The sequence below is a fragment of the Oncorhynchus tshawytscha genome, linkage group LG04, assembly GCF_018296145.1.
Source record: "Oncorhynchus tshawytscha isolate Ot180627B linkage group LG04, Otsh_v2.0, whole genome shotgun sequence".
NCBI lineage: Eukaryota > Metazoa > Chordata > Actinopteri > Salmoniformes > Salmonidae > Oncorhynchus > Oncorhynchus tshawytscha.
In genome coordinates this window covers 29,873,135-30,000,406 of record NC_056432.1, presented here as the reverse complement: position 1 = coordinate 30,000,406, position 127,272 = coordinate 29,873,135, and the positions used below count along the sequence as shown (strand labels likewise).

Sequence of the window (127,272 nt, the reverse complement as noted above, 5' to 3'; positions counted from 1 at the left end):
GAACCCAGATCACGCTGCGATTTGGTCCACTTATTATGAAGATCGATGACAAGCCCGGCTGATTTGTAGGGGTCCAGATTTTGCAGATCTTTCAGAACATCAGCTATCTGGATTTGGGTGAAGGAGAAATGGGGGAGGCTTAGGCAAGTTGCTGTGGGGTGTGCAAGGCTGTTGACCGGGTAGGGGTAGCCAGGTGGAAAGCATTGCCAGCCCTAGAAAAATGTTTTTTGAAATTCTCAATTATAGTGGATTTATCGGTGGTGACAGTGTTTCATACATGCTCCACGGTCTCTGTTTCCTGGCAATGCTCACATTTTCCTGTTGGATGCTTTCCTTTCACATGTAAGGTCTTATTCAATTGTCTGTGTCCCACCCTTAATCTTGTAAATGTAGCCTCCTCTCTTCTGTCTCTTCCTGCCGTTCTCCCCTCCCCAACTTTCCTCTGTACTTGAAATAAATGCCTGCCCTTAGTATCTCTATTCCACTGCTCCTGACATTTCTCCACCATCACTGTCCATATCAGGCTTTTTGCCTCTGCCTTGCTCATTGAAACTACCACATCAACATCCCCATTACTTAGTGCTTGTTTAGTCAGTACATCAACTGCCTCGTTCCCTTCCACACCCACATGAGCTGGGACCCATGTAAATATTAACTGTATACCCATTTGTTTACTCCTGCCATGGGTTTGTACCTTAACTTACTCCAACCACTGCAAGGCCAGCAGTATGGCCATCATCTCAGCCGTATATACAGCCAGATGATCTGTAATACGTTTCCTGACTCTCACCCCACATTCCTGCACTACAAATGCTGACCTAGTACGTCCTGTCCTTGGATCTTTTGAACCGTCTGTGTATATGGCCACAACATTCTGATACACAGTATCAAGACTTCTCTTAAACAAATCAGATGGATCAACAGCCTCTTTATCTTTCTGTATTCTCTCCAACACTTCTAGAACTACTACTGGAGGTGGGAGTAGCCATGGTGGATTCACAGGGATAGATACCATTGGACTAAACTCCCTTCCATACAGCTCCATCTCCTTCACCTGGGTATTACCCACCCACCCAAAGCTTGTGTTCTGTCTTCGCTCATGTTCCCAGCATGCCTGTAAAATGCCTGTAAAATCCCTGAGATAACCATGTCTCTGTAGGCTGACCCAATAACTAATTGCCAGCTGCTGTCTCCTAATATGCAATCTCCACCTGTAGTGCAGCCACTGGGGACTTCTGAAACGCCACACTACAAATTCCAATGATGTCCGGGCTGCCGAACCATACGCTATACTTCTATAGTCTACTACAGATTGGATAAATGCAACATATATGGTCTTCAATGAGGCACGCCCAGCCCCCCCACTCCTTCCCTGTCAGACAGCGCATCACATTTAGTACACTTACACTTTCCCACCACTCTCTCAATGTGTTCTGCCCAGGGCATTCTAGTATCAAAGTATACCCCAAGGAACCTGAAGGCCTCCACCCTCTCCAAGTTTCTCCCATATAACCTCAAGCATTCCTCATCTCACACCTTCCACCTGGTAAAGAGCACTGTCTGAGTTTTCTCTACAGAGAACCTGAATCCCCACATTACTGCCCACCACTCTACCTCATCAATTGCTTCCTGTACCTTCCTGACTATACAGTATATGGCACATTTCTTCCTCTCTTCCGTAAGGCCCCATCATCTGCAAACAACAACCTCCCAATATCCGGCTGTACCTGAGAGTAAACATCATTGATCATGATTGAGAACAACAGAGGACTAATCACACTCCACTGTGGTGTACCATTATCCACCATGTAGCTGCCTGAGAAAGACTTCCCCACCCTCACCTGGATAGACCTTCCAAACAGGAAATCCTTTATCCAGTTGTACGTTCTTCCTCCTACCCCCATAATATCATGCTTGATTAACAACCCCTCCTTCCACATCATATCGTATGCCTTCTCCACATCAAAAAATACAGCTACAACAGTCTCCTTGTTCACCTGAGCCTTCCTGACCTCTGCTTCTGGGTCCATTGTTCCCTTTCCCTCCCTGAATCCGCTCTGATGTTACGATATTAACCCCCTGCTCTCCAGGAAGTAAGTTAGCCTCTCCGTTATCATACGCTACATAATCTAACATACATGTGATGTTAAGGTTATTGACCGATAGCTTTTTGGCCTCGTTGAGTCCTTCCAGATTGGTACCACTACTGCCTCCTTCCAGCTGCCTGGTAGTTTCCCCTCCTCCCACACTCTGTTGTACAACACCAATACCTTATCCAGCGCCTCATCACTAAGATGGGCCAACATAACATAGCACACCTCATCTTTCCCATGCAAAGTTAATCCAGCCTTTCCTATTTCCCTTTTCACCTCTGCCATGGTAAATGGTGCATTCTTTCCTGTTTCTATGTGTCACAAACATTTTAAATGACTAGGTTTTCATTGCAAGACAGAAGCCAGAGCTAAAATGGCTATAATATCAATATGCATTTGGAAGAAAATCCATTTTTTTGTAAGGTTAAGCAATGCAGCTTGGCTTTACAGCTCAACCTGATACTCAAGACAACCGAAATAAATCAGATACAGACTACAAAAATAAAATAATGTCCACTTTCCTTATACATTTTTTAATATAATTAGATGTTCTGCTATACATCCACTAATTTCTTCATTATCTTTGGAAACTTTATTTGAAACATGTAAACAGTGTACTCCACAACAGTGATTACATGGAATACAATCAGCTTTTATCCTTTACAAGAGCAGGTATATGCAAGGGATTTTAACTGTACCTTTAACATAGTCTAAGTCTTATATTGGAAAGTAACACGTAAACCATAATCACAAACCATTGAATAAATGATTTTGCTTTGACCTCTTATTTACAGGGTTTATCAATGAAAGGTTTCACATTTTATTCACAATCTTCATTACTATTTTATCACATTGTTTGCATAGGCACTTAGAATACTAAGTGAAGATAAACCTAAGAAATAGGATAGCAGCAATCAACAGTAAGTCTGCTCACTACCCCAGTAAGTGCTCAGTTATTACAAAAATACTTTCCTACTGTCCTGATATTCGACAAACTTCAGGGTCCGAGACATAGCTTTTTTCTGACAGCATATAAGAGCACATATCTCGTAATTATGAAAGTGACTTGTGCAAACAAATAAGAGAACCTAAAAACGTGGTCAAGAATGTAAACATTGACGACTGCTCTTTGTGATCTGTGAAACCAAATAGCAGAAATAATTGCCTGTGGTAACAATGGTTCCAAGATCAGCACTTGCCATCAGGTTGTGCATTTTATGTCCAAAGTTGGCATCAAGGAACGTTGAGGTCTATTTGTCTTTGAGGATCCCACCAAACTAAAAAATTGTGCCATTATTTGGTGCCTCTGTTATCAATTAAGCTGCTTCCTATAGTCCTACAGAAATACTTATTGTTGTCAATCACCTGTAACTCACCAATATTTACTCCACAAAGCTCACACAAGCATTAAGAACCAGGGTCAAGGGGTTGACCACTGTACCCCAGTCTTAATATGGCTAACACTCTGTCTCCATTAGACAAGTGTTGTTGTTGGACTCTTGACCCTCTAAAAATATCACTGACTGGTCTTTGACATCATCTGCCTGTGCAAGAGTAGAGACAGAATAGCTTTGCAAAAACTCTGACTGGGTTTTCATTTGTTCTTGTGCCAGAGCAGACTGGGTTGTTACCTCATCTACCTGTGCCTGGACCGACTGTACCTACGGCTGTAGCTGCTCTTTGAGGGAGTTAATTCCTTGGTCCACCTTCTTCTGTCTGCCCTTGGTCTTATGTCTCCAGGGCCATCTTTTGCCTCACTTCCCCTCTTGGAGGGAGCACGGCGACCCAGAATAGAACTCTTATCTGGGATAAGATTGAGTGCTGGCCCATCCAGCTTCTCAATGAAGGCCACTGCTCAATGTTAAATTGAGGACAAAATTAGAAAATTACCAAAAAGGACTGTCGTAATCTCAGCACGAAGACTATGTACAATCAACAAGTGATGCATGTACATACCATTATCTCACCAAATTGGTGAAGTAGTAGCCAAACTCTCCTGCCATGAGGCTGTGAGGGAGGCCCAAGTGGATCACATATTGCATGTTAGAGTGAAGCCGGGGTGGGTAAATCAGGCCAGACAGGAAGTTGTCAGCATTTGCTGGCTCACTATTGGAGGTGGAGAGAGCCTAGAAGACATTCTGACTGCACTTCCATACGCATGTAAACTTGTCCTGTTGTGCTCGCTTGGCATCCATCTCAATAATGGCTGACAATTGTGAGTGTCACACAGTTAGTACACAGGAGAAACTTGAAATGGTCTGGAAATGTTTTACTCAAACTAATTTAATCATTTGGCTTTCTTCATACTGACATTTATGTGTCTCTGGTGCCATGTTTTATCCAAATAAAGGAACACTGTCTTCTGTTACATTACAATTAGTCATTTAGCAGACACTCTTATCCAGAGCAACTTACATGATCTTAAGATAGCTAGGTGAGACAACCACATATCTCAGTCACCTGTTATAGCAGGCAGAAAGGGATCACTGACAACCTCAGCCCTCTCATCGGGAAATGGCACTCTCAGTATGTGGGTGTGACCCAGTTTAAAGACTTGTCAATGTTAAATTCTAAATTAAAAGCAATCGTAAACTAAGTTGAATCACAATAGTAGATGAGTCCTTAACATTGCTAAGGAAGATATTGGTGATGTTAGATAGACAATGGTCAGGGGAGGGGGTTTGCCATAATAACCACACACATCGTTGCATAGAAACTCTGTATGAGCGCCTCAGATCCAGCGTTGTGCTCTGCTGCCATATTTCAGCTCTCTTTTACTCCCACTTTGTGACAAAGCAAACACAGGTCAAAGTCATTGCATAATTGTTTAAATACTTTGAACAACTCATAGACAAACATAGGCAGGATGTAAATACAAACACAGATAGAAATACATGTTTTACTTAGCATAGTTGCAGTTAATATAACAGCATGTAGCTAGATCAAAATGATCATAATAAAAATGACCAGTAAATAAAAATAAAATAAAAATGACCAGTAAATGATTAATAAAATAACTAACATGATGCCAGTTGATCAAGCATAACCACTGATTCTTCTCCGACTAATTCAGAGGTCATGTCTGACAGTTCAATAAAATATATTCTTTAGCTAAATGCATTCTTGTTCAGCAAAGCAATCTTAATTCCTGGTAATATAAAATAACTTGTCACACTTCATCAGTTTTCCCACTACCGTTACCACTTCAGTTACCAAAATCTAGCTTCTTCACCACTGGAAAACTGTGTAACGTCCCGGAGCGAGGAGGCTACCCAAATTCAAAACCTAGTCATCGAATACATTACAAATACAGACCAGACTCAGAGAAAGAACGCCAGCTAGCTACCTGTTCAAATTAGTTTACCAAGAAATACTCTATATATACAAAAGTATGTGGACACCCCTTCAAATTAGTAGATTTGCTATTTCAGCAACACCTGTTGCTAACAGGTGTATAAAAATCGAGCACACAACCATGCCATCTCCATAGACAAACATTGCCAGCAGAATGGATTTACTGGAGAGCTCTGTTACTGCCCCGGTCAACTGTAACTACTGTTATTGTGAAGTGGAAACGTTTAGGAGCAACAACATCTCAGCCGTGAAGTGGTAGGCCACACAAGCCCACAGAACTATTATTGTTGACGATATATAGTTTTGGCAATATTGCAATATTTTTGCGCTAGCTTACTATACCTGCACCAAAACACCACTATTTTCCCTTCATACTTTGTTGTCAATCTTCTTTTTAATAGGGATCCAATTTTTTTTCAGACCCTTTATTTCTATGACTGATCAAAACTCCCTCTCGTCCTGTGGTGGGCAATATGTATGAAACACGAATCGCAATAAAATCACAGTCTCGGATCACAATAGATATAGAATTTAGAGAATCGCAATGTATATCGTATTGGCACCTAGGTGATTGTCATGAAACCAGTTTTAACCATGGCAGTAGCAAGAAAACTAACAAACAGATAAAAATAAAATAGTACCACAATAACATAACAATAACGAGGGTATATACAAGGAGAACCGATACAGAGTCACTGTACGGCGGTACGAGGAAGTTGGTGCTGATATGTACATGTAGGTTTGGTGAGGTGATTGATTGAAGTACTATGTACATGTATTATTGCAGTAAAAAGTGTCTGACGTTTCTCATTACCATAACACTACTTCCGGTTGCTGTAAATACTACAATAGGCTTGGATTTTTTTTTTTACATAGTATCTCATAGAAATACTTTGATTATTCTTTGTATGATAACTAGTTTAAAATATATCGCTAATTCTGTACCTTTCCATAATTTTCACCCTAATTATTAATATACAGGATATTCTTAAAATATATCGCTAATTCTGTACCTTTCCATAATTTTCACCCTAATTATTAATATACAGGATACTCTTATTCTGAAGGATTCCAGAAATCCGTGACCCGGAAGTACTTGTTTCACAGAGGAGGTTTGATTTGCTTGGTCTTGGTGTTTTCAATCTATCCGGGAACTCGGGAAAAAACGAGGTCAAGCCATGACGTCAGTGATCTGAAGGTTGGCAAGTTGGCGCTCTTGAAAGATTAGTTTCTGACTTGGAATTCCGAGTTGAATGAACAATGTTTCGCAGTCATAGCTCGTTTTTGATGTTGTATTGAACGCACTGAAGTCAGAGATTTCCGAGTTATTTTGAACGCGGCATGTTGGTTTCCACTAGTTACCACAGCCACAAAGTCCAAATTGGCAATATCGTAAACATTGATTTGTTAGATCAGTCACAATTTACCGATCATATATCACGGTTTTGATGCTTTCGAAAAAGACCTCCGATAGAGCTATAAAGAACGGACGTGTTTTTACCTTTATTTAACTAGGCAAGTCAGATAAGAGCAAATCATTATTTACAATGACGGTCTAGGAACAGTGCCCCTTGTTCAAAGGCAGAACGACCCTGTCAGCTTCGGGATTTCGGCTACTGGCCCAACGCTCTAAACACTAGGCTACCTGCCGCCCCTTATACAATGGTACAGTCTGCTCATGTTTGGGTTCCCTGTGTTTCCAAACTGAAATGTTGGACAATGTGAGATATAAAGTCGCGTAATCTTTGGGATTTTGTGATCTATCATTTACAGTATTTAAAGTCATGGGGTGTTGTGCTTGTTCACGCACTCTCACTGAGTGGTTCTCGCGTTCAGTGTTGCCATGTTCGCAGTTTTCTTGCAAAATTGGAAAACGATGTCGCCGGTTTAAATGTATTGGTTGCGGGTATTTGGGCTATTTCTAAGTTGCACCGCGGCCGCCATGGAATTTCTCTTAAAAAATACACACTGCTCAAAAAAATAAACGGAACACTTAAACAACACAATGTAACTCCAAGTCAATCACACTTCTGTGAAATCAAACTGTCCACTTAGGAAGCAACACTGATTGACAAATTTCACATGCTGTTGTGCAAATGGTATAGACAACAGGAGGAAATTATAGGCAATTAGCAAGACACCCCCAATAAAGGAGTGGTTCTGCAGGTGGTAACCACAGACCACTTCTCAGTTCCTATGCTTCCTGGCTGATATTTTGGTCACTTTTGAATGCTGGTGGTGCTTTCACTCTAGTGGTAGCATGAGACGGAGTCTACAACCCACACAAGTGGCTCAGGTAGTGCAGCTCATCCAGCATTGCACATCAATGCGAGCTGTGGCAAGAAGGTTTGCTGTGTCTGTCAGCGTAGTGTCCAGAGCATGGAGGCGCTACCAGGAGACAGGCCAGTACATCAGGAGATCTGTAGGAGGGCAACAACCCAGCAGCAGGACCGCTACCTCCGCCTTTGTGCAAGGAGGAGCAGGAGGAGCACTGCCAGAGCCCTGCAAAATGACCTCCAGCAGGCCACAAATGTGCATGTGTCTGCTCAAACGGTCAGAAACAGACTCCATGAGGGTGGTATGAGGGCCCGACGTCCACAGTTGGGGGTTGTGCTTACAGCCCAACACCGTGCAGGACGTTTGGCATTTGCCAGAGAACACCAAGATTGGCAAATTTGCCACTGGCGCCCTGTGCTCTTCACAGATGAAAGCAGGTTCACATTGAGCACGTGACAGAGTCTGGAGACGCCGTGGAGAACGTTCTGCTGCCTGCAACATCCTCCAGCATGAACGGTTTGGTGGTGGGTCAGTCATGGTGTGGGGTGGAATTTATTTGGGGGGCCGCACAGCCCTCCATGTGCTCGCCAGAGGTAGCATGACTGCCATTAGGTACCGAGATGAGATCCTCAGACCCCTTGTGAGACCATATGCTGGTGCAGTTGGCCCTGGGTTCCTCCTAATGCAAGACAACGCTAGACCTTGTGTGTCTGGAGTGTATCAGCAGTTCCTGCAAGAGGAAGGCATTGATGCTATGGACTGGCCCGCCCGTTCCCCAGACCTGAATCCAATTGAGCACATCTGGGACATCATGTCTCACTCCATCCACCAACGCCACGTTGCACCACAGACTGTCCAGGAGTTGGCGGATGCTTTAGTCTAGGTCTGGGAGGAGATCCCTCAGGAGACCATCCGCCACCTCATCAGGAGCATGCCCCAGGCGTTGTAGGGAGGTCATACAGGCACGTGAAGGCCACACACACTACTGAGCCTCATTTGGACTTGTTTTAAAGACATTACATCAAAGTTGGATCAGCCTGTAGTGTGGTTTTCCACTTTAATTTTGAGTTTCACTCCAAATCCAGACCTCCATGGGTTGATACATTTGATTTCCATTGATAATTTTTGTGTGATTTTGTTGTCAGCACATTCAACTATGTAAAGCAAAAAGTATTTAATAAGAATATTTCATTCATTCAGATCTAGGATGTGTTATTTTAGTGTTCCCTTTATTTTTTTGAACAGTGTATATTTCACTGTGACCTGCTGCTGACTGTCAGGCAGTGAGGCAGGCAGTTGCTGAGTGGTGGGGAGAACCGGAGGAGTGTGTGTGTGTTGAGCAAGAGGCGTGAGAGCAGCACGTGCGCACGTTGTGACAACTGTTTGTTCTTTTTCGGACAACTTTTTTTTTATACCAGTTGTAGGTAGGCTATTTAGAGTGTCATTATGATTTCGAGATCCTCTGTCCAATTTTCATCATACTAACTCTCCTGTCTGATTTATCAATAGTTATGCACATGATTACAAATGGCTCATTCTGGCAACCCTGCTCGCGCTACCCTGCCTAGTCAGTTGAATGAGAGAGTAAAGCCAACTGAAACTGAGGAGAAGCGCCAGATAAACGAAATATTTTAAACGTTATCATCACGGTGAGCGAGTTATAAAGCATAGGATATGAAACACCAAGTTACGCGAAGTGTAATTATATAATTGTTATTTTTATAATGTTATGATAGTTTAATTCATTTATAAACGTCCGTTAGTATAGAAGCTAACGTCGGCTAAAGTTAGCTCCAGTCAAGCTAACCCGCATGGCGACAGGACCAACGTCGTTGGCCATTAACGTTCACAGTGTAAACAAAGGGAAACGTTGTAACTTGCTGTTTTTTTGGTTGAGAATTACCTGATGTTTTTCTGTGATATCTTTACAACTGTTTTTTTTTAGTATGTTGGCTATTTATAATTGTGTAAGAGTAGCCAAGTCAGTTGAATGAGTGAGAGCCAACTGAAAACTATTGAAGAGAGAAGCACCAGATAAACTATTTCAAATATTCAAGGTTTCAGACTCCTTTAATTCTTCCCACCATAACGTTACCTTTTCCAGGCCCAATGTTTAAGAGGGTGCACTACACAACTAGAACATGTGTTTTGTGGTTTTTCACTTTGAGCTAAGGGGGTTTAAGAGGGTGATGGCCTACGCTTTGCCATTGCAGAGCAAGTAGTCAATGTTGCATTATGTGAGTACCATAAATTACTACGTTTTTGGTCACTTTACCCGAAAAACGGTGGGGAGACAGACCATCACAATACATTGTAAACAACTAGTTGGCTTTCGTTTCACTACATGCTGCTAGTACAAAACCATGGTATTTTAAAAATTGTACTACCATGGTTCATTGTTGTAAAAAAAAAAAAAGTCACTACAATAGCAAGAAAAAACACGAAATGGCCAAAAGTATGTGGACACATGCTTGTCGAACATCTCATTCCAAAATCATGGGCATTAATATGGGGTTGGTCCCCCTTTGCTGCTATAATAGCCTCCACTCTTCTGGAAAGGCTTTCCACTTGATGTTGTAACATTGCTTGCTTCCATTCAGCCACAAGAGCATTAGTGAGGTTGGGAGCTGATGTTGCGCGATTAGGCCTGGCACACAGTCAGCGTCCCAATTCATCCCGAAGGTGTTCGATGGAGTTGAAGTCAGGACTCTGTGCAGGCCAGTCAAGTTCTTCCACACCGATCTCGACAAACCATTTCTGTATGGACCTCGCTTTGTACATGGGGGCATTGTTATGCTGAAACAGGAAAGGGCAATGCCCAAACTGTTGCCACAAAGTTGGAAGCAAATAATCATCTAGAATATCATTGTAGGCTGTAGCTTTAAGATTTCCCTTCACTGGAACTAATGGGCCTAGCCCGAACCATGAAAAACAGCCCCAGACCATTATTCCTCCTCCACTAAACTTTACAGTTGGCCCTAAGCATTGGGGCAGGTAGGGTTCTCCTGGCATCCATTAAACCCAGATCTGTCCGTCGGACTGCCAGATGGTGAAGCGTGAATCATCACTCCAGATAACAAGTTTCCAGTGTCCAATGGCGGTGAGCTTTATACCACTCCAGCCGATGCTTTGAGCATGGTGATCTTAGGCTTATGTGAGGCTATTCGGCCATGGAAGCCCATTTCATGAAGCTCTGGACTAACAGTTCTTGTGCTGATGTTGCTTCCAGAGGCAGTTTGTAACTCAGTAGAACGTGTTGACGATTTGTACTTGGTGTTCCCGCTCTGTGAGCTTGTGTGGCCTACCACTTCATGGCTGAGCCGTTGTTGCCCCTGGATGTTTCCACAATAACATAATTTACAGTTGACTGGCTCAGCTCTAGCAGAGCAGAAATCTGAATTGTTAGAAAGGTGGCATCCTATAATGGTGCCACATTTAAAGTCACTGAGCTCTTCAGTAAGGCCATTCTACTGTCAATGTTTGGCTTTGGAGATTGCATGGCTGTGTGTTCGATTTTATACACCTGTCATTTACAGGTGTGGCAGAAATAATTTGAAGCGGTGTCCACATACTTTTGTATATATACACACACCAAGGTACTGGTGCAAATACCATATTTTCCTGCCATGGCAGTACAATGGGGAAAAAATGACCATGTCAGGAAATACCATGGTATTTTCCTGCCAAGGATAGTGACTGAAAACCATGATAGTACCATGGTATTAAGGGGTAATAATCAGCTGCCTGCCTGATGACCACCGTGTTAGCTAGTGACGACCGATGACACTAGGAAACACATTTTATTTAATCTTTATGGAATTAGTTTTCACTTAAAATGGTAAGAGGGTATTGTAAAAAAAAAACAATTCAGAATGTTGGTATGAGTGGATGCAAAAATGTATAGGAATTCATATTAAAGGAATATTAGGCCAGATTTATTAATAAACAAATTCTGTATTTAAAAGTATCAAAAACATGCATGTAAAAATGGTGAAATGTGACATAAAAAACAAAACAAATTGTAGCCATTATCTTTTGTGATCATAAACCGAGAGCCATTTTACTCGGAACCTCAGAGTAAAAATGTACCTAGGTTATTTGTGTAGAGCTTCCCGTTGGTTTATTCTGATACTGTCTGAGTGGGAAACTCGGGTATTATCGTATCCAAGTCAAACATGTCATGAATCAAGCATTAGCACTTCCTAAACCATTGGTGGCCAACTCTGTTGTAGTGGTGTGGTGCAGGCTTTTGTTCCTTTGTTATTTTGATTAGTTCAATCAGGTGTGTTACTGCTTGCCTGAAACAAAAACCTGCACCCACACAAGCCCTCTTTGTATTAGTGGCCATCCCTGGCCTAAACCAATATTTCCTCTTGACATAACCTGCGGTTTACCAAGGAGGGTGATAATACAGTAATACCTTACCAAAAGAAAACCGTGGTAATCTTTAAATAAAACTTTCCAATTACAAAGGTCCATGTACAGTGTTAATTTGCATGTCACGTTGATGGCTTGAGTTTCTTCTTCTTTGACTTCACCACCTGGGGCAATGGAATTTTGAAGGCAGTCCTACAAGGAAAAGGCATTTGAAGATGACTAAACACATTTGCACAGAAACAAAAATAATTACCACCTGTTCCTACTTCCCTTAATGTCTATTACAACAAGAGTAAAGGTCTGTAATACTCACTCGCACGTTGTGCAGATGGGACTGAAGTTGCAGAATACTTCAAGAGAATAGGGTTTGTTCATTAGAAATGTAATCATTATACAACTTTTATACAATGAGAAAACAAAATCTAACTCACTTGACAAACACACTGAGCAGACATAACCAATCTCAATGAGGTTTCTGTGGCAAAAGCATGCTGCTCTGTAATCCACATGTACAGGAGGTGGCAGCACCAGTTGGGAGCGTTGGTCAGAGTCTGGCAGGAATACCCACTACAGATAAAAGAGAATGTAACCAATGTCACACAAAACATAAGACATAAAAGCTAATCAATCTTTAACTCTATCATTTTTATCCTCACCAGAAGATATTGTGCCAAGGCAATCTTCTGTGGTATCTTCAAGTACAATCCTCCAGTTATGTCACAGGCCTGTTAAGACAAATACAGTAGAAAATGGTGAACATTCTGAAAATGTTTGTGCACATCTATATGATAAAGCAATCAAAACTTGCCTGTTGGAGGAGACCTGAGTCCGAGTCCAACACACAGGCGTCTATTAGGATACTCTGTAACAAGACAAGACAAAATAGAGACACAGTTTCTTTATTAAACATATGCTAAAGAAAGCGTAAGCTGAGAAGACAGTAATTTTACCTGCTTCTGGGCAGCGAAGATCACATTCATGAAGTTCATGTATTGCAAGGCACAGTCTTCTGCTGCTTTAACGACCTATTCCGCAAAGACACAAAACAAATATTCAAACCACACTCACCAAAAGAGTAAGCTACCCTTGTGAAACTGACTCCACTGAGGTCTTACCAATATCCTTGACTTCATTTCTTGTCCGGCTGAAAAAAAGCAGGGAAACATATGACTGAAAACCATGACTAGTATAATGACCATTACAAAATTGTAAGATTAAATCTGATGGAATTTATTAACACTTTATTAACCTAGTAATTGAAATGCTCTGAATACCTTCCAGCTCCTTTGCGACTCTATGGATATCTGAATATTGAAAGTAAAAGAAACATACAAGCATCCAGCTCAAATTTGACGAGGGGAATTTTATTTATAATTTACAAATCGACAAAACACCAACAAAAACCAGCCATTTAAAAATAATTCAGTGGCTGCGCATCAAAGTTCTCTAGAACCCTCTTCCCGACAACTAAAGGTCTGAAGCTTCTGCGCATGTGCGTGATTCTCTACTTCACGCAGTTTCTGCTCTACTCATTCGGCTTCCCAGAGAACAGGCGACTCTGGCAAATGGTGCTTATTTAATAAAGTTGGATTAAAGCTGAATCAATGTCTGCAAGATCACATAATGACAGTATTCTGCACAACAGAACTGAATATAATAGCATACCGTTACTGTAAGACAAAAAAAAAAAACATATATGATATTTTCCCCCTTATGATAGTGCGAATGGTCATATTAAATACATTTTTTAAGTGTGAAACGTCAATCAGTTTCATGGGGATACATATTTAGATGTTCTTGAGTTATCAACAATGTTGTTCTAAAGTAGCCTACAGGGTTGTTTTGAATTATGTACGGTGACTAAATTTAGAACAGATGGTGTTAAAGTAGCATACCTGTGTTTTGTTTCAATCAAAGCACATATTTTGCCTAGTGGCGCACGTTGTTGAGTTTTGACCGCACGAGAGAAAAATGGGACCAGCCGCACAATCATCCTAAAATCTCATAAATTATTTATTTTTATTTTCTTACAGTAACGTTAAACTATGCTATTATATTTGGTTCTGTTATTGACTACTGTCATTATGTGATCTTGCAGACATTGATTCAGCTATGACCTAACTTTATTAAATGAGCACCATTCGCCAGAGCAGCCTATACTCTGGGCAGCTGAACGAGTAAAGCTGAGAATCCTGCATATGCGCAGAAACGTCTGACCTTAAGTTGTCGGGAAATGGTTCCAGAGACTGATGTGCAGCCTTGCCCAAAATAATTTCAGGGAAATTGATTAATATCTGCTCTAAGATGGTGATTATGCTGCTGTTCTAATGTAAATGCATTGTAATGACTAAGCATTTTAATGGAAAGGATACAGCAGAGAGCTTTAGCAAGTGATCCCGCCAATAGTGTGTCTGTCTGGTTTCCCTTCACTTCAGCTGAAAAACATAACAGAAGTGAGGATCTTATAAGAGTACACAAAAGGGAGTTGACAAACACTGCTAACTTTGTTATTTTTTTGGCAATGCACAAGGAAATTATTTTGCACTTACTTCTTGACATGAGATTCTTGATCTCTTCTGCAATGAAGTCATTGGCAACTGACAATAGCTCATACTTGCCATCCCCACTTGTTGATGCATTTTCATCCCCATGACCATCTCCAAATTTCCAGAGCTTACAAGGATACAGAAAATGACTGCAGCATATGACAAGGAAAGAAGGAAGGAGATTTGTAATTAGATTGGAACATAAAATCACCGGACAGAAACCAGCATTTATAAGTATTCTGTGTATCTACTGACAAGTGACAAGTTTGAATACCTTTCCTGACAATGGCTGGCAATTATGGCCAGCTTGTTGGTCCTAGTCATGACCAAGTGGGAGTTACCCATCACCATGACTGCATCCAGACACTTGGACAGGGTGAACTAAGAGAGGAGAAAGACAAATCATGCTTATCTCAGTCTAATATATTCTTTGAAATAGAGGCTAACTCTGTAGACAATTGCACAATTAATAATAGTTAAATACCTGAGGTTCTCGATTAGCTTGCTGACCCCACCATATGGGATTGACATCCACAACAATGACCAGAAGACTGACTTCATCCTCTGCAGACAAACACAGAAGTTAGCTTGACCGGTGGCTATGGTTGTTATGACAATAACTAACTTATGACTTTTCTCATGCATTCATTTTATATCAGTGATTAGTACTACGCCAACGTTACTAATTTCGAGTTAGCTAGTGATTAGCACAAACTAGCCAATGTTAGCTAGCTAGCCAGCTATTTCATTTCTTCATAAAACTCATTCAATGCCAGCAAGCTTGCGAGCCAATGTTTTCACTATATATATGTTACACTTCCAATGTTTTAACATATTCATTATTGTTTGAGATTGATTTATTATGGTTAAATCTCTATTATGGTGAATTCACTTACCCGACGCCATCATCATAAGTTAACATTGCTAACTCCTCCAGCGTGCCCAAATTAAAGACCCGCCCATTTCTCCCTAAAACAACCAATAAGAAATTAGTTGTACATCATCAAATTGCGACATCTGATATTCATGCCGCGTTTATATCACCTGGGAACTCGGAAATCTCTGACTTCCGAGCATTCACGACAACTTGGAACTCGGGAAAAAATTAGCTCGGACTGAGAAAAAGGTCCGTGCTATTCGTGGTCCTTGGGACGTCTCTATCCCATTGAAGCTTACATTTAACATGGTTAGGGCAAGGTTTCTCAAACTCGGTCCTCGAGGGCCCGTTTTGGTCTTTGCCCTGGCACTATACAGCTGATTTAAATAATAAACTAATCATTAAGCTTTGATCATTTGAATCAGCTATGTAGTGTTTTTTTCCGGCATGCCCAGTTGCGTGAACGCACTGAAGTCGGAGAATTCAGAGTTCCCAGTTGTTTTGAACGCGGAATCCATCCAAAAAAACGAACAAACATTTACCTTAAACCCAGTATAACTGTGACAGAATTTGCTATTTAAACGTATTATATTTGACGCAAATCAAGGATTGTCTTTTCTCAGTCCACAACGCAAGAAGGTACACTTGAATGAGCATAATTCGCGTCAGAGGAGGACAAACGTGGCTGTTTAATGAGCGCGAGCAAGTACATGACTAGTAGCTCGCTAACGTTAGATAGCTGGAGAACGAAGGACTAGGTAGCGTAGTTGTCAGCAAAAATCCATCTGGCACATACTAGGTTAGCTGGCTAGAAAGTTTATTCTACAAATATTCAGGTATCATCTTGCCAGCTTTCTGCTTTGGTTGAGGTGTGGACTTGTTTGACAGAATGGACAAAGATGGTGAGTTTAGGTGTCATTGAAGAACTTGATGAGTAGACATGCTTCTCATATGGTCCAACATAGCAATATATACATGGTCTTGCCTGTAGTTGATTTCAGATGGAGGTTGTTTCCATGTATGCACAACACACTATTCAAGATTTGCACTTCTATATGGTTCATATTTCCATATGACTGACCTTCCCATGGCCATCTGCTTTCAGAGCTGGAGGAGTACTTCAGGACGCATGAGACAGGACCCTGAGGTACCCTCTGCTGTAGCAGCAATCCACACTCTCCTGGAATTCCTCAAAAGAGACCAAAGTCAGATTTACTTAAAGACAAGACATTACTTTTCTACCCTCCTTCACTTGTTATACTGATGTGTAGTGAATCAAGAGGCAAATATTTTGTCTGATGGTTACTGAATTCAAGATACTTTCCTCATCACTGCTGAAGGGTTGGCACTCGATTTGTCAATTATTAGCAAATAGACAAGTTGTGGTATTAATTGGTTGGGTGCTTTATGTCCCTGAGCAGGTGAGACCATCCTGGGCCTGAGAGAGAATCTGACCCAGACCATTGGGTGTCTGGAGGAGGCGGACTCCTCTGTGGCTGTCTCGTCTGGTGGCGAACTGTTCCGCCGCTTCATCAGCCTCACATCACTGGAACACCCTGTGAGTAGAGGGCTATCACCTATCCCTCTTGCTGCAACACCTAGGCTACTCTTATACACTCGAGCTCACTTTACAGTGATTTGACATATATTCAATGGCGAGAGTACCTTGAGTTGTACAACTTACCATCATGATTTGAGATGTCATTCTCAGAAATGTTTTATTTGTCCCCCGAACAGGATCTCTCTCAATGCAAGAAAGCTATGGTAGAGAGAGGAGAGCTCTTTCTAAAGAAAATATCCCTTTCCAGGAGCAAAGTAGCAAAACTGTGCCATACCTTTATCAAGGATGGAGCTGTAAGTATTTCTATAGAATTTGGTTTTTCGAACGAAGTCTCAAACCCGCTCCACTGGAACACATGGTGATTCTGCCTCTGACAAACACTGTTCTTCTATTGCCATTCACAGAAAATACTGACACACTCATCCTCCCGGGTGGTTCTTAGGGTACTGGCGAGTGCAGCAGCCGACAAGAAACGTTTCATTGTGACGTCACTGAGTCACAACCAGACTCTGCAGGGTGTGTGCTCAACCCAAACGCATGCGTATGTATAATACCAAACTAAGCAAACCCTAGAGAGGAACTTGAAAGAATATTCACAAGTATACTTTTGTCTCTTTAAAGACAAAAAATGGCAGAGAAATTACGCAACCTAAACATTCCAGTCACAGTGGTTCTTGATGCTGCAGTGGGGTAAATATCAAAATCATTTCAGTTGAGTCATGAAATTATATAAATAAATCTGATTGAGATCTCAGCTCAATCATACAATTTTTTTGAAGGACCTTAAAATTACTTTTTTAATAATACCCACTTTTGATTTATACAGGTAGTCTATATGAAGGATATATGCAGTCAGTGAAATCCATGTATCTTATTACAGTACTGAAAATAGTGTGTTTTGTTAAAGGTATATAATGGAAAAGGTGGACCTGGTGATTGTGGGTGCAGAGGGAGTGGTGGAAAGTGGTGGCATTATTAACAAGGTACTGTGTATATTCTGAATTGGATAACACACCAGTTAGACAATCTTATGTTTGTCCTTGGATGATACCAGTTACAACACATCATGGGTTACCCTGTGTTCTGCAACCCACTTGACAGATTGGCACCTATCAACTGGCTGTGTGTTCAAAGGCTCACAACAAGCCTTTCTACGTTGTGGCAGAAAGCTTCAAATTTGTAAGACTCTTCCCTCTAAACCAGCAAGATGTCCCAGACTGATTTAAGGTAATTGCACTAAAATATGGTCATTAACATTCATCTTTAATTTACAATCTGTAGAAACTGAGAATAGAAAGGTTCAGAACTTTTGTCAAACATTCCAGCACAGTTAAAGTATATGGCAATTAGAAAATCAAAACTGGATGGTTTTCAGAGATAGATGGGAGGAGTGAGGGTAGCTGAAGGGTGGGACTAAACAAATACAAATTAAAAAAGATAACTAAATGTAAAATATACAGTTTCCGTAAAGTGTAGTATGTAGACTGAACAAAAATATAAATGCAACAATTCCAATGATTTTGAGTTAGAAGGAAATCAATCAATTGAAATAAATTAGGCCCTGATCTATGGATTTCACATGAATGGGCAAGGGTGCAGCCATGGGTGGGACTGGGGAGCCAGGCCCAGCCAGTCAGAATGAGTTTTTCCCCACAAAAGGGCTTTATTACAGAAAGAACTACTCCTCAGTTACATTCGCTGTTCGTGTGGCTGGTCTCAGACCATCCAGCAGGTGAAGAAGCCGGATGTGGAGGTCCTGGTCTGGCGTGGTTACGCATGGTCTGCGGGTTGTGAGGCTGGTTGGAAGTACTGCCAAATTCTGTAAAACGACAGAGGCGGCTTATAGTAGAGTAATTAACATTAAATTCTCTGGCATCAGCTCTGGTGGAAATTCCTGCAGTCCACATGCCATTTTCAAGCTCCCTCAACTTGAGACTAGTGGCGTTGTGACAACTACACGTGTCCTTTTGTCCCCAGCACAAGTTGCACCTGTGTAATGATCATGCTGTTTTAATCAGCTTTTTGACATGCCACATCTGTCAGGTGGATGGATTTTCTTGCACAACATTTGAGAAATTAGCACTTTGTGCATTTGGAAAATTTCTGGTATCTTTTATTTCAGCTCATGAAACATGGGACCAACACTTTACATATTGCATTTATTTTTGTTCAGTGTAGAAGCTACGTATTGTTGTCCATTTTACTCTAATTAGGGGAGGTAGGATCAGAGTAAAATAAATTAAACATTTCAAATCTATGGAGGATTGGAAATGATGCAGACTTACATTGATAGAACCCACAATCTACAATATTAAAGCTGTTCCACCCCTAAAAACAATTAAAGGTCATTGGGCTGTAGTTATTATGTGCTAACTTGTGGTCTCACTTTGCTTTATACTGAGAGAGAGAGCAAACACTCTGAAGGCAGTGGAAGATCTAGCACAAGAACACCCCATGATTGACTACACACTGCCATTGCTGATTATACTTTATTCACAGACCTGGGGGTTCACACTCGTTCCGCAGTCAGTGACGAACTTAAGCTGTACTTGAAAACCACCACTGGAATAGAAAACACCATCAAATGGATTCATTTAATTCAGATATTAACAAGTCACCTTTCAATATGCATATCACTAATAACATTAAACCCATAGTGAGTCAAGACATAATACAATGATTGTATTATTAGTCTTGGATTTAAGGAGAAACTCACAAAAAGCAGGTGTTTTACTTTGTATGAACATTTTTCCCCTACTTGCTTTACTGGAGTTTGAGAACGTTCTGCCGACCCATGGGAGAGTATTTAACTACTGTACTAGTTAATTACAAATTAAAAGCAATCAATCTCAAGAGGACAAGGAAACACTTTATTATGAACTGGATTTGGGTCATAAGTTCATCCACATTTTAATTTGACTCAGTCTGAGCTCTGTATCTGTTATTCACCCCGTTGTGACCAATGTCACCCTCTGCTAAACCAGAAAAAACATTGAACATAACTACCAATACAAAGTAGAATAAAATCTGTACAAAATTGTACTCATTTGATAAAGTACAATACTAGAACAATAAATGCTCAAGCAACTACTTCAAACTGGCAACAATAGCTCAGATCTCACACCAAGGCTTTTCTTATTCTGCATCTTACCCCAAAATGTAACAGTCTTAAATACATACAGTACGATTATATGCCATTACTTTTTCCATTAAATATGCATTTTGCATACTGTGACTGATTGGCACGGTAGGTGTTAAAACAAAAGTTATTTGTACAACAAAATATACTCCCTAAAAAACATCTAGAGCAAGCTGAACAGTTGTCTAACAATTATCATTCCAAGCCCAGTGTTGTATTTAATGTGTGCACAACTTACTACAAAACCTCCTCCTGGCATAGTTTTAGGGCAGTGGGTTTGAATGCATAAATACTCTTCTTGATCAAAAATGTATAATACCCTCTTCAGTGCTATTGATATCAAAGTCTGAGGAGTCAATGCAAAGACAGTTCTCCTCGATTGGAAAAACATACATTGTACCATGGCCTGAAGAGGAAAACAGACATGAGATTGGATAAGGAAAAGGCTTTTCAGAGGTTGTTTGATTTCCAACTTTGTAGTATGGTGCGGCTAATGGTTCAAGTGAATGATGACTCACTTTGGAGTTGGAAAAAAAGCATGTTTTACACAACTCTCCGCACCTCAAAAAATCTCTTCAGGTAGTAGATTTGTCCCAGGGTCATAGCTACCAACACAAGCGCTTCAAAGAAGGACCAAAGCACCACTCGGCTGTTTGTGTTGTCATTAACTAGAGGTGAGTGAGAGAAACAGGACAACACTTCAAACAACTACTGCCACTGAACAATGCATTCACTAAGCTGTCAAAATTGGGTGTTCTTTACATAAATGCTGTTTGGTTTTGTTCATATGTTATTCATTTTCTATTGAAATAGCACATTGCTATGTTGTTGAAGAAAGAACACAGTGGTCTTACTTGCTCTGTGTATTCTCTCTCGGACTTCCATGTATTCCTGTTCGTGTTTTACTGCCGTCATGGCAACTGCTAGCTCATTAATCATCTCCTCCAGCTTGTTCTGGTGGGCTGTGAACAATAACAGTACACCAAATATTGCACAGTTAAAGAAACCAAGAAGCACATGCACAAGTAAAACTCAAATCCAAGGTTTATTGTAGATGCTGGTTAAAGGGATGTAAGGACTTTCAAGCAATAAACTTGGGCAGGAAATGTTTGTACATCACACAATAAACACCATCAGTAACTGTCAGTAAACTGTGACATCCATGTCTCTGCCAATATCTTGTGCATACCTATTGTGCAAAATTGTCCTTTTAACTAATCTTGACATTAACCTTAAATTTTTTAAATGTACCTGACAAAGTATAAGTGTGTTTTCTACATAAAATAACTGTAGTAGCAAAATACTTGGATAAAACTAAAGGCACAGTATGAGCTGGTAGTGCTGTGCAAACTGCTGCATTGACTGGACACACGTACATGGATTGGATACCAGATTTCTTATTGAAACTGACCAACTAATCATTTTGAAAGACTGAGAAAAAAATCAATGTTGACCCAATTTGTTCACTTACTGGCAGAGGCTGAGGGGGGCATACATTTCCAAAATCCATTCACCAGTCAAGTCATTGCTAAGCAACAGGTGAGTGTCCATAAAGCAAAAGACAAAACAGCACAACCCAGGCAATTAATAAAACTGCACTATTTAAATTCCCTGTGTTTATTAAGTAATTAAGTATCTGGGGTAAGCAACACTACAGAGAATGAGGTCATTCTCTCCAAGAGCATTGAAGAATGACCATCTCTGACCTCATGCAATAGTGTTAACCTACCGTCCCAGGTGTCTCCACCACCTGATGGAGGGAAGGGGCAGGCAGAATGAGAAAAGGAGGAATATGATAGAACAGAAGGAATATAAAGGGAAACAGGAGAAAATAAAAGTAGCAGTGTTCCCCAGAACGTAAAAACACTGACGGTGAGATGATATTCCTAACATCAGTCAGTGTAGCCATTGCTGCCTCGTCAACCCCAGCCTACCTTCCGTCTCCATGCCGTCTCCCTTGGGGGCCTCTCCGATGTCAATGGTAAACATGACAATCTTGGGCGTCATGGTGGACATCTTATTGCTAAAGCAGAACTTGTATGTGCCATCCATATGGGCAGCCACAGAGTACTTTCCACTGGATTCTCTGTCTCCTTTATAAATCTGCTTCCCATCTGGACCTGTGATCTGCAAATGAAAAGTACCTTTTAATTTTACCTTTATTTAACCAGGCAAGTCAGTTAAGAACAAATTCTTATTTTCAATGACGGTGGGTTAACTGCCTGTTCAGGGGCAGAACGACAGATTTGTATCTTGTCAGCTCGGGGGTTTGAACTTGCAACCTTCCGGTTACTAGTCCAACGCTCTAACTACTAGGCTACCCCGGGGTGGCAGTTGCTTAGTAGTTGATCATCTCCTGTTAAAGGGATAGTTCAGCCGAATTACAAGATGACCAATTGGTTTCCTTACCTTGTAAGCATTCTATGGCCAAGGTATGACAGCAATCCATGCTTTGGTTTTATTTCCCTTGCGCTGTTTCCAAATGCTAACATTTTAGCATTTGTGGCACAAATCCCATTTAAGTCATGGTACCGATATTAGCATTTTTCGTGCATCATGTCCAAACATCCGAAAGTATCTAAAATTGATTCTGAAGCTCAACAAAGTCACTTATAGAGAATTTGAACATTAACATTGTGCACCCAAAATGCTGATACCGGCACAATATACTTGAATGGGGCTTCCGAGTGGTGCGGAGGTCTAGGACACTGCAGTACCAGGTTCTAATCCAGGCTGCATCACATCCGGCCGTGATTGGGAGACCCATAGGGTGGCGCGAAATCAGCCCCGCATAGTCCGGGTTTAGCCGGGGTAGACCTTCATTGTAAATAAGAATTTGTTCTTAACTGACTTGCCTAGTTAAATAAATATTACATTAAAACATGTATAAGTGGGATGATAGTAGGGCAAGGAAAACAATATATAATTTGGGTGAACTATCCCATTACTGTTAGGAATACAGGTAACTTAGTCATGTTTTGACTGGACACCAGAATTAAAGGCGCTACATGGTCAATCAAACATCTGTATTGGCCATGCAGCATTTATGGCGATATGGCCTCTGGAGAAGTCAGGGCATTCATACTTCTTGGCTTCGTGGAGCAGGGCAGAACTGTTGTGAAGGAAGTTGTCGAAGTGAGTTTGTGTTTAAACAGGACCTCCAGCACCCCTCAACCAATCATGTCAATGCGGAGCTGGGATATGGAGCCCTCCGCATCGTTACAAAATTTGGGAGGCGCATGCCATGCACATGGCTCAAATTGGGCCTCTGCATGCCGATGGAGGCTTCGCAATTACGTCACACCCTCCACACTTGGAGCCCCCGACCGACCACATTTTCGGATCAAGCACAAATGGGCTCTTAGACAGAATGCTGCCCAAATCCATCCACTAAATATATGAATGATAAATAGCCATAACATGAAATCATGCCTTGGCTCATGTTATTTAAATTATAAGAACTATGTAAAACAGGATAGTAGCTATTTAGAAAGCTACTAACTATTATTATATGGCACAATTTCAATGACGTTTGCAAGGAGATGCTGCTACCTAGGCAGGTTAACGTTAGTTGGCCAGCTCGCAAAAAAAGTTAGCGATCAAAGATACTTAGCCACTAACATCCAGAGAGTTTTCTAATATCTCCGACATAGCTAGCTACATTTCCAAGCTATCTATTTACCCACCCAACTTAGCTAACAATACAATTGTCAGTATTCTGTACCGCAAGGTATAAACTTCACTAGTACATTATATGCCAAGACAACACCAACTGTTAGCATTATTTTTAGCCACACATACTAACTCATATTGCTAGCTAGTAAACTAGTAGGACGAGTTTAATGGCTAGCTAGCTAGGCTAACGTTAGCTAACTCAATTGCTCATATTTAGCAAGGCCCACATATTCCAAACCTAGATAATTGAGCTGCTGCAGGGACCGATTTCGCGCAGATTTAGAAATATGTTGGGCACCTTCCACAATTTAATGGGCTTACCTCCACATCGATGTCAAGGAAACCGCCTTCGGCCACCTCAAACATGAGGCCCATCTTGGTACCAGAGTTGACTCGTTCAAATAAACATTCTTCTGCATGAGCGTCTATGCTTACAAAATAACCTGACGCTGTTGCGGACAACATAGCTAAAATTACCATAAACTCAGAGAGGGTAAACATAACTACTGTTGTTTTTCGCAACTATCTATGTGAAAAAGACGCTAAAGCGTTCTAGTAGAGCGAGCCCTCGCAAGCCACTGATTTGTGGAGGAGGAGTTAACACTACTGGTGACTAGTGGAACGCGGACCCGTTCTTCACACCTCAGTGAACGCGTTTTACTTGAAGATGGTGCCACATAAAGACGGGAAAACGGGCCGCGTCGACGTTTAAAAAGCTATTGGATTTCCACTCCGCACTAATACACTACACACTCAAATTGAACGGGGCCCTGGTGCAAGACCTGTTGTAGGCCTACGTATCATAATCTAGTACACCGGCGGATTGTAATTTAGCTGCAGATGAAGATTTCGCCTGCTGTAATTCCGTGTTCTGCGTTTGCGGCACACTAAACTTTCAGCACCATGGACAGCGCCACGATCAGCGCAAACTTTGAGTTAGCTATGCTGTGCATTTTATTTTAAATGTTTAATGAGTACATAATCATTTGAGTTTGCACACAGGGAAATCCATCATCTTAGAAACATGGCTAAGAAACAACACGTTTACACCATGAACACATGACCAAAGCATTATGATGGGAACTTTCTTCCCTTTGCGAACCAGCCCCCCCCGCACCATAATAACAGATAAATAAATGTTCTATACAATATCATACAACATAGCCTACTTCTGCTATTATCTGGAAACCTGCTTAAGCCGGTTATATCCGTAATTATTATTATTAGGCTGTAGACCTACAGTCTGGCTATTTTGAACAACAATAGGCCTACACAAGTGCTTTTATAACAGTCATACTATAATAGAGCAACTCATCAAGTCCCCCTTTTTATTTTGCAACCATGAAGTATGTTGTCCAGCCTGCTAAGAGCAAAGCGCCTAACAACACTGTGTAAATGAAGAGAACAACTTTCAGAAGTTCTTTAAAGGTCCGAAGGAAGCAGACAAACATTGGCTCCATCTCGTACAGGTATTCAATCACCCAATGAGTGATGTAGGATTTGCAGGATCTGTCTGCTCTGCAATCCCAGGCCCTGAAAAGATTTAAAGGATTTTAATTTGGTCCCCCATTGGGTATACAGTAGAACCTATATCAGCAACTGATATGCATGGCTAAAAACTGCAATAGTCAAACCATTACCTTGTGCATAATATATTTGCAAATTGCTCCAAATGCTTTTGGTCTCACTCATCGCAAATTATCATACATTTACTTCAGACACATACAAGCTACAAGAAGTAGTCTGTATATCTTATTGGTAATTTCAACTACTGAAATATACCCCTTGATATTTGAAGAATACAGTAATGGCTTATAGTTTATTAAAAAAAACAATAATTATTTGTAACGATACAAAATATTTGAGAGAACCAATAAGGAGAAGAACTGCTGTTTGTAAACACTGGAGTGGATGGTTCCCCCACTCAGAAAGTAATTAAGCAACTTTATCGATTGAAATGATCTTCAAATTGATTGATTTTTAAATTCTCTCAGGGAATGTAATTCCTTTATAGATATCCTGTCTATCGTCCACATGCACATTTTACAGTGCACAAATAGCACAAATTCCCTGCACTTGTAGACGATACAACCTCTATTATATAGGCCTATGAAAGGTTGTAGCCCTACAAAAGTCAAAATAATGTAAGTCTAAGGGCTCTATTCAATCTGTATCACCGAAGCGTTATATTGCGCAATATACATTTTAAGGTAATTTCCGACAGATGCAGCGTTTACCTTGAATGCAGCCTCCGCTGACGCTCGAACATTGACTACATTTCAATCACGCTGTAACGCTGAACTTCCGCAATATGGATCGAATAGAGCTCTAAAACAAAATATAGCAATAGCCTAAACACATTTATTCAGAAGGAACTATTTAACGGATGGTGCACCAAAAACAGCAAAGCCCCACTTCTTTCTCAGCTAAAGTCATTTTTGTAGTTGCTTTGATAACCTATATCATCTGTATTATTATAAAATTGTTTACTAAACTATACAGTTTATGCTTTTTTTCAAGTATCTGAAAGTTTATAACTGAACATGGATACAACCAATGAACATATCGTTACAACGTTGTCAGTATTTATAAACTGCCTAAAAATGATTAGGCTACTTACCCAGTCGGAAGCCTATTGGTAGCCTATTTTTAACTTCTTGGAAATCTCATCTGTTGCAGATGCTCCCAGTGCACGGGTTTCGATGTGTTCAATTGTGTGTTATCATGCATTTGACAAACCGAAAAGAAAATGCAATACCACATATATCTTCATGTGATATTTCACACTCAGTTCCTGACTCTTCGCTATAGGTTGAAGATAATATATATTATTTTCGATCTGGACTGTGGGTTCACAAAAATCTCAGACTGTCAATACCCGTCCCCCACCGACTACAATACCCCGCTGAGTATAACGCAGGGCACGGACAAACAATCGATCTAGCTAGGAGATCAAACCCAACTCCCCCGCACTTATCCTCTACCCGGAACACGGAGCAAATGGCCTCCAAATTCAATCAGCGTCCTGCGCTGTCAAATCATGGACCTTTATGGGATAAGATATCCAGACAGCAGAGGGCGATTATCGGCTGATCGGGAGGCCTGTTATTGGGCTAATTTAATTGATCATTGAGAGAGCTGGACTGCTGAAGGCTGACTGGGCTCACAACCTTTCCGCTCCACTCCTTTCCTCCTTGCCTGCATCATTCTGACCCATCTTAATTTTCTTCTACAGCATAAACAACCTATAAAGTAACAATACATGTATCCTAATTAATCGTTACCAAGGATTTTAGATCCTACATGTTGAAGGTGGAAAAAGGAGGTGCTCCATAGTGTAATGAAGGTGCAGCCAAAGTCTGCTGTACATCAGACATTTGGTCACATTGTAGAGTGAAAGGATACATGTTTACATGGTCAGTGTTTTAGAGACCTGAGGTTAACTCTGGTTATAAAAGCAGTACTAAGCTGTCAATTACACATTTTATTTACAGGATTTTTTACACAAATACTGGAAAGGAGAGAGAAAAGTCCTATACTGTACAACACAAGATATGTTGAAATCACTAATAAACAAAAATAATAATACAAACAACTACATTTCAGCCTCTGTATAAATACAGTATTATTTTTTTACAAAGATCTTAGAACCTTTCATATGATCATGCCCCAAGTAAGACGACATATTCTTGGCTCCATACAGTGACCACAACAGGTGACAATGGAGAACTATATTTAGCAAGCTGTGAGAGTTGCAGAGGAAAGACGTTGACAATTGAGGAGCTGACTTCTGGTGAGCTCAATCAGACACACCGGCAGAGAGCTGGAATATGGACATTAAAAACAAGCGGCAAGGTCTTTTGTTCCGAATATTTGTTGGGTCCAGCAGTGCATCTGTTCCCCCTGAGGGGGCAGTCAGCAGGCTCAGGAGGCCTGAGCCTCAGGACGGTCCATTAGGGATTTGATCCAGCTCGTACCATTGATGAGCTTGGTGGTGGCAATGATGTATTCTGTGCCACCATCCTCCATCTGAGACAGGAAGCGCAGGGCAGCGATTTCCGCATATGTCACCCCTCCCAGAAAGAACACCAGTGTGGTCCTGTTCTCCCCCTGCTGGCCTGTGGGTGGGGAAAGCACAGTCAAACAGAGTGGAGATCAAAGGGTGCACCATTCTCAGATGGTGTCTCAGGGGGAGTTGGGATATGGAAAAAAATACATTTCCATTTCACACATACGTATAATACACACTTGTACATGTATGAAACAGGACAAATATAAGCACCCACCAAATTATCATTACCATTACTTAGCAGAATATGTTTGTTTTGACCCAGATCATTGGGCTCACGAGTGGCGTAGAGGTCTAAGGCACTGCATCTACATTCCCTGGTTCTAATCCAGGCTGTATCATATCCGGGCATGATTGGGCGGCGCACAATTGTCCCAGCGTCGTCCGGGTTTGGCCGTCATTGTAAATAAGAATTTGTTCTTAATTGACTTGCCTAGTTAAATAAAAGCCAACATAAAAATAAAAAAAATGTCCCCACCCACACACTATTCTCTCAAATCGCAAACAAACTCCGCCCTCCTCCTGCTACAACAGGCTTGTTTATTGTCAGTCTTCCATTATCACCTTTCTAGAACAAAGACATGGCAGACATGTAAGATCATGTCAACTGTCTAATACCCAAACTCAGTTCTAATAACATTGCATGGTGTGAAAGGCATCTCACCAAATTATTTATCTTCATGTCAATAAGATGTCCAAACTGACCCTGGAGTCAGTAACCCACAGTTTAATGCTTAAGATGAGGGATATTCCACACCCTGGTCACCAGTGCCTTTTCCCCTCCTCTTTCATAAACAAATACATGTACACAAACAATTACCCAGACAGACACACACTTAATGGTAAGGTCCAGTTTGGTTCACTGTGTACAATAAATCAACTGCTGCTCTAAGACATCTGACAGGACAGGGAAAAAGCCCATTCTTATCTACAGCCAGCAGATCACCACACCGGTGATCATTCACCCTGCCTGTCAATAGCTCAGCTTGTTGAGCAAGAGAGTAACTGGCTGCCTTGGTCTCCTGCAGTCCTTACGCTTCTTATGGAGACCAGCAGGCAGCTGTTGTCTCTCCTCAAAGTGTGGACCAGGGAGCATCTTCAGAACCTCCTCGATGCTGCGCCAGCCGGGCCTGGCCAACACCTGGGTCAGACGGATGCTAAGAGGAGCATAGCCACTGTACACATAGGAGATGTCGTTGGGGTTCTGGATGAAGATGACACACACAAGCTAGATATCAGTACAGACAATACTACATACAAATACACATCCCACTCTCACAGTCAGAGGAAAAACTACGCATGTGACTTTTGGGAACGTTGTTGAACAAAGACATTTTTTTCTCTCAACTTTCTTAATGAGAAAAACAACTCAACTCCATTATTGTGCAATTACTAAGCAATGACTATATTACTAACGTGTCACTAGAATAATTACAGTGTTGTTAGTGTTAATCCCCATCCCCTCTCCCAGACTGCATTATGTCTCTCTCATGGGATTCATTCACCTGTTCGTTGGCATCCTCCATCCAGAGTTTGAGTGTCTTCCTGATGGTGGGGTAGTTATTCCTGGTGCTTGTCTGGGGCTTCAGAAGACCTGTCTTCTCCAGGTTGTTGAGGGTAAGCATGTGTTCATATCCATAAGTCTGGAGAAAAACAGCACAGGTCAATCATGTTGCCACAGTAGCATTAATCACATCTTCAAAATGACCATCACTCGTTTAAAACCACTGACTTATTGTAATGTAATCAGAAAAAAAATGCACCTGCAGAATCTCCCTCTTGTAGTAGTCCAACAACTTCTGTTTGAGGCCATTGTTGCAGACCGACTGCATACAGACCAGCCGCAGGATTTTGATTAGGGGATCCTTCTGGGCGATGCAGTCCTCTATGTATGTGTTAACCTGTGGAATGGGAAATAGGGGATGTTGATTAGCAAGACTAGAAATTAGTGCGCACGCACACTGACACACACACGGCCCAAAAATATATTTATTTAGTGAAGGCAGCTTTCAGGGTCGACCCTAGCTTTTTGGGGGCCCTAGGCAAGAATTGGTTTTGGGGCCCCTCACCTCGCTGGTAAAACATTTAAGTGAGCCCCCTCTACGCCCATGGTTTTAAAGCACATTTGGTGAAATTGTACACATTTTGCCATGGGGCAGAGAGAAAATGTTGCCGTTTTAAAGCAAGTTTCCGATAATTCTACAAAGTTTGCCATGGGGTGGAGAGAAAATGTTCCAGTTTTTAAACATGGCATAACTGAACATACCATAACTGACTTATGCCATGTTCATATGATATCTGAGTGAGAGTGACTAACAAAATCAGGGCCACTGGGCACATGCCCTGCATGCCTGGTCAGTAATCATACGGCCACGAATACTACAAGGTGTAAATAGCCTCTCAAACAAACTCCGCCCTCATTCTGCTACAACAGGCTTGTTTATTGTCAGTCTTCCATTATCAGCTTTCTAGAACAAAGACATGGCAGACATGTAAGATCATGTCAACTGTCTAATACCCAAACTCAGTTCTAATAACATTGCATGGTGTGAAAGGCATCTCACCAAATTATTTATCTTCATGTCAATAAGATGTCCAAACTGACCCTGGAGTCAGTAACCCACACTGATAGTCACATTGAGACATTAGAAGAGAAGAACTGGTGATGCACTACTACATTTCAACATTCCACCTTGTGTATTCTACTATTCTAACTCTCAACAGTAAGTTCCTAAAAAAATGTATACTTTGTTTGCGCCCCCCCAGCAGCAGCTTACAATATTAGAGCGAACCACATGTCCATCAAGCACTGAAAACATTGTGTACCTACCTTGTCTGTATCGACTCCAGTCATAAACTCCTGCTCCACTGTCAGGTTATCAAAGAAGGCCTCAGACGCTGTATCAGAGAGAGAGAATATTCATTTACCTCCGTTACAGAGTATCAACAGCCGTCTTACTCTAAACTGTATGCCACACATACATGTCATACTGATATACTCTACCACATTCAATTCTATCAAGATCGGATTATACTGTAGGTATATCTTGTATCAGGAAGAAAGACAGATAGAATGGAGGGGTGTTAGTTGGACATGAAAGGAGAAGGAGTAAAGGTTGTTTTTCTCACTGGTGATGTCCTTAATGAGTTCAGCTATGGAGGTGTGATTGGCCAGCGAGCTCCGTGCTGCCTGCATGTGGGGCAGCTGGGACACAAACTGCTTTATCTCGCCCACTGTTTTGGCACTGTGCCGCTCCTGCAAAACAAATTCAATTAAATAACATTAAAACACTGGGGGAAAAGTTGACAGGTCAGTCGTAGACAGTTTAAAAATCACACATTACCATGAGTCAGATACTGGATGCTGGAGGTTTGAAACAAGGAAAATGTATGATAGATTTTTAATAAGGACTGTGTAGCGTAACATACGGATGATGTGAAATGTGAGAACCGTTTGAGATGACTACAATCACGTAGGAAATTACAACAACAAAAAAATCAACCTCTCAACTACACAATAAACAGACATTAAGCTCAAAGCAAAGATGTTGGGATGATTTCAGATGAAACATATCGTATAGACTGCTGCCATGTAGGCATACCAGTAGTAAGAAAAGGGCTTGTTTGCTGGAGAACAGCTGATGCTCTCACTGATACAATCATCAAACTAGAGAACATAAACTTGGATTAGGAACAGGTTTGGGCAGGACAGAAATGTAAGAATACATCAACACCCACCGGTGTGGGACGTCAGCCTAATTATCACATGCAAAGCATCCAGTGACAGTTATGATGCCAAAAAGTCTCATGCTGACAGAAATGTAGGCCTGTAGGGAGATGACCTAAACACAGTAGAAAACGGCTTTTTTTGTTGCTCTTATCTGACATTCTTGTGTCATAAAAATGTTGTTTTACAGTCTTAGTCGATAATACTGTAAGCTGGCTTTACTTTTTCCCACTGGAAATCCACCTTCTGAAATGTCTACCTGGCACATCGAAGGTGATTAATAAGAACACAAATTGATTTGATTAGAGAAATCGGTAGCCTATGTAATTACATTTACATTAGAGTAGTTTAGCAGATGCTCTTATCCAAAGCGACTTAAATGAGCTTTAGAAAAGAGTTGTCATTTTCAGCCTGTACCTGATGAGCTCAACAGTACTGAATGGGCTTATGCTGGACCTGAATTTTCCAAATTGAGTCGGGTCCGAATCATGTAACAAACAAAAAAAGACCTTGCATATCTGTTCGACTACTAGTGCACCTTGGACTCCACTACTACGTTCTCTAAATCTCTCTTCTTCTCAGCAGCGAGCAGGCACAGGCACCAACAATGTGTATGCTGTGTGATGACATGAAGAATGATTAATTGATTGAGATATACTGAAGTAAGTTACGTTAAGACAGCTAAAAAAATGACACGCTCTCACAGCTCGATAGTGGATATTTTATACCAGGCTACTATAGCCTAATAGGACTAATAATAATAATAATACTTAGTAGGCTATTACAATGATATTCATAATAATTGTAATACTAATAATAACAATAAGAAGACGATCAAGAAGAGGAACAACAAGGAGGGTAGGAGCAGGTGCCAAACAGGTGTCAGTTGAATTAAATTTGTTACCGTTTGGAACAGTGTAAACAACACTAAAAACACATTTTAAGAAATCCCAGAGTCTGTTCTAACAAAAACTAGTTTTAAAGCCTTTATTATGTATTGCAAAAATTCTAAAAACCGATGCATTTGTGAGATGCGATTGCTTTAGTCGACATGTTGTGGAGCTCACGGAATCAGTTTTTACTCAAAGACAGGAAACAGCAGCAGGATCTGTCTAATTTCTGAAGCTATATGGATGTTTTATAAAGCCTGTCACATTTAACAGTTGTTGATCATAAAGGTGAATTTTCCTGTATCCTCGCTTTTCTTTCATTTTTTTGTGACCAACATTTTTATCAGTTTGGATATTTTTATTTTTCAGAGGGGGGTTACAGGTACAAAAGCAATCAAATAAATGCCTACAAAGATAACCCAAACCCATTCCCGCCACACCCGGAAACCATGCTTCCCACTCCACCTAATAACACTAATGTTAGAACTTCCAATAGTTACTGTATCCACTTCTTAAAATGGATGAGAGTGAGGTGGTTGCCATCTTAAAGGAAACAATCAGTACGAGAATGCCATTTTGATTCCCAGTTACAGTTAAAGTCGGAAGTTTACATACACCTTAGCCAAATACATTTAAACTCAGTTTTACACAATCCCTGACATGTAATCCTAGTAAAAATGTATAGTCTTAGGCCAGTTAGGATCACCACTTAATTTTAAGAATGTGAAATGTCAGAATAATAGTAGAAAGAATGATTTATGTAAGCTTTTATTTCTTTCATCACATTCCCGGTGGTCAGAAGTTAACATACACTCAATTAGTATTTGGTAGCATTGCCTTTAAATTGTTTAACTTGGGTCAAACGTTTTGGGTAGCTTTCCACAAGCTTGCTTTTAAAGTTCTGCCCACAAATTTTCTATGGGATTGAGGTCAGGGCTTTGTGATGGCCACTCCAATACCTTGACTTTGTTATCCATAAGCCATTTTGACACAACTTTGGAAGTATGCTTGGGGTCAATGTCCATTTGGAAGACCCATTTGTGACCAAGCTTTAACTGACTGATGTCTTGAGATGTTGCATCAATATATCCAAATAATTTTTGCGCCTCATGAAGCCATCTATTTTGTGAAGTGCACCAGTCCCTCCTGCAGCAAAGCACCCCCACAACATGATGTTGCCACCACCATGCTTCACAGTTGGGATGGTGTTCTTTGGCTTGTAAAGCCTCCCCCTTTTTCCTCCAAATATAACGATGGTCATTATGGCCAAACAGTTCTATTTTTGTTTCATCAGACCAGAGGACATTTCTTCAAAAAGTATGATCTTTGTCCCAATGTGCATTTGCAAACTGTAGTCTGGCTTTTTTATGGTGGTTTTGGAGCAGTGAGTTCTTCCTTGCTAAGCAGCCTTTCAGGTTATGGTGATCTAGGACTCGTTTTACTGTGGATATAGATACTTTTGTACCGGTTTCCTCCAGCATCTTCACAAGGTCCTTTGCTTTTATTCTGGGATTGATTTACACTTTTCGCACCAAAGTACATTCATTTCTAGGAGACAGAACGCGTCTCATTCCTGAGCTGTATGATGGCTGCGTGGTCCCATGGTGTTTGTACTTGCGTACTATTGTTTGTACAGATGAACGTGGTAACTTCAGGTGTTTGGATATTGCTCCCAAGGATGAACCAGACTTGTGGAGGTCTACAATTTTTTTTCTGAGTTCTTGGCTGATTTCTTTTCATTTTCCCATGATGTCATTTTCCAAGCTGTTTAAAGGCACAGTCAACTTAGTGTATGTAAACTTCTGACCCACTGGAATTGTGATACAGTGAACAATAAGTGAAATAATCTGTCTGTAAACAATTGTTAGAAAAATTACTTGTGTCATGCACAACAGACGTTCCAAATCTATAGTTTGTTAACAAGAAATTTGTGGAGTGGTTGAAAAATACATTTTAATGACTGCAACCTAAGTGTATGTAAACTTCTGACTTCAACTGTACATTGTTTTATTAATTTTGCACCAAATAGAAATTGTGTGAGCAATAATAGGACCAAAGTGTAGTTTACATTGTTTAAGGTATATATCAGAGAAGACCACCTCTTCCAGACACCATATTTCTCTATATATTCAGCCCGGTGGCAGAAGAATCTTGTTTAAACCAATTTAGGACGGGGCAAAAAGCTAGTGGCTGGAAATACAATTTGAAGTTTGGTATGGAATCTTCCTACGTCTTTCCCTCTTGTAAATTTGTTAATTTTATCCGGGATCATTTACCTTGCCATATACATTTTATAACCACACTATGAATTTTATCCCAATAGCCAAAAGAGGGAGTGCCATGGGAAGCATTGAACTACAGAAATTCAGCCATGGCAATATATTAATTTTGACAATAGATATTCTACTGGTTAAAGCAACTGGAATATTATTCCATCTACTGAGGTCGGATTTAATTGATTTGAGCGCTCTGTTAAAGTTTCTACCAATGGTTTCATTTAAAGAAGGAGATATTCCCAAATATTTAAAATGGGAAACGATTGGATTCTATAAGTAGAGATAGAGTCCTCCATAGGGGTCTTGAGAGGCAGTAGGGCTGATTTGGTTAGATTTATTTTACAACTTGAGATGGAGCTGAATTTATCTATGACCTTCAATGCATTTCGATGCAATTGAGATACAGTGTCTAGATATCGTAAAATATCTTCTGTGTATAATGAGATGAAGTGATCAGTAGATTTTAGAGATTGACGAATTGCCTGGGCCAGCCAGAAGTTCCATGGATAATAAGAATAGCAGTGGTGGAATACAATCCCCTTGTCTGCTGCTTCTAGTGATTCTGAACGGAGCAGATTAGATATTGCCTGTTATAACTATGGCTGAGGGATTGGCATCATATTAATGAAATTGGAGCCAATTCCCATATGTTCCAAGAAAGAAACCCCTCGCCTTTCTAAGACAAGGACTCGTCTCTTCACTCCGCTGCCGCTCGCCTCCGCCACATTGTTCTCAACATCAGTTTAAATCAACATATTTTCAAAAACCGATGGCTTTTTTTCGGGTTCATAAAATGTCTGTGATGTTGGACGGGGCCTGGGCTCGGGCTTCAGCTCACCAGCCTTGGCTCAAATTGTTAAGTTGAAGACAACTCTAGCTTATGTGGTCTGGCATTAGGACTTATCTGAGTGGTTTTCAAAAGTCGGTCTGCCCTGTCTGTGTGTGTCTGTGAGTGTGTGTTGGGATGAGGCCAACCTCAAATGCAGCGGAGATGATCTTGGCCTTCTTGCTCAGTGCAGCCCCTACGCCATTGAAGTTTTTGTCCCGTATCTCAGCATACAGCTCCTCTGCTGAGTTGAGCTGCATCTTCTTGGGCTCCGTGGGCAGGTCTTTACCCGCCTCACCCTGCTTCTTTTGGGCAGAAAACTTCTCAGGAGGCAACTTCACATAACCTGTTTGCAGACGCATGCACACAGAATAGACAAACATGCAGACAAAGGTCACAAAACCACATACACAAATCGACAGAAACCTCTCAAGATGTCTGTATTTGAATCTATATGTCATTGAATGTCTGTATTTAGCTTATTATTGATTTTTCATGCATTAACAGAGGCCCATTCTCACCGTTGGTAATTCCATAGACTTCGTCAATGAGGCCCTCGTATGTGAGCTGTGTGGCCAAAGGGGTGAGCAGGTCTACATTGCGGTCCAGCAGCAGCAGTGAGTCAAACACAGGTAGGATCTGAGTCTGGCTGCCAGCAAACTCCCTTTTCATCCTAAGCATCATGTTAGCTACATGCTTCACAGGAAAAAGACACTAGTTTAATTTCCAACACAATGCATTTATCCAAGAGTTGACTGTTTGTTTTAAAACAAAATGTGGACATTTAAACTCCAAATGAACCCTTTCCAATACTCACCCGTGCACACTCCCCTTTCCCAAATATCTGGGGGATGGTCCCATACAGAGCCTGGAGAGTCATAAGGCCCTTGGCAGTGTGGTACAGACTTGTCTGGTCACTTTCCAGATAGCACTCCTAAAGGAGCCAGGCGGGGCACATGAATGGGTAATTACACCGTACAATACAAAATATAGCTTTGTACCTGAGCCTTACTGGGCATATGCACACACTGGGATGTGTGTAGTGTCTATGTGCATGTCCCTGTCCTAACCTACCCTGAATGCCCCCTCGGACTCCATGGAGAGCAGGTCTCCATCATAGGGGATGAGGTCTAGGATGTACTCGTCTATGTTGATAAACGAGCCCAGGACCCCCTGCTCTTTCAGCCGCTGCTCACAGAGCATGCTCCGCCGTGGCACAAACAAAATGTGGAAATCACGTGGGGAATGCATCTTATCCTCACTGCAGAAACACACATTGAACACAAGAGATACGCTATATGAGGGTAAGCAAACCACATTCACATCCACCCATATGCAATACTGGCTGCAGCATTACTCCAAAATCAATACAAGTGTTTAGTGCCAGTGAGATACTGACCTGATTACATTTTCAGCTATAATATCCATCAGCTCAAGCCTGGGACGGACAAAGAAGATGATATTTTTCACGTCAGCAGCAGGGAGACGCCCCCCTTTGAGGGTGAACATCTTCTCCACCTCATGTTCCTGGAGGATATAAAGAAGACACAGATCTGTCAACAACCAGTTTGGCATTTTGCTCTTGCTGTAATGTGAGCCTTCTAAAGCCTATGCAAACACAAGCATTCATTGTTGCTTTTCTGTCAGACCCCCTTATAAAAGTGTTACTGTAGGTCTACAGTACACACAGAAGTACACATTTTAGTCAGTCTTACCTTCAACAATGAATATTGTGCTATCAATCCAAAGGGTCCAGTCAGGTATTCATCCCACACAATAGCCTATGGACAGTCAACAACCATTTTTGAAACATAAACACTATTTGAGGTCCAAAGTTGACACTTGAATCCACTGCATCTAACTGCTAGCTAGCTAACGTTACTAACTATGTGGATTACTATGTACCACAACAACCCCATCATTGTTTATGTGGATGATAGTTTAGCATGCTAGCTAGTGTTGAACAGAAACATTCAGATTAAAACAAGGTAAATGAGTTTGTAATTTCTAAACTTTTAATCCAGACGTTTTACCTTGCTTCCTCCACATTTGTCCAAAAACTCACGGAGCTCCTTCCGCGCTGCTTCCCTCAAAATGTTTAAATTTACTCTTCCATATGATAAGTGCGCAGACATTTTTGCACCGACTGTGTAGGGAGTGTCAGGTGACTTCTAGTGGTAAAGTGTGTGTGTGCACCATGTGACCTACAAGAGGTCGTCTCTGAGCTGTAATAAATATTCTGTCCAATAGATGGCCTTATATATACACAATGAATCCTCAGTTATACCGCAACTGTAAAATCAGATGCGGTGAAAGGCATTTAGAGACGGGCAAACCATTTAACATGCACAAATCAATTTAGGACCAAAAATCGAGGATAAAGTGTGGCAATAGTATAACGATGTGCCTCGACAAAATGTTGTTGATGACCATGGCCAGTTGATTTAGCATATAAAACACAGACATGTAACTAATGTGGCCTTTTGATGGAGGGAAAACAAAAACTTCATATGTTACCCCGATCTGCAGGCTGATTGAGCATCCATGAAAATAAGGTTGACGTCTAGGCTATTAGACCGTTTAACTGAAAGTGTTTACTTTCATTGGGCCAGTGTAGCCAATCAATTAAATTGTACGTTGAAATTTAGAAACACGAAACGAAGACTAATTTAAAGTATAACCAGGTAAGAGTCCACTACTTGAGCATCAATGATAGCCTACATGGATGCAGGGGTCTCCTTCCCAGGGTACCAAGGGCTTACCCCTGAGGAGAGGAGCCCACGCAGGGCGTATAGTGTGGAGATTGGTCCTGGCGACTGTGTTATAGGAATTGAGAAGCACCCCTTGACAACAAAAAAATGGCTTGTGACAGGCGTTGCATGCGCAATGAACGGTTTGCGGTTGATTCCAGTACAGTATAAAATTAGTCCGCATCATTCCCTGACATCTTCCTTCAATAGAGGGCTGAAATCTCAGGTAGGCTTGCTACGGTTTTCTAAAGGTCTGCATCTATTGTAAGCAATAGGCTACATTTCACGTATTGCAGTTCAGGGTGCATCAATTAAAGATTTTTTTTGTAAAATGCAGTTACATGAATAAAATAACATTATGTATACATATGAGGACTGGCTGGTTCTAAATCACAGATACTCCATCACTTATGATGAAAAATGTATAGAGCGCTGGGCTTCAGTTTATTTGAATAATCTCATTGAAAATGTATTTGAAAGAGAAAAGTATCGAATTGTATCACATAGACCTATGGTATGCAATATGATGCTATCTGTATAAAAATTACCCGATGGATCAGAGTTTTATCTAGATTTTTGAAAATGTTCCCGAAGACGAGGTTGAGTGAATAGATTGCGTTTTATTTCGTAGCTGTAACAAATGCTTTTACTGAGGGAAATTACTTGATCACCAATAGAATGCTATTCCATAGAGCCTACTAAACAGTAAGCTTTACTGACGTCATTTTATGCTTAGCATATGTCACTTCAATAAAACTGATATTACAGTCTGTCTGTTGTAAAATACATAGGCTAATGATTACTTGCCGTATTTACATTTCTTATCCACTTCATTCATGGATAATGTGGTCCATTAATAACCACTGATGGTGGTAAAGCTTCCTGTAGCCTCCATTCCTCCATCAATGTCTACACACCCCTGTGCAGTAAGTGCCTCTTTACAATGAGACTGGTGGCAGACTACAATTCATTCTCTCAGGTCTGGATGCTTCCTTGTTGCAGTTGGGTTGTGGGAGAAGAGCCCTGGTATGTTATTTGGGAGATACTGTGGTTGCAGTAAGCTTCCTCACATCTCATCCCTGGGCGTTGCTGCAGGATTTGAGAGAATCACATCAGTACTTGATGTGCCACCGCTCCAGACCTGACTCAAATCATGGAGATTGATTTTAAGGCTAATGCTTTCCTGATGGTTGCACCATTGTTAGTCAGCTGATGTTTGGTACGTGATGTTTTAACCTCCTCCCCAGAGCATATTGAGAACGGGGTTGGGTGGCCAGAGTTATCTGAACCACAACTGTATTGAGGTTAAAACCAATCTAGGGGAAACACGGACTATACTGAGAAACCTTGAAATTATGATAGTACTCCCAATACCACCATCCCCAACTCTTGCCAAAGTCTTGAAGCACGGGGATTAAATGGAGGAGGGGAGATAAGACTGAATGGACTGCTTGTGATATCTGCAATTGCCTCCTCATATATGAGCAACCACCCATAGCAATTGGTTGACACCCTTGTGCTCTGCCCCCCCTGCTTCTCTCACTACCACACTCTATGTGCATAAGCTGCTGCAGAGAAAGAGAATGGAATGTGGAGAGAGGAGTAAAAATGTCTGTGAAGAAAGAGGGGGATTAAGGAGGGGTGATTAGCTTCACACCATATATATATACCATATATATATAATATATATATATATGTATATATATATATATGTATATATATATATATATATATATATATATATATATATATATATATATATATATATGTATATATATATATATATATATATATATATATATATATATATATATTTATATATATATATATACAGTGACAAGAAAAAAAATATATATATGTGAACCCTTTGGAATTACCTGGATTTTTGCAAGAATTGGTCATGAAATTTCATCTGATCTTCATCTAAGTCACAGCAATAGACAAACCTAGTGTGCTTAAACTAATAACACACAAATTATTATTTTCTTCTCTATATTGAATACATAATTTAAACATTCAGTGTAGGTTGGAAAAAGTATGTGAACCCCTAGGCTAATGACTTCTCCAAAAGCTAATTGGAGTCAGGAGTCAACTAACCTGGAGTCCAATCAATGAGACGAGATTGGAGATGTTGGTTAGAGCTGCCTTGCCCTATAAAAAACACTCACACAATTTGAGTTTGCTATTCACAAGAAGCATTGCCTGATGTGAACCGTGCCTCGAACCAAAGAGATCTCAGAAGACCTAAGATTAGGAATTGGTGACTTGCATAAAGCTGGAAAGGGTTACAAAATTATCTTTAAAAGCCTTGATGTCAATCAGTCCATGGTAAGACAAATTGTCTATAAATGGAGGAAGTTCAGCACTGTTGCTACTCTCCCTAGGAGTGGCCGTCCTGCAAAGATGACTACAAGAGCACAGCGCAGAATGTTCAATGAGGTTAAGAAGAATCCTAGAGTGTCAGCTAAAGACTAACAGAAATCTCTGGAACATGCTAACATCTCTGTTGACTAGTCTACGATACGTAAAACACTAAACAAGAATGGTGCTCATGGGAGGACATAACGGAAGAAGCCACCACTGTCCAAAAAAAACATTGCTGCTTGTCTGAAGCTTGCAAAAAGGCTCATTGATGTTCAACAGCGCAACTGGTAAAATATTCTGTGGACAGGTGAAACTACAGTTGAGTTGTTTGGAAGGAACACACAACACTATGTGTAGAGAAAAAAAGGCACAGCACACCAACATCAAAACCTCATCCCAACTGTCAGGTATGGTGGAGGGAGCATCATGGTTTGGGGCTGCTTTGCTGCCTCAGGGCCTGGCCAGCTTGCTATCATCGACGGAAAAATTCCCAAGTTTAACAAGACATTTTTCAGGAGAATGTTAGGCTATCTGTCCGCAAATTGAAGCTCAACAGAAGTTGGGTGATGTAACAGGACAATGACCTAAAACACAGAAGTAAATCAACAACAGAATGGCTTCAACAGAAGAAAATATGCCTTTGGAGTAGCCCAGTCAGAGTCCTGAACTCAACCCGATTGAGATGCTGTGGCATGACCTCAAGAGAGCAGTTCACACCAGACATCCCAAGAATATTGCTGAACTCATACAGTTTTGTAAAGAGGAATGGTCCAAAATTCCTCCTTACCGTTGTGCAGGTCTGATCCACAACTACAGAAAACATTTGGTTGAGGTTATTGCTGCCAAAGGAGGGTCAACCAGTTATTAAATCCAAGGGTTCACATACTTTTCCCACCCTGCACTGTGAATGTTTACACGGTGTGTTCAATAAAGACATGACAACATATAATTGCTTGTCTGTTATTAGTTTAATAAGCAGACTGTGTTTGTCTATTGTTGTGACCAAGATGAAGATCAGATCAAATTTTATGACCAATTTATGCAGAAATCCAGGTATTTCCAAAAGGTTCACATACTTTGTCTTGCCACTGTATATGTATATATACAGTTGAAGTCGGAAGTTTACATACACCTTAGCCAAATACATTTAAACTCAGTTTTTCACAATTCCTGACATTTAATCATAGAAAGAAATTCCCTGTCTTAGGTCAGTTAGGATCACCACTTCATTTTAAGAATGTGAAATGTCACAATAATAGTAGAGAGAATGATTTATGTAAGCTTTTATTTCTATCATCACATTCCCAGTGGGTCAGAAGTTTACATACACTCAATTAGTATTCGGTAGCATTGGCTTTAAATTGTTTAACTTGGGTTAAATGTTTCGGGTATCTTTCCACAAGCTTCCCACAATAAGTTGGGTGAATTTTGGCCCATTCCTCCTGACAGAGCTGGTGTAACTGAGTCAGGTTTGTAGGCCTCCTTGCTCGCATACGCTTTTTCAGTTCTGCACACACATTTTCTATAGGATTGAGGTCAGGGCTTTGTGATGGCCACTCCAATACCTTGACTTTGTTGTCCTTAAGCCATTTCCATCCTCATGATGCCATCTATTTTGTGAAGTGCACCAGTCCCTCCTGCAGAAAAGCACCCCCACAACATGATGCAGCCACCCCTGTGCTTCACGGTTGGGATGGTGTTCTTTGGCTTGCAAGCCTCCACTTTTTTTCTCCAAACAAAACTATGATCATTATTGCCAAACAGTTCTATTTTTGTTTCATCAGACCAGAGGACAATTCTCCAAAAAGTACGATATTTGTCCCGATGTGCATTTGCAAACTGTAGTCTGGCTTCTTTACGGCGGTTTTGGAGCAGTGGCTTCTTCCTTGCTGAGCGGCCTTTCAGGTTATGTCGATATAGGACTCATTTTACTGTGGATATAGATACTTTTGTACCTGTTGTGGCAGGTACTACGTGTCTCCTTCCTGAGCAGTATGACGGCTGCATGGTCCCATGGTGTTTATACTTGCGTACTATTGTTTGTACAGATGAACGTGGTACCTTCAGGCGTTTGGAAATTGCTCCCAAGGATGAAGCAGACTTGTGGAGGTCTACAATTTTTTTTCTGAGGTCTTGGCTGATTTCTTTTGATTTTCCAAGCAAAGGGGCACTGAGTTTGAAGGTAGGCCTTGGAATACATCCACAGGTACACCTCCACCTCCAACCTCGATGTCAATTAGCCTATCAGAAGCTTCTAAAGCCATGACATAATTTTCTGGAATTTTCCAAGCTGTTTAAAGGCACAGTCAACTTAGTGTATGTAAACTTCTGACCCACTGGAATTATGATACAGTGAATTATAAGTGAAATAATCAGTCTGTAAACAATTGTTGGAAAGATTACTTGTCATGCACAAAGTAGATGTCCTAACCGATTTGCCAAAACTACAGTTTGTTAACAAGAAATCTGTGGAGTGGTTGAGTTTTAATGACTGCGACCTAAGTGTATGTAAACTTCCGACTTCAACTGTATGTATATATCCAGAGAGAAGAGGGGTGGTCATGGAAGAGGTAGAAAAACAAATAGAGGAAAGAGCCAGATAAGTGCTCTGCAAGCGAACTGCATAATTTAAAGCTGGCAGATACAAGGCAGATGTACCAAAATCCACCCCTTAGGCACAGTTCAACATCTAGTTTTGATTTACATTCAGTTAAGTTGTCAACTAAAGCGACTTCCACATGAAACCAACAAAACAATTCACCATATCTCATTAGATTTAGGTAAAAAGTTGGGTTAAAAAAATGAAATTACTTTTTTCAAATCCAATCAGTTTGCCATGTTGATTCAATGTCATCACATTGACTTTTTTGGTTGAAATGACATGAAAACAACGTTGATACAACCCGTTTTTGCCCAGTGGGCAGTATCTTTGGGCTTGTTTTCATGGTTTCCCTCTTAGACCATACACTCTTAGGGGACTTGTTCTTATTCAATTCTATTTCTAGCCCTGCTGGAAGGCTATCAGGCTGGAGGCATTATTTGGGTTGAAATGCAGGCTCAGGGTTTTCCCCATCACACATATACGGAACATAGAGCCGGTATATCATTAGTAATTAGTCATGTGTTTTGGACCCCTTGTGAGGACACACTATTTTCCCTAAGCCCTAACCCTAAACCTAACCCTTACCCTAACCTTACTCCTAATCCTAACCTTAACCCCAAACCCTAACCCTAGCTCCTAACCCTAAACCTAATTCTAAACCTAAAACACATTTTAACCTTAACCCTAAACCCCCTAGAAATAGCGTTTGACCTTGTGGGGACTAGCAATATGTCCCCAGTTGATAAAATGTTTGTTTGTTTACTCTTCTTCAAGTATAGTTAAACATGTCCATACACACACACACACACACACACACACACACACACACACACACACACACACACACACACACACACACACACACACACACACACACACACACACACACACACACACACACACACACACACACACACACACTGTGCTTGATTGATCAATCACATTGTTTTCTTCTGATCACCCTGTTACCATGGTCACAGTTGGTAAAGGTAGTTCTGTTCCTCTTCTTCATGTTCTTTGGAATCCATTTTGGAAAAAGTTAAAAGCCTAAACTCTATGATTGCTGTACACAGTTTGTTGATTTGATAGCTTTGTGAATGGTTATGTATGTGAGTGTGGCTTTGTGTCAAAAGGGAGTCAGATGTTTTGAAGTGTACTTCTCTGAGGATCATCAAGGCGTGGGATCAGGATCGATTGGCAGAGTGGGTTCCCCTGGACACTTGTTATCAGAGCTCTCCAAAAGCAGCCATAGTGATGAAGAGAGGGGCCATTGATGAGACAATAACTCCACAGTCCACCCAAGAGAGAGGTTTAGAATCAGAACTGGCCATATATTTAGCCTGGATTGGATGGGGGTTGAATATGTGTTAAGTGGCTCACACCCCAATAGAGAATCAATAAATACAATTATCAGAAAATTAACAGAGGATAACAGGCCCTCTTGTGTTTCCACTGGCTCCATCTCTCTACCCTTTAGCAGCATAGAAAGACCAACCTGCGCTGTGATGATGGAGAGGACCACTGCTGACCCCAATATACAGTATCACCAAATGGCAGGTCATTAAGAAAATGTGCTCATCAAAAGGCTTTCCTAAGGGAGTTATTGTAGAGAGGGGGTGAGTGTAGAGTAGTTCTGCCTAAGCCTATTAACAAGTCAGTGACCAAGCGGCTTCCCATGCAATAGTACGGCTGAACCTACCTTTTATATCAAAGGGTGCATTATCCTGGGTTTTTAAATATGCACTATGCAGAAATCGCACTGCCATCTCATGGTTACAAAAATTCTAATAGTTTGCCTAATTTCGGTGTATGTGACAAAACAAGCATGTATAGTGCAGAGAATAATTTTATCATCTAAACCGCTGTGGAATATATTTTACATAACCAAAAATATTGTATTTTTAGCTGTTTGAAGCTGGTGTACAAAAATCAAAAGTAAAAGAAGCAAAAACAAAACGTAAGAACAGGAAGCATAGAAATACCACACATAGAACAGATCTACCGCTTCTTAGACTTGCTTTCAGTGAGAATGACAGATCTATAACACACATTTATATATGAATTTAATTGACTTGCCCATAAAGTTAAATAATGCAGCTTTAACTACAGGTACATATTACCTCAATTACCTCGACTAATCGGTGCCCTCGAACATTGACTCTGTACCGGTACCCTCTGTATATAGCCTCGCTATTGTTATTTTACTGCTGCTCTTTAATTATTTGTTACTTTTATTTATTTATTTTTAAGGAATATTTCTTAAAACTGCATTGTTGGTTAAGGGCTTGTAAGTTAGCATTTCACTGTTGTATTCGGAGCATGTGACAAATACGATTTGATTTGCCACTACCATATGAATAATACTCAACCTTAGCATGTGGAATCACTTTTTGGAATTTATATTTTTCTAATTTTTTTATTTTTCTATACTGGTCCCCCATGGGAATTAAACCCACAACCCTGGCATTGCAAGGACCATGCTCTACCAACTGAGCCACACGAGACCACAACACAACATTTCACCTCAAGAGGGATGTATCAGGGTCAGAATTGAGATGCTTAAACTGTCCCTAGACCCCTGCCCCTCCTATCTGAATAGCAGAATTCTAGATGGTCTTTCGGTATGGGTTATTTACATTTATTTAACCAGGTTAGTCTTGTTGAGATCAAAAATATATTTTTCAAGGAAGACCTGTGCGTGCGAGTGGGCTCTTTGTTAGCAAACAGACCTGTTAAAGACACTCAGGTAGATGGTACCTGCTAGTTTTCTTGCGGGCCAGAGGGAGTGTCAGATAGCCAGCAGCGGAAGTGTGCCAGCTACTCACAGCTGACATCCAGCAGAACAGCCGGGGGTCCGGCAGAGGCATCACCATTATCCTCAGAGAGACGAAATGGAATACGATTATATTTCCCTCCGCCACCTAGGTCACATACAATCATCACGTCTAGATCAATAGCCATATGTCAAGGTTTGTGTGCAACAATATAAAGCAGTAGATTTTGACAATGGAAAATGAGTGGCTTGATTTAATGCCCCATGCATGTCTTATTATGCCTGTCTCCTGGAGAGGTAGAGAGAAAATTAGGAGAAAATGACTGACCTACAACTCTTGAGTTGAAATTCCACGTCCCTCTTTTCAACTCTGGGGTATGGCAAGGATGAGTCACCAGACTGTGAGCTGGGAGCAAATCAGGGACGAGGAGCCCATCCTGAAATATAATCAGGTGGGTGCTGCCTTTATGATGAATGGTGTCTGCATAATGCTTGCATTTTCAGGTTGCCAAAGTCAAGAGTGCAATGGTTCTACGACTCAATGTAAGTAGGCCTACACATGCAACAGAGTATATTGGAATCAAAAATACCTTTTTGCAGAAGATACCTGTATATTAATATTAGTTTCCATGATGGTAAGAGATCACCGATACAATTGAATCCTATTTATGTTTTATTTGTATGTGTGGGAGTGTGTACATACCACTTGTAAGTGTGTGTGTGCCAGCCCTTTCCGGTCCCATCTCTCATTGGCTCTATGTGGATGAAATGGCTGTGTCTGCAGGGCAACGACAGCGCGAGGGCGGGAGGATCGTTCCTCTTTGTTACCTAACAGGGTTGGATCTGGATATATGCCTCCCTAGAGGAAGTGATGGTGGTTGTGAGAGGTAGGGATGGCCATTCCTCACAGATGGCCACACAGATGGTCCCTTCTTCCCTGTTCATATGACTGAAAACAGGGAAAATATTGTATGTGACATGTACTGTATGTCATAGACCTGGAAGACCCCCACCACCTGCTAAACCACAGCCACAGCTCTCACCAACAGGCATACCAACAGGCTCCCAAAATAAGCCAATTTCCTCTCCTCTACCATCCCTCCTTCCTTCCTGCCAAGCTCCTGGCTCGCACATAACGTTCTGAAAACCATGTTTCTTAGAACCTGGTGAGAGCGTGGTTGTCCTATGGTTATTTTGCATACAACCTTCCCACAACTTTCTAGGAATGCTGTAGTATAGTTGCTTGGTATTTCATTACTTTAACAGAACGTTTTCTCAAAGTCCAAACATGGTTACATTTCATTTACATTTTGATAATGTTCTAAAATAGTTCAAGAAGCAACGTTCTTCTGTGGGAATTTCAGTACTTCAGCGTAATGTCATGTTCTCAAATTATTCCAAGAACATTAACAAACAACTTTCTTCTTTGGAAATGTCAGTACATCAGCATACTGTTTCCTACAGGTTTCCTCATGGTTCTGACAACGTTAAGAAAGCTTTCCATAAAAACCACAAGGAAACGTAAGTAACACTCAGAGAACGTTCAACAAATCTTTTTAAAGATGCACTATGCAGTTTATGTGACAAAACAAGCATATAGCGTAGAGAATCATTGTACCATCTAAACTGCTATGAAATATATTTTCCATTACCAAAAATATTGTATAGTGTGGAGAATCATTGTACCATCTAAACTGCTATGAAATATATTTTCCATTACCAAAAATATTGTATAGTGTTGAGAATCATTGTACCATCTAAACTGCTATGAAATATATTTTCCATAACCAAAAATATTGTATTTTCAGCTGTTTGAAGTTGGTGTACAAAACCAAAAGTAAAAGACACAAAAATCTAACTTCAAAGTGAGAAGCAAAGAAATAGCGCACATAGAACCAAATCTACCTCTTCTTAGAACAAGAACACCTCCTCCCAGCTGCCCACTGGACTGAGGCTAGGTAACACGGTCACCACTGATAAATCCATGAGAATTGAACATTTCAATGAGCATTTCTCAACGGCTGGCCATGCCTTCCTCCTGGCTACTCCAACCCCGGCCAACAGCTCCGCCCCACCAGCAACTACTTTCACAAACCTCCCCAGCTTCTCCTTCACCCATATCCAGACAGCAGATGTTCTGAAAGAGCTGCAAAACCTGGACCAGTACAAATCAGCTGGGTTAGACAATCTGAACCCTCTCTGTCTAAAACTATCTGCCGCCATTGTTGCAACCCCTATTACCAGCCTGTTCAACCTCTCTTTCGTATCGTCCGAGATCCCTAAAGATTGGAAAGCTGCCGCGGTCATCCCCCTCTTCAAAGGGGGTGACACCCTAGACCCAAACTGTTATAGACCTATATCCATCCTGCCCTGCCTATCTAAAGTCTTCGAAAGCCAAGTTAATAAACAGATCACTGACCATTTCGAATCCCACCGTACCTTCTCCCCTGTGCAATCCGCCATGCTCAAGGTACTAAACGATATCATAACCGCCATTGATAAAAGATAGTACTGTGCAGCCGTCTTCATCGACCTGGCCAAGGCTTTCGCCTCTGTCAATCACCGTATTCTTATCGGCAGGCTCAATAGCCTTGGTTTTTCTGACGACTGCCTTGCCTGGTTCACCAACTACTTTGCAGACAGAGTTCAGTGTGTCAAATCGGAGGGCATGTTGTCCGGACCTCTGGCGGTCTCTATGGGGGTGCCACAGGGTTCAATTCTCGGGCAGACTCTTTTCTCTGTATATATCAATGATGTCGCTCTTGCTGCGGGCGATTCCCTGATCCACCTCTACGCAGACGACACCATTCTGTATACTTCTGGCCCTTCCTTGGACACTGTGCTAACTAACCTCCAAACGAGCTTCAATGCCATACAACACTCCTTCCGTGGCCTCCAACTGCTCTTAAACGCTAGTAAAACCAAATGCATGCTTTTCAACCGTTCGCTGCCCGCACCCGCCCGCCCGACTAGCATCACCACCCTAGACGGTTCCGACCTAGAATATGTGGAGAACTATAAATACCTAGGTGTCTGGCTAGACTGTAAACTCTCCTTCCAGACTCATATTAAACATCTCCAATCCAAAATCAAATCTAGAATCTGCTTTCTATTTCACAACAAAGCCTCCTTCACTCATGCCGCCAAACTTACCCTAGTAAAACTGACTATCCTACCGATCCTCGACTTCGGCGATGTCATCTACAAAATAGCCTCCAACACTCTCCTCAGCAAACTGGATGCAGTCTATCACAGTGCCATCCGTTTTGTTACCAAATCACCTTATACCACCGACCACTGCGACCTGTATGCTCTCATAGGCTGGCCCTCACTACATATTCGTCACCAAACCCACTGGCTCCAGGTCATCTATAATTCTATGCTAGGTTAAGCTCCGCCTTATCTCAGTTCACTAGTCACGATAACAACACCCACCCATAGCACATGTTCCAGCAGGTATATCTCACTGATCATCCCCAAAAACAACACCTCATTTGGCCGCCTTTCCTTCCAGTTCTCTGCTGCCAGTGACTGGAACGAATTGCAAAAATCGCTGAAGTTGGAGAATTGTATTTCCCTCACCAACTTTAAACATCAACTATCTGAGCAGCTAACCTATCACTGCAGCTGTACATAGTCCATCTGTAAAAAGCCCACCCAATCTACATACCTTATCCCCATACTGTTTTACTTTATTTACTTTTCTGCTCTTTTGCACACCAGTATCTCTACTTACACATCATCATCTGCTCATTTATCACTCCAGTGTTAATCTGTTAAATTGTAATTATTCGCTCCTATGGCCTATTTATTGCCTACCTTCTCATGCCTTTTGCACACACTGTATATAGACTTTCCTTTCTCTACTGTGCCATTGACTTGTTTGTGTTATTGGCTTGTTTGTTTACTCCATGTGTAACTCTGTGTTGTTGTCTGTGTCACACTGCTTTGCTTTGTCTTGGCCAGGTCGCAGTTGCAAATGAGAACTTGTTCTCAACTAGCCTACCTGGTTAAATAAAGGTGAAAAAAGAAATGTCCTTTCAATGAAAATTACTGATCTATAACACACATTTCTATGTGAATTATGTCATGCATGCTGGCTCCATCCTGGTGGGGCAGTGGACTAATTCCATGGTTAGAGAACATGGTTAGAGAACAGAAGATCATAGATCAACGTTTTAAGGAAGGTATTCAACAACCTCAAAATAACCTATATTTTCTATTCTCAGAATGTTAATAAAACCTTTAAAGGAAAACTTTCCAAGGAACCAGAGTAAAATGTTCTCAGAACCTCCCTACAACCTAAAAATAAACGGTCCCAGAACAGGGAAAATGTTCACTTCTCTTCTCATTTAAAAAACATTCAGTTTTACCGGTCAGGAAATGTATGGCTTTGTTCCCACAACCAATGAGAAACCAATACTTTCCCACAACTTCCAAGGAACAAAATGTGCTTTTATTAAACTCCTGTCCTGTCCCTCCAGAACCCGCTCTATGTGTTCAGACACACAATTTCGGAGAGCTTGTAGAAAGAGTATGAATAACTAAAGTGCACTATGGCCTGAAAAAGGAAATAGAGAACCCGCTACACAGGAGTGAGGAGCCTTGCGGGATGGATTGGGAGTTGTAAATTATTTTTTTAAATGCAGAGAGATGTTTTCATCCTGCAGTAGAGGGCTAATCGGCGGAGTGCTTTATAGTTCTGTCTAACTGTAGGCCTCAGGGTTGCTATCTCATAATCACACCCTCCCCTCCTGATGGAAAACGTGCCAGGCTAATGTAGAATGGGCTTTTCACTCAAACCAGTGGCCTCCCCAGCCCATTTCCCCTTAACACTCATGCTCTCAAACGCCAGCAGGACTGTTTGATCCCAATTGATGACAAAGATACAATTTTGTTAATGGAATGTGGGGATTCATTGGTTGTAATGATAAGGTTGATGAGATCTAATAATGGAAGGAGTGGAAGGATGAGGATGAATGAGCCTAAGTGTAAGTGAGTATGAGCATAAGAGAGTGATTCTGACCATGCACATCATTCATCAAACTACAGATGTCAGATCTTAACTCGATCACTTTTTTGTCACAGAGAACTTTACTGCTGCATCGGGAAATTAAAATGAGATCTTATGAGTTGTGAGTTCCTGAAAAAAAGCGGCTATCTTTCTCTCCATGCGGGGGTAGTCGATTCATTGGGATCAGTACTTGCTATCCAAATATTTTTTTCTCTCGCTCAAACGCTAGGACATGGTCCTATTACTGCAACATTCTAATGTACAAAAATGTATCAGAAATGCAGCCATACACATCAACAACCGTCGTTTTACAGCGTAATAACAATATAGATATTGGTCTCCACTAGGCTATGACATACAAGTGTCAAGTGTATGGTAAGGTGAAAAGTAAGCAAAATTGTGGCCTGGGGTGGCATGGTGGTTAGGATCGCTGCCTTCAGCGTGGCCACGCACATGTATGTCTTTCTTGTCGGCGTGGTTTTGATTCTGGCCTATGCCTTTCTGCCACAAATAACTTAATCACCAGATTGATTTGATATATTTACAGATTCAAATATGGAGAGCCCAGGGATATTTTACCCCTGATCTCGATAAGAAATGACCATGCTAGATACTTTTGGGTAACATAAACAGGATACAAATAAAATAATACCAACAGAATACACCAACATTAGTTTCCATTCATACAAAGTCTCGGGTAAATTGCCACAGTAGATTTGCCTTGGTAAACGATTAAATACTTTATTTATATTATACAGCATGCTTGTCAAATAGATAATCGCCCTTAGTCTGTTCAAAAATGGGTCAATTGTGGTGATTACAATACCAACCAGAGGGCGAATATATCTTAAATACTTTGGTTGCCAGCAGGATTTAAAGACCCTGCATGGGCAATCTGTTGTCTGCATTGGCGTGCAGCGTTTACAGTGATACTGCTCCCAGCATTCATACTTGCGCTTCGCGGAGCACCTCGGAGGTGTTGAGCAGATCTCTTGTGAAGGAGGTGAGTTTGTGTTTATACAGGACCTCCCGCCCCCACCTACCGTCAACCAATCATGTCAATGCAGAGCTTTACGTAGCTTTTCGGAGCCTGACGCATTGTTAAAACATTTGGGAGGCGCACTGCGATGCGGTACAGAGCTCAATTTGGCCTCTGCATGTACAGAGCCAAATTTGGCCTCTGCATGTACAGAGCTCAATTTGGCCTCTGCATGCCTCCGTAGGCTCCGCAATTGCGTCACAACCTCCATATGGAGCCTCTGACCACATTTTCCGATCAAGCATAAACTGGCTTTAAGGGTAACGCCAAGATCCTATTTTAGGGAACGGTAGAGGTGACCAGTAGGGGTTACAATTAAGATCAGCGGTGAGGGTGAATTTAGCACGTATTGATGGTTTAACGAGACATCAGATGGTGATAATCTAGTACCATCGATGGTTGCAATAGGCCCCTTGTTCTTTGATTATATTCCAATAGGCTACATTCTGTAGGCCACCCAATAGCCCATCCATTGTCACATAATGAAAGTGAAAAACAATAATAGGCTCCTGCGTTTCTCTGGCAGAGTTCGGCCATCAGTTGAAAGACAGATGTAGGCCTACTGTAGAAGATAAACTTTCCTCCAGTGTGGATGCTCGTCCACATTTTGTAGTTAGGCTATGTATAATTTGTCAATATACACTACATGACCAAAAGTATGTGGATACCTGCTCACTTTGTGCACAGGGGCATTGTCATGCTGAAACAGGAAAGAGCCTTCCCTAAACTGTTGCCATAATGTTGGAAGCACAGAATCGTCAAGAATATCATTGTAGGCTGTAGCGTTAAGATTTCCCTTCACTGGAAATTAGGAGCATCGCCTGAACCATGAAAAACAGTCGCAGACCATTATTCCTCCTCTACCAAACTTTATAGTTGGCACTCTGCATTGGGGCACGTAGCGTTCTCCAGGCATCTGTCCAACCCAGATTCGTCTGTCTGACTGCCAGATGGGGAAGCGTGTGATTCATCATTCCAGAGAAAGTCCAATGGCGACGAGCTTTACACCACTCCAGCCAACGCTTGGCATTGCACATGGTGATCTTAGGCCTGCATGCAGCTGCTTGGCCATGGAAATCCATTTCACGAAGCTCCCGATGAACAGTTCTTGTGCTGGCGTTGTTTCCAGAGGCAGTTTGGAACTTAGTGGTAAGTGTTGCAACCGAAGATAGACGGTTTTTCTATTCGCTACGCGCTTCAGCACTGGGCGGTCCCGTTCTGTGAGCTTGTGTGGCCGTTGTTTCTCCTAGACATTTCCACTTCACAATAACAGCACTTACAGTCAACCAGCGCAACTCTAGCAGGGCTTGTTGGAAAGATGGCATCCTATAATGGTGCCACATTTAAAGTCACTGAGCTCTTCAGTAAGGCCATTCTACTGACAATGTTTGTCTATGGAGATTGTATGGCGGTGTGCTCGATTTTATACACCTGTCAGCAATGGGTGTGGCTGAAATAGCCAAATCCACTCATTTGAAAGGGTGTCTACATAGGGCTGTGGCAGAAATTACATTTTGTCAGCTGGTAATTGTTAAGCAAATAACTGCTGGTCTCATGGTAAATGATCCTTAATTAACATAAACACATTTAGCATCTTTTGGATTCCAGGCATAGCCTACAAGCCACTGATGCTGACCTTTGGAACATCTACATTTTAAAAAGTCTAATAAATCCATGTAATATAGTCTACACCACCACAATTAACCCATTATTTATTTTAGATAGGTCTAAAGAAATAAGATATGAAGAAAATGTAGTCTATTTCAGAAGAACAGAATAGCATAATCTAAGTCCTTATGTTTGGCCCTGATCTGGCTATGCCATATGGCTGTGGCTACACTAGTTCATTTAGCAGACAAGATTTGCTTAGAATTCCCTGGCATTATTTTATATTTTTTTATAGTATGAAGAATACAATTGAACATATCTGAATGAAATAGACAGGATATTTTCTCCATGTGGCTATTCTGTGTTGAGTGGTTAACAAAGAAACAGGTGGGGAGAACAAGTATTTGATACACTGCTGATTTTGCAGGTTTTCCTACTTACAAAGCATGTAGAGGTCTGTTATTTTTATCATAGGTACACTTCAACTGTGAGAGATGGGATCTAAAACAAAAATCCAGAAAATCACATTGTAGGATTTTTAAGTGATTCATTTGCATTTTGTAAAAAGACATTTGAAAAAAAGTAGCAAGGCTACATACAAACACCTGTTTGTCAGGCTTATTGAGGTAGTATATACAGTGGGGCAAAAAAGTATTTAGTCAGCCACCAATTGTGCAAGTTCTCCCACTTAAAAAGATGAGAGAGGCCTGTAATTTTCATCATAGGTACACTTCAAATATGACAGACAAAATGAGGAAAAAAATCCAGAAGATCACATTGTAGGATTTTTTATGAATTTATTTGCAAATTATGGTGGAAAATAAGTATTTGGTCACCTACAAACAAGCAATATTTCTGGCTCCCACAGACCTGTAACTTCTTCTTTAAGAGGCTCCTCTGTCCTCTACTCGTATTAATGGCACCTGTTTGAACTTGTTATCAGTATAAAAGACACCTGTCCACAACCTCAAACAGTCACACTCCAAACTCCACTATGGCCAAGACCAAAGAGCTGTCAAAGGACACCAGAAACAAAATTGTAGACCTGCACCAGGCTGGGAAGACTGAATCTGCAATAGGTAAGCAGCTTGGTTTGAAGAAATCAACTGTGGGAGCAATTATCAGGAAATGGAAGACATACAAGACCACTGATAATCTCCCTCGATCTGGGGCTCCACGCAAGATCTCACCACGTAGGGTCAAAATGATCACACGAACGGTGAGCAAAAATCCCAGAACCACACGGGGGGACCTAGTGAATGACCTGCAGAGAGCTGGGACCAAAGTAACAAAGCCTACCATCAGTAACACACTACGCCGCCAGGGACTCAAATCCTGCAGTGCCAGACGTGTCCCCCTGCTTAAGCCAGTACATGTCCAGGCCCGTCTGAAGTTTGCTAGAGAGCATTTGGATGATCCAGAAGAAGATTGGGAGAATGTCATATGGTCAGATGAAACCAAAATATAACTTTTTGGTAAAAACTCAACTCGTTGTGTTTGGAGGACAAAGAATGCTGAGTTGCATCCAAAGAACACCATACCTACTGTGAAGCATGGGGGTGAAAACATCATGCTTTGGGGCTGTCTTTCTGCAAAGGGACCAGGACGACTGATCCGTGTAAAGGAAAGAATGAATGGGGCCATGTATCGTGAGATTTTGAGTGAAAACCTCCTTCCATCAGCAAGGGCATTGAAGATGAAACGTGGCTGGGTCTTTCAGCATGACAATGATCCCAAACACACCGCCCGGGCAACGAAGGAGTGGCTTCGTAAGAAGCATTTCAAGTTCCTGGAGTGGCCTAGCCAGTCTCCAGATCTCAACCCCATAGAAAATCTTTGGAGGGAGTTGAAAGTCGTGTTGCTGGTGTCTTTCAGAATAATTTTAGAACTCTATTTTTTTATTTTTTATTTTAGGGTTCGTTTTTATTTTAGGGTTCCCCCCACCCTCCCCTTTATCAGTCTTACACAAGTAATGCTGAAGGCTCAAGCTTATACTATGCTATCTACTGGTATAACGTTGTTATTGAATGCAGACTTTTAACGTTGTTATTGAATGCAGACTTTTATTTTGGAAATTAACCGGAAGCTGCAAAGCAACTCTAACGTCTGGGCTAGAGTTTCTTGATTGACTAGCAAACTTCGACTAGCTATGTTCGGTTCATATCCGAACATGCCACATTACTGACAAAGGTTGGTATTTATAAAAAGATCTGTTACCAAGTAAAGGGAGACGTAAAGTAAGAATTGAACGTGTACAAGTTAATTCATAGTCGTAACATAGGGTTTGTGCGTTTACAGATCTAATTTAACGTTTACGTTTCATTTTTCACACATGGCTTTTCTTACGATCCTAGCAATTTGCGTATGAATTTTCTTACGATCCTAACGATACGTACATTCAACCTTTTGGCAGGTATCTCGCCCCATACATTACTGCAGACACTGTCATCTGAACCATCCGATTGGCCAGCGGCAGACCTATAGTGCACTTGATTTGCTCTCTGGGCCTGCCGGGAAGCCAGAGTTTGTATCTTCAGATACAGGAAATGGTTCAAAAGGGCAACAGCGCAGGGCAGCTGAATTGGGTGCACCTACCGCAACAGCCCGAGACAATTTTTTAAAAATAAATTGGAACCACAGTTAAATTCCACAGTCAGGAACCACAGTCATAACCACAGTCAAATTCCATGTGACCATTTAATCACAGTAACTAGGCTTCTCCAAGCTCTGATGCTGCTGATGGTCATGACCGAACTTGCTAACTGCCTTGTACTCAGCACTCTACAGTCCATCTAATCACTCTGACATCAATGGAAATGTAATCAAAAATAGAATCAAACACTTTGAGAGCCCATGAGGTCATGTTGCTCAACATTTCTATAGGCTATGCAATTCCGTGGGAAAACAGAGTGATGGCCTCTATTCAAAAGAGGAGTATCCCATCAGCTTTCTATAAGCTAGGCCTACTGTATTTGTTTCTCAACTTTCTTAATATTAAGCACATTGCTTCTATTTACAACAGGAGTATAGCCTTCCTGGCTGGCATGAAAATGAACCATGGGAAAAGCATCCTCCATTTGCTATTAAAGTGCATGATAATTTTTCTAATCATAGTCACACACCTCATGTAGCCTAGCCCATAGGCCTATATGTTTTGATAAGGTTTGTAATCACAACTAAAGTGACCAAATAACTTCTTAAAATTAAGCACATGAATCCACTTTACTAGGGGTGTAGAGTTAACTTGCACACATAAGCAGCGCGTGAGTTTCAAGTTTGGGGTAGATAATTTATTTTATTAAAACAAAAGTTAATTTATTTGTACTTTTCTCCCTTTTTCTCCCCAATTTCGTGGTATCCAATTGGTATTTACAGTCTTGTCTCATCGCTGTAACTCCCGTACGGCTCAACAGAGGCAAAGGTCGAGAGCCGTGCATCCTCCAAAACACAGTTTCATCAGCTGTCTGGGTGGCTGGTCTCAGATGATCCTGCAGGTGAAGAAGACCAATGTGGAGGTCCTGGGCTGGTGTGGTTAAACAAGGTATGCGGTTGTCAGGCCGGCTGGACGTACTGCCAAATTCTCTAAAACAACGTTGGAGGCGGCTTATGGTAGAGAAATTAACATTCAATTATCTGGCAACAGCTCTGGTGGACATTTTTGCAGTCAGCATGCCATTTGCATGCTCCCTCAAAACTTGAGACATCTGTGGCATTGTGTTGTTTGACGAAACTGCATATTTTAGAGTGGCACTTTATTGTCCCCAGCACAAGGTGCACATGTGTAATGATCACGCTGTTTAATCTGCTTCTTGATATGCCACACCTGTCAGGTGGATGGATTATCTTGGCAAAGGAGAAATGCTCACTGAAAGGGATGTAAAACAAATTTGTGCACAATATTTTTGAGAAATAAGCTTATTGTGAGTATGGAAAATTGTATTTATTTTATTTCAACTCATTAAACATGGGACCGACATTTTACATGTTGCATTTATATTTTTGTTCAGTATATATATACTGTATTTATACTCCGGACTCTGACATTGCTCATCCTAATATTTCTAGATTTCTTAATTCCATACTCTTACTTTTAGATTTGTGTGTATTATTATTGCACTGTTGGAACTAGGAATACAAGCATTTCTCTACATCCAAGGGATTCAGTTTTGACCAGTTTTGATAGTTTTGACCAGTTTTGATAGTCTTTAGCCGCACCCTCATACTACTCCTCCACTGTTCCGCGGGTGATGTGGAGGTAAACCCAGGCCCTGCATGTCCCCAGGCACCCTCATTTGTTGACTTCTGTGATCGAAAAAGCCTTGGTTTCATGCATGTCAACATCAGAAGCCTCCTCCCTAAGTTTGTTTTACTCACTGCTTTAGCACACTCTGCTAACCCTGATGTCCTTGCCGTGTCTGAATCCTGGCTTAGGAAGGCCACCAAAAATTCTGAGATTTCCATACACAAGTATAACATTTTCCGACAAGATAGAACTGCCAAAGGGGGAGGAGTTGCAGTCTACTGCAGAGATAGCCTGCAAAGTAATGTCATACTTTTCAGGTCCATACCCAAACAGTTCGAACTACTAATTTTAAAAATGACTCTCTCCAGAAATAAGTCTCTCACTGTTGCCGCATGCTACCGACCCCCCTCAGCTCCCAGCTGTGCCCTGGACACCATTTGTGAATTGATCGCCCCCCATCTAGCTTCAGAGTTTGTTCTGTTAGGTGACCTAAACTGGGATATGCTTAACACCCCGGCAGTCCTACAATCTAAGCTAGATGCCCTCAATCTCACACAAATCATCAAGGAACCCACCAGGTACAACCCTAAATCTGTAAACAAGGGCACCCTCATAGACGTCATCCTGACCAACTGGCCCTCCAAATACACCTCTGCTGTCTTCAACCAGGATCTCAGCGATCACTGCCTCATTGCCTGTATCCGCTACGGATCCGCAGTCAAACGACCACCCCTCATCACTGTCAAAAGCTCCCTAAAACACTTCTGCGAGCAGGCCTTTCTAATCGACCTGGCCCGGGTATCCTGAAAGGATATTGACCTCATCCCGTCAGTTGAGGATGCCTGGTCATTCTTTAAAAGTAACTTCCTTACCATTTTAGATAAGCATGCTCCGTTCAAAAAATAGTCCCCGCGATATGCAACTGTTCAGGGAAGTCAGGAACCAATACACGCAGTCAGTCAGGAAAGCAAAGGCCAGCTTCTTCAGGCAGAAATTTGTATTATGTAGCTCTAACTCCAAAAAGTTCTGGGACACTGTAAAGTCCATGGAGAACAAGAGCACCTACTCCCAGCTGCCCACTGCACTGAGGCTAGGTAACACGGTCACCACCGATAAAAAAAGCATTTCTCAACGGCTGGCCATGCCTTCCTCCTGGCTACTCCAACCTCGGCCAACAGCCCCCCCCCGCAGCTACTCGCCCAAGCCTCTCCAGGTTCTCATTTACCCAAATCCAGATAGCAGATGTTGTGAAAGAGCTGCAAAACCTGGACCCGTACAAATCAGCTGGGCTTGACAATCTGGACCCTCTATTTCTGAAACTATCCGCCGCCATTGTCGCAACCCCTATTACCAGCCTGTTCAACCTCTCTTTCATATCGTCTGAGATCCCCAAGGATTGGAAAGCTGCCGCGGTCATCCCCCTCTTCAAAGGGGGAGACACTGTGGACCCAATCTGTTACAGACCTATATCCTACCCTACCCTGCCTATCTAAGGTCTTCGAATGCCAAGTCAACAAATAGGTCACTGACCATCTCGAATCCCACCGTACCTTCTCCGCTGTGCAATCTGGTTTCCGAGCCGGTCACGGGTGCACCTCAGCCATGCTCAAGGTACTAAACTATATCATAACCGCCATCGATAAAAGACAGTATTGTGCAGCCGTCTTCATCGACCTGGCCAAGGCTTTCGACTCTGTCCATCACCATATTCTTATCGGCAGACTCAGTAGCCTCGGTTTTTCTAATGACTGCCTTGCCTGGTTCACCAACTATTTGCAGACAGAGTTCAGTGTGTTGTTGTTGTTGTTCAGTGTGTTGTTGTTCAGCATGTTGTCCGGTCCTCTGGCAGTCTCTGTAGGGGTGCCACAGGGTTCAATTCTCGGGCCGACTCTTTTCTCTGTATATATCAATGATGTTGCTCTTGCTGCGGGTGATTCCCTGATCCACCTCTACTCAGACGACACCATTCTGTATACTTCCGGCCCTTCCTTGGACACTGTGCTATCTAACCTCCAAACGAGCTTCAATGCCATACAACACTCCTTCCGTGGCCTCCAACTGCTCTTAAATGCTAGTAAAACCAAATGCATGCTTTTCAACCGTTCGCTGCCTGCACCCGCACGCCCAACTAGCATCACCACCCTGGATGGTTCCGACCTAGAATATGTGGACATCTATAAGTACCTAGGTGTCTGGCTAGACTGTAAACTCTCCTTCCAGACTCATATCAAACATCTCCAATCTAAAATCAAATCTAGAGTCAGCTTTCTATTCCGCAACAAAGCCTCCTTCACTCACGCCGCCAAATTTACCCTAGTAAAACTGACTACCCTACCGATCCTCGACTTCGGCGATGTCATCTACAAAATAGCTTCCAATACTCTACTCAGCAAACTGGATGCAGTTTATCACAGTGCCATCCGTTTTGTTACTAAAGCACCTTATACCACCCACCACTGCGACCTGTATGCTCTAGTCGGCTGGCCCTCGCTACATATTCGTCGCCAGACCCAATGGCTCCAGGTCATCTACAAGTCCATGCTAGGTAAATCTCCGCCTTATCTCAGTTCACTGGTCACGATGGCAACACCCACCCGTAGCACACGCTCCAGCAGGTGTATCTCACTGATCATCCCTAAAGCCAACACCTGATTTGGCCGCCTTTCGTTCCAGTTCTCTGCTGCCTGTGACTGGAACGAATTGCAAAAATCGCTGAAGTTGGAGACTTTTATCTCCCTCACCAACTTCAAACATCTGCTATCTGAGCAGCTAACCGATCGCTGCAGCTGTACATAGTCTATCGGTAAATAGCCCACCCAATTTTACCTACCTCATCCCCATACTGTTTATATTTATTTACTTTTCTGCTCTTTTGCACACCAGTATCTCTACCTGTACATGACCATCTGATCATTTATCATTCCAGTGTTAATCTGCAAAATTGTAATTATTCGCCTACCTCCTCATGCCTTTTGCACACAATGTATATAGACTTTCTTTTTTTTCTACTGTGTTATTGACTTGTTAATTGTTTACTCCATGTGTAACTCTGTGTTGTCTGTTCACACTGCTATGCGTTTATCTTGGCCAGGTCGCAGTTGTAAAATGAGAACTTGTTCTCAACTAGCCAACCTGGTTAAATAAAGGTGAAATAAAATAAAAAATAAAAATTCATGTGTCAGATTCAAACTCATGCCGAATCTGGCAAATGTGTGCCTGGGTCAGTGGCAGTAACCACTGGACCACACAAGCACTGAGGAAACCAGTAATTGATTCAACCTATTGCTTGCTTTCAACATATAATAAAACAATTTATCTAAAAAACAAACAGATGTTCCCTAACAAAAAATACTTTATTATGATCCACATAAGAATTCACACGAGATGCGCTGTAGCCTGCACATAGCCTACATAAGATTCAATGTAGGTACATTGTATACAAACACTGCTTCCAGCTGCCCCCTGGCAGCTAGTCTACATATTTGTTCAGGTATTAAAATCCTCCTGCTGCAGGATTATTTTCCTGCGACGAAAGGGGTCAAATTATGATCCGACATCTGTACATTAAATATTCAGCATTAAGTAATGGATATAGGCATAAACACATTCCTATGTGAATATACTTTTAAAATGAAGCATCATTTTCCAGGAAGTAGTCTTGCATAGTTTTGTTTATTACTTTTATGGGGGTTTTAAATGGTCTGTAAAGGGCAAAAACGTAGCGCAGAACTAAATTCATCCACAAACACAAATATAACTGTACAGTACAGTATATATTTATCTTAAATGAACCCATTTTCACGAATTTGGTGATATAATTGTCAAGCCAATTCAAAAGAATAGGGGACTGACCCCGGAAGTATGATGTAATACCTCGTTACATTCACAATGTATTGCTCATGGAGAAAATATTTCCTCTCGCATATGAAGAGCACATGATCCATTCTACTCTATATGCTAGGAAAGTGATGTGGCATTACGTCATGTTTCCGCGCTTGAAAATTATATCATCAAATTCTGCTACCCTACGTATTGGCAATTCGTAACATTTACGAATTAGAGGGCGTAACATATCATAAGAAATTGATGATGGACATCCATAAATGAATGCATATCATTCAAAAAAATGTAACATATCATACTAAATGAAGGGGAACAAATGTATGTGTACTATGTTACGTCTACCTCTGAGTCCAGATTGACATAACATGCTTCTGTCTGAACCTTCCCAAACCTTGTGTCCTGCAAAACACACCCCAGGTGTGCTAGCTCTGGAATAGTTCAAATACATGCTGGGGGTTCCCGAGGAGCTGGGGCTCCCCGAGGAGCTGTGGCTTCCCGAGGAGAGGTTTGATAACCCCTGTTCTAACCCACTGGTATGTAGACATTTGGTGCTAGTCACAGCTATAAATGTTAACCTTGCCCACTTGGGAAAAAATGGTTGAATCAATGTTGTTTCCAGGTTATTTCAACCAAAAAATATTTGTGATGACGTTGAATCAACGTGGAAAACGGATTTGGATTTGCAAAAAGTAGTCAACATAATGTAAGGATTTTGTTGATTTCAAGTTTAATACATGTTAGGTGACAACTCAACCAAATGTAAATCAAAACTAGATGTTGAACTGATGTCTGTGCCGAGTGGGTAGATACTTTGTTGAAGAGTGATAATAAAAAGGTTATTTCGGAGTACCTTTGATATACGAACACTTCTGTAAAGATTGCTTTTAAAAGTTTGGCTCCATCAGGCAATTGCCCTTTAGATGCTTAAGTGTTTCTTATCACTGAAACATCATATAATATGCTGAAAAGGTTATTGTGCTGAACCGTTGGTTACTCTTACTTGGTTGGCTGTATTTCCATGAACAGAGCGTGTGGTTCACAGCAGTGGAGGCTCTTCAGAGGAGAAAGGGGATTTCTTTAAAAAATAAAAATGGTAAAACATTAAAAAGTTATCCTTTTTAGATAAAACTATACTAAATATATTAATGTCACCAAATAAATTATTAAAACACACTTTTTTTGCAAAGAAGGCATTCAGTAGCCTCAACACTACTCTGTAAGGTAGGACCATGGTGTAGCCGGAGGACAGCTAGCTTCCGTCCTTCTCTGGGTACCTTTTCTTCAATGCAAAACCTAGGTGGCCCATGGTTTTCACCCCGTTCCATAGACTTACACAGTAATTATGACAACTTCTTGGGGACATCCTCCAACCTATCAGTGCTCTTGCAGCATGAACTGACATGTTGTCCACCCAATCAAAGGATCAGAGAATGAATCTAGTACTGAAAGCATAAGCTACAGCTAGCTATCACTGCAGTGCATAACATGTGGTGAGTAGTTGACTCAAAGAGAAAGAAAGACAATAGTTGAACAGTTTTGAACAAATAAATGTTTTCCAAAATGAAGGAGAAGCAAGAGAGAAATTTTGCCATTTTTTTCACTTTCAGTTTCACTTATTTAGCTAGCAAATGCAGCTAGCTAGTTTAGCCTACTCAAACTCCCTGCTCAAACATAGTTATGCTATGTTAGATAGCTGGCTATGACTATCCAACACAACACTGGAACTCTTCCAAGTCAAGATAAGCTTTTGGTTTTACAAATGTATTGCTACCTGGGCCCGCCGGTGTAAGTGCTAAACTGCTTACAGACTGTACACTGTAACGTCACTGCATGACTGTAGTGGGTTTACTAACGCTCTAGTTCTATTAGCTATGTTGACAATGATGTTACATTAGCTAATATGGTGACAACAATGTAGGCTGTGTGTAGCGGTTATGATATGGTTTGGCTTGGAAAGGTTTTTTCACCTGGTCACATACAGCTGATGTGTTGTGCATTGAAGTCCATAAGCGAAGAGAATAGGTGGGAGGAGGAGAGCGCATCTATCTGAGAGAAGGAATACACCGTGGCTGTTTTGAAAGTGAACTGTGTTTACGCGTGATCAGGGGTGTATTCATTCTGCCGATTCTGTTGAAAAACGTTTCTTAAACGGAAGCAAACAGAAAGAAATGAGGAAATGTTTTACCTAAATCAAGTGTCATTTTTTGTTGATTTCACATTGAATTCACGTTAGTTGACAAGTCAACCGAATGTAAATCAAAACTAAACGTTGAACTGACGTCTGTGCCCAGTAGGTAGCCTCTCACTACTGCCAACAGACCCTTTGGCCAAAAGCCTTTTTTATACTGAAATTGCTGGCTATGTCTTCGATCAGTCCAACTGAGCGTATTTCTGTAACCACCCGAATAAAACCTTCCAACCTTGGCCACTGTTACATGCAGTATGTTATGGCTCGGTTGGATTGTGGGAAAAGGGTTTAATAAGGGTTGGGCTTGGGGGACTTGTCAGCACTGCTACACATGAGTGGTCTTTACAGGATAGCATTCTGTACCAACCAATCAGGATGATTATAGTGGATTTTGTGAGATGTGAAGTTGGGGGAGTCGTTGATGGTAATATACAGTAAATGTCAGGGTGATTGTGGTGTTGCTGGTCCTCTGCTAACAGCATTTCCAGGTTTTACAGCTGAAAGGCCAGCTCAGCTCAGCATCAGGAGGGTGTGGTTGACAGACAGTGCATCCAGCCAGAAGCAGAGCAGAGGCACAAGCCTCTTCAGCAGCTGGTTCTGAGGTAGACTTACTGAAAGCTCTGAGGGCATGGTCCTTTCTTAGCATAAAGTAACTTAGGGCAGGAATGAAATATTTAATGTGGAAAAATTTGCTTTTGAGCCTCTCACACTATTATTTTTGACATGTTAATTTATGGTTGGTTGTGCACTGAGTGTACAAAACATTAGGAACATATGCTATTTCCATGGCATAGACTGACCAGGTGAATCCAGGTGGAAGCTATGATCCCTTATTGATATCACTTGTTAAATCCACTTCAATCAGTGTAGATGAAGGGGAGGAGACAGGTTAAATCATTATTTTTAAGCCTTGAGACAATTGAGACATAGATTGTATATGTGTGCCACTCAGAGGGTGAATGTGCAAGACAAAAGGTTTATGTGCCTTTTGAATAGGGCATGGTAGTAGGTGCCAGGTGCACCGGCTTGAGTGTGTCATGAACTGCAATACTGCTGGGTTTTTCACGCTCAACAGTTTTCTGTGTGTATCAAGAATGGTTCACCACCCAAAGGACATCCAGCCAACTTGATACAACTGTGGGAAGCATTGGAGTCAACATCGGCTAGCATCCCTGTGGAACGCTTTCGACACCTTGTAGAGTCCATGCCCCGACGAATTGAGGCTGTTCTCAGGGCAAAAGGGGTTGTGACTCAATATTTGGAAGGTGTTCAAAATGTTTTGTTAACTCAGTGTAATTTTAGTCTTGTTGGAGAAAAAGCCCCTTGAATAGAATAGTGATTATAGCATTAACTTGACATCACTATCTGGGATTGGGTGTTGAAGCTCAGCAGTACACATTTGTCACATCAGCCCTCAGCCAATGGCAAGCCATGAAGGTGGGTGGTGGCTGGTGGCTGCAGCAGCAGTGCCCTGAAGCTGGACCGAGGCTTTGAGTCAAGCTCCACCCCTAAATTTAAATTCTGGGAGTCACAATGGGAATGCTGCCCTGATAAATTAATAATTAAAGTGAAACCAATCATGGGAGTTTACACTGATCTCAGAATCTCATTAACCCACTTAAGAAATGTATATCTCATCTCGGAGGAGAGGCAGTGTCCAAGTCAGTGTCCAAGTCATACTACAATGAGAGCAAGTTAGTCATTCTGTACCTAGTAGTGTTTGAAATTACTTTTTAACTAATAAAAAAAACCTTTCAAGTAATTCAGTGTAGGAGTATTAAGGGAACCTGAAATGATCCCGCTCTCTGTCACCATATCTTTTATATTCTGGTTTTCTATGTTTTTTTCTGTGTCATTATTAAGAACAGGTACACCTGTAGGTGACCTTAGGTAGTTTAACATCTAGACAGAAGTAATATTTAAAATGGGATTTTTTAAAAACAGAAACAGATATTGTCTCTCTCTAGCCAGCAGGAAGCAGATTGTGCAGTCAACGTTTCTACCTGTTCTTGATTATGGTGATACTGTTTATCAAAATGCAGCAGCCTTACTCTGCAACCCTTGGATGCTGTTTTTCATAGCGCCCTTTGTTTTATGACAGGAGACAGTTTTATTTATCATCACTGTATTTTTAACCAAAATTATGTCTGGACATCTTTGAAGTCACGTAGAGCACATCGTTATGCTCTTTTTGTTTACAAAGCCCTGCTCCACAAAGTTCCGAATTACCTAACATCACTGTTAAGATTTTAAATGGCACGTTATCAAACCTGTTCACAGGGTGACTCCTTTGGTGTCTAGAGAGATAGATAAATCAGATTTTAATTCCCTTGCACCATATGTGTATAATTATCTACAATACACGTTCAATTGGAGGAATTGGTTCCTCTAGGGCCTTTCAGATGGTTGTTAGGGGACATTTGTACTGAAGAATGTGTCTGTTTTTTTATGATTGTGTTTTGCTTTTCGTGCTTTTCGTTCCTTTTTTATTGTTGTATAATAACATGTATTTTATTGTGTATATGAATGTGTAGTTTAATGTGTTTATTGTATTTTAATGGGTATTGTGGAGCTATACAGGGCTCATCTGGAAAGAGAACTTGGTCTCAGCATTGACTCCCTGCCAAAATTAAGGTTTAATAAAATTCATCACTGAGATACCATTGGCAGAAACAGGGTTTGGCTATAACACTGTCTCCAGACATATCTTTAAATGTAAGTGAACACAGTCAAATTTGAATAAGTCTGGCAAAACGTACTGAACAAGTAATGGACAGTAGGATGCTATAGCTAATAAAGAAAATGGTGGCTTACAGGTTGGCTTGGTAGGGACTTGTGCCTGGTATCTTGAATGACACAAACTAGTATTGACTATCCTGTTAGGCCCTTGAGTGAAGTCGCAGGTTTCAAAATTGGTCCTCTCCACCACCCCTTTAAGAAATGGTACAGTACGGATGCTGCTGAGGGGATAACTGATGGTAATGATGAAGGAGATGATGATGTGAATCAATGTTGGTGCTCTAGTTTCCCCCATCTCACCCTCCGTCTTCTGTTATGCTTTCCTGGCACAGCTTCACACTGTTCTGCATGGTTGTTTCTCCATGATCCTGTCCCCAGGCACCGCTGTGCTGTGCCGTGCATATCGCTGGCTCTCAAACCTTCGTCTCTGTCACATTTAGAAAAATGCAGGGGAAATGCCAGCTGCTTCTAAAGGCACAATACAAAATCTGAATGACTCATCACTTGAATAAGATGAATGAAAGACGAGCTGGTGTACTCTCCAACACTGAGTGAGAGTCATAGAAGAGATGACGCAGACTGAGTGTCAACCCTGCATCATACTCATTGAGACAGATTCGTTCAGACCCTCACCTCCTAGTGCTGTGAGAAGACTATTGAAGCCTGTCGAAGGGTCAATAACCAGAATGTAGTGTCCTTTCTCTGAATGAGTCTTCTGAAAGTCTCTGCCAGCACTGACAGAAAAACTTCTTCAGCGGAGGCATTTTCTCTCGCACTCTCACCGCAGTGACGCTACAGTGTTTATCTTCAGCGTTACAAAACTTTGTCTGGGTGAGAGCTCTTCCTCCAGGGTCCGTATGGTGTACGTCTGAATATCTCTCCACCTCTGATCCCCCTTCCTATCTGCCTTCCCAGGATAACCATCCTAAACAAAAGGGGGATGATTAACTTTGTGCAGTGACGGAGAATCAGGGTTGTGAGACTCAGCATATTGGACGTATACAGTGTTATGCATTTTTGTTGTTTTCTTAGGGAGCTGGACAGGGGGAAATATTGAATGGAAGCCAGACCACTGGGCAAAAACTGGTTGAATCAACATTGTTTCCACGTCATTTCATTAAAAAAATTCTATGTGATGACGTTGTATCAACACTGGTGATGCTAGTGAACAACCTGGTCAAGCTGGTCTGGCAAAACCCATCCATTATTATCATATTTCCCAACATGCTCTATTGCAGTTTTTTTGTGTGTGTTTTTGCATGTACATTGATTGATTTATTAATCGTATGCTACCCAAAGATGAATGACATACATTTTTCGAAACTATTCCAATCTTTTAGTTGGATTTATTGCATCCGTTACTTTAATTTTTATTTCAACTTTATTTAACCAGGTAGGCTAGTTGAGAACAAGTTCTCATTTACAACTGCTACCTGGTAGGGATAAAGCAAAGCAGTTCGACACATACAACAACACAGAGTTACACATGGAATAAACAAACATACAGTCAATAATACAGTAGAAAAAGTCTATATAAAGTATGTGAAAATGAGGTAGGATAAGGGAGGTAAGGCAATAAATAGGCCATGGTGGCGAAGTAATTGCAATATAGCAATTAAACACTGGAATGGTAGATGTGCAGAAGATGAATGTGCAATTAGAGATACTGGGGTGCAAAGGAGCAAGATAAATAAATAAATACAGTATGAGGATGAGGTAGTTGGATGGGCTATTTACAGATGCAGTGATCTGTGAGCTGCTCTGACAGCTGGTGCTTAAAGCTAGTGAGGAAGATATGAGTCTCCAGCTTCAGTGATTTTTGCAGTTCGTTCCAGTCATTGGCAGCAGAGAACTGGAAGTAAAGGCGGCCAAAGGAAGAATTGGCTTTGGGGGTGACCAGTGAGATATACCTGCTGGAGCGCGTGCTACGGGTGGGTGCTGCTATGGTGACCAGTGAGCTGAGATAAGGCAGGGCTTTTACCTAGCAGAGACTAGTAGATGACCTGGAGCCAATGTGTTTGGCGACAAGTATGAAGCGAGGGCCAGCCAACAAGAGCATACAGGTCACAGTGGTGGGTAGTATATGGGTATTTGGTGACAAAACGGATGGCACTGTGATAGACTGCATCCAATTTGTTGAGTAGAGTGTCGGAGGCTATTTTGTAAATGACATTGCCAAAGTCGAAGATCGGTAGGATGGTCAGTTTTACGAGGGTATGTTTGGCAGCATGAGTGAAGGATGCTTTGTTGCGAAATAGGAAGCCGATTCTAGATTTAATTTTGGATTGGAGATGCTTAATGTGAGTCTGGAAGGAGAGTTTACAGTCTAACCAGACACCTAGGTATTTGTAGTTGTCCACATATTCTAAGTCAGAACCATCCAGAGTAGTGATGCTGGATGGGTGGGCAGGTGCAGGCAGCAATCGGTTGAAGAGCATGCATTTACTTTTACTTGCATTTAAGAGCAGTTGGAGGTCACGGAAGGAGAGTTGTATGGCATTGAAGCTCGTCTGGAGGTTAGTTAACACAGTGTCCAAAGAAGGGCCAGAGGTATACAGAATGGTGTTGTCTGCGTAGAGGTGAATCAGATAATCACCAGCAGCAAGAGCGACATCATTGATGTATACAGAGAAGAGAGTCGGCCCGAGAATTTAACCCTGTGGCACCCCCATAGAGACTGCCAGAGGTCAACAACAGGAGGTCCAGAGGTCTACAACAGGCCCTCCGATTTGACACACTGAACTCTATCAGAGAAGTAGTTGGTGAACCAGGCGAGGCAATCATTTGAGAAACCAAGGCTGTTGAGTCTGCTGATAAGAATGTGGTGATTGACTGAGTCGAAAGACTTGGCCAGGTCGGTGAATACGGCTGCACAGTAATGTCTCTTATCAATGGCGGTTATGATATTGTTTAGGACCTTGAGCGTGGCTGAGGTGTACCCATGACCAGCTCTGAAACCAGATTGCATAGCGGAGAAGGTACGTTGGGATTCGAAATGGTCGGTAAACTTTTTGTTAACTTGGCTTTCGAAGACCTTAGAAAGGCAGGGTAGGATAGATATAGGTCTGTAGCAGTTTGGGTCTAGAGTGTCTCCCCCTTTGAAGAAGGGGATGACTGCGGCAGGGAATCTCAGACGATACGAAAGAGAGGTTGAACAGGCTAGTAATAGGGGTTGCAAAAATTTCGGCATATCATTTTAGAAAAAGAGGATCCAGATTGTCCAGCCCGGCTGATTTGTAGGGATCCAGATTTTGCAGCTCTTTCAGGACATCAGCTATCTGATTTGGGTGAAGGAGAAATGGGGAGGCTTGGGCGAGTTGCTTTGGGGGGTGCAGGGCTGTTTACCGGGGTAGGGGTAGCCAGGTGGAAAGCATGGCCAGCCGTAGAAAAATGTTTATTGAAATTCTCAATTATAGTGGATTTATCGGTGGTGACAGTGTTTCCTAGCCTCAGTGCAGTGGGCAACTGGGAGGAGGTGCTCTTATTCTCCATGGACTTTACAGTGTCCCATAACTTTTTGGAGTTTGTGCTACAGGATCCAAATTTCTGCTTGAAAAAGCTAGCCTTAGATTTCCTAACTGCCTGTGTATATTGGTTCCTAACTTCCCTGAAAAGTTGCATATCACGGGGGCTATTCGATGCTAATGCAGAACGCCACAGGATGTTTTTGTGCTGGTCAAGGGCAGTCAGGTCTGGAAAGAACCAAGGGCTATATCTGTTCCTGGTTCTACATTTGGGGCATGCTTATTTAAGATTGTAAGGAACACACTTTTAAAGAATAACCAGGCATTCTCTACTGACGGGATGAGGTCAATATCCTTCCAGGATACCCCGGCCAGGTCAATTAGAAAGGCCTGCCTGCTGAAGTGTTTTAGGGAGCATTTGACAGTGATGAGGGGTGGTCGTTGATCGCAGACCCATTACGGACACAGGCAATGAGGCAGTGATCGCTGAGGTCTTGGTTGAAAACAGCAGAGGTGTATTTGGAGGGCAAGTTGGTTAGGATGATATCTATGAGGGTGCCCGTGTTTACGGATTTGGGGTACCTGGTGGGTTCATTGATAATTTGTGTGAGATTGAGGGCATCAAGCTTAGATTGTAGGATGGCCGGGGTGTTAAGCATGTCCCAGTTTAGGTCATCTAAGAGCATGAGCTCTGAAGATAGATGGGGGGCAATCAATTCACATATGGTGTCCAGGGCACAGCTGGGGGCAGAGGATGATCTATAGCAAGTGGCAACGGTCAGAGACTTGTTTCTGGAAAGGTGAATTTTTAAAAGTCGAAGCTCGAATTGTTTTGGGTACAGACCTGGATAGTAAGACAGAATTCTGCAGGCTATCTCTGCAGTAGATTGCAAATCCACCGCCTTTGGCAGTTCTATCTTGTCGGAAAATGTTATAGTTAGGGATGGACATTTCAGGGTTTTTGGTGGTCTTCCTAAGCCAGGATTCAGACACGGTGTTACGACTCTCGTTGTTGGAATGAAGCGTGGACCAAGGCTCAGCGTGGTAGGCGTACATCGTCTTTTTATTGATGACACCAAAAGCAAAACAACACAGACAAAAAAAATGAAAAAAAGCGCACAGTTCTGTGAGGCTAAGAAACAATACAGAAAACAAGATCCCACAAAACCCAAAAGGAAAATGACAACTTATATGTGATCCCCAATCAGAGACAACGATAGACAGCTGCCTGTGATTGGGAACCACACACACACACACACACACACACACACACACACACACACACACACAGCCAAAAACAAAGAAATAGAAAACATAGACTTTCCCACCCAAGTCACACCCTGACCTAACCAAACATAGAAAATAATAAGGAACTCTAAGGTCAGGGCGTGACACATGGCTAGGACATCCAGGTTGGCAGAGTGTGCTAAAGCAGTGAATAAAACAAACTTAGGGAGGAGGTTTCTAATGTTAACATGCATGGAACCAAGGCTTTTACAGTTACAGAAGTCAACAAATGAGAGCACCTGGGGAATAGGAGTGGAGCTAGGCACTGCAGGGCCTGGATTAACCTCTACATCACCAGAAGAACAGAGGAGGAGTAGGATAAGGGTAATGGTTACTGAAATGGTTGTTCCAGTTTAGATGGTCTCATTTATTCATAATTCTAATCCTGGCAGTCTTTCTGAATGCAGATTTGGGGTGAATAGAAATTCCAATAGTTGGATATTCCTACTCTGGCTGGATTCCAATAGGAATTAAATATACCTTTGCAAGCCAGCATAATGTGACTTGAAGGCCTGAGGGGTCCACTGTATTAGGGAGAAACTCTTAAAGTAAGACCTACGTGATGTACTGTCTTTAATAATTAAGCACTTTGATGCTGGTGACCAGTTTATGCTGGTCACCAGTGTCCAAAACACAGAGAAGGCTGGTCACCAGCATACCATGCTGGTCATCAGTGTCCAAAACACAGCGTATGCTGTGATCAGCCTATGCTCGTCTATGCTGTTTTTTTCCAGCAGGATAGTGAGACAGGTTCCAGGCCAATACTATAAAGGCATCCTCCTACAGTTTATATACAATAGTACTCATTGTTTGTTGTGCATTCTGCGGGTGATTTGAATGACCAATAAATGTAAGTCTTAATACAGGAGTTAATACTGTAGATCAGAATTACCCCTCCCCCTCTCTCTTTTTCTCCACTCCCCCCTCTCTCTCACTTCTAGCTATGTTCTGGAGTGCTACTGTGGAGTGATTGCTTGTAGCAAACTGAAGACAAATGAGATTTATAGATTTTTTCCCCTCACAGTTTCTTTTCTCTCCCTCTTTTTCTGTCTTACCCCCTTACTCTCTCCAATCATGCCACAACATGTCTCAGTTCCCTGCTATCATCAGATTTGGACGGAGGAGCCTCTATCTGAGCCAGGCTACTGTGGAAAGAGGATTGTTGACCCTCCCTACCCACCCTGCTCATTCCCTGAGGACCCACCGTGTTGCTGGTTGGGTGTCGCTCCCCGCTCTGCCTGGTGGTGGCCCTCGGGAGCTTTGAGCGCATAGAGGTACGTTCAGTTCTCTACACTCCTATTGATTTCTGTAATTTCCTGTCACATTGTTCCATTCGAATAAATTGCTCAGTGGTTGCATCACAAACATTAGTTGGTCTGTAAAAATTGTGTAGACATTGGGAGACATGGTTTATCGATCATTACTGTAAAGTTTTACACAGATCACATAAAGGCACTGTTGATATTGTCCTTATTCATAGCCCTTATTGTTATTGTAATGCACTGTGTCAGTATCAGACTCTTACATTAAATAGAATAAGTATGTCTGATGACAAGGTCAGTGAATCTCCTGGCCCACACTCTTAGCATACAGAGGGCTCTGCCTGCTGAGAGGGCAGCAATATTAGTGCTGAAGTCAGTAACATTTGATTTGATTGGAAGTTAGTGCTGCTTAAGCAGGGAAGATTAAATGTGACCGTCAATTTGATCAATTGACAGTTAGTTATGCTTTCCTGCATGGATTTGATGTATTGATTTGAGTTGTGGTAAAGATGGGATAAGATAACTTTTAATAAACAACTCATTATGATTATCTAACTCATAATAATTTAATGTGTGACTAAATTGATTACATAGTGAGGAACAAGATTAAAATTGTTCATGTTGTTTCCAATGAAGGAATCAGAGAATGTAAATGCTCATCTTAAAACCTAGCCTAAGTGATTTAGGGCAAAGAGTATCTGTAGCTAAGAATTCCTTCTTATATGTATCATTTATCATGTAACTTTGTGTGTGTGTGTGTCTCGTCTTTATCTGCGTGTCCACCTGCAGAGTGCAATAGTGCAGCAGCCATGACGAACGCAGTGATGGGCGGTAGCTCGGACCGCTGGGTGCCCAACGATAGGCAGATGAGCATGCATGCCAAGTAAGCACGGGTGGCAGAACAACAGGGTACACTAAGCACCATGCTGTTATCTCTCTGAGTTTTATTTATTTGAGTTATTTTGACCTAGCCAGTTGGGTTGTGGCGGGGCTTATTAGTAGCGTGGCTTTCTACATTATTTTTTGGCCATCCATGAGAGCAAATGTCATACCTATTCATCATGTTAAGTTTGTACACTGCAGTGCCTCCCGAGTGGCGCATGGGTCATTGCACAATTGGCCTAGCTTCATCCGGGTTAGGGAGGGATGTCCTTGTCTCATCGTGCACGCTGGTGGCGTGGCGTGGCGGGCCGGGCGCAGTGCACCCTGACCAGGTTGCCAGGTGTACGGCGTTTCCTCTGACACATTGATGCAGCTGGCTTCCGGGTTAAGTGGGCATTGTGTCAAGAAGCAGTGGGGCTTGGTTGGGTTGTGTTTCGGAGGACGCTCGACCATCACCTCTCCCGAGTCCATACTGGAGTTGCAGCGATGAGACAAGACTGTAACTACCAATTGGGGAGAAAAAGAGTAACAAAAATACAAATAAAATGTTTGTACATTGCAAATGTATATTTTTCAAACATGACATATTATAACATGATTATTTACATTGTGTACTAAAGTGGTAACTATCCCAACATTGGGATTTGCTTGACTCCTACTCCTTATGTGACTTCTACACATGTGTAAGCCTCATTAAAGCTGGCAGTGTCCAACCTTAATATATGATAACAATACAACTGAACAGATGAACGGGAATGACATTTGCTCTCACGGGTGGCTAAAAATAACTTAACATCTGAAAGCTACACCCTTACTAAGCCACGCCTCCATTCTTATGATCTAACCCACTGGGACATATCTCAATAATCCAGCATCAAAAACCCTACCTTGCAATTTTTAAAAGACAACAACCCAACTAAGAGACCCAATGCCTGCAACCCAGCAGTTGGGTCATCCAAACAACCCAGCATTTTTTTTAAAGTGTTGGTCAATTGCCTGCTGCATGGTGCTGTTAACCCCTCCATGCTTTCCCAGGCACCAACTTATTTTCTCCTCTCCTGTCTGCTTCCTTTCAATCTCTGCCATGGCTGGGACTCAGTGATAAGGAACAGTAAGTAGTACAGCTCTCCCTCCATCTCTCCGTCTACCTTATACCCCCACCCTCTCCACTGTTTCAATCTACTATTCTACTTTTTGATTGTATTTAGAGTGTGTCTAGGGTATGTACAGGTAAATGTATATTCTCTCCTTAATTATTGTATGTTCACATATGTTTTGGACACAGGTAATGAAGGGTGTTTGCACAATGTGCACATGTGCATTAGGCCATTATGGTATTTGTTGTATTACGTTGTCTACTTTGTCTCTGTCTATTGTATACCTCTGTCAATTCTTGTGTTTGAGTGTTATTTTGCATATACATTTGATTTCTCACTGTATGTCTGAGTGTGTGACCCTGACAAGCTAAAAATGCATGCATGCAGCATGGGTGCCTCAGCCCCAGACAGTTTTCCTGTGTGGTTGTCAGGGGCAACTGGACCAACCAGGCCAGGCCAGGTCCCGACGCTCCGGACCTGACTGACGAGGAGAAGGAGATCATTAACGGTGTGATCGCCCGTGCTGAGAAGATGGAGGCCATGGAGCAGGAGAGAATTGGGTGAGGACTAAAGAGACATTCTGAGCTAATGGATTGGAACTCCATTGCACGGCCCACCTCAGTGTTGTTAAATCTCAGCTCTGCAAAAATACTGGACAAGATGATAGAATTACACACACGTCATTCAATCAGTTGGACTATTAATACCACATTTACCCAACTGAGCATGGATGTTCTACTGGTAATTGGCTGTAATGAAAGTTGTCCTGGCTGCTACAGGCGCCTGGTGAACCGTCTAGATGACATGAAGAAGACGGTGTGTGGGGACGGGGTGAACCGCTGTCTGCTGTGTGGGGAGCAGCTGGGTGTTCCAGGGGTCAGCTCAGTGGTTTGTGAGGACTGCAAAAAGGTAGGGGGGTTGGAAAGATTGGCTTTTTTCCCCTTCCTAGATGGCAAAGACGGTTTGCTTTTGCTGTGATGAACCATTACGGACCACGTTAGGCCACAATTGACCCTGAGAAATGAAATGGTAATATATCTGTGACATTGTAAACATTAATACCTCTTTGTGAACCTGTGTCTTTTCTCCTGTAGCACATGTGCACCAAGTGTGGAGTGCAGAACGGCAGCCGGTCGCGCTCTGTGTGGCTCTGCAAGATCTGCAGCGAACAGCGAGAGGTGAGTATTTCTGCGAGACAGACAGGGTGACAGGGATATGTCATAGCATGACACATGTTATGCTATGTGTCATAGTGAATTAAAGCACGTGGTGGGTGAAAGATACAGAGTGATGATTCACTTCTGTGAGACAGAGGGATCAGGGAGATTAACAGTGAGTGTACTGTTGGTGTCAAGGTTAAAGCTTATATGACGCAGGCCATTATTTACGAACCCCAGGAAGACTATCTGTTGTCATGGTGTCAGCTTGATGGGGATCCAAAATCATCTCTTAGGTGTGGAAGCGATCTGGTGCCTGGTTCTTTAAAGGCTTTCCTAAGCAGTTCCTGCCCTCGCCCATGCCCATCTCCAAGCCCAAAGAGTCAAGTGCCCAGCGAGCCCCAGAGCCAGCATCATCTGACCCCAGGGCTGCAGCTGGTCATCCCCAATCACAGGCCAGAGGTAAGCAGGCCGCACGGAGCAGTGGGAAAGGGGGTTGTGTCAGGTTGATTGCTTTCTTGGCTTGTGAGAGTGGCAAAGCAGATATAGACATGGTCTGTTTTCAGTAGCTGGCCAGGCAGAATAAAACCCATTCAGCTAACTAATTATAGCTAAATGGGAATGATGTTGTCCTGAAGTCAATATTCTATTCTAAAAGATAAAAGCGATGGAAACCCCGAACAGTATCTACAATGTTTTATTTGTTTTATCTTTTGTACTGTTCTTTACTGATGTTGTCGACTATGAATATAGTACTACTGTTTTGTTGGGAACATATCTCAGTGGGCCATGCACACTCGGGAGAGGTCTTAATTCATGAACATGTACCACGTTCAATATGACTGAAGTCTTATACAAAAAAATACAGTTGACGGGGCAAAAATAAGAGTGTAGGTGTGAGAGAGAATCAGTGTCCGGTGCTGCCTGTCTCCCAGGTCCAGAGGAGAGTCAGTCTCCTACTGCTAGCCAGCAGGGAGCAGGTGAGTCATTCAGTCATTAACCTTATAGCCACCATCTCAATGCACCGTCTCACCAGTTTAAACAGACAAACATCACCAGATGTTGGGCCCTCACTGGCTCCCAGTCACTCCTAACATTTATTTGAATGATTCATTTGTCAGCATTACCATAAAAGCCCAGGTCTGTTTCCCAGGATGAGCACTGCCACCTCCTCTCAGACAGCCAGATCCAGGGGTGGGTGGGTTGACTTAGTCAGTGGGAAGTACATTCTGGGGCAAGGCTGGCACCTCCAGGGGGCTCTGAAAAGAGAGGTGGCATAGAATCGGCTCCCACTTGCAGCAGTGCCATTAGAATCGCAGTAAGATATCCTCAAAAAAGAAAGCTGGGGGGGGGAAAGGTAGAGAAAAAAATCCAGGCTTTAGGAAGTGATCAAGGTTGCCTGCCACAGTTTGTTGTACTGTATGTAGGTCAATGCCTGTGCAATGGAAAATCTGCAACATTAAAAGGATTCACAGAGACTAGGGAGCCATATGGATTCCACTGCAGGGCAGTCTCAGTGATATGCTGGTGTGTGTGTGTGTGTGTGTGTGTTTGTTAATGTGTGTAGCAGGACCAGAGGAACTGGGGCATGCTGGCAAACCACCTGTGGCCCCTAAGCCGTCAGATGTTCGCATGGCCACTGGTGGGACTGGTCATGGTTACAATGAGGGAGGTGCTCAGAACAGCCCAGTGGCGCTGCAGAAGGCTGTTCCAGTCCAGAGCTCCAGGCCCCCTCCAGCAGCATCGGCCCAGCAGGGTATGGCAAAGATGGACCCACATCACCAGGCCAGCCCTGACACTGACACACACTTAGCATTTATAGAGGATAGAAATATGTAGTGTCCATCAGCACATAAAAACACACTAATCATTATCATGGTTATGGTTGTAGCTCCACTGGAGACGGAGGGAGGTGGCTACTCCACTAGCGGTGCTCCAGTGGAGGAAAGAGTGCCTCCTGCAGTGCGGGAGGAGAGGAGACAGCCAACCACCTACAACCCCGTTCCTGCTCGACAACAAGCCCCTCCGCCTGAGGAGGAGGATGCAAACAGCTATGACTCAGATGAGGCCAGTAAGTGACCAGCCTGTCCTTCCAGCTAGACCTCTTCAATATGGGCTATGTGTCTACTGTTGGATTTCCACCTTACTCAAGACTTCAGTGATCTCTCTCTCTATGGCTTCCAGACTGTTTTAAGTCAACATACACTGAGTGTACCAACATCACTTAGTTGTGGTTTACTGGGCATATATCACACCTCCTCGGGCCGTATTGCTTAAATAGACTCAATATTAGGAAGATGTTCTTAACGTCTTGTACACTCAGTGTATAAAGACTCCCCACTGGGCACATACATCAATTTAACTTCTATTCCACGTCGGTTCAATGTAATTTCATTGAAATAACGTGGAAACAATGTTTATTGAACCGGTGTTTGCCCTGTGGGTCTGCTCTTTGTATTTCTATTTGTTTACGTAGTCATTCAGCAGACACTTATATCCAGTCTGTTGTAGCATCTCCATGCTTGATCTCTTACCCCTTTGAGTCGATGGCCTTTGTAGCGTTCTAAGCATATCAATCATCTAATAATACTAGCAGCCAGCATGCATCCTTCTAGTAGAATTCATGGAGATGTATTGGAGATGATATACGATAACGACCGTATATTATCCAAGCATGTGAATCAATATCTTGGAAGCAAAGTAGAAGAGAATGTAAAACAATTCAATAGTGAGACAAACTCTGTAATGGAACAATTTGTATGCATGTCTCCTTTGCGTGATAGGAATCGTGTCATGACAGTCGTACGCCATGTTCCATTCCTCAAATGGTCTATCCTTGCTCCCTGCGGGATGAGGCGTTCATTTACTTCATGGAGGTCTGGGAATTTAGAACAGAACACATTATTTGGGATAAGAGAGCTGACGGGATCTAGATTTCCCTTGAGTTTGAATAGTTCCCTAATGTTATGGTAGAAATAGCATTGGTTCTGGTTCTCTATGGAGTTGGCAGTGCTAAGACAGCCAGGTTCTGTGGTACAGACTGGTTTCAATAGCTCAACTGCTGCTGACTAGATCAGTGTTCAATCTACTCAGAGATGTCCTGGTTCTGTAGGCCTAATGGATTAAACAAGTACATTATTTGTTTGCATCTAGTTACTGTAGATAGCATTATATTACACAAATTAAATGTGTGCATTTTGGCCCTAATCTAATATTCAACTTTCCTGTGCTTTCTGTTTTCCTGCCATTTGAAATGTTACGTATTAGCTCAGTGATGTCTAATAGCTAAAGAGGCTGATTGGAGTCAGAGAGATTTGAGTACACAGGCCACTAGAACTACAGGCTTTAAAAGCTAGCCTCCCAACCATTACTCAGCAATGTGGTGGTTTGGAGCTGTTGGAGGTTTACTGTTTTAGATGAGGGGGATGATAGATTTAAACCTATTGATTATTAGTATCATCCCAGTTTCACCCTCCCTAAACATCCATGCATAGAATCCCATTTAACTTCTCTGTTTTCATGTTCCGTTTGAAGTGGGATATTTTCTAAATGTATTCCTTTGTGAGTCATATTTTTCTTTAGTTGATATTACAGAGATATCCTGCTGGTTTTTAATGGAATTTCCTGTTTCTTTGGACGGATGCATAACCTATTTCATCTGTTTACAGTCCATTTAGTCTGCAGATTTACTGTTGGATTATTTATTTATTTCTCCTTTATCAGTTCATCACTTGATTTTCTGTTGTTTGGTCTGCCGTCTGGCGTGAGGCTCATGTCTCTTTTACTGTCGACCAGGCCTCTCCAACCCTGTTCCTGGAGAGTTACCCTCCTGTAGGTTTTTCACTCCCACACCAGTTGTAACTAACCTGATTCAGTTTATCAACCAGCTAATTATTACAATCAAGTGCGCTACATTAGAGTTGGAGTGAAAACCTACAGGACGGTAGCTGTCTAGGAAAAGGGTTGTAGACATTCTCAATATTTTCTGATACTCTGAGAATCAATCCCAGTCTAGACTCTATTTACAACCCAGTGCTCCCTATATAAGATGTACTGCTAGTGTCTGTGTTCCACTGTTTGTTGTCTGATCTAATGACTGTTCTGGGTGTATTTCAGCCACTCTGGGCGGCTTGGAGTTCAGCTTGCTTTATGAGCAGGAGAACAACAGTCTCCACTGCAGCATCCTCAAAGCCAAGGTATCACCTACTGCACTCATTCACTCACTCACTCTGAGCCAATTACACTGAAGTGGCCTGTGTTAAGAAGCTGCTGCTGCAGTAGTTTACTTTTCCATCTTGAATAGGGGCTCCTGGTCCCTGCTGTCCTGTCTGGTGACCTAAAGAGTCTTGTCTTTCCCTCAGGGACTGAAGCCCATGGACTCGAACGGACTGGCTGATCCCTATGTCAAGCTGCATCTATTGCCAGGGGCCAGTAAGGTGATAGAATTCACTTTCCTTATTTTCAACCTGGGAGTTAATATATGTTTGTGTATTTGTTATGGTATGTGTTATTATTCAGAAAAATGTGTAATGCTAGGATACATGCCCATTAGCTCAAGCCTGCCACCATAAGGATTATCCATTGTACTACACATAAAGGTCCCTTGCCTCTCTCCAGCCTCAGATATAGAAGTGCTTTAGACCAGTTGATTGAGTTCCTTATCTTTATTTATTGTATCTACTCTCATGTGCTGCAGTCCAACAAGCTACGCACCAAGACCCTGAGAAACACCCGTAACCCTGCCTGGAACGAGACCCTGGTCTACCACGGACTCACAGACGAGGACATGCAGCGCAAGACTCTCAGGTGGATACTTGAAGCAGAGAAACAACACACGTCTGTTCACTAAACATCAGGATAACCTGTCTCGTTGTCTACATTTGTTACCGTGGTTTTATCTAAAGGCTTAATTGTTTTAATTTACATGATTTCCTCCATAGACATGATGATCCAATATTATTGATGTACTATCTTGTTTGATGTAGGATCTCTGTCTGTGATGAGGACAAGTTTGGGCATAATGAGTTTATCGGAGAAACTCGCATTGCGCTGAAGAAACTGAAGATCAACCAGAAAAAAAACTTCAACGTGTGTCTCGAGAGAGTTGTCCCTGTGAGTACGTTAACATGCTACACACATTAGATAAATATACAGTAAAAGTCCCATTTGTCTGTATGTTTGATTGGACCACCCTTATCCATATTTTTCCACAGACAAAGAAGACTGCAACAGCTGGAGGGGCTCGAGGCATTTCGCTCTACGAGGATGAGGTATTGGTGTTTGACCTGCATGTGTGGGCATGTAGATTACCGCTACGTGTCTTCATGCAAATCATGTCTTCATGATATGATTTTTAAAAATTTTACTCTTCCCTCCTCTCTCTCTCGTCCAGGGTGGGAAGGAGGTTGGAGATGTGGAGGAGCGTGGTCGTATCTTGATCTCCCTCACGTACAGCACCCAGCAGAATCGTCTCCTCGTGGGTGTGGTGCGCTGTGTTCACCTGGCCGCCATGGATGCCAATGGATACTCTGACCCATTTGTCGAAATGTCAGTCTGTTTCACTGTGTTTCCTATCAGGCGTGAATACAAACAAAACTTTTCCAGTGTTTAGTATCATTTTTTCACTCAAAATCAATACAAATGGAATTATGTCAAAGTTGTTAATTTGCACAGCAGAATATATCTGTTTTGCAATTTAGTTTCCTATCCCCAAATGCAGGATGACAACATCAAACTAATATGATCTATTATATGATGTGTTAGATGCCTGAGACCTGATATGGGGAAGAAGGCCAAGAACAAAACAAATATCAAGAAGAAGACCCTAAACCCAGAGTACAACGAGGTCAGCCTCCTGTTGGTCCCTTGCAATAATAATAGAAGATGAAAGTAACCATTTGATAGCAGTACTTTGTTTGTGCTTTTAATGTTTAAATGCCTGTGAAAACATCAATGTATTGATTTGTGTATCGAAGTAAATTACATTTATTGGATATTGTGAGGGGGGTGATTTCTCCGTTGTTGTGTTACAGGAATTTAGCTATGACATCAAGCACAGCGACCTGGCTAAGAAGACCCTGGACATCTCAGTGTGGGACTACGACATTGGGAAATCCAACGATTACATCGGTACGATCCATAGGAGATCTGTTTGAGATCTACTATACTTTGTTGAAGTTTCCATCTGTTGTGCCAGCCCTCTCACCCTCCTTGTTGGTCTGCTGTAGGTGGGTGCCAGCTGGGCATCACAGCCAAAGGGGAGCGGCTGAAGCACTGGTATGAGTGCCTGAAGAACAAGGACAAGAAGATAGAGCGCTGGCACACCCTGTTGAATGAGAATCCTGTCAACAGCAACTAACCCCTATTAGAATGAGCAAAGTCCTCTCCCTCAACACTCATCCCCCTCTCCTTTCTCACATTACCCTCTCTACCCTTCCCAATAACCTTTAATATTGGACTAACCAGTAGTCTTCCTGTCTGGCTGTCTGCATTCTTTCCTGTCCTCAACCCAACCCGCCACATGCACCTTTCCATCCTCCCCTGTTGTCCCAGATGTGATATTCCCATCTCATGTCTCTCCCCCTTTACTGAGACTTATCTGGAAATACTCCTCCAGAGGCAAAACATGGTATACTTTAAAATCATCCTTCAAAAACAACTTAGAGATTAAACAATTTAAGGCAAAAAAATACATAAATAAATACTTTTGAAGATAATAAAAACAACAGCTTGACATTGCATTATACGGTTGCATTGAGATAATCATAGCAGTTGATGATGTTATATATTGAATTTGACACATCCTAAAGAAAACCAATATTGAAATGCACTAGCACAAAAGATGTTGAAGCAATATGTAATTCTATGTGGGATTACAGCTGCAGCACCCGTTGAACTATGAAGTTCATTAGACTGGCAGGTTGTAATCCTTGATTTCTTGTAAAATGACATCATGCAGTATTATTACCACTTGTATGAGCATGCAAAACCACATGAAACCACATGAAAACACACCGAGGACACACAGCTGCCCTCTGAACTATTTCAAATGTTCCAAAAGTCACATGTTTATTTAATGATATCTAATGAATATTATGGCATTCTCATGAAGAAGGTTTATATGCTGCAGAATTTCTGAAGTTAAGGTACATACTAAATAGGCAATTCAAGTAAATCATATTTGTATTTATTTCAGAATCAGTTTAAATATTTTGAATGATAGCACTCCTATTAGAAGAAACTGTGCTCACTTCATGCCAAGTGTTCACTTTGTCCTTATCTGAGTCATGTTTATAGAGGTAGTGGGAACATGTTCAATTTTTGATGAGAATGTTTGCACTGAAAAGTTGAAAATCTGGTTCAGTTCTTTGTTTACGGTGAAGGAAGAGAGGAGACAGGAAAACCTTATTTCCCTGGCGAGTAATGAGAAGTATACTATGACAGGTGTGGTCTAAATGAATGTTTACTGAGGTTTTTTACTGACTGACATTTTTAGATCGAATGCACATGATCAGATTTTTCACTGACACTTAAAGCCTGCTCCACCTTAGTCACATTAAATAAGACAACATGGGTAAGGCTATGTCATAAGTAAATGTGCTGCTTGCATGCACTGTGCTCGTGACCCTTGTGTTTTCTGTGGCTGGAGCAGTCACACACCCTAACCGGCTCCTCCCCACAATGCACCCCCCTTTACCCACTCAGGCCGCCTCCATTAATGCATCATCCTTTTTTGCTGCACAGTTCACTCAAAGTTTTGGCGGGCGGCTGTTGACCAATTACCGTAATTCAAAGAAAGCACATTGTATACCATGGAATGACCTCAATTTATACAGCTGTTTGCAAGTTTCTCCAAAAAAACTATGCATGAGAGATCTTGTGGTTCATGATATATACATTGACTTAAGAAACAAATTATATTGTAATTTGATGATTTGTCTCTACCCCTTAACATTGGTCCAAATGCTTTTTTTTAAACACTGAAGTCCACAGCAACATACATGTATTTATGCAGCAAGAATATCAGGACTATCATTATCATTAGGCTAACAATGGATAAATTCATTGATGTAGCGCGCTACTTTAGACCCTCTTCAGAGCATCCTCAGCTTGGTAATGTGACAGGGATGAGAGCAAAAGCTAGGACCCTGTACACAGAGCTCAGATAACGCTTAGAGGGCTGATTACTGTGCGTAAACAGTCAAGCACGGTGATCTCACCGACCAGTTCCTGAAGGTAGACGATTAAAGGAGATTCATCTCATCTATAGAGTGATGCATTTTCATCAAGTGCTCTGTCTCCTCCTTTGATGGGTAAAAACAGGGGCTCCCACAGCCAATGAGAGCCTCTGCTGAACTGTATTGTCTTGCTGTCCACCAGTAGCCACAATTTCAACATTATTTTGTTGCGTATGCACTTGGTTTTCACTGGTTCTACTACGGTACTATTGTAGCCTACCTGTTCTGTTTTGTGACCAGTTTAGTGGTCTTTAATCTTAATTCGTTTCTATTATCTTTTCTGGATAGTAAGTATCGCTAAACCTAAAGAGGATACAACTGTTCTCTGTTTTGTTCTGCCTACTCTATTTAAATGAATTGTTTGTTGGTTTTATTTATGTCAATTGTAAATAAGTAGTGCATGGACTTGAGAGAAACAAAATATAAGTACCTGTGTATGTTTGCATGTAAAGATTTTACAAAGAGTTAGGTTTACACAGATCAATAAAAGCAAGGTCAGACTTGTGAGATCATTATCTTGTGTACCGTCTATGGTCTTTGTGGGGAGATAGTTCTGTGTGTGTGTGGTTTTGATGCTACATGTTGCGTTGTGCCTAAGAACAGCCCATTGGGCATATACCACACCTCCTCGGCCCTTATTGTTTAGAGAAACACTGAGTGTATTAAACATTAGGAACGCCTGCTCTTTCCATGACATAGACTGACCAGGTGAATCCAGGTGAAAGCTATGATCCCTTATTGATGTCACTTGTTGTCTAGATGAAGGGGAGAAGACAGGTTAAAGAAGGATTTTTAGGACTTGAGACATGGATTGTGTATGTGTGCCATTCAATTCAAATCAAATTTTATTTGTCACATGCGCCGAATACAACAGGTGTTTCACCTTACAGTGAAATGCTTACTTACAAGCCCTTAACCAACAATGTAGTTAAGAAAAATACCTGGTAAGTTAACAAAAAACATAAAAAACAAATAAATACAAACAAATACAAAAAACTAAAAAACAAATTTAAAAAATTGCTTAGTAAAAAATAAGAAATAAAAGTAACAAATAACTAAAGAGCAGCAGTAAAATAACAATAGCGAGGCTACCGGTACAGAGTCAATGTGCAGGGGCACCGGTTAGCTGAGGTAATTGAGGTAATATGTACATGTAGGTAGAGTGAAAGTGACTATGCATAGATAATAAACTGAGGGTAGCAGCAGCGTAAAAGGGGGGTGCAATGCAATTGCCATTTGATTAGCTGTTCAGGAGTCTTATGGCTTGGGGGTAGAAGCTGTTTAGAAGTCTCTTAGACCTAGACTTGGTGCTCCGGTACCGCATGCCATGCGGTAGCAGAGAGAACAGTCTATGGCTAGGGTGGCTGGAGTCTTTGACAATCTTTAGGGCCTTCCTCTGACACGGCCTGGTATGGAGGTCCTGGATGGCAGGAAGCTTGGCCCCAGTGATGTACTGAGCTGTTCGCACTACACTCTGTAGTGCCTTGCGGTCGGCGGCCAAGCAGTTGCCATACCAGGCGGTGATGCAACCAGTCAGCTCTCCATGGTGCATTTGTAGAACTTCTTGAGGATCTGAGGACCCATGCCAAATCTTTTCAGTCTCCTGAGGGTGAATAGGTTTTGTCGTGCCCTCTTCACGACTGTCTTGGTATGCTTGGACAATGTGAGTTCGTTGGTGATGTGGACACCAAGGAACTTGAAGCTCTCAACCTGCTCCATCCACTACAGCCCCGTCAATGTTAATGGGGGCCTGTGCAGCCCTCCTTTTCCTATTGTCCATGATCATCTCCTCTGTCTTACTCACATTGATGGAGAGGTTGTTGTCCTGGCACCACACTACCAGGTCTCTGACCTCCTGCCTATAGGCTGTCTCATCGTTGACAGTGATCAGGCCTACCACTGTTGTGTCGTCAGCAAAATTAATTATGGTGTTGGAGTCGTGCCTGGACATGCAGTCCTGAGTGAACAGGGAGTACAGGAGGGGACTGAGCACGCACCCCTGAGGGACCCCGTGTTGAGGATCAGCGTGGCGGATGTGTTGTTTCCTATCCTTACCACCGGGGGGCGGCCCATCAGGATGTCCAGAATCCAGATGCAGAGGGAGGTGTTTAGTCCCAGGGTCCTTAGCTTGGTGATGAGCATTGAGGGCACTATGGTGTTGAACGCTGAGCTGTAGTCAATGAATAGCATTCTCACATAGCTGTTCCATGTGTCCAGGTGTGAAAAGCCAGTGTGGAGTGCAATAGAGATTGCATCATCTGTGGATCTGTTGGGGCGGTATGCAAATTGGAGTGGGTCTAGGGTTTCTGGGATAATGGTATTGATGTGAGCCATTCATAGAGTGAATATGAAAAACAAAATAGTGCCTCTGAACGGGGTATAGTAGTAGTAGGTGCCATGCACACCGGTGTGAGTGTGTCAAGAACTGCAACACAACCATGCAATCTCCATAGACAAACATTGCCAGTAGAATGGCCTTACTGAAGAGCTCAGTGACTTTCAACATGGCACCGTCATAGGATGCCACCTTTTTAACAAGTCAGTTCATCAAATGAATGAGCAGCCCAGACAACTGTAAGTGCTGTTATTGTGAAGTGAAAACGTCTAGGAGCAACAATGAGCCGCAAAGTGTTAGGCCACACAAGCTCACAGAACGGGAGCGCCTCGGTTGCAACACTTACTACCAAGTTCCAAACTGCCTCTGGAAGTAACATCAGCACAATAACGTTCGTCGGGAACTTCATAAAATGGGTTTCCATGGACCAGCAGTCGCACACAAGCCTAAGATCACCATGCGCAATGCCAAGCGTCGGCTGGAGTGGTGTAAAGCTTGCAGGCATTGGACTCTGGAGCAGTGGAAACGCGTTCTCTGGAGTGATGAATCACACTTCACAATCTGGCAGTTCGTCGGACGAATCTGGGGTTGGCGGATGCCAGGAGACGGCTACCTGCCCGAAGGCATAGTGCCAATTGTAAAGTTTGGTGAAGGAGGAATAATGGTCTGGGACGATTCTAGACGATTCTGTGCTTCCAACTTTGTGGCAACAGTTTGGTGAAGGCCCTTTCCTGTTTCATTATGACAATGCCCCTGTGCTCAAAGCAAGGTCCATACAGAAATTATTTGTTGAGATTGGTGTGGAAGAACTTGACTGGCCTGCACAGAGCCTAAATTGGAGCGCAGACTGCGAGCCAGGCTTAATTGCCCAACATCAATGCCCAACCTCACTAATGCGCTTGTGGCTGAATGGAAGCAAGTCCCTGCAGCAAAGTTCCAACATCTAGTATAAAGCCTTCCCAGAAGAGTGGAGCCTGTTACAGCAGCAAAGGGGGGACCAACTACATATTAGTGCCCATAAATTTGGAATGAGATATTCGACGAACAGGTGTCCAACAACGTTGAATTGACGTCTGTGCCCAGTCGGCAGGCTTCTCTGATTTCTCCAACCGGCAGCAATTTCTCCCACAAACTGCTGTTAATTGACTTTATTGTAAATTACAGGGTAAAGCAAGTACATGCAACAGGGTTGGTTATGTTTCTACTTGACACTGCATAAATACAGTGCATTCGGAAAGTATTCAGACCCTGTGACTTTTCCAAAATCTTTTAACTAGGCAAGTCAGTTAGGAACAAATTCTTACTTACAATGACGGCCTACCCTGGCCAAACCTGGACGACGATGGCCAATTGTGCTCTGCCCTATGGGACTCCCAATCACAGCCGGATGTAAATACAGCCTGGATTCAAACCAGGTACTGTAGTGACGCCTCTTGCACTGAGATGCAGTGCCTTAGACCGCTGTGCCACTTGGGAGCCGGCTGCTACGTTACAGCCTTATTCTAAAATGGATTTAATTGTTTTTCCCCCTCATCAATCTACATGCAATAACCCATAACGACAAAGCAAAAAAACAGTTTGCTTTGTCATTAACCTTCATCCCAGTCTGAGGTCCTGAGCTCTCTGGAGCCAGTTTTCATCAAGGATCTCGCTGTAATTTTCTCCATTCCTCTTTGCTGACTAGTCTCCCAGTCCCTGCCGCTGAAAACCATCCCCACAGCATGATGCTGCCATCACCATGCTTCACCTGTCACACCCTGACCTTAGTTATCTATGTTTTCTGTATTATTTTGGTCAGGTCAGGGTGTGACGAGGGTGGGTATATGTGTTTTTGACTTGTCTAGGGTTTTTGTATGTTTATGGGGTTTTTCTTGTCTAGGTGTTTATATGTCTATGGTTTCCTAGATTGGTTCTCAATCAGAGGCAGCTGTTTATCGTTGTCTCTGATTGGGGACCATATTTAGGTAGCCATATTCCTTGGATAGTTTGTGGGTTATTGTCTATGTGTAGTTGCATGTCAGCTATATATATATATATATATATATATATATATATATATATATATATATATAGCTTCATTTTCATGTCTTTGTTTAGTGTTTTTTTCCCTTCATTAAAAGAAGCATGTATGCTTATCACGCTGCGCCTTGGTCTCATCAATACGACGAACGTGACATCACCGTAGGGATGGTGCCAGGTTTCTTCCAGATGTGACACTTGGCATTCAGGCCAAAGAGTTCAATTTTGGTTTCATCAGTCCAGAGAATATTGTTTCACATGGTCTGAGAGTCTTTAGGTGCATTTTGGAAAACTGCAAGCAGCATGTCATGTGCCTTTTACTGAGGACTGGGTTCCGTCTGACCACTCCACCATAAAGGCCTGATTGGTGGAGGGCTGCAGAGATGTGTGTCCTTCTGGAATGTTCTCCCATCTCCACAGAGGAACTCTGGAGCTCTGTCAGAGTGACCATCAGGTTCTTGGTCACCTCCCCGACCAAAGCCCTTCTCCCCTGATTGCTCAATATGTTCTTGGGGACCTTCAATGCTGCAGACATTTTTTGGTACCTTCCCCAGATCTGTGCCTCGACACAATCACAATTTGAGCTTTTTGGCCATCAAAGAAAATGCTATGTCTGGTGCAAACACAACACCTCTCATCACCCCGAGAATACCATCCCCACAGTGAAGCATGGTGGTGGCAGCATCATGCTGTGGGGATGTTTTTCCATCGGCAGGGACTGGGAAACTGGTCAGAATGTAAGGAATGATGGATGGCGCTAAATGCAGGGAAATCCTTGAGGAAAACCTGTTTCAGTCTTCCAGAGATTTGAGACTTGGATGGGGGGGCGGTGAATAGTTATGCATGCTCAAGTTCTGTTTTTTGTCTTATTTCTTCTTTGTTTCACAATAAAACATATTTTGCATCTTCAAAGTGGTAGGCATGTTGTGGAAATCAAATTATTCAAACCCCCCCAAAATCTATTTTAATTCCAGTTTGTAAGGCAACAAAATTGGAAAAATGCCAATGGGGTGAATACTTTCGCAAGCCACTGTATACAGTACCAGTCAAAAGTTTGGACACACCTACTCATTCAACGATTTTAAAAACTATTTTCTACATTGTAGAATAGTGATGACATCAAAACTATGAAATAACACACATGGAATCATGTAGTAACCAAAAAATTGTTAAACAAATCAAAATATTTAATCTTAACATTGTTCCCTATTATTTGAGATAAGAGTTCAATGCTTATAGCAAACAGGAGTGGCGAGAGAAGGAAACCTTGCCTACATCCTTGTTCCAGCCGGATAGACTGAGAGAAGCTCGGACTATGCCTTGTGTGGCAGAGTATAATGAGTATAATGACTGAATCCATTGAATTACATTTGTCAAATGTTCGGAAGAGACCGTTTCAGCATCCAGTGCCAATGCCATGTGAGGCACTAGTTGGGGAATTGGGTGGGACATAATTTTAAGCAATCTACGTATGTTGTCAGGTTGGTGACGACCAGGAATGAAAACTAATTGGTCTGGATGTATTATTGTTGTTATCACTGCCTCCAAACGTTTAGCCAATATGGAGGACGAGATTTTACAGAAGTGCAATTGGCCTGTATGGGGAGCATTCTGTGGATCTTTAAGTGCTTTGAAGATGACAGATATAATCACCTTCTTCCAGCATAGCGGGAGCTCCCCCTTCTGGAGAGCATGGGAATAGGCCCTCTCCAACAGTGGGCAAATGAGGTCAATACAATTTTTATAAAACTAATTTGAGTAGCTATCTGATCCAGGACTTTTATTATTATTCAATCTCTTCCCTTGTTATGGGAACATCAATGATTTTTTTGGGGCAGCTTGATCTATTTTGGGTAAATTAATGGAATCCAAATAGGGATCAATTCTGTTGACATCCCCACATGTCTGTGTTAGAGTACAATATCTTACAGAACTTAGCAAAGGCATCAGATATTTATTTTGGTTTGTACAGAAAGGGTTTGTCTTAATTAGTGCTTTTAATTTTCTGTACAATTGTCAACGCAGACTGTTTCCTGAGTTGAAATGCCAAAAGTCAACTGGCTCTACTCCCATGATCATAGTATCTGTGTTAAAAATCATAGGTTTCTTTCTACGTTCTCTCTCAGCAATCCATCTAGTACTCTCTTCGCCTCATTTAGCTGTGTTAGATTTTCAGCTATGGCCATCTGTGATTGTTCTAGACCTTCTATTTTCTTCTCAAGTTCTAAACATTTGGTCACTAGCTTTTTCAAGGTTGAAGAAAATACATAATTTTACTCATCAATATCACCTTAGACGCCTCCCATAGGTTGTAGGAGAAATCTCTGCTGTATCATTGAATTCAAGGAATTTCATAAACTCTGTCCTGATGTAGCCTTGGAAGCCAGTGTCCCCTACCAATGAGGTGTTGAGCCTCCAGCGATTTGCTGAGGTATTCCTTTCTATGTCCCACATTATAGATACTGGGGCATGATTACTGAGAGTAATACTATGAATCTTACAGTCCAGATCCCTATGTTTTTAGATACCAACATCTTTAGTTTTACTCGAGTATGACAATTGGGTACTTTTTCCACCACTTGTAAATACAAAACAATGTTTTGATCTGCTGCTCTGCTAAGTAGCTAGCTAAAGTGTGGCTAGCTAAGCCATTGAAAGCGGACCTTAGAAGTTCAAAACTTTATTCAATTAATTTCAATACAGCTGAAGATTTCATCATGGATTAGGCACAGGCCTCTGATCGCGCTGGTCGGTAGTTGACAGTGTAGGCTAGAGATTGTGTGCAGGAGCTTCTTGCAGGAATTAAGAGTCTTGCGAAAGTCTTTGTTGCTAATTAGCGTTTCAATTTTTTTTTAGTAAATTGAGACGAATGTATTGATAAATCTCACCTTGTCTGAGAGAGAATTACACGGTTGACAAAACGTCATGCCAAGGTAAGCCTACACCAAACACACACTTAATTTGAAGTGTTTATACAATTCACGGTGTGAAACATGAATGTCTGAAAAAACATTGGAACCAAGTCGGTGTTTTTATGGGTATTATGACGCGTCCACTGTGGCGGACTGAACGAACTAGAGGCAACTAATTTCCGGTTTTTAGGACTACAAGCTGGAGAGCTCTATTGAGACGGCTGTTACTTTTTTAATTGATGTATTAATATCATTTAGTCTATTTTGATATGATAAACAAACGTTTACTGCAATTTGTTCTGTGCTTGTCATTGCTCAGTTTGCTAAGTGCACATGATGTGAAGATGTCAGCAGGGACCGACGCGCAAAACGCCAACTTCTGCCACAGGACGAGTTTCACTGGACTAGGACACACGCGCCTAAGCTTCCTCCGAAATATGGTCGGGACTCATACATTGATGTTATATGTGAGCGAATGGTCAGAGAAGCAGCTTGTAAAATGCTCAATTAACAACGACCCTGTAGCCACTGCCAGTTACCTGTTTCGTTGCCGCCAAACGCGCCCGGAGAGCCTCGTGGAATTATCCCTCTTCAATATCAGGGCGTTGTTGAGTCCAGACAACCTGTGCCCACTGAGTCCTGTCGATGGATTTATCAAACAGACGAAAAATTACCCATTGGAGCAACAACATATTTCGGGTGCAAAATCCCGTAGGAAACGCGCGTGGGTATTTCCTGGGACACTTTGGTGTGGCACTGGAAGCAAAGCGATTGACTACAAGCAGTTAGGTGAGTAGAATAATATTTACACTTCACACATGCTGATCACCAGAGATGTTTTTCAGATAGATGTGTCCAATAGACTCAAAATACAGTAGGCTATTTACAGTATAAATGTATCTATACATTTGTAATTCACACCCTCAACACTTTTTATTAGTGAAAAGAGTGAATATTATACTCTGTATGAAATATCACATAATAGTATATACTGTAATGACCCTGGGTTTATAAGCGCGGAAATCGACCCTGCAGCACGAGCATGCTTTTGCGGCACAGTCGACAGCGCGCCGGACCTCGGGCTAGAAGGTCGAGGGTTCGAGACGTGCGCCCTGCTGTTTCATTACAATACCTTGTCATGTTGTATCAAAGTTTTTCAAAGTTGGGAAAGCCTTCTGTTCTTAAAACCATATTTGGGCTGCTTCATAATGTAATGTATAGTGAAAACAAGAGCCACAAGGATAGCTGTTTCTGGACAACATATGGGACAGTCCCACACAGAGGACAGAGTTAATAACAAAAAAAATATTTAGCCTCAAATTGGGCACAGGGCACAACCTTAAAGATTTATGAGTTGAAGTTGCCCAGACTTGAATGAAATTTGAGTGCTTTACCTGTAACTTAATTCTCAATTCCATATCTTTCTTTAACCTTAATCTTTATTTTTCTCTCATTCATTTATAGTTTGCATGTATGCACTCTTCACTTTATCATTCCTTATCCCTATTTGTCTGTAGCCTATTTGATCAGGACAACTCCTTGGAGTTGCCATGTGTGTACTGTAGGCCTACTTCTTTTCCAGCAAGTACTATATCACATCTTACTTATTGATCTATAACATTAGTGCTTGGTGCTACTACTGACCACCCATTGTAGCCATTAGAGGTCGACCGATTAATTGACAAGGACGATTCATTAGGGATGATTTCAAGTTTTCATAACAATCGGTAATTGTCATTTTTGGACGCCAATTACATTGCATTCCACGAGGAATCTGTGTGGCAGGCTGACCACCTGTTACGCGAGTGCAGCAAGGAGCCAAGGTAAGTTGCTAGCTAGCATTAAACTTATCTTATAAAAAATAATCACTAGTTAACTACACATGGTTGATGATATTACTAGGTTAACTAGCTGGTCCTGCGTTGCATATAATCAATGCGGTGACTTTTAATTTATCATTGAATCACAGCCTACTTCGCCAAACGGGGGAGGATTTAACAAAAGCACATTCGTGAAAAAAGCACAATCGTTGCACGAATGTACCTAACCATAAACATCAATGCCTTTCTTAAAATAAATACACAGAAGTATATTTTTTTAAACTTGCAAATTTAGTTAAAATAAATTGTTAGCAGGCAATATTAACAAGGGAAATTGTGTCACTTCTCTTGCGTTCAGTGCAAGCAGAGTCGGGGCATATGCAATATTTTGGGCTGCCTGGCTCGTTGCGAACTAATTTGCCAGAATTTTACGTATTTATGACATAACATTGAAGGTTCTGCAATGTAACAGCAATATTTAGACTTAGGGTTGCTGCCCGTTTGATAAAATACGGAACGGTTCCGTATTTCACTGAAAGAATAAACGTTTTGTTTTTCGAAATTATAGTTTCCGGATTTGACCATATTAATGACCAACGGCTCATATTTCTGTGTTATTTATATTATAATTAAGTCTATGATTTGATAGAGCAGTCTGACTAAGCGGTGGTAGGCGGCAGCAGGCTCTTAAGCATTCATTCAAACTTTACGGCGTTAGCCAGCAGCTCTTCTTAGCAATGCTTGCTTCACAGCACTGTTTATGACTTCAAGCCTATCAACTCCTGAGATTAGGCTGGCAATACTAAGTGCCTATTAGAACGTCCAATAGTCAAAGGTATATGAAATACAAATGGTATAGACAAAAATAGTCGACACGTCATAATAACTACAAGCTAAAACTTCTTAACTGGGAATACTGAACCACCAGCTTTCAAATGTTCTCATGTTCTGAGCAAAGAACTTAAACGTTAGCTTTTTTTACATGGCACATATTGCGCTTTTACTTCCTTCTCCAACACTGTTTTTTGCCTTATTTAAACCAAATTTAACATGTTTCATTATTTATTTGAGACTAAATAGATTTGATCTATTATATTAAGTTACAATAAGTGTTCATTGTTCATTCACTATTGTTGTAATTGTCATTATTACATATACAAACATATATGTACAGTGGGGCAAAAAAGTATTTAGTCAGCCACCAATTGTGCAAGTTCTCCAATTTAAAAAGATGAGAGGCCTGTAATTTTCATTATAGGTACACTTCAACTATGACAGACAAAATGAGAAAAGAAATCCAGAAAATCACATTGTAGGATTTTTAATGAATTTATTTGCAAATTATGTTGGAGAAAAACTTTTGTTGACCAAATACAAATACAAATACTAATAATCTCAATACTTTGTTATGTACCCTTTGTTGGAAATGACAGAGGTTAAACGTTTTCTGTAAGTCTTCAAGGTTTTCACACACTGTTGCTGGTATTTTGGCCCATTCCTCCATGCAGATCTCCTCTAGAGCAGTGATGTTTTGGGGCTGTTGCTGGGCAACAGACTTTCAACTCCCACCAAAGGCCACTCCAGGACCTTGAAATGCTTTTTACGAAGCCGCTCCTTCGTTGCCCGGGCGGTGTGTTTGGGATCATTGTCATGCTGAAAGACCCAGCCACGTTTCATCTTCAATGCCCTTGCTGATGGAAGGAGGTTTTCACTCAAAATCTCATGATACATGGCCCCATTCATTCTTTCCTTTACACGGATCAGTCGTCCTGGTCCCTTTGCAGAAAAACAGCCCTAAAGCATGATGTTTCCACCCCCATGCTTCACAGTAGGTATGGTGTTCTTTGGATGCAATTCAGCATTCTTTGTCCTCCAAACACGACGAGTTGAGTTTTTACCAAAAAGTTATATTTTGGTTTCATCTGACCATATGACATTCTCCCAATCTTCTTCTGGATCATCCAAATGCTCTCTAGCAAACTTCAGACGGGCCTGGACATGTACTGGCTTAAGCAGGGGGACAATTCTGGCACTGCAGGATTTGAGTCCCTGGCGGCGTAGTGTGTTACTGATGGTAGGCTTTGTTACTTTGGTCCCAGCTCTCTGCAGGTCATTCACTAGGTCCCCCCGTGTGGTTCTGGGATTTTTGCTCACCGTTCTTGTTTTCATATTGACCCTATGGGGTGAGATCTTGCATGGAGCCCCAGATCGAGGGAGATTATCAGTGGTCTTGTATGTCTTCCATTTCCTAATAATTGCTCCCACAGTTGATTTCTTCAAACCAAGCTGCTTACCTATTGCAGATTCAGTCTTCCCAGCCTGGTGCAGGTCTACAATTTTGTTTCTGGTGTCCTTTGACAGCTCTTTGGTCTTGGCCATAGTGGAGTTTGGAGTGTGACTGTTTGAGGTTGTGGACAGGTGTCTTTTATACTGATAACAAGTTTAAACAGGTGCCATTAATACAGGTAACGAGTGGAGGACAGAGGAGCCTCTTAAAGAAGAAGTTACAGGTCTGTGAGAGCCAGAAATCTTGCTTGTTTGTAGGTGACCAAATACTTATTTTCCACCATAATTTGCAAATAAATTCATAAAAAATCCTACAATGTGATTTTCTGGATTTTTTTCTTCTCATTTTGTCTGTCATAGTTGAAGTGTACCTATGATGAAAATTACAGGCCTCACTCTTCTTTTTAAGTGGGAGAACTTGCACAATTGGTGGCTGACTAAATACTTTTTTGCCCCACTGTATATCGGCCGGATAATCAGTATCGGCGTTTTTTGGTCCTCCAATAATCGGTATCGGCGTTGAAAAATCATAATCGGTCGACCTCTAGTAGCAATGTGTCATTACACATGAAATGTGTATTTAATGATCTGAGAGACTTATTTAGTCTCTCCACTGTTTGTTTCTTGTTGTAGGAATGTTTGAGCGAGCAGACGGGTGCTGCCGTGAGCATGACCACTGCAGTAACACTATCCCCTCCTTCACAGTGAACTATGGTGTTTTCAATCCCAACTTCTTCACCATCTCACACTGTGACTGTGACAAAAGGTGAGCCTCAATGTGTAGCCCCTGGGCAGCATCCATCACATTCCAGGTATGACACAGACATACATTCCAGTCCCCTGAAGGGGAACACCTTAGAGCTATAACTCAATAATGTTCAATAAAGACAGACTTTTCATTATGCTGACCTTTATTTTTCAGGGGTATGGTGCATGGCTCATCTGCTAACTGATAGGTGTTTTTCTTTTCTGGAATGTCGGGTAGAGTGTGCCATTGTACCAATGATACTATATCAGATCATTTGATTCAGTGCTTTAGAGTACAAATTGTAGTCTAACTTCAGAGTCAGGATAAAGATCTATGTTTTTTTCCCACTCAGTAAAACTGTAAATATGCTATAGGCTTAAAGCTGCAATATGTAACTTTTTGGGCAACCCAATCAAATTCAAATCGAAATGTGAGTTATAGATCTCTCATTCTAATTGAAAGCAAGTCTAAGAAGCTCTATATCTGTTCTATGTGGGCTATTTCTATGCTTCCCGTTCTGAAGTTCTTTTGTATCTATTACATACGGTTTTGTACACCTGCTTCAAACAGCTGACAATACAATATTTGGGTTATGGAAAATATATTTCACAGCAGTTTAGATGGAACACAGTTTAGCTGGAACAATGATTCTCTACACTATGCTTGCTTGTTTTGTCACATAAAGCAAGTTGTTTTTTGCAACAAGGAAATGGAGGTGTGATTTCTGCATAGTGCATTGTTAAATGGCACCCCAATTTGGATTACCACAATGCATGCACCAATAAAATAAGGTGAATGAAAAGAAAGTCGCACTCCCCCATAAAAAAGACGTAGTCCCCACAGTGACTGTACGAACATATCCCAACCAGAAGCCATGGATTACAGGCAACATCCGCACTGAGCTAAAAGCTAGAGCTGCTGCTTTCAAGGAGCCAAACACTAATCCAGACGCTTATTAGAAATCCCGCTATGCCCTCAGATGAACCATCAAACAGGCAAAGTGTCAATACAGGACTAAGATTGAATCATACTACACCGGCTCTGACACTCGTCGAATGTGGCAGGGCTTGCAAACTATTACGGACTACAAAGGGAAACCCAGCCGCAAGCTGCCCAGTGACGCGAGCCAACCAGGCGAGCTAAATGCCTTTTTATGGTCGCTTCGAGGCAAGCAACACTGAAGCATGCATGAGAGCACCAGCTGGACTGTGTGATCCCACTTTGTGTAGCCGATGTGAGCAAGACCTTTTAAAACAGGTCAACATTCACAAGGCCGTGGGGCCAGAAGCATTATCAGGGAAAAGGAGAGAGCATGCATGGACCAACTGGCAAGTGTCTTCACTGACATTTTCAACCTCTCCCTGACAGAGTCTGTAATACCTACATGTTTCAAGTAGACCACCATGGTCCCTGTGCCCAAGAATGTCAAGGTAACCTGCCTAAATGACTACCGCCCCGTAGCACTCACGTCGGTAGTCATGAAGTGCTTTGAAAGGTTGGTCATGGCTCACATCAACACCATCATCCCGGAAACTCAAGACCCACTCCAATTCACATACCGCCCCAACAGATCCACAGATGACGCAATCACACTCCACATTGCCCTTTCCCTCTGAGACAAAAGGAACACCTATGTGAGAATGCTGTTCATTGACTACAGCTCAGCATTCAACACCATAGTGCCCACCAAGTTCATCACTAAGATAAGGACCATGGGACTAAACACCTTCTTCTGCAACTGGATCCTGGACTTCCTGACGGGCAGCCACCAGGTGGTAAAGGTAGGCAACAACACATCTACTATGCTAAACCTCAACACCGGAGCCCCTCAGGGGTGCATGCTTAGTCCACTCCTGTACTCCCTGTTCAACCACGACTGCGTGGCCAAGCACGACTCCAACACCATCATTATGTTTGCTGACGACACAACAGTGGTAGGCCTGATCACCGACAACGATGAGACAACCTATAGGGAGGAGGTCAGAGACCTGACAGTGTGGTGCCAGGATAAATCAAATCAAATCAAATCAAATTTTATTTGTCACATACACATGGTTAGCAGATGTTAATGCGAGTGTAGCGAAATGCTTGTGCTTCTAGTTCCTTCTAACACTCTCCCTCAATGCGAGCAAGACAAAGGAGATGATCGTGGACTACAGGAAAAGGAGAGGCAAATAGGCCCCCCATTAACATCGACGGGGCTGTAGTGGAGCGGGTCGAGAGCGTCAAGTTCCTTGGTGTCCACATCACCAACAAACTATCACGGTCCAAACACACCAAGACCCCCTCAGGAGACTGAAAAGATTTGGCATGGGTCCCCAGATCCTCAAAAAGTTATACAGCTGCACCATGGAGAGCATCCTGACCAATTGCATCACCGCCTGGTATGGCAACTGCTTGGCATCCAACTGCAAGGCATTACAGAGAGTAGTGTGTACGGCCCAGTACATCACTGGGGCCAAGCTTCCTGCCATCCAGGACCTATATACTAGGCGGTGTCAAAGACTCCAGTCATCCAAGTCATAGACTTATCTCTCTGCTTCCGCACAGCAAGCAGTCCCGGCGCGCCAAGTCTAGGTCCAAAAGGCTCCTTAAAGAGCTTTTACCCACAAGCCATAAGACTGCTGAACAATTAATCAAATGGCCACCCGGACTATTTACATTGACCCCACCCCCACCTGCTGCTACTCACTGTTTATTATTATCTATGCATAGTCACTTTACCCCTACCATCAAGTACAAATTACCTCCACTAACCTGTACCCCTGCACATTGACTCAGTACCGGTAGTCCCTGTATATATGCTCGTTATTGTTATGTAATATTGTTGTGATACATTTTATTTGAATTTGTACTTTTATTGAAATAAATATTCTTAACTCCATTTCTTGAACTGCATTGTTGGTTAAGGGCTTGTAAGTAAGCATTTCACGATAAGGTGAAATACACCTGTTGTATTCGGTGCATGTGACAAATAAAATTTGATTTGGCCTGTAAACCAGGTGTTTCCTGTTAGGGTCTAACTAGGCCCTCAAAGAAAGACCTTATGATTTATGTAATGTATTGTTATAAAAAGTACCATTTTAAAGGCTAATAAGGTTGGTGGAACCATTCATATAGGGTTCTAGGAAAAAAACCTTCAAAGATAAAAGCATTCTTTGTTGAACCTGTCAGAGGGTTCTAGGTAGGACCATTTACAGGAGGTTCTATGAAGAACCATAGATAGAATGTTCTAGGTAACCTTCTGCAAAGGGTTCTACCTAGCACCAAAAAGGGTTCCCCTTAGGTAATAAACCAAAGAACTCTAGAAGGTTCTATTTAGAACCTTTTTAGGGTGAGCAATAATTGCCCGTCTCTTTCAGGACTCCTAATCAGACACTTTGGAGATCTAAGTGAGGTGTCAACTCCTAGCTCTGAGTTCCCACTCTGATTAATTTCCTTTATGCATGAATGCCAGACAGACGATGCAGTCTCGTTCTCCTCCCAGGTTTAACTGACAAGGTCATACACATGATTCATTCCACAGTAAGGTGCCTGAACGTTGCGGACATGGGTCGGGCTCAGGCTTAAAATCCATGCCTGTGAAGGGCTCTAAAGCAGAGCAGGTCCATGGCTCGGCTTCAAAATGTTAGTGATCAATTGAGTGATACCCGAGCCCTGCCTGTTCCCTAGTTATGAATCAACATTCCCTACCCGGCCCTAAACCGATGTATAGCACGTCACTTCATGTTTCCTCGTAAGCAATTTAAATCTTCCTGTAAAATGTCATGTTTTGACTTGTCACTTCTCCCTGTGAATACCAAGCAACAACGATATGTGGCTCTGTTGGACACATTGGCATTAAATAAATTATGGGAAACATCAACTATTCAATAATAATAAGTGTTATACAACACTTATTGTATAACACTTGTGATTTACTCTGGCTGACAACATGCCAAGTTTGCCAACCTATTTGAACTATTCCTTGGGTGAGAAATCCCTGATTTGTTGTTTGAGCTTAAGACAGCAATGGTAAGCTTAGGAAAACTGATGACTTAAAGGGACGTTTCTATCATGTTAAACTTCATTCATTATTTCGAGCAGCACCCCAACGTCAACATATGTTAAAATAGCGCGTTTCTATGTTTTGTAGTAAAAGATGGATGAAGATAAGTGTTCCCAATGATGACATCGGTGTGTATCATGTAATTTTAAGCAATTGTGCATATGCATTGGCCCATAATTGATTGATTGTCATTGGAAACGCTTATATTCCTCTTTTTTATTTTTTAAAATATTTTTTTTACTACAACACAAAGAAACACCATTTTCACATATGTTGGGGTGGGGCTGGATATGATGAATATGAAGTTCAACATTTTAGAAATTTCCCTTTAATGCCACGGTCGTGGCATTATCTACCCTTCTTTCTGTTGTCATCAGGTTTCGCCAGTGCCTCCAGCGTGTAAATGATACCATCTCCAATATGGTGGGCTTCAGCTTCTTCAATCTCCTCAAGATGCCCTGCTTCGAGTTCACTCCCAGGAGTCAATGTACTGAGCTTAACTGGTGGGGAATGTGAGTACTGTCTGTCAGAAATAATGTAGTATGTGTAAGCGATACTGTCCTGATCAAGTCTTTACAGTACATGGACTTAGTTCTATAATACTGTGATAAGGATAGTAATATGGGACATGCTATTGTTCCATCAAAAAATTGAATAAGGATCATATGATGGGCAATTGAAACTGCAGCAGAAACTCTCCAGTTTTAACTGAGATGCTTGTGATAACTTGCCTGATATCCAGCCCCCTCACTCTTCCTCCAGACAACACCACATTGCCCTGGTCCATTCCAGCAAAACATTGAAAATTAAAAGTAATTCCCTGTATTCAAAATACGCAGTGAAACTTTTTAGATTGTATTAGATAATGTAATTACTGTATGTTCCCCCCCCACCCCCATATGAAATATACAGTGACTCTGAAATTACAAATAATACAACCAGTAAGCTAATGTATACACAATTAGAAAAATGTTGTGAGATGTTGGGAAATGTTGTGAAAAATACAGAGAGACCTATTGCCAGCGTTGTGGGTAACGCGTTACAATGTAAAGCGTTATAATAATATTATTTTGCGGTAACAAGTAATATAATAAAATACTGTTCCAATTTTAAGTAATAATACTATAGTTACTGATCAAAGATAGGTTGTTGTTACTTTTGTTACCCTTCCCATTACAGTTATGGATCCAAATAAATATTTGTGATTATTATTCCCTCTCTGTTGGCGCCATTTTTACCACCCCCCCCTCCCAGTATTGTTTTCTTCCTAAGTCTGACGTCCTCACACCAAGTTCCTGTTTACGAACGCACTACTACAAACTGCTTTAGTGAGGGCAATGAAAAATGGCAGAAGCATCTTAAACGTTGAGTTTCAGTGGGGAAGTACTCCCATTACTTGTGGCCTTTTTTCCCCCTCCCACACACAGTTTGTAATAGTAACAAACTGTCTTTCTATTTGTGCAACTAAACTAAAGTAAACTTTGATGTGGTGTGAGGACAAAATTACAAGAATATAACCTTAAAACATAAACTGTGCCCAGGCATGAGAAAACACTTCACTGCTAGAAACACAACTTCCAATCTCTTGAAGCACCTGCAAAAGCAACACGCCAAGACAAAACTCATAGCGGAAAACCCCCAAGGCCTGATCACTGCTGCTGAAGATGACTATGTAGGCCTACCCCCTCCAAACAACCCAGGCATGATTATAATCGTTCAGGATGACAGACTTTAGCCCAGGGAGAGGTGAACAAGCTTGTAGCTTGGTATGCTGTAGATTTTGTGTCTGTCATTATTAGGTTACTTGTGTTAGTGTATAGGCCTAAGTAACATAACATTTACATTGAGTGAGGGCACACAATATTTTGGGGTGTAACACAAAAGTAATATAGTAGTGTAAGTGGTTACTTTTTCCAGGGAGTGATAAGTAAAGTAATATGTTACTGTTGATGGACGTAATACGTTACTTATTTTAAGTAACGACACCAACACTGCCTATGTGTTTATGAAAGGATTCTCTCTTGGCATGTTTGGCCTGTCTAATAAGTCAATTTTTGCTCTATGCAGGTGCAAGGTGGCCAAGGTGGCCCCATATGCAGTCTTCAAAAATCCCAACGATTACACCATCAACCGCACGGCAAGTAAACATGGTGGCAGCAGTGACCCCCAAACCTCAGCAGGCACCGGGGAAAACCTGGTTACAGTGAGACCCTTGTCTAGCCCAACCAGGTTAATCCCCAAAGGGAACCGCCCCAAGCTATTTTCCCCCTCACAGGACTGTGTTCCAAGAGGTCCTCCCAGAGGAGACACCTTTCAGATCAAGCACAGGAAAGGATGCAGCAGGGGCAAGAAAACATTCACAACTCAAACAACCACAAGTCAAACACAGACCAGCACGCCCTTAATACAGACAACTGCATCCCTGATACCGAGGAGTGCATCACAAAAACAGAAAACCACACCCACAACTCAGAGAGCTGCTTCGAAAATTATTACAACCACATCACAGGTAAAAATGAAAACTGCTCCACAAAAGACTGGATCAAGAACTGAAAAAACGATCTCACCTCAAAATCAAGCTACAACAAAGAAAAAACCACGGTCACGACAGAGGACAACATCAATACCAAAGCCTTCACCTCATCCACAGATAACAACTTTAACAACCACAACTCTTATACCCAAAAGTCCCAATCTCCCAAAGGTCCTTAGGAAACTTCACCGTTGTGGCCCTCCAAGAGGAGATACCTTTCAGCCTCGCCGCTGGAGGGGGGAACGAGGCAAAGCCTGTTTGGAACAGATAACTAAAACACCAACGACCATATCCTCAGCAAACAAGACTGCATCACCAACCCAGAGGAGAATATCTCAAACTCAGAGAACAATGCCCTCAAATAAGAGAACAACATCTGCAACTGTGATGACCTCATCTACCCTTTGGAAGAACACAATTACTAAGAGGACCGCCTCCTCAAAGCTAAGGACCACACCTCTAATACAAACCCCTACTGAGAGTGCACCATCTATGACAACAGGTAGTAGTTTTGTGTTTCTCCATGAGCCCACGATCAGTCTGATAACTGGCCAGCCTGCAACTGCCCCAAGCTTTAATTTTACTTTTTCGGAAAAGCTTGATGATGCCATTCTAGATATACAGTGAGAACCCTCTGTAATTATTGGGACAGTGAAGCATTTATTTTTTATTTTTTATTTTGGCTTAGTACTCCAGCACTTTGTATAAGAAATGACTGTGAGGTTGACTTCTTATGGGCAGGTGGGACGGTTGCGTCCCACCTGGCCAACATCTGGTGAAATTGCACAGCCCAAAATTCAAACTAATTATAAATATTTAACTTTCATAACATCACAAGTGTAATACATCAAAATAAAGCTTAACTTCTTGTTAATCCATCCGCTGTGTCAGATTTCAAAAAGGCTTTACGGCGAAAGCACACCATGCGATTATCTGAGGACAGCGCCCCGCATACAAAAGCATGAAAAACATATTTCAACCAGGCAGGTGCGACACAAAAGTCAGAAATAGCGATATAAAAAATGCCTTACCTTTTGATGATCTTATTCTGTTGGCACTCCAAAATGTCCCAGTTACATCACAAATGGTCCTTTTGTTCGATAATGTCCTTCTTTATATCCATAAAAACTCAGTTTAGCTGGCACACTTCAGTCAATAATCCACCCAGTTTCCCTCCATCAAAATGCATCCCAAACGTTACTAATGAACTTTTCCAAACAAGTCAAACAACGTTTATAATCAAACCTTAGGTACCCTAATACGTAAATAAACGATAAAATTTAAGACGGAGAATCGTTATTATCTCTCATTCACACGCTTGGAACCACTACAGCCAAAATGGGAGCCACCTAGAAAAACTAATATTTCTGGCTCATTTTTTCCAAAAACCAGGCTGAAACTCTTTCTAAAGACTTGACATCTAGTGGAAGCCCTAGGAACTGCAATCTGGGAGGACTTCAACTTATAATAAAAGTGACAGCCATTGAAAATAGTGGTAGGCTGAATTGTTTTTTGGGGGGGATGGTTTGTCCTCTGGGTTTTGCCTGCCATATCAGTTCTGTTATAATCACAGACATGGTTTTAACTATTTTAGAAACCTTAGTGTTTTCTATCCAAATCTACCAATTATATGCATATCCTAGCTTTTGGGCCTGAGTAACAGGCAGTTTACTTTGAGCATGCTTTACATCCGGATGTGAAAATACTGCCCCCTACCCAAGAGTGGTTAAAGTGCAGACTGTCAGCTTTAATTAGACATTACAGCACTTTTATACATAGTTACCCCATTTTAGGGGACCAAAAGTATTGGGACAAATTCACTTGTGTATTAAAGTAGTCAAAAGTTAAGAATTTGGTTCCATATTCATAGTGCGCAATGACTACATCAAGTTTGTGACCCTATAAATGTGTTAGATGCATTTTCTGTTTGTTTTGGTTGTTTCAGATTGTTTTGTGCCCAATAGAAATTAATGGAAAAATGTAGTGTCATTTTCGTGTCACTTATTGTAAATAAGTATAGTATATGTTTCTAAACACTTCAACAGTAATAAGGATGCTACCATGATTAAAGATAATCCTGAATGAATCATGACTAATGTTGAGTGAGTTAGAGACGCACAAATATCATACCCCCAAGACATTCCAACCTCTCACCATTACAATAACGGGGGAGGGTAGGATTTTTTTAAAGGGGGGTGGGTATTATATTTGTGGGTCTAACTTTCTCACTCATTGTTCACGATTTAATTTAGGATTATCTGTAATCATGGTAGCACCCACATTAATGTAGAAGTGTTGGAAAACATATTCTATTCTTACTTACAATAAAAGTGACTCCAGAATGACACAATGCATTATTTACCATTCATTTATCTTGGGCAAAATCTTATCTGAAACATAACCAAAACAAACAGAAAATTCATCCAACACATTTGTAGAGTCACAAGCTTGATGTAGTCAAAATAAGAAAAATGCCTCACTGTCCCAATAATTACAAAGGACACTAACTTACTGCATGTCATGACTCAGCTAGCTTCATTATGTTCTGTTTGTTCTCTGTGTTACAGATAATATGCTTCTTTGTGGCACTCTCAAGCATTTGGATGAATGTAAATACAAAATTCCCCCTTTAGAGAAGAGATATGATCTCCACAACATGGGATCAAAGACTGTGTACCATTGTGATTGCACCCACAGGTGAGAAAGTATCCATACAGTACAATGCAGTGATGCTTATTTTTTTATGAGCATGGCCTTATTTCTATTACAGCATATTGGATGACTGTCATTCATATCCCATTCACCCAGCTCAATGTAACATCGATAGGTTTAGGCTACTACATGATACCATTTTTTAAAACTATACCTATCATGAGGTTGCTACAACCTAGCCTATGAATGAACGTTTTCAACGTAGGTGCACAGGGCGAGAGAAACATTTGAGTCATCAAGGTGACAGACAGTGACACATTAAATACTGCCTGGCACACTCTTACCTGTATCTAGATGATCTAGGGTGTAATCATTAGTGAAACAGTTGCAAACTAAAGTTTCTATTGGACAAATTCAGGTATGTTTATCCCCATTCCGTTTGCTTCCGTTTTAAGAAACATTTTTTTCAACCGAATGGGCGGAATAAATACACACCTGATCACACGCTAACCGTTCACTTTCATATCAGCCACATACAAACAGATTGATAATTTTGCTCATTGTATAATTCCTTTTTGAATCTATGCGCTCTCCTCTCACCTTTTCCCTTCGCTTGTGGACTTCAGTGCACAACACATCGGCTGTCTGTGACCAGGCGAAAAAACCTTTCCAACCCAAACCTTCATATCATAACCGCTACACACAGCCTACATCGTTGTCACCATATTAGCTAACATCATACCTAGTCAACATAGCTACTATAACTAACGTGTTAGTAAAGCCCCTACATTCATGCAGAACAGTACAGTCAGCAAGCAGTTTAGCAGCTACACCGGTGGGCCACGGTGACAATAAATTAATAAAACCAAAAATGTACCTTGACTTGGAGGAGTTCCAGTGTTGGATAGACATACCCAGCTAGCTAACATTGCATCCCTCTCTGATTGAGCCAGGTGTTTGAATAGGCTAAACTAGCAAGTTGTATTCACTAGCTAAGTGAAGGTGAATAAAAATACAATGAAATAAAGCTAGCTCTCTCTTGCTTCTCCTTCAAAACGTTTCAACTATTGTCTTTCTCTCTTTCAGTCAACTACTACTCACGACTTTGTACGTACTGCAGTGCAAGCTATCTGTAGGTTATGCTTTCAGTACTATATTCATTCTCTGATCCTTTGATTGGGTGGACATGTCAGTTCATGCTGCAAGAGCTCTGATTGGTTGGAGAACGTTGTCATAATTACTGTGTAAGTCTATGGAATTGTGATGAGAACCATGAGCCTCCTAGGTTTTGTATTGAAGTCAATGTGCTAGTCAATGTAGTGGACTGGTTGATTGTTTAGTCGGTAGGCTGTTGGTCGACCAATATTATTATATTTTGAGCATTAGCAAATATGTATTTATTTTTTTATGGCACACGAGTCTGATTCAGTGAACTAATCCATTGCAGAGGCTGGGGGGCTTGATTTTTATTGTCTATCAATTCCCCATGACCCATATCACCAGTAGTAGCCTACATTTACTGTTAGTTCCTATAATTTCTAATCTGCAATGTTTGTTTGGTTATGTTAATTTCTGTTAATGCATTCAATATATTATTATTCCAGTCTTTTACCGTTCTCATTGTCAGAGTGGACAAGTTGTTTGCAGAGCGCACAACCTATGCTACACTTGTGAGAAACAAGTTTCATTCCATTTACAAGTTTTGTCAATTTAGTCATTGTCTTTTGTTTGGAGCGCTACTGTCAATGTTGAGTAAGGACGCGCACTGATTACGCAATTAGGCCTATAGGCATATAAATGTACCGATTTGGGGATCAAATAGTATTTCTGATTGGCTTAACGCACCACCTCTGAGCTGTGGAGCTTCTCAAAGTAATGTTTTCTTCACCTCAAACAGCAAGCAAACAAAGTCGGGTTTGTACATACACATTGAAAATGACAATAGTTCCTCAAAGTATTTGAAAAATATCCCTTTCGATAACCAGTCCGCGTGAAAGGGGAAAATGTTATGCTCGGATCCAGTGGAAACAGTCAGAAAATAGGTCGACCTGATGAGTCTGTCCCGAGCTTACTGGTGTGGGAAGCTCTGGGTGCCCAGAATATTTTATGTTACAAGTCTGCTAGTGTGAGCTTCGGGTTGGACCCAAGTTGATAGTTGATACCAGGTTTAAAGTTTGTTGCAGACAGGCTAATATTGGCCTATGTGATTTATAGATCTATTTTTATTAGGACATTTTCTACCTGCAGCCTGCAATGTTTTTATTTGATGGCTTTATGTAGGTTTGTATAATTTAATTTAGAGTAGAATAGAATTTTGATTAACCACATCCCAATGAATTTGAGATACAAAGACGTTATTTATCAACTAAATGAAACTATAACACGAAAATGTTCATATGAAAACCATAACTGACATGATGATCGGTAGAAATTGTAAGACAAATTTGCATTCCACATGAAAATAGTTGCAGACTCCTAGTGTAGCCTATTACCGGCAACTTCAGGAGAGTAATGGCAGAACCTGCGAAAGCCAGTAGGAGCGGGAGAAGGTTGATCTGGTCAGCTTTTTCTTTTCTGATGATCTTGATCTCTGCTCCCTCTTGAGTCATTTGTGTATTATTTCATCAAACAGCATCAGACAAGCATATACCGTAATTGCTGGACTATTAAGCGCACCTGAATATAAACCGCACCCACTGAATTATTAAAAAATATGTATTTTGTACATAAATAAGCCGCACATGTCTATAAGCTGCAGGTGCCTACCGGTACATTGAAACAAATTAACTTTACACAGCCTTTAAACGAAACATGGCGTTGTAACAAAAATAAATAGGCTTTAACGAAACACGGCTTGTAACAAAAATAAATAGGCTTTAACGAAACACGGCTTGTAACAAAAATAAATAGGCTTTAACGAAACACGGCTTGTAACAAAAATAAATAAAACAGTAGCCTACCAAGAAAGTCATTGGTCACTATCTTCCTCCTCCTGTGCACTGAAACCACTGAAGTCATCTCCTTCGGTGTCGGAGTTGAATAGCCTCAGAATTGCTTCATCCGATGTTGGATCGTTTTCATTGTCGCTCTCGTCACTTTCATCCGGAGGCAAATACCCTGCTGAGCTCATGCTGCCCCTTCAACACGCAGCAGGCCAGCCTTTCGAAACCTGTTGATGATAGTGGATTTTTTGACAATGCTCCACGCTGTCAGGACTCCCACTGGCAGACTTGACCATAAGATGCTCTTCGCCTGTGGCCCGTTTTAGTGAAGGATTTCTCCCCACTTGTCATCCAAGCCTCCCACTGAACAAGGAGCGCCACCTTAAATGCACGATTTACACTGATGTCGAGTGGCTGCAAATACTTTGGGCCATCTGCTTTTCTTCCCTCTGAAAGCTTTTGTTGTATTTTTGCACTGAGTCAGTTCCTCACGCTGCTGTTTCCAACGTCTTATCATCGACTCATTAAGGCCAAGTTCCCATGCAGCAGCTCTATTTCCTTTTCCAACAGCCAGATCGATCGCCTTCAACTTGAAAGCTGCATCATATGCATTTCTCCGTGTCTTTGCCATGATGAGGGTGACAAAATTACTACCGTAATCAGAATGATGGGAAGTTTGAGCGCGCTCGATTTACGTCACATTATGTGACGGTGCTCAGTTTTTTGGCGGCATGAATCTTGTGAAAGCGGGAAAAATCCATAAATTAGCTGCGTCATTGTATAATCCGCGGGGTTCAAAGTGTGGGAATAAAGTAGCGGTTTATAGTCCGGAAATTACGGTAGTTGATTTTATTAAAACACAGGGTAGGTCTATATATGGAAAAATACACGTTTAAAAAAAAAATGTAAACCTATCGAGTGGTCGAAAGAACAGACGACTTTTGGTCACCAAGATTTTTGTTGTTGTAGGGGACAGCCCTACAATGTACCTAGAGGAGGACGGAAGCTAGCTACACCATGGTGCTACCCTACAGAGTGCTGTTAAGGCTACTGTAGACCTTCATTGCAAAACAGTGTGTTTTAATCAATTATTTGGTAACATGAATATATTTAGTATAGTTTTATCTAAAAAGCATAACTTTTTTCGTATGTTTCACTATTTCTATTCTTATGGAATTCACTGAGGAGGATGGTCCTCCCCTTCCTCTGAGGAGCCTCCACTGGTACAATGTATCCTGAGCATTTTGTAACTAAAATGGACTGTGTTAAAGTATTTTTGCAGCTGCCTTAAATAACTAAGGGTTAGAGGGTTAGGGCCTGCTGGGTTAGACAACTACGCAAGATGGACGCACATGTTACATGCGCACACACACACACACACACACACACACACACACACACACACACACACACACACACACACAGAGTCTCATATATTTCCTTTCTGATAGTGTTTGTCTTTCTCTTAACCTTTTCTCCTCATCCACTGGCTCTCTCCCTGGAGCGCTGGTCTCCTCCTATCTTTTTCCATCACATTTCAGGCTGGCTGATCAGATCAGACACTTGGAGAAGACCACAATTCTCCAATCCCTCCTGCAGGACTTTGTATCTCTATCCTGCTTCAACGTGCCGAGTGTGCAAGACTGTCATGGAGGGAAAAGGTTGGTCAAATTCAGGATGATAGATTTGCAATGAGCCACAACTTTTTCAATGGATCTCTTCACAAGGCTAATTGTTCATTGTTACATTACATGCAATGTGTCAGTGTCTTACTTACTGTCAATCTAATAACAATAATCCATATGCACAATAACTGTGCATATGCCTGTCGGTTCAACTATTTATATATTTTTCTTTGCTCTCTTGCTGTAGCTGTACTGCTGGATTTTCCCAAGCCACTGACCTAATTCAAGTCCTTAAAAGCATGGAGGAAAGAGGAAGACTTAATGCTCAGAGCACAAGTAAAGACTCAAAAAGAGGGACTCCTATTCGCCTCTACAAGCGATGTCTGAGGATCATTGAGTCCAAGAAGCCTTGACTGATGATTCCCAAACATCAGCACCCTTAAGTACCAGTTACTAGAATGGGAATGCAATGCATCTGTCCAACATCACCCTCTATTGTGTTTTTTAAAGATTTTTAAGCCTTAAGATGATAAATGTGGCAGAAGGACTTGATTTGCTGCTGTTCGGTATAGGAGGGAGTTCCTTATACCTTCCAACTTTTCCCCAAATCTTTGACCTCAACTGTAAATAATGATCCACAACTAGAGTTGTACAGAATTCTCCTGCTGAGGGTACTATGATCTCTGACAACAATTTAATATATTTATATTGAGTCTTTGTACTTCTAGATTAAAACCCTTGAATATTACCAGTCTCTGTTACGTCATTGTCTCACATTACAAGATTCCCTTAAGGTGCAGTATTTTTTAGCCAATAGCATTTCTAAAATTGCTCAAGAGGTGGCACCATTCTACCTCTAACAGTAAGGTAATTGACATTCACACGCTCATTTGTTATTTTTCTTAGTTTTAGTATGTCGTGAATTGATCATGTTGAAGTAAAGTGTGGGATTTTCACTTCTTACCTAAAGGCTTGACATTGTAATATTGTGTCATGATGATCATCATTTACCTACCTTGTCACTACAATCAGAAAAAGTACAGTAATACTTTTAAGAAAACAAATTAAACCATGAGTATTAAACAAACCCTAATACAACCTCGGCATTACTAGGAAGTATGTTTGTTGAAATGTTTGTCGGCCAGGGCTCTCCAACAGGTAGATCGCGAGCTACTAGTTTCTCGCAGCCCACCTATGAGTAACTTGCCAATCAATTCTGAAAGTACATGCATTTCTTTCATGTGTTCCATTGTAAACTGTCATAAACATAGAGCTCCTACTACTATCCAATCAAAGCCACTTTGACATTATCCCATCCCTGGTTAGCCACTACTAGCTTAAACAGGGCTGCCAACTTTTGAAAAAAGCTTGGAGTGAGATTTGTTATGTGAATTTCTTTGCCCCCTGGCACAACCCCTATATGTACAATTTTACTGTTTTAAAGCTAATTTCCTGCAATTCTACATATTTTCACATTTTCACATTTTTCCACTGATCAGAATAAATAAATAGTTCATGAAATTGAAGAATTAATTATATAAATCTGCCCCTACACACTAACCAAATAATTGTTATATTAATTGTCCCTTTAGAATCAAACGTACACGTTTCGGTTCACTATCTCTTTGACAAATTGATTTCATAGTTACAAATCAGGCCACCGTACCAAACTTCCCTGCTAAAACGTAGGTCTATCTACTGCCTTGTTGTCACAGCCTAAATGCCAATCACCAAACGAAGGGACTAATGCAAGTGGATTAAATTAATTTTAGTACATGCTGTCAAAAGGCTGCATTCAGCAATATGGACTGAAGTAACAGCAACCTACTTTTGTTGACAACATTGTACATGAAACAGCGCAACCATGCTACTCTTTTTAGTTTTCTAAACTCCGCAGAGAACGTTCTCTCGCTCCATTCAACTCCACTAATTTTGAGGGGCGTTTCTTCAAAACATCAAATCCCCTTGATCCCTTACATAACTAGACCAATCATATGCTTTAATGTGTCGCGGTTCAGTGCTGTGGCAAGACAGGAAAATGATAGAGGTTCAGCTCGTTATGTTAAATTACAGTCGCAGATGCTCCGATTTTCAAAACGATTTGGAGCACCCCTTACAAAAAGCACTATAGGATTACTATAAAAAGAGTATTATATAAATATCACAAAAAAGCATAGTATTCTTGTGGTAAATTCAGACATACTATAGAATAACTACAGTAATCTTAAAGGAATACTATAACATCATCTTATAGTGATACTATAGCAATAACTAACACTATACACTACTATACCAATATACAAAGATATACAAAAGGTATATCTTATGGTAATATTATAGCAATCTTAGTGATACTACAGCAATAACTATAGTAGGTTTGAAATGGTTTTGTTCAGTGTACATTAAGAAGTTGACAGATATGAGGACATCATATTTGAAAAATTATCAATTTTAATACTAAACTGAGTTAACAAATCAAAAAGTTAGGCCTTAGACTCCAAGTTACTCCCTTTGAGTAAAACAAAAAAAGCAGTTTTAAACCTAAATCATGGACTTAAAGCAATTTCGATTAAATTATTATTAAGACATCCTTCTCATCCATCTGGTTTCGCCTAATTAAAAAGGCTGTGGAGAAAAAGAAAAGAGGCTTTAAACAAATTTGCTTTGAGTACAGAATAGCCTGCCTAACCCCAAATGAATCAACAGTCTTGGCACAAATTAATAGACCTGAGATCAGGTTATTCACACTCTTGTAATAAATAAATAATACAATTAAATAATAAAATAAACTACAAAACCCCTTTTTGGCCATTTACAGTACTAGTAGTTCTGCTGTAGTAAACGTCTTATTTCATAATTTTACATGTTATTGTACATTATTTATACTAAAAAATGACTAAGCAACTTACTGCAAATGCCTGTCAACAAAGAGACTGCCATCACCTCTGGGAAACAGAGCTGTCATGAGCTAAGAAATGCACTTTGATGGTTCTTTGCTCAGTCGAGTGATAATGTTCGCTTGAAGTTTAACACCCTCTGCCAGTTCGACATGTAAAACATCATAAAACAATAACTTTAATAATATACATAAGCCAGTTACACATGATTTTGGACCTTTAGAAGCTGTGGTCAAAATGTGCTGTTTGCACAGTACTGTAGTAGTTATCAACAATGTATTCAAACTTTCCTTTGTGATGGACAGAAACACAGTTTTTTGCATGATATTAGAATATTTTTAAAAAACGATATCCGAAATCAATACAGTATTTTAATATTAGGATTTGCTCTGACTTCCAGTTTGTGTGCACCTGTTCTAAAAGAAAATATTGTTTTGTTCGTGCAATCAACCCCAGTATGTCTTTAATAGGGGTGTGCCAAGTATTAGGACAAAACCATTATTGTTACTGATATTAGGACTTTGCAGAACACAAATATGAATAGATTATTAACATCATTATCCGTGATTGTAAAATGTTTCAGAATAAAGAATTTATCAAGAAATACTACAAAATTAACAAAACATTGTTTTTGACATTGTCACGTGGTCACCATTGATGATGGACCTGAGCCCTAGGACCATGCCCCAGGACTACCTGACATGATGACTCCTTGCTGTCCCCAGTCCACCTGGCCGTGCTGCTGCTCTAGTTTCAACTGACCTGAGCCCTAGGACCATGCCCCAGGACTACCTGACATGATGACTCCTTGCTGTCCCCAGTCCACCTGGCCATGCTGCTGCTCCAGTTTCAACTGTTCTGCCTTATTATTATTTGACCATGCTGGTCATTTATGAACATTTGAACATCTTGGCCATGCTCTGTTATAATCTCCACCCGGCACAGCCAGAAGAGGACTGGCCACCCCACATATGCTCTCTCTAATTCTCTCTTTCTTTCTCTCTTTCAGAGGACCTGAGCCCTAGGACCATGCCCCAGGACTACCTGACATGATGACTCCTTGCTGTCCCCAGTCCACCTGACCGTGCTGCTGCTCCAGTTTCAACTGTTCTGCCTTATTATTATACGACCATGCTGGTAATTTATGAACATTTGAACATCTTGGCCATGTTCTGTTATAATCTCCACCTGGCACAGCCAGAAGAGGACTGGCCACCCCACATAGCCTGGTTCCTCTCTAGGTTTCTTCCTAGGTTTTGGCCTTTCTAGGGAGTTTTTCCTAGCCACCGTGCTTCTACACCTGCATTGCTTGCTGTTTGGGGTTTTAGGCTGGGTTTCTGTACAGCACTTTGAGATATCAGCTGAGGTACGAAGGGCTATATAAATAAATTTGATTTGATTTGATGGATGTAGTCCTATCCTCCAGCCCCAGTGGTAACTATACAACTCTTATCTCCTTCTTTCTCTGTCTCCCTCGCTTTGTCACTCTCCCCTTCTATCTTTCTCCCCCTTTCCAAGTACAGTATATTAGAATTTAGTTTTGGGCTTAGTCAAGCATATGTTCTCTGCCTACCTCTCAGATTCATGTTTAGATAAATGCTTTGCTCAAAGTATTATCTTGAAATGTAAACTGTTGTATTGCCTTGTTTAATGTTTTCATCAACTATGTTGAAGGGGTGGTTCTTCGAAAAATATGTTTAATCTCACTAGAACATTTTCCTTGGCATTATCCTTCACCAGAGACAGTTTTTTAGGTTGGTTGGGTCAGTATTTAGTTTAGCGCATCAGCAAATTCGACTTTGCCCTCTCCCATAGAAACCCCATTTAATGTCAAAGTTTATCATAAGTACCTTCGAAAGACACCAAAGGTGCCCCCAATCACTGCAATAGCCCTTGTAGTTAAAATCTTGATAAGATTACTTTGCTAAAATATTTACCTAGCCTAATATTTCCCAATGATATCGCTAATTTTTTCATTAAAATCCGAGCCCCTGACTTGGGTCAGAGTCACAAACTGAAGAAAACATTAGCTCTAGTAGGCTGATTTTTGTAACATGTTTAAAGCAAAACAGATTGTTTTTGGCAATTCAATGACGAGACAACATTTGTTGCATAAAGTGAAGATAAATACATATAGTTTTTCATACATTCTAGATAAAATCGTAAATGTCACATTTTGAAATAAAATTGCAGAAGTCTAAATACTGATCCAACTAACCTAAAAACTGTCTCTGGTAAAGGCTAATGCCTAGGTAAATATTCGAATGAGGTTAAAAGTATTTTTCGATGAACCACCCTTTTAAGTAAGTAAATGTATTTGAATTATAAAACCATTATTGTAGTCCTTTCTGCCATGACTCAAGTTGTTTGCTTGCTGTACTAGATAGTTTTAGTAGTTAACGAGAAATAGTTTTGTGAACATGTTTTGCATAATCCTACAGTGCCTTGCGAAAGTATTCGGCCCCCTTGAACTTTGCGACCTTTTGCCACATTTCAGGCTTCAAACATAAAGATATAAAACTGTATTTTTTTGTGAAGAATCAACAAGTGGGACACAATCATGAAGTGGAACGACATTTATTGGATATTTCAAACTTTTTTTTTAACAAATCAAAAACTGAAAAATTGGGCTTGCAAAATGATTCAGCCCCTTTACTTTCAGTGCAGCAAATTCTCTCCAGAAGTTCAGTGAGGATCTCTGTATGATCCAATGTTGACCTAAATGACTAATGATGATAAATACAATCCACCTGTGTGTAATCAAGTCTCCATATAAATGAACCTGCACTGTGATAGTCTCAGAGGTCCGTTAAAAGCGCAGAGAGCATCATGAAGAACAAGGAACACACCAGGCAGGTCCGAGATACTGTTGTGAAGAAGTTTAAAGCCGGATTTGGATACAAAAAGATTTCCCAAGGAGCACTGTGCAAGCGATAATATTGAAATGGAAGGAGTATCAGACCACTGCAAATCTACCAAGACCAGGCCGTCCCTCTAAACTTTCAGCTCATACAAGGAGAAGACTGATCAGAGATGCAGCCAAGAGGCCCATGATCACTCTGGATGAACTGCAGAGATCTACAGCTGAGGTGGGAGACTCTGTCCATAGGACAACAATCAGTCGTATATTGCACAAATCTGGCCTTTATGGAAGAGTGGCAAGAAGAAAGCCATTTCTTAAAGATATCCATAAAAAGTGTCGTTTAAAGTTTGCCACAAGCCACCTGGGAGACACACCAAACATGTGGAAGAAGGTGCTCTGGTCAGATGAAACCAAAATTGAACTTTTTGGCAACAATGCAAAACGTTATGTTTGGCGTAAAAGCAACACAGCTCATCACCCTGACCACACCATCCCCACTGTCAAACATGGTGGTGGCAGCATCATGGTTTGGGCCTGCTTTTCTTCAGCAGGGACAGGGAAGATGGTTAAAATTGATGGGAAGATGGATGGAGCCAAATACAGGACCATTCTGGAAGAAATCCTGATGGAGTCTGCAAAAGACCTGAGACTGGGACGGAGATTTGTCTTCCAACAAGACAATGATCCAAAACATAAAGCAAAATCTACAATGGAATGGTTCAAAAATAAACATATCCAGGTGTTAGAATGGCCAAGTCAAAGTCCAGACCTGAATCCAATCGAGAATCTGTGGAAAGAACTGAAAACTGCTGTTCACAAATGCTCTCCATCCAACCTCACTGAGCTCGAGCTGTTTTGCAAGGAGGAATGGGAAAAAATTCAGTCTCTCGATGTGCAAAACTGATAGAGACATACCCCAAGCGACTTACAGCTGTAATCGCAGCAAAAGGTGGCGCTACAAAGTATTAACTTAAGGGGGCTGAATAATTTTGCACGCCCAATTTTTCAGTTTTTGATTTGTTAAAAAAGTTTGAAATATCCAATAAATGTCGTTCCACTTCATGATTGTGTCCCACTTGTTGTTGATTCTTCACAAAAAAATACAGTTTTATATCTTTATGTTTGAAGCCTGAAATGTGGCAAAAGGTCGCAAAGTTCAAGGGGGCCGAATACTTTCGCAAGGCACTGTACATGGCACTCTATAAATTAAAACACTTATAAAACAAATTATCATTGTACTACAATATGCATTAAACATTTACATTAAATTAAGCAAAACTGCACATGCATACAGTATTTTTCTGCTTGCTGTATTGTTACAATGTTAATACACCTGCTTTTGTATTCAAATTGTGACTAGTTTGCATCCCTGCTTTACAGCTCAAGGTTTGAAGTCCCCCTGCCATGCTGACTGGTAGGGTTGTGACGGCAGTGTCTTGGAGTGCTGCTTTTGGGGGTTGGAGGAAGGGTGTGGATCTACCAGCCATGATGTCTGGGAACACACAGTATGACAGACAGTTAAGAGATTTATTACAGCTTCATTCAACCACCTCACAATTTCTAATAATCCCCCCTACTCTCAATCTCTAATCCTCCTCAAATTTGGATCATCATGCTTAAACCAAACACACACACTGTTAGAAACTGTTTCCTCTCTCACCATTGTGAGTTTTGGAGATGGGTGGGGATCCACTAGCCATGATGTCTGGGAACACACAATGACAGACAGTTAGAGAAAGTGAATACAGATTCATTGAACCACCTCCTTCCAACTTCTAATCCTCTTTCCTACTCTCAACCTCTACTCCTCATATTCTGGTCATCATGCTTAAACCAAACACACACACAGACCCTTTGAAGTTGTTTGTCTCATTCTCTCCCTCTCTAGGTTTTTCACCTCCTGGAGCAAACCTGGCAACTCTGAAAATATAAAACATAATGTGCTATCATTACACTTGCATGCAATATGCATTCAACAAATAGATAGGTAGAAACTATACAACTGGTATCTATGGGTATATATACAACTAAACCTGGACTTGCATGCATGGTGAGAATATTCTGTGGGAGCATCCACAAACAGGAAAGCTTACCTTCAATAACAGATAGAGATTGTCTGAGTGCTGCATTTTCTCTTTTGAACTCCCTTATTTGAAAGTTTGCAGTGGTTAGCTGCATTTGCATTTCCTGTTTTGACAGGTGAGGTCCTCCTCACTCTCTGTGTCACTTTGAGGTCTGGCCTGTAAGGACAAAGATTCTTTGTACAACTTACAAATTTAGACATGAATATTATTTTTTAAGAAAAAAATCCACCAACCCCTCTTTTACGCTACTGCTACTCTGTTTATCATATACTGTATATGTATGTGTGTGTGAGTGTGTGTGTGTGTGTAATAATGACAATTATAACAATACCGAATGAACACTTTTATTTTAACTTAATATATAAATAAAATCAATTTAGTCTCAAATAAATAATGAAACATGCTCAATTTGGTTTAAATAATGCAAAAGCACAGTGTTGGAGAAGAAAGTAAAAGCGCAATATGTGCCATGTAAAAAAGCTAAAGTTTAAGTTCCTTGCTCAGTTCCGTATTTCACTGAAAGAAGAAACGTTTTGTTTTCGAAATTATAGTTTCCGGATTTCACCGTATTAATGACCAAAGGCTCGTATTTTTGTGTTTATTATATTATAATTAAGTTTATGATTTGATAGAGCAGTCTGACTGAGCGGTTGCAGGCAACAGCAGGCTCATAAGCATTCATTCAAACAGCACTTTACTGCGTTTTGCCAGCTGCTCTTAGCAATGCTTGAAGCACAGCGCTGTTTATGACTTCAAGCCTATTAACTCCCGAGACTAGGCTGGCAAGACTAAAGTGTCTAAGAACATCCGATAGTCAAAGGTATATGAAATCCAAATGGTATAGAGAGAAATAGAAGACCAGTGACGTCGACCACCAAACACCACCCGAACAAGGAGAGGAACTGACTTCGGCAGAAGTCGTGACAGTGATTCACAATGACCTGGTTATGGAAGTCTAATAATTACATTATCTTCCATATTCCTACGGATACCTTGCAACTGGAGATCCCTTCAAAACGATTGCCTACAGTTACTGTGTAGGGCACTGCACGGTTGGGTGACCAGGGCCATCTGGGACTGCCTCCTGGGGGGAATTCAGGTGTGTGTGAAGGCTACCTGTGTCCTGCATAACTTCTTGAGGATGGAAACTAGGACCAGGATGGCATCTACAGCTTTGCAGACATGTGCTAGAGGAGAGGTCTGCTGCTCTGCAGGATGTTGCCAGGATGGGGGCCAACAATGCAACACAGGAGGCAATCTGGGTGCGTGAGATCTTCACCTCCTACTTCTACTGCTATTCCCTGGGAACAACAGACTACACTATGCACAACCAGAATACTTTTTTAAGAGCCATCCACATATCAATAGGAATATTCTTCCAGTCATTAAATTCCCAGTTCCTTTCCCTTTGATTTCTACTTGTCAGGTGAGGGTGCTGTTCAGGTAAGGTTGATGTGTTTACAAAACCAAACAGGCTCTTTTAAGAGTCACCCATATTGAAATTTTTTTGAACATTTAGACACCCCATAACCCACACCTACATACTGGTGCATTAATCAGAAAGCAGGCTCAGGTGTGTAGCTGTGGCTCCTTCCACACACAGATTCTTGTTGAAGGTAGTTAAGTGAAGGTAGTTAAATGGACAGTCTCTCCCTAAATTATACTAGCTGTGTTGGTGAACCCCTTCTGCATCTAAAACCCTCCCGCATCTGAACTTACTGAGACATAGAGGGCACAGCATGATGAGAGGTCACTTGGTCAGGTCAACAGGAAGTATTATTAAAGAGATGCTTTACATTGAAATACAGATAGAGATGTGATGTAGTAGTCCCAGAGTTAATGATCCAAGGTCAGTTTAGCATTTCACCTCCTGATGATTATGATGACTGAGAGTGTTAGAATAAAATAAAAAAAACTCTCTCCATCTGCCTCTCGTCTGCAGGTATGTTTTGATGTGAGAGAGGATGCCAACCCCCAGTCCTGTCATCGCCACCTCACCAGCTCTTAAGATAACCTTCGGCTCAAGGCTGGTTAGGAAACACAGCTAGATACAGTATTATGTAATTGTAATGACATGAGAGAATATTAAGTTTAGTAGCACTATAATTAATTAATCATATGTTGTCTTCCCTGTTCTTACCTCTTTCCCTTTTTGTCTTTTACACTCACACCTCTCTCCCTACCCCCTCTTTCTTCCTCAGATTTTATAATGCACACCAGATGTGCATTGAAGTAAAAATTGAACTTCTATGTATAATATATTATAGTTAAAATATTTATAATGCATGTATTATGTATTTATAACACTTGGATAATGAACTTCTTTCAATAAAGCAATTCACATTATCTACTGGAATGGGTCCACATTTTCTACTGGTTGAAATTAAGTCTCTCATTTGATGAAATACTACACCTATCATGTGTCCTCAGATCAGTGCTGATATTGAAGATGGTCTCCAGCGATGAACTTTTTCACCCTCTCCCACACCACGTTCACGCACCCCAACGGTCCCGCCCACTCCGCTTCTCACCGTATTTCTTCCATTAAAAATTAGTGGAACGTGTTGTTTCACCTCGCGGTACCACTCTCAGATCAAAATGATATGAAGCATCATCTGGATATGTGTGCAACAAAAGTTCAACATTTGACACCCGCTAGCATTTCTGTCAAGCCGTCAATACATAGTTTGACCCATGCATTCGATAAATCCAAGGTATGCACCACACAGAACGTACTGCCTCTGCAACACAATGCTTAAGGCAAACGCAGCGTTCCATTGGAAATGAATGTACTTCTGCTGTACCAAAATGTAAAAAACTTTTCGGTGTGATCCAGGCATGAAACAGTGTGCTGATGCGTGTATCGCTTTATCAGAAGTACGTCATTAATGACATGCAAAGCTTGTATGCTTTTTCAAACTGCTTGTTGCAAAATGCTAGACACCATTGAGTTCTCCATGGTTAGGGTCTTTCTTCGATTCCAAGCTGCTTTAAAACACTGACCTCTACTGAACGTACTTACAAATATATTTAGGATTTTGTCAAATTTCACCTGACCGGTAGCTTAGCAGGTAGAGTAGGTAACTATGGAACATTCAGGGATGTGAGGTCGAATGCACAATATTTTGAAAAATGATTTTATGTGAAACCACACTCTCGGCACTGTTGTTCAAATAATTTGTTGTTTGGTATTGTATAAGCCTCTGTCTTGTGCATCCGAAATAATACTATAGATTCAGTTTTGAATAGCAAACTTCAAGGTAAAACAGTGAAGCATGATAAATCCGGTCTTCAAACTGATTGTAGGCTACTAAAGCCAACGATTTACCGCTGCGCCACGAAATGTACATAAAAACAGCGGAGAAAAAAACGAAAGCGCAGAAGCTTTCAGAAATCCTCGGTTTCCCATAAGGCCCAGCAGAAACATCTCTAGACCGACAAATTACTCTCTTGCTACATGTGCAGTTAAAGGGGAATTATACGCAAATATGTTTTTTTTATACCTTAAAAAAAACATGGATTCAGAACATAAGTTCTCGATGTTTCTCTTTGAACAATTTAAATCATGAGAGCTAACATATATTTTTTTCCAAAACCAGGACATTTTTTAGTGAGAGAACAGAGTTCAGGAAATACTACATTTAATTGGGCCTACTTTGTGTTGTTTTAACCATTATTTTACCAGGTACATTGACATAAAACACCGCCGGCCGGAGGGCGCCCGGGAGTTGTGCTATTTATTTTTGTTGAAAATTATTATTCTTGTATTGTTTCACTATTGTTTTTGTCCTGGGTTAGGTGGTGGTTCTGGTGGTGGACTACAGGTGCACCAGCACCTGTAGGGTGAGTTAAAGGCCCTCTGGTCCTTTTTCTTTCTTATTTTATTTCAATTTCAGTTTTCCCCTTGTTTGTCCTGTTTTGTACCTCTCCTCCCCATTGTATCCTACCCCCCCCCCCCTTCAATTACTCCTACTGTTTTGAGTTTTGTGTTGCCGGCTAGCCCTTTAGGCGTGGCAGGCATTGCATTGTTGCGTGTTTGTCCGACTGTATTTTCCTTGTCCCCATCCACCTTATACTTGTTAGTTCACCCCCTAAAATTGCCTTTCGTTTCTTGTTTTGTGTTGTCAACTGGGGGACCTTTGCTGGCCGGCTCGCTGGCTGGTTAGCTTGGCCTGGTCTGCTGGTGAGGCTTGCTAGCTGGTTTGGCTTGGCCTGGTCTGCTGGTGAGGCTCGCTAGCTCTCTCGGCCCTCAAGCTTGGCAGGGTTTGTGTTGGTCAGTGCCCCTTTTGTTTTCCCCTTATTTCCCCTCACCTAAATTTGTTTGTTAGTCCCCCCCCCCCGTTCCTTGGTTGGTTTTTGTTTATTTTTGTCTTCCCCCTTCGTGTCTTTAATTGTAAAAAATTACACACAAAAAAAATAAAAAAATCCCTCCTTGTGTCCCTTCCCATCGTTGATAAGATTAGTTTGGTGCTGTGCTAGATAGCTTGTTGTGTGTCCCGTGGTACTGGTAGGCCCTGTTCAGCACAGCCTGGCTGAGCCTGCTAGTTCCTTGGCTGTTTTACACCCCCCCCTCCTTCTCCCCCCCCTCCTTCTCCCTCTCCTCTTCCCCCTCCCCTCTCACTAGTGTTGGGCTGTAAAGGGAGTGGGCCTCCAGCATGTCAGCAGCACAGGCTGGCATGAGGAGGCACCATGCAGTGCGCCTCCTTCTAAAGGAGAAGGGAGGAAAAATAATGGAGTTATCCCGATTGGATTTCTCCAGAAAATTCCTCCAGAAAGAGCTCGGCTTTCATCCCGCGCAGGTAAACTGCATCTTAGCCCTCCCCTATAGGAAGGGCTTCGATGTCAGTTTTGCCAACGCCAGCTACCTGAGGGAGTTCTGGGGGAAACTCCAGAACGCCCTGAACACCCAGGGGTCCCTCACAGCAATGTTTGAGGTGACCAAGCTGACGGATAATAGCATTAAAACCGTTATTATCCGTATGTACAATGAAACCGTACAGCCGGAGGACATTGCAGTATGGCTGGGCAGGTACTGCAACGTGAAGGGTCCCCTGATCCAGGTAAAAGACCTCGATGGGATCTGGACAGGGGCCTGGAGAGTCACTGTCCAGCAAAGGGAGGACCCTGGGGGCTATGGTGGGTTGAAAGCCATCCCATCCACCATAGTCCTCGGAGAGAACAGGGGCCATGTTCACTACCAGGACCAGCCCAAGCTGTGCCGTAAGTGTGGTGAACATGGCCACCTTGCAGACGCCTGTCAGAAGGTCGTCTGCATGAAGTGCCGGGAGGTGGGCCACCGCTACGAGGAGTGCACGAACGGAAGGTCGTGCAACCTCTGTGGCGAGCGGTCCCACCTCATCCGCGACTGCCCCTCCTCCTGGGCCAACAGGGCCAAGGCTGGAAGGAGGGAGTGGGCGGCCGCAGACCGGGCTTTCGAGCGCCAGAGGGCTGGAACGGCAGTTGCCGAGGTGGTAGTGGAGGAGCCGGTGGTAGTGGAGGAGCCGGTGGTGGTGGAGGAGGAGGCAGTAGTGGAGGCGGTAGTGGTGGTGGAGGAGACAGTTGTGGAGCCGGTGGTGGTGGTAGTGGCTGTAGTGGAGGGCGCGGAAGGTGTAGTGGTGGAAGAAGTGGGAGGAGAGGACAAAACCCTCCCCACCCCAATCCCCCTGCCCCAGACTAATGTGACCCCTGAAGGAGAAAGGGCCGAGAAAGACGGCTCCGGAGAGATGTTCAGCGAAAGCTCCCCAAGTGGGTCAGATATTATAGGGTCGGTGTCGGAAAGCACCATGGAGACTGTGTCAGAAGGTACGGGAGAGGAGGGGGAGATTCTGAAGGAACACCTCCCCCTACGTAAAAGAAACGCTGAAGAGCTCTCTGACCCCGAACAGGGTGAGGAGAAAAAGGGAAAGGTGGAGTGGGAGAGCTCTCAGGGGGAGGAAGAACCCAGAACCTTCCCCTCCAACTCCCCCAATCAAGTTTCCTTTTTAAGCCCTATTTTAACCTCCTCTCCCTTCCAAACTCCCTTACCCCGGAGGGAGAGAGAGAAAGTCCCGGAGAACTAACCCCCTTTTAACTGTTCAATGCTTCTTCTTTTAGCACTGTTTTTACTCACCCCTTTTATGGCTTTTAAAATCACCACTATAAATGTGAGGAGTGTAAGAACAGCAACAAGAGCACAGTCGGTTTTATCCTTTTTAGAAAGGTTTAACTCTGATGTGTTTTTACTACAAGAGTGTGGTCTACCCTTTTTATCCTCTTACAGGAAATGGGAGGATAAGTGGCAGCACGGGCCCTCCATTTGGAGTGGTTCCAATTTTAACAAGAACGACGGTGTTGCCATTTTAATCAAGACCCCACAGGTGGTGGTGAAGGGGAGCACGGTGGTGGTAGGTGGGCGTGCTCTTTTAGCCAATTGTACCTTTATGGGGAGGGATTTTAACGTGCTAAATGTGTATGGTTTTAATGACAAACATGACCGGTGCACACTTTTAGAAGACCTGCAGTCCCACATGCTAGGGAGGGATCCTCTAGTGGTGGGTGGGGATTTTAACTGTGTTTTAAGTAGAGCAGACTGGAGAGGGGCAGGAGGGGATTTTAAGGTAGACAGGTCAAGTGTTTTATTGCAAGGGCTGTGCAGGGATTTTAAACTGACTGACTGTTTTAAAACCCTGCATCCAAGAGAGGAGGGCTTCACCTGGACCAGTGGTGACGGCACCAGAGCCTCTCGCATTGATTATCTGTTTACCCGGGACTGTCCCCCAACTGATGCTAGAATAACCCCTGCTTTCTTCTCAGATCACGTAATGCTGACGTGCACCCTTTCACTATCTTCGGGGGTGACTGTGGGAAGAGGGCCCTGGAAATTGAACTGCTCCCTTTTAGAAGATGATAGAGTAGTTAGTCAGTACAGAGAGCAGTTCAGCCAGTGGCAGACGCTACAGGACTTCTTTGACACGCGAGCACAGTGGTGGGAAATGGTGAAGGGAAGGACGAGGACCTTCTTTAGAGAGATAGGAAAGAAAAAAAAGCAAAGAAAAAGAGAGACGCATGGTGGGACTGCAAAAGCGACTGGAAAGGTATTTTAACCTATGCCAACAGGGCCTTGATTTTAACCAAGAAATTAAAGAAGTAAAAAAGGAAATGGCACTTTTAGCAGAACAGAGAAGCAAGGGGGTTATTTTAAGAAGCAAGGAAAGGGAATTAGAAGAGGGGAGAAGTGCACCAGGTACTTTTTAAGAAAATAGTTAGTAAGGGTAGGATTATGACAGGATTGAGAAACAAGGACGGGGTTTTAAAAACAGACACAGAGGGAATAAAGGAAGTGGTCGAGGACTTTTATGGGGAACTGTTTGGGGTAAAAGATGTGTGCGAGGGAACAATGGGGGACCTTTTAACATACATCGACAAGACCTTACCCAATACAGACGACCTGAAAAAAGACCTGACGAGGACAGAAATAGACCAAGGACTGAAACGTTTTAAGAGGGGTAAATCACCGGGGAGGACGGCCTCCCCTTGGAGTTTTATCTGACCTTTTGGGATGTTTTAGCCGACGAACTTCTGACTGTTTTTACTGACTTCGAACACCTTGACAGACTACCCGACAGTTTTAGAGTGGGGATCGTGACTCTTTTATACAAGAAAACGACAGGACGGACCTGAAAAACTGGAGACCGATTACCCTTTTAAACTTTGATTGTAAACTTTTTACCAAGGTTTTAACACTCAGAATGTCTTCTGTTTTAGGGAGGTGATCCACCCGGACCAAACCTGTGCCGTGCCCGGAAGGAAGATCACGGACAGCCTGATACTGATCCGAGATGCCATCTGTTATGCGAGAGACAGAAACATGCGGCTTGTAGTCCTAAATTTAGATTTTGAAAAAGCCTTTGATCGGGTCTCGCACCAGTACCTCTTTAAGGTGCTGCAAAAATGGGTTTCCCGGACAGGTTTTTAGCTTGGGTGGGACTGCTGTACGGGGACATCACCAGCAAAATCCTTGTAAATGGGCATCTGTCAAAAGCAGTGGGAGTACACTGCGGCGTCCGTCAGGGCTGTCCGTTATCTCCTCTTCTGTTTGTGGCCTGTATTGAACCACTGGCACAGGTCTTGAGAAGGGACCAAGGGATCAGTGGGGTGGGTATCCCGGGGAGTGGGGGATGACCGCCAAGTGCGTCTTTTACATGGACGACGTCAACATTTTATGTACCGACCTTTTATCCGTCGACAGGACTCTGGACAGGACTGACTGGTACGGACGAGCCTCTGGGGCGAGACTGAACAGAGACAAGACAGAGGCCCAATTCTTCGGACCGTGGGCAGACCCAGACTTGACCAGACTACCTCTGACAGTTAAACTGACGGACATAAGGGTACTGGGGGTAAAGTTTGACCGGGGGAGGAGGGAGCGGTAACTGGAGTGGAATCCTGGGGACTGTAAGACAGAGACTGGGTTTTTGGGGACTACGACAGCTGACTTTTGAGGGCAAGGTTTTAATCATTAAAGCTGTGATTTTACCTGTGCTTTTATTAATCAGTTCTGTTTTTATCCCCCCTCGAAGGAGTATTTTAGACCTGGAGCGAATGCTTTTTTACTTCCTGTGGGGAGGCAGGTGGGAGAGGCTGAGGAGGGAGGTGGTCAAGAGGCCCAGGTCCAAGGGGGGGAAAGGCTTGCCTGACCTCTACTTGTTCCTGGGCAGCCGCTACACAGCGTTACATCTGACTCTTGCCACCTCCCCGGTCAACAACAAGACTCAGGCCCTCGCACGGTTCTGGCTGGGATCTTACCTCAGGACTCTGAGGCTGATCCCAGTCGACCTGCGAGCCCCAGTCTCTTTCCTGCTACCCCCCCCCTACGTCCAGCTCCAGAAGTTTTTAAGACATTTTAAACTGGAAAAAGAAACAGTCACGGTCTTAACAAAACACCGCTCTCTTCTCTCTCTTGTGCAGGATCGGGAACCAGTATGTCCAGTGCGCGGGCTCGCTATAGGTGAGCCCACAACGGTTTGGCGCAACGTGGCCCACCCTGCTCTCCTGAATCGGCATCGGGACCTGTCCTGGATGGTCGCCCACGAGATCCTCCCGGTCAGGGCCGTTATGCACTCACGGGGCATGGCGAGGACATCCGCGTGCCCCCGACCAGGCTGCGGCCAAGAAGAGTCGGTGAGGCACATGCTCTGGGAGTGCAGAGCCGCCAGGGACCTGTGGAAGGAAGCAGGCCCCCTGATCACCTCGTGTCTGCCAGCAGGGGAGGACCTAACACCTCAGCTCGTGCT

At 41.8% G+C, this 127,272-nt stretch overlaps 5 protein-coding genes, 1 long non-coding RNA gene and 2 pseudogenes across 12 annotated transcripts; 3 read left to right on the top strand and 5 right to left on the bottom strand.

Annotated features, from left to right (window-relative positions):
• Nucleotides 1–3,550: 3,550 nt before the first annotated feature.
• Nucleotides 3,551–4,853, bottom strand: LOC112245920 (annotated as a pseudogene).
• Nucleotides 4,854–11,637: 6,784 nt separating this feature from the next.
• Nucleotides 11,638–15,634, bottom strand: gtf2h3 (general transcription factor IIH, polypeptide 3). The gene is made up of 13 exons (XM_024414167.1): nt 15,544–15,634; nt 15,132–15,211; nt 14,922–15,028; nt 14,651–14,796; nt 14,474–14,536; nt 13,376–13,405; nt 13,217–13,245; nt 13,052–13,126; nt 12,910–12,963; nt 12,758–12,826; nt 12,533–12,668; nt 12,415–12,451; nt 11,638–12,293 (listed from the first exon to the last, which is right to left on the bottom strand). The coding sequence occupies exons 1-13, from the start codon at nt 15,557–15,559 to the stop codon at nt 12,224–12,226; spliced, it is 912 nt and encodes a 303-aa protein (XP_024269935.1). The 5' UTR covers nt 15,560–15,634; the 3' UTR covers nt 11,638–12,223.
• A 391-nt stretch (nt 15,635–16,025) lies between these two features.
• LOC112233510 lies at nt 16,026–19,914 on the top strand (annotated as a pseudogene).
• Nucleotides 18,330–24,722, bottom strand: LOC112233525 (transmembrane emp24 domain-containing protein 2-like). Of its 4 annotated transcripts, none has more exons than XM_024401216.2 (5): nt 24,221–24,722; nt 22,159–22,351; nt 21,954–21,974; nt 21,079–21,186; nt 18,330–18,904 (listed from the first exon to the last, which is right to left on the bottom strand). In XM_024401216.2, the coding sequence occupies exons 1-5, from the start codon at nt 24,398–24,400 to the stop codon at nt 18,771–18,773; spliced, it is 636 nt and encodes a 211-aa protein (XP_024256984.1). In that variant the 5' UTR covers nt 24,401–24,722; the 3' UTR covers nt 18,330–18,770. The 4 variants fall into 4 exon arrangements, with proteins under 4 accessions (XP_024256984.1, XP_024256986.1, XP_024256985.1 ...); XM_024401217.2 differs by lacking the exon at nt 18,330–18,904 and adding an exon at nt 19,935–20,892 and having other exon boundaries at nt 24,221–24,676; XM_024401218.2 differs by lacking the exon at nt 21,954–21,974 and having other exon boundaries at nt 24,221–24,698.
• Nucleotides 24,723–27,363: 2,641 nt separating this feature from the next.
• On the bottom strand, nt 27,364–37,871 carry LOC112245911 (vacuolar protein sorting-associated protein 33A). Its single transcript, XM_024414099.2, has 13 exons — nt 37,721–37,871; nt 37,403–37,468; nt 37,087–37,214; nt 36,762–36,948; nt 36,505–36,621; nt 36,209–36,383; nt 35,837–36,033; nt 31,098–31,224; nt 30,799–30,866; nt 29,732–29,869; nt 29,474–29,611; nt 29,004–29,172; nt 27,364–28,017 (listed from the first exon to the last, which is right to left on the bottom strand). Exons 1-13 carry the CDS (start codon nt 37,820–37,822, stop codon nt 27,824–27,826), a joined length of 1,806 nt encoding a protein of 601 aa, XP_024269867.1. The 5' UTR covers nt 37,823–37,871; the 3' UTR covers nt 27,364–27,823.
• A 466-nt stretch (nt 37,872–38,337) lies between these two features.
• LOC112245910 (rabphilin-3A) lies at nt 38,338–84,743 on the top strand. 2 transcript variants are annotated; one of them, XM_024414097.2, is made up of 19 exons: nt 38,338–38,663; nt 72,695–72,875; nt 73,653–73,746; nt 74,845–74,856; nt 75,274–75,402; nt 75,622–75,751; nt 75,937–76,020; nt 76,296–76,461; nt 77,567–77,755; nt 77,891–78,070; nt 80,116–80,195; nt 80,361–80,435; nt 80,696–80,805; nt 80,985–81,111; nt 81,213–81,269; nt 81,392–81,546; nt 81,763–81,844; nt 82,032–82,128; nt 82,227–84,743. In XM_024414097.2, the coding sequence occupies exons 3-19, from the start codon at nt 73,673–73,675 to the stop codon at nt 82,355–82,357; spliced, it is 1,878 nt and encodes a 625-aa protein (XP_024269865.1). In that variant the 5' UTR covers nt 38,338–38,663; nt 72,695–72,875; nt 73,653–73,672; the 3' UTR covers nt 82,358–84,743. The 2 variants fall into 2 exon arrangements, with proteins under 2 accessions (XP_024269865.1, XP_024269866.1); XM_024414098.2 differs by lacking the exon at nt 38,338–38,663 and adding an exon at nt 57,337–57,378.
• Nucleotides 84,744–91,358: 6,615 nt separating this feature from the next.
• On the top strand, nt 91,359–110,904 carry LOC112233520. Of its 3 annotated transcripts, XM_024401209.2 has the most exons (8): nt 91,359–91,523; nt 91,822–92,291; nt 96,242–96,374; nt 100,782–100,916; nt 102,472–103,439; nt 105,505–105,634; nt 110,073–110,192; nt 110,404–110,904. In XM_024401209.2, the coding sequence occupies exons 1-8, from the start codon at nt 91,516–91,518 to the stop codon at nt 110,567–110,569; spliced, it is 2,130 nt and encodes a 709-aa protein (XP_024256977.1). In that variant the 5' UTR covers nt 91,359–91,515; the 3' UTR covers nt 110,570–110,904. The 3 variants fall into 3 exon arrangements, with proteins under 3 accessions (XP_024256977.1, XP_024256978.1, XP_024256976.1); XM_024401210.2 differs by lacking the exon at nt 91,359–91,523 and having other exon boundaries at nt 91,654–92,291; nt 96,314–96,374; XM_024401208.2 differs by lacking the exon at nt 91,359–91,523 and having other exon boundaries at nt 91,654–92,291.
• Nucleotides 110,905–117,070: 6,166 nt separating this feature from the next.
• Nucleotides 117,071–117,930, bottom strand: LOC121846421. Its single transcript, XR_006083309.1, has 3 exons — nt 117,768–117,930; nt 117,577–117,621; nt 117,071–117,408 (listed from the first exon to the last, which is right to left on the bottom strand). It is a non-coding gene; the product is annotated as an uncharacterized LOC121846421 (long non-coding RNA).
• Nucleotides 117,931–127,272: the final 9,342 nt, after the last annotated feature.

Coding starts and splice junctions, on each gene's coding strand:
- LOC112245911 (XM_024414099.2), bottom strand. CDS start 37,822: ATGTCTGCGCACTTATCATATGGAAGAGTAAATTTAAACATTTTGAGG. Junction 36,622..36,761: donor AGTCCGAGGGGGCATTCAGG/GTAGGTTAGGAC, acceptor TGGCTCCTTTAG/GAGTGCTATCTGGAAAGTGA. Junction 30,867..31,097: donor ACTCATTAAGGACATCACCA/GTGAGAAAAACA, acceptor TCTCTGATACAG/CGTCTGAGGCCTTCTTTGAT.
- LOC112245910 (XM_024414097.2), top strand. CDS start 73,673: ATGACGAACGCAGTGATGGGCGGTAGCTCGGACCGCTGGGTGCCCAAC. Junction 76,462..77,566: donor TCCCCAATCACAGGCCAGAG/GTAAGCAGGCCG, acceptor TAATGTGTGTAG/CAGGACCAGAGGAACTGGGG. Junction 77,756..77,890: donor AGCAGCATCGGCCCAGCAGG/GTATGGCAAAGA, acceptor TTATGGTTGTAG/CTCCACTGGAGACGGAGGGA.
- LOC112233520 (XM_024401208.2), top strand. CDS start 91,772: ATGATAAACAAACGTTTACTGCAATTTGTTCTGTGCTTGTCATTGCTC. Junction 92,292..96,241: donor GATTGACTACAAGCAGTTAG/GTGAGTAGAATA, acceptor TTCTTGTTGTAG/GAATGTTTGAGCGAGCAGAC. Junction 110,193..110,403: donor GACTGTCATGGAGGGAAAAG/GTTGGTCAAATT, acceptor CTCTTGCTGTAG/CTGTACTGCTGGATTTTCCC.
- gtf2h3 (XM_024414167.1), bottom strand. Junction 14,537..14,650: donor CAAGAATCTCATGTCAAGAA/GTAAGTGCAAAA, acceptor TATGTTTTTCAG/CTGAAGTGAAGGGAAACCAG. Junction 12,452..12,532: donor CTGCTCAGTGTGTTTGTCAA/GTGAGTTAGATT, acceptor ATTCTCTTGAAG/TATTCTGCAACTTCAGTCCC.
- LOC112233525 (XM_024401216.2), bottom strand. CDS start 24,400: ATGTTTACCCTCTCTGAGTTTATGGTAATTTTAGCTATGTTGTCCGCA. Junction 21,975..22,158: donor AGACGGCATGGAGACGGAAG/GTAGGCTGGGGT, acceptor TCCCTCCATCAG/GTGGTGGAGACACCTGGGAC. Junction 21,187..21,953: donor TGGTGGAGACACCTGGGACG/GTAGGTTAACAC, acceptor TATTGTTCACAG/CCCACCAGAACAAGCTGGAG.